This window comes from Thunnus maccoyii, chromosome 18 (genome assembly GCF_910596095.1).
Source record: "Thunnus maccoyii chromosome 18, fThuMac1.1, whole genome shotgun sequence".
Taxonomy (NCBI): Eukaryota; Metazoa; Chordata; class Actinopteri; order Scombriformes; family Scombridae; genus Thunnus; species Thunnus maccoyii.
Window position 1 is genome coordinate 12,330,570 of NC_056550.1, and position 114,950 is coordinate 12,445,519.

At 40.5% G+C, this 114,950-nt stretch overlaps 3 protein-coding genes across 7 annotated transcripts; 2 read left to right on the forward strand and 1 right to left on the reverse strand.

Moving 5' to 3' along the window:
* The first annotated feature begins 2,304 nt into the window (after positions 1-2,304).
* On the forward strand, positions 2,305-17,116 carry LOC121883740 (nucleus accumbens-associated protein 1). 5 transcript variants are annotated; one of them, XM_042392210.1, is made up of 9 exons: positions 2,909-3,403; positions 7,901-8,054; positions 9,445-9,717; positions 10,308-10,938; positions 11,108-11,278; positions 12,158-12,263; positions 12,445-12,542; positions 14,414-14,677; positions 15,052-17,116. In XM_042392210.1, the coding sequence occupies exons 2-9, from the start codon at positions 7,929-7,931 to the stop codon at positions 15,066-15,068; spliced, it is 1,686 nt and encodes a 561-aa protein (XP_042248144.1). In that variant the 5' UTR covers positions 2,909-3,403; positions 7,901-7,928; the 3' UTR covers positions 15,069-17,116. The 5 variants fall into 5 exon arrangements, 4 of the variants coding, with proteins under 4 accessions (XP_042248142.1, XP_042248144.1, XP_042248143.1 ...); XR_006092262.1 differs by having other exon boundaries at positions 2,910-3,403; positions 14,414-15,138; positions 15,301-17,116; XM_042392208.1 differs by lacking the exon at positions 2,909-3,403 and adding an exon at positions 2,305-2,783 and having other exon boundaries at positions 14,414-17,116.
* An 11,066-nt stretch (positions 17,117-28,182) lies between these two features.
* ier2a (immediate early response 2a) lies at positions 28,183-29,335 on the forward strand. The gene has a single exon (XM_042392236.1). The coding sequence runs from the start codon at positions 28,292-28,294 to the stop codon at positions 28,850-28,852; it is 561 nt and encodes a 186-aa protein (XP_042248170.1). The 5' UTR covers positions 28,183-28,291; the 3' UTR covers positions 28,853-29,335.
* A 5,181-nt stretch (positions 29,336-34,516) lies between these two features.
* Positions 34,517-102,320, reverse strand: cacna1aa (calcium channel, voltage-dependent, P/Q type, alpha 1A subunit, a). The gene is made up of 47 exons (XM_042392248.1): positions 98,889-102,320; positions 98,217-98,356; positions 90,272-90,363; positions 88,947-89,099; positions 88,369-88,556; positions 85,643-85,746; positions 85,251-85,366; positions 84,306-84,350; positions 84,094-84,177; positions 83,561-83,767; positions 82,917-83,029; positions 82,315-82,427; positions 82,068-82,199; positions 81,717-81,789; positions 81,300-81,417; positions 80,976-81,043; positions 80,696-80,802; positions 77,633-77,683; positions 76,628-76,763; positions 75,625-76,253; positions 74,979-75,331; positions 74,724-74,859; positions 74,284-74,413; positions 73,727-73,786; positions 73,487-73,593; positions 66,616-66,715; positions 65,848-66,008; positions 65,466-65,606; positions 65,176-65,377; positions 64,888-65,052; positions 64,346-64,456; positions 62,454-62,537; positions 59,018-59,134; positions 58,724-58,789; positions 58,357-58,454; positions 58,031-58,181; positions 57,404-57,531; positions 55,656-55,752; positions 51,094-51,208; positions 50,436-50,543; positions 49,301-49,404; positions 46,902-47,017; positions 46,609-46,741; positions 44,773-44,886; positions 41,043-41,259; positions 40,493-40,776; positions 34,517-38,454 (listed from the first exon to the last, which is right to left on the reverse strand). Exons 1-47 carry the CDS (start codon positions 98,979-98,981, stop codon positions 37,642-37,644), a joined length of 7,173 nt encoding a protein of 2,390 aa, XP_042248182.1. The 5' UTR covers positions 98,982-102,320; the 3' UTR covers positions 34,517-37,641.
* Positions 102,321-114,950: the final 12,630 nt, after the last annotated feature.

Below are 114,950 nucleotides of genomic sequence, written 5' to 3' on the forward strand. Positions count from 1 at the left end.
TTCAGCGAGGATGCCCCCTCCACAGTAGAATGGACAGGCAGATTAAAGGAAGTGTATTGAATGAAAAGAAAAAATACTACAAACTGACACTACGGACAAAAATATTTTTAAAAAACAACTTTTCACCCACTCCTTAGAAATGATTTAGGCCCAAAAGTGAATGTTAAAACTGTTATTATGAATCCATCTACTTTTATTATTTATTCACCATTTATTTGCAAATTGTTATGAGTGATTTAAAAGAAAGAAATAACAAGATGAATTTGGTGTTGTCATAAGAGTTGTATTTTGTATCTTAAAGCTTCACTTGTGCATGCTATCTCACTGTCATGGCTTAATGGGACAATTTAATGTAACAGAACCATCATTAATGATACTGGTAACTATGTTTATTCATACTGTGACAAGTTCTTATCTCTTTATTTCTCTTCTTTATTTCATCATGAGTTCTGTAAATTGTTCAGTAGTTGTTCCATTATTTGCTGATGATATATTTAGTAAACTTATTCAAATGCATGAATTAAATTGAGCTTTACGTAGTTATTCAAACTCACTCATATTTTAGGGTATACTTTAATCAAGAATTTAGTGACCACAGCTGCATCAACAATATTTTCACCCCTTGTGGACATACAGTATAACAGACAAGCCCTCTGCCAATGAAACACATATACTGTACCAAGGACAGAACGAAACAACAGTAAGAAGTCTCTCTAACATGAGCATTGAAAATGACCAGTAATAATAATCATCTTCATCATCTTCATCAACATCATCATCATTTCATTTCATTTATATAGCACTTTTCGAGCATAAGAATTAAGTGCTTTCCAGATTACCCTCCCCCCAATTCATGCATACATAGAAGAAATAGAAAAATTAGGCACATATACCGGATCTAGCAGCACTGAGCCCATACATAAAACAGATGAAAGTGCAAATTAAAAGAAACAATAACCTATGTAAACAAATATAATGCAAATAATTTAATAAATATTTTAATGATTGAAAGTGCACTTGTAATTTATTAGATTTTCACTTTCTTTCTGCTCTCCTGCATGTTCTTTTAATATCTAAATGTCTTTCTTTATCCAGGGGGTTGCTCTTATTTTAACAGGGTTTTGCAAGGTGCAACCTTTTTCAGGGTGGACAGAAACAACTTATGAAAAGCATTTATATCTGAATAATATGTCAGCTTGGCACTATTAAAGAGGGGAATGAATAATACCACTGTGCACTCATTCATAACAAGAAAATGCACAATTTGTCTATACCGCCGGAACCATAGTGTCAGACATGATGCACATGTGTATGACACAAATATACAAACTGTCTTAAAACAAAAATCAGGTGCATATATGAACACTGAAAGAGGTTTTGCTTGCTGTAATCATTCCTCTTGTTCATACTGAGCGATTAAAGACTCCTTTCTAATCCGCTTTCAGTGTAAGTGATGGGGCACAAAAATCCACAATTCTTGTTTTGTGCAAGAATGTATTCCAAAGTTCCTCTGAAGCTAATACAGTATGAGTTTTCAGCAGTCTAGGAAATGCAGTCCAGGGAAACACAAAGAGGAATGGCTCAGATGGCTGGAGTCTCATATTTACACTAGATAAACTTTGGTGTACATTTTTGCACAAAACAAGGACTCTGGATTAATTGTCCACCATCACTCACATTGAAAGCGGATTATGAAGGGATCTTTAAATAGTCAGTATAATCAGGAGGAATGATTACAGCAAGTTAAACCTGTTTCAGTGTTCATTTGGGCACCTCACTGTTTAAGACAGATTTGAAAAACTGAGTGAATCTATCCTTAAATTTTCCCATGACATTGTATAGTATAAATAAGGTTTCTGTTTCACTCTGTTCTGCATAAGTCACAGGTTATTTATACTTTTTTCCATTTTAATATTGCTGCAGGCATGCTATTTTGAAGACATTTATTCATAACTCCATTACTCCAGAGGTGAATTTATTTCTATGTGTAGCCTACTGTCGGCATATATGAAATATGTATGATGGTTGAATATCTGCTTTGCTTCCAGCTTCACATGGGTATGAATAAATGCATACAAGCATAGATGCACAGAAGAATGAATATTAATGCACAGTCACATAAATGGCCTTACAGTTAGGCCTCAGTATACTTTGTAGGGCATTATAGATAATGTAACTCCGTGTTTTATAGCAAACTATCAGCCAGACACAGGTATGTACAGTATGTATATGTATGTAGGTGTATAGCACCCTGCAATTTGCACGGTTTCACTGTTTACAGCCACCAAGGGCGCGGCTTTATCCCTACTTTATATGCGCGCAGCGAGTTCACTCAAGTTAAATAAGTACACATACACACACGCGCGCGCGGCCTACTTTTCCCAAATCTATCGCTCATATGCAGAGAGAGAGAGGGAGAGAGAGGGGGGGAGAGAGCAACTCAAAGAGAGAGAGACGTTTCTCATTGCAGGCTGCTGCTGTTGCTGTGCCAATGCGCAAACAGTCTACGCCGTGGGATAGGTCTCCCCAAATTGAGGCTGCGCTCGAAACGATCATGCGATTGAATGACGAGCGCGTCATGCTTGTCTTCCTCCTCTTCTGTTCTGTGCGATCAGTGGCTCTGTGTTCCGCAATCCCCTGGGATACCGTACCGCCCTCGATGGCTCTGCTATCGGCGTCTCGCTCACACTGAATGGCTGCCTGGAGCAAGGGAAAGCGGGGAGAGAGAGCGCTGCGTCCCCTCCTTTGAACCAACGCTCCGCATCAACTTCCCAGCGAGGGGGGTGAGTGTCTTCTTGTCTGCCGTTGTGCGAGGCGTTCTGCCGGGGTCGTCTCAGGATCCACCGGCGGCGGCAGAGGAGGGGTGGGGGGTTGTATGAAGTGTGGGAGGGGAGAGGAGTCTGTGCCGGTGTCCTTAGTTAGCGCCGTGGGTTTGGGTTGAACGATCCAGTAGATACGGGACAATTAAAGTTTGGGGATAAGTAGGGGGTGATCCTAAACTTTCTTTACCCCAGCCTTTTCAAAAGACTGAAACGTTGCTTGTTATCGGCGTGGAGAGCGGCGTCTGTTGCTAAATCGTTACTTTCATGAAGGTCTTCTCACAAATATGCGAAAACGCGATGGCAGTCGGGTTTTTTGGCACGTCAGCCCTTGCGAGCGCCGGTTGTAAAGAATTGTGCCTTGTTGTGCCCCCCTCCCCTGCCGCCCCGCCCCCCCGCTCCGTGCCGCACTGGTTCCGTCTGGCTCGCCCTCAGCTGCTGCGTGTCCTGGGATGACCTGTTGATGTCGGTAGAATGGAGAATGGCAGGGGGAGCGATTTCCCCCATCACCAAAAAATTTAAATAAGCAACATTTTGGGCTTGACAACCGGCGTCGCCGCACCGCTACCTCGTCCACACAGGCAGTAAGTGTCATTGTTTATCTTTTGAGTGGGGGACTATCGCGGAAATGCTTGACATTGTGCAGCTGGGCTGAGTGTGCATGAGGTGGATGGTGCGCCGGGGCGAACCCAAAATATTTAACAGTGCTGTTAGCTTAGCCATTAGCCACCTCTATAGGCCTGCTGCGGATGGGAGAGGGCATCAAACGTTTCAGCGCTATCAGCCACAGGGGAAAGGAGGACACATAACGACAGCCTAATACGCTGAAACTGTTTTAGATAAATGTATTGGAATGTCATTTCACAGGACGTCAACACTAACACACGGTCGCCCTCGCCGGGGTATCACCGGGGTTTGCTGCCAGCCTGTGTCGCCCCCCTCCCGGCGCCTCCCGGCTCCGCTGCCAGCAGACAGAGGAGAAGTCCCGGCTGCTAGACTGGCACACGGCGCGGTCCTATCTGTTCCCCCTATACCCGCCATCCTTTTAGGTTTAAACATTTCTGCACAGACATTTGAACACAGCTTCAGTAATAATGTATGGAGTTTAAGAAGTTTTGAGACGTTTGATGTCTGTGCTGATTTACCTATCCAGAGTCTTCCCTGTTAAGAATAATCCTGCATGTACTGTCTTGACTTGATAGGAGTAGCCTACCACAGCCATGCAGGCATGGGCACTTGAGAAACCAGGAAATGCCTATAGAGGGAAAGCATTGTGTGCCAGCTGCACCAGTGACTCTACAGTAATCACCCTCATAGCAGTATAAAAGCCCTTGCTGTATTCAAACTGGATAAACTGGAAAGTTGTCAGACAATATAAGTTCCAAAATATGTTGACAGCCCTCCCATCATAACATAACATAAGCCTTTTGAATGCGGGCGAACCATTCTTAAGGCTCAGTATGAAAAGTCTAAGGTCTTAAGTATGTTGCTTGTTTGACCTACATTCCTCTCTAGGCTGGTTGGTATGAGATCTAAGCCACAGGGGTCATTTCGGGTGGATTTCATTCTTTCACACTGGCTGCACTCTATATATTTAATAGAAGAAGAACCTGAGATGATCCCGTTCATCTCTGCAAGCCCCACAGCCCCTCCTTGCTACATAAAGACACACATGCAGACACACATACACACACACACACACGAGCACACACAGTCACATTCTCTCTCACTGTCAGGGCAAACTGTGCAAACACACCCTGCTCTCAGCCCAGTGTTTGTGTGTCTTTATGTGCACGCATGTGTGCTTACTGCGGCTCGCCAAACTGTAAACAAGCAGTATTGTCTAATGCCTGTGTGTGAGTCAGTGTGCCTTTTGTGGGTTTGTTTGAGTTTGTGTGTGCGCATCTGTGTTTTAGTATGAGGGAGAGGGAGCTTGAGTGAGACGGAGACAAAGAGAGCATTTCTCTTTACCCTGGAGCTTGGCTAGGTCCCAAATGAAAGGCTTTGGATATGATGGGGCGGCTCTCTCCAGCCCTCATCAGTCAGTCACACCAAAGTTAGTTGTATGCCTCTCACAGGGTGGGCTTCAATCAGTTTGTTCTCACAGTATCAGAGATTGTCTTTGTTTGGTATTGGTATTTTTCTGTGTGTGTGTTTGCTCAGCGTGCATTCATGCAACACTTTTAAGTGGTAAAGCATCCGTGTGAAAAGTAGCTTTATCTAGGCTATGCATGCACACTTGTGCAGTGCACCACTATATCCTCAGCTGTATGTATGTGAGAAATTTTATGACTGATATACTGCTTTATGTAAATGCTTATCTGTCTGATCTGTTGTATTCTTTGCTGTTATCTTGAGGGTAATATAGTAGATAGATAGACTTTATTGGTCCCCAAAGGGGAAACAACAATAGTCAACACATAAGAGAGAAAAAAAACATATAAAAACAAAGACAATCATGTGGGCTCAGAGGGCATATCATGCTTTTACATGTTAATCCCTGAATTCCTCCTCATGCCACTCTGTAGAATGAAAATTCAGAAACATAAAAGAATATATTTGGTATAATTTCTACATTGTGTCTTCACATATCCTATCACTGAATATGAAGCTACTGTATCTTACAGTATGAAGCAGAGGCCTGCAGACAGTGTTCATATCCACAGCAGAGGGAACATTGGTCCACTTACATTTAATATTGACAAAACATAATATAGGAATCTTTGAGAGGGCGCAGGGCAAGGGGGTATGTTTGCCTTTCACTGTTTAGAAAAGTGAATGGAAACATGCTATGCGTTGTTTGTGTAGGCCACACATTTGCACATAGAATAACAGAACTTGACCCAGTTATCTGAGGACACTGGATTTTATAGCTTGTAGAAGACAGAAAATAAAAAGGCTTTCACTGAGCCTGCTCCTGGCAATAACAACCACTGCACGGCTGAAGTGACGTATAGGATTAATGCAACGTAGATTATCCATGAATCCTTAAACAAAACTTTGTTTCGAATATCAACGTCCTGTGAGCTGGACAGAAACTCTCGATAGGACTGTGTGAAGAAATATTTGCGGCCTATGTCAACTGGATATTCCAAGGGGTGTAATTTTTATTCAGAACTACTTTTCTTCAGAAAAGAGGCATTTCATTATGGATAATTTAGCCTATTAATGATAAAAATAGACTTCCATTGGATTTAATATGTGTTTAGAAAGACTGTCAACCATTTTATAGCGTCCATTAAAGGTAGAGTCAGTCAGTCTGGAGAATTTTTGATTGTTGATATTTGAACTAAACACACAAACAAATACACCCCTCCCTTTGTGCTCCTTCAGAAGCTCCGCCCCCCCAAATTCATGGACGCTCATTGCGAAGGCAATGACAAAAAAAGTAATAGAGCCACTTCTGTTTCTCTCGCACTGTATTTAAATTTACTGAACCAAAATAGTTTGCATGTCGGCTCCACAGGAAGAAATCAACAGTGTTTGTATTTATTGATTCACTGATGATTAATAGGTTCAAAACACATACAGTGGGATATTAGTGTGATTTAAACAGCTGCCTGCTCAGATTACGCTTCACTAAACGCGACCAGAACAGACTCAGAGTGTAAAAAAAGGCGGGGGGGGTCTCCGTGAGACTGTCTCTGATTCAGTGTGCACTGATACATTTAATAAAATGGAAGTTTATCTGTTCAGTAAGAAAACACTTTCAATGTGAATTGGCCACAACCTCTCTCTCTCCAGTTCGCCAGCCCTCCCCCACCATTCAACCAATGCTGGAGACGGGAGACCATCATGTCCTCACACAGACAGCTGCTCTGATGACTTCTCCCTGTCCTGTGTATGAACACCCCCTGTTGCTGATTGGCTGGAATAGTGTTGTGTGGCTCACTCCAAGCCACTGTGTTTACGTGCCCATTTACAGAGCCAGGGCTGCGTATGACCACCAAATTTTTTTTCAGCGCACACACAGAAGGGGCAGATAGCAGACCGCAATGAGATATTTGCTTAATTTGACAAAAAGTGTATTGAATTGGAATCGCTGACTCTACCTTTAATATAAGAGTCTGAGATTCCTCAGCTGTTTTGTTTTAGGTCTCTTCTCCTTGAGTCTTTTGTCATTTAACATTTCCATGTTATATTACACCTCCCCCTCCTCACATTACCTACTGATACCCCCCTCAAACCAAAGAAACAGTCCAGGATCAAACAGTTTTTGCCATTGTTCTGAATAGGCCTGGTCAAGTTATCGCACCAGGGATAAAGTACTGTAACCTGTGTATGAACAGGGTAATGACTGTATAGTTATTTTATGGATAATCTCACAAAATCAGTCCTCATCAAACACATGCTGAGAACTGGTTGGGTACAAATGAGTTCTACCCATTGTTACTTCAACTTTAAGTGACAGCCTTTTGTGTCTTCCCTTTTCTTATCAAGTTTTTAGTTTGAATCTTTCCATGTCTTCTTGAACTCAACAAGATGGGGATCTGGCTGTGCAAGCTATGTTAAATGACTGTATGGTTGACCCAAGTAAACAAATATCTAGCACTACAACTAACAGCAATTTTCATTATCGATTAATCTGTCGATTATTTACTCGATTAAACAATTAGACATTTCAGAAAATGGTGTAAAATGTCAGTCACTGTTGTCTTAGTCCACAGCACAAAGATATCAGTTTACTATCATAGAGGACTAAAGAAACTAGAAAATATTCACATTTGAGCAGCTAGAAGAGAATTTGGGCATTTTTTCTTTAAAATGGACTTGATTTGTCATTTATCAAAATATTTGGCAATTAATTTTCTGCCGATTGACTAATCAATTAATCAACTGATCGTTGCAACTCTACAAATATCCAACATTACAGTCAACCCTGTTGATGGGTGATGTGTATGTCATTAAATTTGCAGACCAAAGTTCTTATAAAAACAGAAAAAGTCTGGTACTTTCAAGTGAAGTTGAACCCATGTTTAATAACCAGTATTATACACAGAGTTTTATGTGTATGGGGAATAACTTTGTCACTTATCTCTTTCTTGCACTCTTGTTTCTGTCTCTGTCTCTTTCCTAACAAGACCCTTTGGTGGTGTGCGTAGGCGCACCATGGCCCAGACCCTGCAGATGGCGATCCCAAACTTTGGCAACAATGTTTTAGAGTGTCTGAATGAGCAGCGGCTGCAGGGCCTCTACTGTGACGTCTCGGTGGTGGTCAAGGGGCATGCCTTCAAGGTACTGATGAGACAGCAAGTTATTATTGTTTTTTTTTTAATGGCAATTACAGTTTAGTATTGAAAATCAAGGTTAACCCTGGAGAAGTTGGTCTTGGGTGTAAACACAGATCTATTAGGAAGAACTGGATACTGGATTCAAAGATTCAAGAGCAGCAATTGAGCAATTTCTTCACAGCGGGAAGCCAGTTTTTTGGCTTCATGTGCCACTGAGCAACTTTCATAGGAATGAACGGGGCACCATCTTTGAGTTTGTTATCCAGTTCTCCTTAATACATCCATGGTGTAAACAGTTAGTCTTGTGGCTCTATGGCAGCCATGTTGCATACAGGATTGCAGGAACATATACTTCAAAAGAAATGCTGTTTGGTCTCAAAGTGGGGGCAGCTCTTGTAACTTTTCCTATTTTGTAACTTCGTAGCAATGGTGGACAATGCATCGTCCAACCTTAAATGTTGATACACTTTGACAATGTGCAGATTTTCATTCTACTATACTACTGTGGTGACTTAAATTAATTTGTCCTCTCCTGGACCCTCTTAATGGCATCTAATTTTATTTTTATTTTTTAGGGTTCCAACTTTAATGCCCTGGGTCAAAATTTTAATAACGCCAATTGTAAGAGAGCTGTCAATGAGTATGGCTTTCTTTCATAGAACATTGAGACAACTCCAAATAAGTATTTTATATTATTTATATGTTATATTGAAGATTTATTAAATTACTACACAAATAAATATATGGCTGGGTATTGAAACTCAATATTCAAATACTGACTAAATTTAATTCACCAACATTTGGCACCAAATTCTTGGTTTAATATCTGTCTTCTTTACTTAATTTAATTTATACTTTTGTCAGTGTTATACTGTTTTTTACATTTGAAAGGTTCTTGTGCAGCTGTTTTACATAAAGACAAAATTAAACACTGATTTATTTGAAAGGCTTGACTTATTGTGTTATGATATATTTTTTGGAATTGTTTTGTAGAGTAAATGCTTGCACTAAGCAAAATAAGGTATCACAAAGAGTCTAGTTTTAGTTTTGGTACCAAAAGTAAATTAGTACATTAGTTTACTGTGATCTTTTTAGACCCTGTCTTCATATCAAGGAACTCTGCATGGGTATCACTCACCACAAATACCTTGGTCGAAGCTCTGACTTAAGGTGTCTCATCGCCTGAACATCTCAGGTTTGATCCCAGCAGCAGCCAATCCCTGTGTTGAAGCATTGAGCGAGACATTGAATTCAGAAATTCTGTTTCAGTTTAAATCATTAAGTGAGAAAGGAGAGAAAATGCCTAAAATCTAAAATCCTACATTTAATCTTCAAAATCAGCTCTACTCTCAAAAGTTCTAATAGGACACCTTCCTTCTCTTCTTTTGTTTTAGGCCCATCGAGCTGTGCTGGCTGCTAGCAGTTCATATTTTCGGGACCTTTTCAGTGGCAGCAGCAATAATGGAGGTGCTAGCAACAATGAGACGAGCCCGACAGTAGTGGAGCTTCCACCAGCTGTGCAGCCCCAGAGCTTCCAGCAGATTCTATCCTTCTGTTACACAGGCCGTCTCAGCATGACAGTGGGGGACCAGTTTCTCCTCATGTATACTGCCGGCTTCCTGCAGATCCAACAGATCATGGAAAAAGGCACCGAATTCTTCCTCAAGGTAAACAGTTTTCGGTAAAAACTTGTCAAAGTAAGTAACAGAGTAGCAGGGATTATCTGAAAAAGAGAAGAGAGGCTTTTGAGTTTTCCACATTTAAATTTCCAGTGGTTTGAGTGCAATAAATGCACAAACCAAATGCCATTTACATCAATTGTTTTAAGGTAGCGGCAAGAGTCTTGGTGAAAAACAGGTCAAGCTAAACCAAAACTCTATTACAAATGTATGGGATTTGTTTCTCAGTATTTGGGTGAATTCACCATTAAAAATCAAGTTCCTATTCCAGTTTGTACAGTTCTGAAATATATATATGGTGTTCAGAGTTTGGCCAGCAGTTTGGCTAAAATGGAAAGGGTTTATTTGTGGGGGAGGATGTACTCATCGAGGAAATTTAATAGCAGTTTGCCAGTTATAACAGTTGTTGACATAACTTGTCACTGGCCAGAGTTATAGCCGGACAGGGTTCCAAAGAGTTGGAAGAACTGACGGACTAACAGAGGGTGGGTAAAATCAAAAGAGCAAACACATATCTGTTGGTGCACCGAAGTGTTCATATATGGTGACACAAAGATGATGTATACATTCATTTCTAGGTCTCCTCCCCCAGCTGCGACTCCCAGGGTCTTCACGCAGAGGAGGCCCCACCTTCTGAGCCCCAAAGCCCCGTAACACAGACCAGTAATAGTGCAGGCCGGCCCGCCTCCTGCTTGACGCCGCTCCCCTTGGTATCACGAGTGAAGACAGAGCAGCCAGCTAGCCAACCGGAAGCAGCCACTCCGTATTCGGTGGTCTGCACTCCTGTAGCCAAGCGGCTGTGGGAGGGTGGCAGCAGCCGAGACGGAGGTGGAGCAGGTTCAGGGGGCGGAGGGGGGGCCAGGAAGGCGGCCCGTTATTCCCAGGAGGCAGTGCGGGGCAGTGCCATCCAGAGCCCTGGAGCCCTCGGACTGGCCATGGGTATGGGGACCACAGCTACCAGCATGGCGGGCATGGTGGTTGGTGGTGGGCTTAGTGGCAGTGTCGGCACCAATGGAAGCTCTGCAGCAGGTCTCGGTGTGTCAGAGGGCGCCAGCCCCGGCACCCTAAGCACCTATGCCAGTGACTCACCTATCAGCTACCATGATGACGAAGAAGAGGAAGAGGGGACAGATGAATGTGCAGAGGAGCAGTACAGGCAAATCTGCAACATGTATACCATGTACAGCATGCTCAACATGGGAGCTGCAGGTAATCGGCATGAGACATAGTAATACATTTATACATATTACTTGCCTTTTTTGTCTTAAATGCTGATATTAAAGCAAATATGTGATGCAGGCATTGTTCTCTACACTCATGGGGACTGTGTGTACAAGTGATGTGGGTTTATTCTAATTTCACAGTATTGTCTCCTCAGCAGCTGGCGAGCGGGTGGAGGCTTTACCAGACCACACAGAGACACGGGGTCGGATGCGAGGCCGAGACCTTACATGTCTCCCTGCAGAACTCATCGCTCAGATAGGCAACCGCTGTCACCCCAAACTGTACGAGGAAGGAGACCCTGCTGAGAAACTAGAGTTAGTCTCAGGTATGTTTGTGTGTGAGAGAGAGCGTTTGTGCTGTCCTTACAAAAGACAAACATCTGTATGAGATTGGATTTTAAAACATACAGAATTGGTTTTTAGTGTTTTTCTAGGCCTGTAGACATTTGGAGGGTACAAGTGTAATGGTACAAAAGTACAGTTGAACAATAAAATAATCCTTCATGCACAATATACCAACATACAGGAGATCTAAACAGGACAAGGCCAACAGCAGTGATATGTATACAGTACACATATTTAGAGGAGGCTGTCCTCAAATGACAGGACTTGGCATTGGCATGCAGATTATGCGGCAACACCGTACATGTGACTCAGAGTGTTTATGTCAAGGACATCCTGTGACAATGTCTGTGTAACCTTACGAGCAGGATTACATACTTTGCAATAAATTGTGTGTTTTTGTGCGGGTGACTAAGAAAGCGAGATAAAGAAAGAAAGAACAGGAGGGAATTAACATAAGCCAGCTGGCAAGTATTTTAGGGTAGTTTGCAAGATGCAAAATGCGAGAAGAGATGTATTGCACACTACATAATAATATGAAAATGAATGAACTTTTCTGTGACACAGATGCAAAAACATGATAGATTAAAAAAAAAAGCAAAGAGCAAAAGCAAAACTTAAAACTATGACACAGTCTCCTCATTTTCCACCCAGAGCTCCAATATTTAATATATAAATACCTCATTCAAGTAAATGAAACTGAAGATCCTGATTTAATACCATATTACCCACAAAACCTGAACTCAAACCAGTCAAAAGTATCATAAAGACAGGCGATAAATGAATCATAAATGATAAGTGTCAGTAATAAATGTGTTCATTTATCTGTGGATTGTTGACATTCTTTGTATTTGTATCACCAGGTACTTCTGTGTATATATCGCGAGCCCAGCTAATGAACTGTCACGTGAGCGCAGGGACCAGACACAAGGTGCTGCTGAGGAGGCTGCTGGCTGCCTTCTTTGACAGGTTTGTTCCTTCTGTCTGCGTGTCTGGGTCTATTTCTGCAAGTGTTTGACTTTCATGTAAAGTGAGTTTTAATATAGAAATTAAAGTATTGTTTTATCTGCTGGCATACTGTAGGAGGGGTAAAAGAGCTATTTTTGTTTTCATCTGTTCTGTGGAACTCATTCTTAATTTGATGTATCAGGAATACTCTGGCCAACAGCTGTGGAACAGGAATCCGCTCGTCCACCAATGACCCGAGCCGCAAGCCCCTGGACAACAGAGTACTGCATGCAGTCAAATGTGAGTATTTGTAAAGCACATTGTGGCTGAATTTAATGATTGGCTGTTAATTGTCTAAGTTCATTTAAGTATGAAACTTAAATACATTTTCAGGCTAGTTTTGGATGAAAGTGCAAATGGAAGATGACCTGCTACCTACTGCATCTTTATAATTAGGATTAGGTAATGACTCACGGTGACCACTAGATAGCAACATTCAACCTGAGACTGAATGAATGACTGAATGTCAACACCAGACAGACTTGGTAGAAAATACTGTATTACACACGTATAAAACAGCTTAGCCAGGTGAATACATGTTCAGATGTTTATGAAAAAAGGAAAGTTTTAAACAGAAATCATATGTAACTCTTACGGCCAAAATATACCGGGCACGGACGCGGTGCGACATGTCTGTTGCAGCATGGCCGCAACAGAGTGTGTCTATTATAATCAGCTGAAGCTGCTACACTGACCATGGAAGCCACATGCACCCGGAAGGGCGTTGCATGGCTCATCTATATTTTTGGGTGGCTGGTCTATTTTTATTCCTCTACGGGTGACTATGTGGCCCTCCAACAGGTAAAACCTACAAAGAACTGTGCAAAAAAATAAGTACAATCTGTTTAAAAATGATTAGAATAAATACCTCATTGTACCAGAGGCAATGCGACGCAGCAGTGCAACCTAGTGCAATCTAGTTTATTAATTCAGTACCAGTTAATATACACTTCTGAACCCTGCATAACCAACTGCATTATCACTTGCCAAGACTCAATATGCATGCAGTGACGGAGACAGGTAGAAAACCCCGCTCCATCCTGCCTATGTGCCACATCCCTGCCTGGTGTATTCCAGCTGTTAGGATTACTCAGTAAATGAACAAATTTCCCTACATCTCATTAGTGAAATGAGTAAGACAGCAGGACATATTTTAAGTCTCTGAGCTGTTCAATTTACAAGTATAATTCAGTGTCCTATATCTCTAAAAATATGTCTTCTTAATTTTATTGTAGGGAGATAGTTATACAGTATATTACAGTATCATCTGAACTGTGTGTAAGAATGAAGGAAATTTTGGGGGAGACAGATGTGAGGAGGAGTTTTTAGGTGGTTGAGATGATTCAGAATTTTACATGCACAGTAAAATCTGAGTAAAATCTGCATGTCCCTAACCTTGTAAACAGGAAGTATTGAAGCCCCAGCAACACATATCAATACTGCAAGTGTTGCAGTGTGACAAGGAGGAGCTTTGATATGCTCTTATCCTTGCAAGTAGATGAAGTTGTGCCAGAACACAGTGGACAGATTGGCATTTAAAAAAAGTATAGAATGAGTCAGCGCCACACCACGAATTACTCATTAAGTAATGTGTATATCACTAAAAGTATAAGATTTCCGTTAAGAAGACTGTCATCAGAAAACAAACTTCAAAACGATCACAGATTTTTTTTAGGGTTAGGAGACATAGGTCGGGGACATGAGACACATTTAATGTAGTAGAATTTCAGTCAGGCTAATATGTATCAAAACCTGAGAGACAAATTTTGATTATTAAGTTGGCTGGTTTTTATAGTAGATAATGACCCAGTTTAACAAGTCATAGAGCAAATGATTTTACTAAAAGTCATTTCCTACATACAGAATATAGATCAGCTTACTGTAAAGCATCTACTACATGGTTGAGGCTGTTTTGGGTTTTGTTTGTGATATATTAAATCTACAGAGTAGTAGGTGGTAAGGAAATGGTTTAGAGCATGTTCAGCTTTTTTGGTTTTCAATCTGGCAGTTCTGTTTTTGTTGTTTAGATGCCCGTCTGCTTTATGGCACCAGTTCTTGTCTTAGTTGTAGGTGCAGTCAGTATAACTTTGTGTTTTCCTTCCTCATATCAGTTTATTGCCAGAACTTTGCCACCAGCTTCAAAGAGAGCGAGATGAACGCCATCGCAGCCGACATGTGCACCAATGCCCGGCGTGTGGTCCGCAAGAGCTGGATCCCCAAGCTGAAGCTACTGATGGCCGACAGCGATGCCTACACCTCTTTCCTTCCCGACGGCGTCAAGGCGGAGGACGACGCACTGGGAGGCGATCCGGCATTCGACCCCGCCACTCTGGAGGCCGCTGGCGGTGCCGGCATGGAGTCAGGTGGCTCTTCAGGTGAATCACTACCAGGTGTGGGCGGGGATGGAGGACCATTATTTTGAACATTGTGTCCGGGGAAGGTTGAAATTTGGTGACACACATACAAGTATTCCCCAGTTCTGCTTGCCTCCTCACTCTTTGGCCCACGCTGATCTCTTACATCTGACTGTCTATACTACACTGCAAGGGTCGACAGCTGTTGACCTGATGTAACCAGGACGTGAAAATTTAAATTTTTGCTTCATGACTGTACAATGGAGTTAGTAGAGAAAAGGGAGAGAGTAAGAGGGTGTTTAGTTTTCTCCTAACTGCCCTCTGCCTCCCCTTGTCTTTTTAAGGTGTGTAAGTGCATCCACTGTTGCATATTAAATACATTCCCTGAAGTGCAGGTGGTGGGGGGAGCTGATAGTGCAGCCTGAGGAGGAAGGGACGGCTGGATGGAGAGGCAGGGAGGAGAGGTGGCGAGTATATTGAATGTAAGTGTCAGTGGCATTTTTCTCTATGCAAGCCTGACAACTTGTGTTCCAGCCTCAGAAAAAAAGGAACTACCAGTAAAATTTAAAACAGATACATTATTAAAATGAATTAACACTACCTGTTCTTCCTCCCCTTGCATATTCCACTCATCGCCCTGCAAGTACTCTTCCATCCCACCTCACCTTTCTTGAGACCAGAGAAAATCTCTCTCCACCTGAGTGTTTCACTCTGCGGTGTCTTATATAAATATATCTCATCTTTCTCTGTTTTCTATATTTTTAGCATGTTTAAACGGAAAAGTGATCCAGAAAGAAGGGGGGAAGCTTTTTACTGAGATGATTGTAAAGAAATTTTAAGGACAACAGGTAATCAAAAGATGGTCATATTTTTAGAAGACAAACTATATTTATACAAGTGCCCACGCCTAGAATGGTGTGAGCAGAGAGAGTGGGAGGGATTGTTTTAAAAATCTTCATGTTTTATTGAAAGAGGTCTTGACAAATAAGGAAAAGTGCTATTTTTGCAGAAAAAAGGAGTATAATAAAGCAGTCTTATCATAGGACCCACAGTCATTTATTTTTATCTTTATTTTACAGTGCAGAGTGATGGAATGAGCAGTTGAACTGCTAAATTTGAAGCATTTCATCTTCTGTTCACTAACTTAGAAGGAATAATAAGACTGATTCAGCTGGCTTGACTGTTGTCTATAATAACCATTTCTTGTAAGGTTGTGAACGTTTGCCTCCTTCGATAAAACATTTGCCCACAATTCTGACAATTACTTGTAGAAATGTAAAGGTTTTATTGGTCTGAACACTCAGCTAGTTTCTTCTTTGTACTGAAATTAATAAAAATGAAAAAAAACCTGCCGGCATTTTGTGCAAGTGCAAAAGCCACAGGAAATATTTATGGAATATTGGAACGTGCCTTTTAATTGAAATTGATAAACTTTAGTCTGGTGGGTACAGTGATGTCAAGGAGGCAATATTGCTTTAAGCAAATAGGTTTCATGGTATTATCCATGTGTGTGTAAAGAAGGAGAGTCTGTATTGCACGGCTGTTTGTTTTGGTATGTGGTTTATTCATGTATCTAATGTATTTCCATGTTGTAGAACCGCCTCTTTAATATGGAAATTCAAAATGCCTGATGACAGTTTTATTTTGGAGTTTATTTTGGAGTTTGCACCTTCCATAAGAGGTAGAGTGGAGGTTTTAGCACCTTAATGAGAAGAACCAGTGGTTCATGCACCTTTTTGAGAAATGTTGTGTAGCAATTGAACCTCTTTAGGTGGAATTTGTCTTTTTTTTTCTCCATGTCTGCCTGTGTTTCTTGTGTAGAAGTGGCACAAACTCCTACTGTAAATAATCAAGAAGACTGTTGAGTTAAAACCCAAGTGTTCTTCCTTTCTGTTGCTGGAGGAGTTCGGTTACGATGAAATGTCAACAACTGACCTTTTTATGTGTAAGTTTGTGTTTGCTAGAAACCCTTTTTGAAAGCATGTTGATCTGCCTGCGGATCAGAGGTCAGCACAGGGGATTCATTATTCCTGTTGCAGGTGGATAAAAGTGAAAATGGTCTGACAGAGGAATGTGTTCTTATACTGTTTGTAGGAAAACCTGAAATGCTTTCACAGGCAACTGACTACTTTCTCTAATTGGAAAAAGCATTCTTAAAAGGCAGTCGAATCAATCTCATAGAAAAAATAGCCAGATCATGATGGATATAGCTCTTCCTATTTTCATCATTGTTTAAAAGTACAAGGATGAGTTTACTTAAAGGACCAATGTTAAGGCTTTAGTGGCATCTAGCAGTGAGGTTGCAGATTGCAACCAACTGAATACCCCTCCCCTCACCCTCCCGTTCCAACTGTGTAGAACCTACAGTGGCTCATGAAAAATGCTAAAGGCCCTCTCTAGAGCCAGTGTTTCGTTTGTCCGTTCTGTACTACTGTAGAAACATGGCGGGCTCCATGGAAGAGGTCCTGCTCCCTATGTAGATATAAAGGGCTCATTCTAAGGTAACGAAAATACAACGATTCTTATTTTCAGGTGATTATGCACCAATGAAAACCTACTTATGAATATTATATTTCATTTCTGTCCTTTCAGCTAGATGCCACTAAATTCTACACACTGCACCTTTAAACGGTTTAACCAGGAGATAAGAAGACAGAACAAAAATGCAGTACCTTGTGTAAAATGACAACAAAACCTCAGTAAGCTTTGTATTTGACTGTAAATGCCACATGAGCACCCTTCCCCCCACTTACCTCTTCAGTATCTTTGAAGACTGTTGTGCTTCCTGTCCTTCATGCAGCTGGTGTCATGTTTCACTTCCACAAGTTTATTCATGCGTTTCAGAGAAAGAGAGAGAGGCAAAGTTGTGGTTTTAGGTTGTGAAATCTGAATTATAACATGTATGTTTAATTTGCTTAGTGGCTTTCAGCTGGTTTTTGTATCAGGGCCCGAACTCACAACTCAAATTACATTTCTCCAACTTTTTTTTTTTTTTTTTTTAATTATGTAGTTAGTCTTTGCCAGGTGTGTTTACCATAATCCATACAGAAAACCTGTCATTTCAAGTTTGAAATAAATCAAACTGAGAATGTTTGTAATTTATTTTTTCATAAATCCAAAAGCTCCAAAACACTTTGCTCAAGGTTTTAAGAATAAATCCATTTTAATACCAGATTCCTGGATAATTGCTTTGTGTGCAATGAAAGGACCAAGAGACTAATCATGAGGACAATTTAACACAATTTAATCAGAGGTCCTTTGGGGGGCATCCAATCAAGCAATTAAATGGAATCAGATGAAATTAGTTCCATTATTACACAACTCCCATATAAATCTTTAAAAAAAATGAATTTTAAAATGAAAGTAACAATCTTTTAAAGCAATTTAGAGCAAGAAATAACAGGGCCTTAAATTTGCTGCTAACAGTAACCATGTTACAGTGACCCACTGAATGACTTGTAATCTACTTTGAGTCATTGACTTGAAGTATCACCAATGAATCAGCATTGGTTTTAGTTTGTTTTCACAACAGAGCAGCCCAACCTAGATACAGTAATGTCTACACTGCAGCATTGACCCAGTCCGAATATCCTGCTGTTGGGCCTCTAGATCATAAGTCGCTACCTTAGAGACACTGTCTTAGGGCCTGTTGTGATCAGTTCAACCAATTTATAATGCATAAATAAGGTGACACTATGGGTCAGGGGTCTTTATCTGTAGTCAGCTTTCAGGGCCAAGTTTTCTTTTTAGGCATTGGTAAACGTTAAATTCTCTCATGTTCAAAAAGTCCCTCACTCACAATGCACTTGCACAGTGCTTCATCAGCAGTAGGTGTGAGTGCGGTTATAGAAAGCTTTCATGATTTTTTTATTTTTTATTTTTTGTTAGTACGTTGTAAGCAAATTTCTGTACCTTTCAGCGTACGTGTTTACACTTCAAAAACACATGTAGACCTACACACTTGAATGGATAAGGTGTGGCATGGCATGGGGAACCTTTTGTCACAAAGCAGTACATATATAAATATATGATTATATACATGTACAGATAAATACTGTATATTATATATAGACACACACATAGAGGTCAGATTGTTTGTTGTGCACTCGCAGCATGAGGTATATATTTACCCAGAAACAGCGCTTCTTCAAGACCCATGCAGTAATTGGTCTGCCCATGTCTTTGCCCCTGCTCCTAGCCCTCTGTAACCCTGTAGCGCCAGTGGACCTCCTGTACTGCTCATCCTATTCTTTGTGTTCCAAGTGCCAATAACTTCGTGAAAGCCCTGTAACTGTGACCCAACATTATCAAAGGTAATTGCACATTAACGACTGTAAAATAAATGAATATAAATCATAGAGAAAATGTCCAAATGGATTAAATAATGAATATCTTAATAAAAGATTTGTAACAATTTCTCTCTGGCTTATTTTTTACTGAAGTGTTATTGTGCTGCTCTTTCTTTGCTTGTTTGGTGTCTGGTCGTTTTTCATAGATACCTCAAAGATTGTGGGGTACTTTACAAAAATTACAGATAAACTGGAATAAAGTAAATTTATTTGATTGTTAAGTAATAGAAAATTGACTTTTATCCAAAAATTAAAAAATCCACTTTCATTTAAACATGATAAGATTAATATATCAGTGTTTAAACATCTCTTTATAGTCTCAATCAGTTTACACCAATATCAAAATTTAGAGGTCAATCTTTCAGTTATATTTCTGTGGAGAAATGCTTTTCACTGTGAAATTGTGACATGCTTCAGTGTGATTAACTATAAGTAAACAATTTTCATAAACCTACAGATAAAACATTTTAACATGCTTGCTTGAATTTTCCCTCTCTGTGTGCACCTGGAGGCTGCCATGTATAACCATTTTTTTCATGCTTTATGATCAAATCATTTCAGTTAGTTCTGCTTTCATTTGCCTATAGTTTTGCTTTCATACTTGATATAAAGTGCTTTACATGCTTGGAAAAAAAGCTGCCTCTTGAGGCCAGAATTCACTGACTTGTGTCGTATTTTACATATGCTTTGATAAGACTACTTTGTATAAAGATGGTGAAATAGGGCTTTATATTTTGAATTGGCTAAAAAACAAACAAACAAACATTAAATTGCTTATTTAAAATGATGATTTTTACCTCTCCTCAAAGTGAAGACCCACTGGTGCCAGAATAGGGGGGACAATCAGACTTTTTGCCCCCCCACTTTCAGGTGTTATGGTAATAAAGTGATAATGTCTAAGCCAGGTATTACGGTAAGCCTAGTCTGACATGTTGGACCTGATGACTTGGACATGAACAAAGTGTTAAATAGCTTTTGCTTTGGGAGTGACAGGCACACTCAATAATTTGGAAAATAAACCTAGGGGACAAAAACCTGCTCTGCCGCGTTGCTGTCTATTTGTACTGTATGTTAGTAGGCATATTGAATGTAAAGCCTCTGAATAGGGCATGATTTTGATTCTCTTTTGAGCCTTATTTAATAAAGAATATACTGACTGGTTGGTCGGCTGATTGGTTAGAGTGTAACAGTTCTAAGAGTGAAAAACATAAGGGTCTGTATCAAAAGGAGCCAAGATGCTCCTTTTGAGTTAAGCCTTTTAGCCCCTTGTTGGCATACTACTGTGCTAAGAAAAAAAAAATGTTACTGTTTTGATCTGGAAGTATCTCATGAGAGGAGGGAATGCATTTCTTACCATATTTTAGTTGTACAAAAACAGTAGGCTAGGCTGAAATTGAAAGGAAGTTGACATGAAAAAAGTTCACGAGCCTTTTACATTATCCAAAGCTGGATGTTCCCCCCCTTTAAAATTGATTCCGGCACCACTGTGAAGACCCATTATAAAATAATAATTTATGCATTGGTAACTTTGGTATCCCTTTCAGAAATGTTAGTCTGCGTAGGATTACAAATAACCTTATTGTTTCTGATGTGCATGAGTAGATCAACAAAAATCATCATCTGTACCCATATAGAATATCAACCTTGTATGAGTTAAACCTCTTCCTTTTTTTCTTTACATGCATGAACGCTTTAAACTTATTCTTGTCTCAAAAGCAGACATCAAACACTGCATGGCCCTGAGCAGAATCAGGTTATCTATTTAATTTTTTGTGTTAGTCCACCACCCAGTGTTACAAGGCTGACAAGGCAGCTGATTGCAGGAAATCAGATGGATGAGACTGCACAAACAACTTCAGATTTTCCAGTACAGCAGTTCAAACTTGAACCTGAAGTGGCAATGTTAAACTGGTAGTGAATGACAAGCACTAAAATTGGACAACAAATGTATTAATTGTGCTCAGCGCAGTGCAGTGCACCTATGAATGTTTTTCACCTGGAGAGAGGGCGGGAGGGACTTGCAACACACCTCACATATACCGCATACAGGGGTACAACTCACTGTTATGTTCGCTGTTTATGCATATAAATGATTCCATCTTGGCAGCTCCATCTACAGTAATGACCTGTGTCAACAAGCATCCCCATGTGTTTTAAATCAGCATTAATCTATATATTAAAAATTCCATACATTTCCATAAATATATATTTGTTTTTATCAATATATTTATATTTGTTTATGTAAACACTGAATCAGTTGAGGTCAGACAGAAATTAGTAACAGGCTGGTGAAGAAAGTCAAATATATACTGAGCTAAAGACCCAAATACTTTTCTCAGAAGTTGGTGGAGACCAAAGCAGAGTTAAGGGGCCATTTGTCAGTGGTCAAAACATAACTCCAGTGAAATACAGTGCTCACATATCTGTCAGTGTATTGTGAGATTTCCTGCCCCCTGGAGGAAAAACAAAACATTGATTACTGCATGTTTAAAGCTTTATGGCTTGGAAGGCAATTCACTACAGTCCAGTTCCAGATGTGAAGCATATCTCATCTCAGCAATTGGTGAAAATTGAATGAATGAAAGATTTTGCATGAGTATTTGAAAATAGGCCATCATTGTTGATAGCATGTGGGGAATTCTGCATTTTTTTTCAAGGATTGAAGTGGAGTCCCTCACTGACAGGAGGACAATGTAGTGCCTGACAAATGTGAAATAGTCTACTACGAGTCTCTAAGTGCAGCTCTACAGACAAGTGTGTGCCTGGTGAGTTCTTTCCTTTTCAAGTGCATATATTGTAGCTTTTTCATGGCCTCCAGTATCTACAATCATGGTTCAATTCCACAACATGAACACAGGAGGGCACTCTTCAATCTATTACAGTTTTTTACTATCGCCAAAACAATTTCTGAAACCAGGGCCTTCTGTTGAAACTCTACACATAAAAACCAAAAACATATACACAATATATCTTACATCTCTTGCAAAATCAAACACTTTAATCAAAACTATATAAACTCTGGTATGGTATAACTATGGTATTTTTGTATCACAAGTTTACACACAAACACCAAGTAAATAGTTCTTTCCACATGCCAACTGCACATTGATGTGCTAAGTATAAAATACTATTATCTAGAGTCTTTGGCATTTTCATTTGTGGCATGCTGTACATATAGACTATGAACACAAATGCAATGGGGTAACAAATTTGTTTATTCTGAATACTCATATACTCATAACAGTATCAGACACAATTACTTTAATTGAAGATGACATGAACATAGTACTGTAAACAAAATACAGTATATTGCAATTACAGTCCATGCCATCACCTCATCAGCATCACAAGCGATGTCCTCTCTGGCCAAACATTGGGGGAAGTACCATCTTAAGTGATGTATCCTGGCCTCGCATGCCTACATGTCAATGTCACCACAGGCCTCTTCCATAGCCTGGAGGAGAGTTGCATGTAGGTAGGGTTGGTTGTCATATATCTTCCAACGCCACGCCGAAAAGAACTCCTCAATAGGGTTCAGGAAAGGAGAGTAAGGTGGAAGGGAGAGAACTTCAAATATCATGGGTGACTGTCGAACCAATTATGGATCACATAAGCCTGAAGGAGAATTATGTTGTCCCATATGACGACAAATGTGAAGTCCCTTGCACATTCCTCTGGTCATTGGGAATGAGTACGTCATGCAGGGCGTCAAGGAATCTAAAATATGAGCTGTGTTATATGGGCCAAGAGTGGCATGGTGGTGAAGGACACCATTTCTGGTCAATTGCAGCATACATTGTGATGTTGCCACCACGCTGCCCAGGAATATATATTTGAAAAAGGTGTTTGACACACTCAATCACAGTGTATTGTTATCAAAATTATCAACTCATAATGTATCAGAAAATGCCATTCAATGGGTGGCATCATATTTGAACAATGGACGACACTGTACAAGAATTAAAGGAAAAACCTCATCACTTTAAGAATGTTCTATCGGTGTACCCCAAGGTCCAATTTAAGGCCCTCTCTTATTTAGTATCTATATTAATGGTCAACCATCCATTTGTCCAGAAGTTAATATTCAAATATATGTGGATGACACGGTCATTTATGTACATGCTAATTCTAAACATCAAACTGCATCTTTACTTATGGGAGCTATGGAGAAAACAGATTGGATGACTTATTCATGCTTTGAATGACATGACATTGAATTTGTCTCTGTTTTTTTCTATTAAAAGAAGCAACTCCCCTCCTCCTGAAATTATTACAAAAAGGACAGAGGGTTCAGGATGTTCAGCTTGTTAAATATTTAGGTGTGATTGTTGATAGCAATCCAACCTTTGAAAAAAAGTTACAAAAATTTCAAAAACAGTAAAGCTTAACCTTGCTCATTTTAGATTTATAAGAACTCAGATGAGTACAGATGCAGCAAAATTGTACATGCACTCAATGATACTGTCACATTTTTCATACTGTACTACAACCTGGTTTCAGACATATAGTACATCAATGCAACCACTTCAGAGTCTGCATAAGCAAGCACTGAAAATCATGGATTGAAAAACTAACTCTCATCATTATTGCAGTAAAGTTAAAAAGTATAAGTTTTTGACATTTGAAATGTTTCTGTGTATGGCAAATGTTGGTTTATTATATAAGATCATTCACAATCTAGCGCCACCTCTTAAACAAACAATATGTACTGCTGGCTCAAGGTTACCAAGAGCATCCACTGGAGGGAACTGTTGTGTTAAATTTCAGTCTACAACATTTGGGCAAAACTGCTTCTCAGTTAAGGCAGGCAGGATGTGGAATTCTTTACCCCTTAGTATCAGAGAGTACACTACCTTTAAACATTTTAAACTCAGTTTGAAAACAGTCATGTACTGAGTGTCTGGCTGGAAATTTCTTGTACTCATAAACTGTCTGTTTTTAATGGTATTTGGACTGCTGATGATGTGCTCCCTGGTGGGAATCTAGTATTGTTTTTCTGTTGCTTGTTTTGGGGAAGATGTTATTTTTTGTTTGGTTCTTAGTTTACATATGGTGGAAGTTCATGATTTATTATAACTGATTACAGTTATAGCTCCATGACACTCTAAAACAGTCAGGTAAAAGCCTATCGTATGACAGAAAGGATACAGACATCAGTCCATATAGTATAGCACAGTAATAGAGTAAACTGGAATACAGTACCAATATTGTAATAGGCTAATATATAAAATCTAACTCACTTGTGCATATTCATAGAGCAGTTGTTTCACTCTTTGAGTTAATTTCAAACAGCACTCTGTGCAGCTGTTTCATCCGAAGTTGATGCTGCTTCAGTAGACGGCCCAGTGTGGATAAACTTACCCTGTTTATGTTGTTGAATGATGTGTCGTTCCTGTTCTTGTGTGAACAAGTGATTTCTTCCTGTCACAGTTTGGCTCCATGTCCCACCCCTCCAGCTGCTTTTGCTTTTCTCCAGACCCTGTCATCTCTGCAATCACCTCAAAATGCTTTTGTGTATGAGAGATTACCTTGTGTAACCATGTACAGTGAGGAATCAGGGAACCGTTTTTACTGTGTTCTCTGGGTTTTTCATTTTCTGTTTGTTGTGTTTTTCCTCCTGTGTTCCTGTACTGCTTTTCCCTTCACACCTGCCGTGCATCAGCCTTGTTAGCCCTGCCCTGCTCCCAGTGTTTCCCCCAGCCAATCAGCTCCTCGCCTGTTCTCTGTCTAGTCACCTGTTCCCCATTCCCTCATTAGTTCAGTTTATATTTAAGTCCTGTTTTCAGTTCAGTTTTTGTTGGATCCATTGTCCTGTTCAGTTGTCTTCTGCGTGGCCTGCACTTATCCAAGTTATACTTTAATATCTGTTGCCTCCTGTGTCCTGCATCGTCCTGGGGGGTTTGCCTTGCAATTCTGCAAAAGCAGAATGCAAATTTTTAGGGTCTAAGATCTCCTTCTTATGAAATATTGTTTAATTATGGGATTTCTTACCTGTTCCTATTTTGAAATGTCTGGGTGACACCTGCTACAGTGTAGCAACTCAAAATAGGCTGGACCCCCTGACCAGCCTCCTGTAGACTCAACCCATGGTTGATTACATGGTCCACCAAAGTGACCCTCTTCCTCTTCCTCTTCCTCTTCCTCTCTCTCCAAAATTGGCCTCTGTTGTTATACACACCAAACAGCAAACCTGAATCCTATTTATAATGTTCGAGCTTTGATTGAAGTGATGTAATTGGTTACAGGTGTTTTCACATGTGCACTCTGGTGCAGGTGATTGATAATTGAGTGTGGTGTTTCGATGGCAGTGTTTAGCAAACAACACACACTGGCTTTTAGTTTTAAATGATGTGTCTAATGTAGATAACAGTGTGTAGTTTTTTAGAATTTTAGAATTGTCTGCTTTAATGTAAAGCAGACAACATGCTTATGGTTTAGCACACGTGGTCAATAGTTTTTGTGTCCTGGCAATTGCAAAAAAAACTGTAATGGACTGTGATTTGGTTTCCCTTCACCTCTATTAATGATTTAAAACTGTGCTGAAATTCCAAACATCTGTCAGTTGTGAAATTTTGGCCTTTAAGGACAATATTCAGAGAGTAAGAGAAAAGCAACCATTGATGCTCAGATCAACTAAGAATAAGCTGTTAATGTGGTTACTTATTACTTCTCATTGTCAGCAGAGGAATTTTATTTAGCTTTCTTTTTCTTCCTTTCATTCTGGCTCATTTGATTTAGTTGATCTGATTCCTACATAAACAAGTAGGTTCTTCTGACAGAAGCTGCACATTTAAAAAGTGCAGTCATCAGCCCATTGTCCTCTGCAACTAATGTTTTGTTAAACTGCAGGCACACCAGAGACAATCAACTGCATACCACAAATTCTTCTGGAAATTTGAAATCTCTCTCTCTTTCTATGTCTCTCTCTCAACCTCAGATCTGCTGGGATAAACTGATGCTAGAAAGTAAAATATATAGATTAATGTTACCATATTTCTCTCATATTTTATGTATCTAGGTTCTCGCAGCCAAGACAGTATAAAAGTACTATGCAGTTTCTGGTAATTACTGGTTGTCACTGGAGGAGTGGATTCCATTGCCCAAATATGGGCTCAGGGAAGTAGCAAGCCCTGATGCAATTCTCACTGCTGTTACTTTAAATGGCTTCATGAAATGAGGGCTCCCACTCACGTCATGGGTTTTCCTCTGCCTGTGCCACAGGAGCAGGATGTGCTTAATATGGGCATCTGTCTCTTAACCTCCACCCCCCTTTTCTTTTTCCTGTGAGAGGAAGCAACACACTGGGGGATGGGTAAGTCTGGAAGAGAGCTCAGAGACTGTTCTCGGCAGGCTTTCTTGGCTGTTTCAGATAACAAGAGTAGTGGAATGGTGTTCATCTCTGGTATGAGACAGACTAAAAATAGGCAGAAATGTCTTTCACAGACCAGACGTTTCCTGCTCCAGGTTTTGTTTATGAACAGGCAGGATTGAGGACACTATTGACCTATTAAAACATGCAAATATGAACACATACCAAAAGTATATTTAAATTAGCGCAAAACTGACAGCACCAAGAACTTTGCAAAACTTGGTACAGGGCATTTCATTAGTCAGTGTTATAGCAATAGCAATGTGTGATCCAATGTGTAATATACATATGAAAAAGATGCATCGTATATGTAATCACAATGTGTCTAAACAGTCCAAATATTGGAACTGTTGCCTGTAGCCTACATGTATTTTGAATGATAAAATTTATCATGAACATATTGTCAAGTGTTCAAAATATATATATTTGTGATATTCTCTGTACATGTAAAAGCACATTGTGGTCATTTTATTCTGTGGATTACTTGAAAGTCAGGTCCTTATCTTGCCTGTTATCTTAAACATTGCCATGTTATATAAACAGAGAGAGCTCAAGACTCTTTCAATGAAATCCACTGTTTGATGATATTCTAACAACACAATTGGCTTCTTTTGCTTTTTGTTAGCAAAATAAATTACTTGAACGTGACCTCCTTTAAAGCAGCACTAAGACTTTGTTTGTAAAAGTGCATGCAGCAGCCTGAATTCCAAATTAATACCACTAATGTGAGCTAGATACACCAACACTTAATGGCAAAATGCAAAACTGCTGTGAATATGGTTGCCCTTATTGGTAGTTTTACCTGCTGCAAATGTTGAACCAAAATATCCAGTCCCATTATTTGTGTCACATGATTTAGGCCTAATGATGTACTTTAATCTTAAAACCAACCAAAAGGTTTCCTCCCAGGGCTGCAAGAGTGCCATTGCAATACCTAATTGAGCTATGACTATTAAACCAACAGCCAACAGCAATTGATCCAGAGTCAGAATCAATTGTATCTGTGTCCAATGCAAAGATATGTATGTGTCTGACTTAGACTTGAAAAACTACTGTAAGGTGGAGGGGACTGCAAGTCTTAAGTTGTCTGCATGTTGCAACCTGTTTGTAAATTGTGTAGAAAATTATCTAAAAACTATAGTTTAAGAGACAGATTGAAGCTATATTTCTTGAAGATATTAGCTCATAAAATAGTACATCAAAATACATAATAGATTAACCATCAATTGCTGCCATGGGTCTTCAGTAAGCTCTAAAAATGTGATACTTCAATACCACTAGTGCGGCATTTTATGTTTCCATTCAAGCAGTCCAGACTTGCAACCACACCATAATAGGTGCTTGTGATGTGCACAGCACCCAGCAGCTGTTATCACAAAATAAGCTTCCAGTATTTATTGCTACATGTGACATATGATGGTGTAAATAAGACATATTTGGAGATGTTAGGTTTGATTCTCAACTGTTTTCTCCAGCTTCCTGTTTTCATGGTAGAATTTGGTGGCAATAAACACACCTATTTCCCAAAATGTCATTGACCCAGAAATTTGGTATTTTGCTAGATGTAGGATAAGTGCCTGTGAGTCATTTCTATCTGTTGTGCTTTCTAAGCACAGTTATAAGCTCTCTTTGTGATTTGAATTTGTATTTATATCTTGATACAGCACGACGACCGATAAAAATAGCCACAGTTGCCTAACCAGTTGTTGCAGGTCTGTTTTTGAAATAGCAGACAGGGTATGAGGCCAGTGGGCGGGGCTCTCCCGTGTGACGTTGGGCGCGTGACGTCAACGAGGTGATAAGTACTTCTCGTACAACCGGTCTGTATTGTGTCTGTGCGTGAAGTCAACGGGAGAGGCCGATTTTACGAACTACAGTCTCAGTTTGTTTTGGCCTAGTTTCAAAAGAAGCTGTGACATGGAGGTCAGCGCTGAGGCCAAGAGGATCATGGTCGTAGCTTTGGGGAAACTGTACAGCTCGCGCACCCAACGAGGGGGTCTCCGTCTCCACCGGAGCCTCCTGCTGACTCTGGTGATGAAATCCGCCCGGGACATCTACCATGCGGCCCAGGCGACGACGGACAGTGTTGCCTCTGAATGTGTGCAGCAACACCCCTCCGTGGAGGTGACTACAACCCCTGCTGGTGCTCATGTGGAGCCCCAGGTTCCCGCTTTGCTCGTCGCCGGACAGCTTCGGACTTCACCCCGAATCCAGGAGGAGGTCGTAGGTTCACCCACGGAGCGGCGTACCAGCGCTGGAGACAAGGAGAATTTGTGCCCTACTGGCCCCTCGAGGAAAAGACGGGGTAAAGCGGCCGCTGAGCCGGACTTTTTACCTTGCAAGAAAGCAAAACTTGAGCAGAACTGCCATCAACAGCTCGCTGTTACCTCCGTTTTGATTGACTATGTGAACTGCGGCAGTGAACTGGGAGCACCCCCAACCCCCGTGCCTCTACACAGAGCCATTGCAGTGTGTTGAAGTCCTGCGCAGCTACAAATGAAACGATTTGAACTTTTCGACACGGCCTGGAAGCCTGAAGGGCGCCTACAGTGGGCCTGTTCCAGGGCCGTCGGATTAACACCCGGGCCAGTGTGTCCCAAAACATGTCCCGAACAGGAACAAGCCGGGGCATGTTACAGGAATCACGGAAGCAGCCCAGTTATTGCGTAGTAGTGACTTTTGGCCTGATTATGGCCTACAGCCTACCAAATAAGGACTGACTTCAGCTGGCCAAAGGCGGAACTAAAGGAATTAGTTCCTGTGGATTTGACTTAAAGCTGCCTTCATGAACTCATAGAGAACAAGTTGTTGCTCTACTCAGAAAATGTAACATTCAGTGAATGTGTTGAGGCCTGATATCAATGCTGTCTGAAGATGTGCACTGTGTTGAATTCAAGTGTAAAACATTCACTGACTACAACTACCTCAGTATTTATTAAACGTTTTCTACATAAAGTGAAACTGGAGTGATGTCATATTTTGCAAGAAGGATTGGTGGAGATTGTTAGTGTGGGATTTATTTTTGGTTTAAGTGTTAACATGGGGTGTTTGAGGGTGACAGGAAACTGTTTTGGGTGTGAAGAAGTTTGCTTCCTCCCCCCACAAATTCACATCCCCCACACTCATTTAAAGAACAAAAGCAGGGGCAACTCAGGAGATTGCAGGCCATAGAATGAGGGGGAAGCTGTAAAGCCATTGACTCGCTGTATATGGAGAACACTTAAGAGTCCCATGGCTCTGTAATAAAGTGTTACTGTGGCCTTAATGCTGTAATGACAACAGTCCAGCCATCAGGGTGCAAAAGGTTAAGTCAAAACTTCAATTACGTGTGGGTGGAGTTGACGTAATTATCAGTTAATCGTTACCACAGTCATTCTGCATCACCAGAAACAGAAGATGCTTTTTAACGAAACTCCATTATTATAATTTTTGGAAATGTGTGTACTTAATCAAATAAAATTGAGCTTTAAAAGTAGGTTGGAAGTTTTGAGCTGTGATGCCCCAACAGACAAATCCGGCAAGACAAGAGAGGTCAAACAAGAAATGAAAATACTCTGTCTGAACATTTGTAACAGTGAATGTAGTTAAAGAAACTGGGAGAAAAAACGTGTGAAATTCAAGGAGAGGTACAGAAATGGGAAAACAATGATACTAATTACAAAACAAGAGTAAATATCGTCAAAACCTTCATCCCATTTAAGCTCCTTTTTCTAGTGAATATTTTTCTTCCACCCAACAAAATAATAATCCAACTAAATAAACAGTGTGTCAGCCTAATCTGGGGAACAACCAGGGAAGTCACCAAAAGAAAATTCATGTGTAAAAGCAAAGAGTATTGTGGTTTGGGTGCTGTAGAGCTCAGTGACAGATTAAAAATTGCTTTTGTAAAAAAAAACAAATCTGCCGCCATCACCAGAAATGCTCTTTGGGTTGGAGATCTTTCAAAGTGGAAAAAAAGAAGAGGCAGGGCGAGACTTGCCCCTTATTATAAATTATTATACAGGGCTTTTATTACACAATACCAACATATACAAATAGACTGGGGTAGTTTGCCCAGCAAAATTATTTAAAATAGAATTAATGATTTTAAAGATGGGGGATTAATTAATTATAAAAATTTAACTTATAATGAAAGCACAGTGATAAAAAAATCTAAAAAATAAGAATCTTTCAGGGGGCATTAGGGATGTTCGGTGGTTGATATCTGTGGGAAGACTTCCCGTTACAGCTGTTGTGTCTTAGAGTTGCTACATCACAACAAAAGAATGTCCAATGATTTACTGCAATGATGAAGAGACACGGCAGCATCTTCTAACAGACTGTTAGGAGGTCTAGGATAAATTGAAAGCTGATGGTATACATTTGATTTATGTTATCATTCTGTCATGAATTGTATTATGGAAGATGAACTGCCATCAAAACATTTACAACTGATACAGATAATGATATGTATTGTATGTTTAAAACTGTGGAAAACAAGATGTGCTATAATACAACAGACTGTAATCAACAGCAGCACCGTAACCAAACAGATACTTGCTGACCTCCGGAGGAGGAGATAAATCTCAGCACCTCCCCTGGAACACGCTGGACTTATGAACTGACAGCAATTTATACAATATCACCAAATTCTCTATGCACTTTATAGATGTTTTGACTTTGGCACTGGTTGCACTTTATGTATTCTATATGTAATTGTTATTTATTCTGAAGTTCAATGAAGATCTTATAAAAAACGCAACAGGGATTCACCGGTGGCTGTGTGTTTGTGTTGGGGGAGGGGGTTAAACCCAGGAAAACAGAGGAATGAATGTTGGGGGAAGTGCCTGTGTGGTGTGAGCCCCATGAGGCCCCAACTGTGCTGCTTATTCTTCCGGCTGAAACCAGAGCACCCTGTCTGTGTACACAGGACTAGGAGGAGTGGCCGGAACTGTCTGGACATGCCTGTGAAAATACACACACACACACACACACACACACACACACACACACACACACACACACACACACTCGCTCACCTTCACGTACAATTAAGTATGTCTGTCTATTCCAATCGCTCAAATACTTTCTTGACTCTTTCTCTCTCCGCCTCTTGCTCTCTTTTGCACAGGCTCATTGTGACTGAACATGCTGACTCATTCATGTCCTCTGCATACCTAAGCATAAAACACATTTTCTAGTATTTTTCAAAGCTGCTAGAATTTCTGCATCATAGCAATAGAGCATATACGAATTGTGATGCATATGAGCTCAATTTTAGTTAACTTAAAGCTGCACTGATCGATATTTTTATATTAACAATTGATCAAATAACTACGTGTAAACCTGTAAGCCTTTGAACATAGAGGTGCATTTAGCAGCTTAAGAGACAAATATTTCCCTAGGAGATGATAGAAGCCAAAGCAGAGCTGAAAGGAGAGTGTATTTGACTTACACACAATTTTATATGGTGATACTATGTCAATGTTGATAACAGCTTGTGCTGCTGCCCAAAAGTAGTCACAAAAAAACAAAAAAAAAACAACTTTTGGTGAATATATGTACAGTGCTCCCTGAAAGTCAAAAGCTTGCTCTGCTCTGAATGCTCCATTTGCAAACTTACATCTACTTCCTCGTGATAGTGGGGCAGCATAGTTCAACACATCATAACAGTTGTTAGTTTTGTGATAAAACCACCAAATTTGGCAGATGTGTTGATAGATATATTGGGAACAAAACTGGATAGTGGGCCATCACAAACTCACACCCTGTTGGCCATGGCAGCCATTTTTCAAATTGGCCACCAGCGGTTGGTCAAACCTTCCTATCCCATTGGACCCACATGCAATAATAGATATAGTCTAGATCGTAGTAACCCTGAGAACCAAATAAATTACTCATTCACAATTGTTTGGACTTTTACAAAGTAATTAGTTGTTTCATTATATGGGTCATTCCACCGAATCAGTGCCAGGACATTACATGCATAAATATACATGAAAAGTATCTGTATAATACATTATATTATCAAGCAAAGTGTCCTGCACTTCGTCCTAATTGCAATTTGAAGATGCGTCATGTAAAACCTTAATAAAAACTACCTAGAGCAATGAAAAAATAAAATTTTAGCCTATCCCCACTCTCTAACTCTATACCTCACCATGACATATAATGATTAGAATCCCTCAGAAATCTTATTATTTTGTATTATTGTGTGGCTCTCTTTCCAATTTAGACATAAAATACATTTTCTCATTGTACATTCATAATATGTTAGTTAAAATACACCTTTTATTCGTTTCCCCAGGTTTTCACTCAGTCCTGTTAACCTGACACATTCCCCCCTCAAAAAATTTAGGAAATTCCACAAGTCACATGACCAACAGGAAGTAGTATCATCTGAGTCTCCTGTAGACCATGGGAATACCAAAAGTAAGCTCTCTCACTCTGTTTTCTGTATTTTTGATCATATTGTAAGCATGAGAATGTCAGTACGTAGAATGTCAAGCTCAACGTTCAGTCCTGTTACCTAAATTATTTCTTAGATATGTTTTTTTTTTTTTTTAAGATAGTTTTGGTAAACCACTTGAAGGTGCTAAGTGTTCTCATGCTATTAGCACTGATGCCATGTGGCTACATTTAATGTATTTGTTAATGCTATGCTAAAAACTTAGTCCTATTACTTTCAGTCCTGTCACTCATATAAAGTATTTTTCATTTAGAAACCTTGTAAAAAATAAATAAAATGGCCTGAGATTGACCTATACACATTTTGAATTGTTAAACATGTTAGTAGATACAGTGCTGACAAGACAAAACTATTCAGTTTCCTGTCCAAGGTCCTCCTTCATGCGTTCTGTGAGGAAGACAAGGAAGTTACATAACATATAACATGTAGAGACAATGTCACCATTTTGTTACATTTTCTTTCATTTATTATTGCCTTACATTGTAATAAAACATGGAAACAGCGGCTTAGGGGTGGCCAAAGTGTTCTGTGCCAGTAACTGCTGGCAGCCATTTTGGAAAATGGCCATCATGGTCATCAGAATGCCAATCTGCTATGGCCCAATATCCAGATTTCTTCTAAATACATTAAGCTATATATGTGCCAAATTTGGCACTTTTATCACAAAATGAACAAGAGGTTAGCTATGCTGCCCCACTATGTTGACGTCAGATTGTTTGCACATACCCACAATGCGTCTGTTGCTTAGCCTTTGTTGCCAAGGTTGTTCCACATGTTGTTTGCGTTGTTCACCCACATATTTTGGATTGGATGTATTTGAGAAGTTTCCATTTCAAGTAAAGAACGAAAAAAAGAGGTGAAATACCACTACTACCGTTTGTTTATGTAGCCTCCAGCTGGCCTCCAACTTGGAGGGGGGCCTTAAAGAGACAGGAGCTAAAACAGCCTGTTTCAGACAGAAGCTGAACTGAGGGGCTGCATAAAGGGCCAGTATAAGATAAGTATTTTACTGAACTGTAAATCATGGAAAGATATTCAGTAGCCCCAGAATATGAATATAGACCTGGAAATGTGCATGATTCATCCCTTTTAAGGCAAGATATGAGCCATACACACCCACAACACATATTCTCACAGTTAAAAAAAACAAAACAAAACAACAATGTGGACAAGAAATGACCTCAAGGAAACAAGGTGTGCATTCTCTCTGGATTTTATTCTTTAGGAAGAGTTCTGTTTGGAATTACAAAATGCACTGGTAGAAATAGCGGTGAGACAGGTTGAGAGTGCGACAGATAAGAGTGTGAGAGAGACAGAGTTAGAGAGAGAGAAAAAAAGAGGGAGTGAGTGAGAGATCAAAGTTTCCACAGCCAGTTTTAATGAGTACATCATCAGATTTGGCTAGCTCCTGCACCCCCTGACCCCCACAGAAAGTAGAAGGGAGAATACACCATCTTCTGAACTGTACTTTCTTTTCTTTGTATACATATTTTTTCTTTAAAAACAGTTCTTTTTTTGTGGTGTCCTGAACATGGTTGTGTTGTGCCTCAACCCCATGTAACAGAAGAAAAAAAACGAGACTCTGATTCTCACCAAAGTCTCTTTTGTGTTTTTACTCTTTAGACATTTTTTTTTTTGTAATTTTTTAATCCTTTTTTGTTCTCAAAAATAGAAGGAAAAAAAGGAAACGTTGCTTTTTAAAAACATCTATCTATTTATATATCTTTTTTTATTCCTCTGAATTCATTTATCTGCTTTTTCTTTTATGTCCTGAAGATGACTGTTAACCCACGGTGTGGCATGCACATAGCACATGCATTTCTGGAACTAGATATTTTTTCCTTTTTTTGATCTTTTGTACTTAAAAAACTTTTTTTTTTCTCTTCTCAGTAGCGGCTTTACATTGCTTTTTGAAGACTTTGTGTGGTTAATCAGCGTGTTAGTGGATTTCACTGCAGCATAGACACAAAGATGGATGGTGAATGCTCAGGGCTTTGCATGTTTCATTCAGGGGGTTACTGACATCACACACACACACACACACACACACACACACACACACACACACACACACACACACGCACATATGCACACACAAACACGCACACACATAGTCCAAGGTTGTTACAATGATTTGACTGAAACATCTTGAAGATCTCAAAAGGATTTCTGGAGACAAAGAATAGAAAGCAAAGCCAGCACAAAACAAAAACACCAAAATTGATCAGAAACACACTCATACACGCAACAACCCACTTACACACACACACACCAGAACCAGGAGCTACATACCTAGTGTGCTTTCTGATTTTAAGTGTAGTGAAAAAATACTTGTCTGTGACATTCCACTGAGGTTGGAAAGACACTAATAGGCAGTTTTTTTTTCTTTTCTATTTTTTCGGTGCATTCTCTGGTCAACATGTGATAGGCCTCCAGGTAAAACGTAGGTTAAATAAATCATTAAATCCATAAATTAAAGAATAATAACAATGGGGCTGACAGTGGTGTGCGTTAGTGAAAAGTGTTAGTTTGAGGCACACAGAGAAACACACAGAAAGAAATTAAAAGATATATAGGAGTGATACACACATAACATTGATGTTTTCCAGGACCATGACGAGGCCCAGACATCTTTTCTCCAACCCATTTGAACTGTTGACTCATGATCCTGTGCAGTTCAGCTGCCTGTGTTCACACTTGGTGAACACAGATAAGGTGGTCTACTAGTGAGAGACTGAGCTAAACTGTACTCTTAGTGCACTGATATAACAACTCTGATTCAGAAGTGAAGTAAAGGGAGAGATACAAAAACCAGAGGGACACTGTAGGTCATTCAGCGCCACCCGAAGGTCACAAGTGGTGGTGGAACTCTGCTTTAGCATCTGCAGGAGAATAAACTCACCCATTGATATGCAGAAACCTGTAGGGCACTGCTGTGTTTGACATGTGATGTATTTTTCTAAAAGGGCTCTAGATAAGATTTTATATATTATGTATATAAATAATATTACACTTTGGGTAATCTGTGATTCACGTTTGCCCTCCTGCAAACACATTCTCCCACAGTGCAACTGTGGATTAGAGCTCCACCCCGAAGGTTGGACAAATGATTAACTGAGCTCAAAATTAAACAAACATACAAATATAAGACCAAATATGGAGATCTGTCTCATTATCACGATCGTTATGATCATCATGAGCTATTGTATTATCTGTTTATCCATTATTATGGTCAATAACAAAGAAAACAAAGATGAGGAGTTTCTCTCGTTTCTCCACCTCTCTGTTGGTCTCTTTCTCTCCGACGTCTCTGTTTTAACCCCAAACCCTGGAAGACTTTGAAGTGTTACTGATTTGTCAAACGTATTCACCAATATGGACGAAAGCAACGTTCGTCACCGTGTCTTTTATCCGCTTACCCTGCTTTCCAGTATATCACTGTAGGATTATCACCTTTGTTACAAAAAGTTACTTTTACAAAAAATAGGTGCATTTCCAGCTGTATCAGTGGCAGGCATTTGGCACAGAACGTACAGACAAGCAAGCAAAAAGTAATCATTTTGTTCCTTATAGATATACATAACTATCAAATCTCCCTATAGCCTTCGATCACTTGATTTTAGTGTAAATGAAGGTACAGAGAGAGGAATGTGATACAGAGGAGAGAGAGAGAGAAACAGAAAGGTACTTTTACTAAAAAGAGAGAAACCCTATAGACCACAACAGAAAAGACCAAGGAAAATTTCCCCCCACATACAGTAGATTCTCATTGTTGCTAGTATTACTATTATTTTTTTGTATCATTCATGCAGGATTCCACAGGGTGTACAACTCCGCAAGTCTAAAAAACGAAGCTGTGTGGGGTGCAACAGAAGATTCAAGCTTCAATGTTTTGAAGAAGTAGAAGAGAAGGAGGAAGAAGAAGAAGCAGCTGCAGGAATAGAAGAAGAAATACTGCAGAAAACAGTTATTGGATTTGTTTGTTTCTGTTTCTGAAACCAATCTCCGCGTTTTTTGTTTTCCTTCTCTCATAGGTTGAAGTTGGTTAAATTGTTTGTTTCTGGGAGGAGGGTGTTTTCCAGGGACATCCCCAATACACCCATCCTGTCCTCTAGGCTTGTCAACCCATGCACAACACTCCCCAACTCTCCCACCCACTAAGCCTTCTCACCTCATACAGGTGGAGGGCTCATTGTCAGTTTTGTTTTTATTTAAAAACACAGATGATAAAACTCATCAATATTCAACTGGTGGCTGGGAGGGTTGGATTTGATTCCTTCTGCAGCTAACATAACTGAAGTTAGCTTTGAGAAGCAAAAAAAGTGGTCGTTCTCTTGTCTCTGACTGTAAAGTGTCTTTTGTCGAGTCGCAACTCTTGACATCTTGTAAGTGGCTGTAGCTCGTTGCCAGAGGCATAATTTAAGACACACAAAGACTAGTGTCCGTCACCATTCCTGCTTGCATCCTTAAAAACTGCAGTTTGAGGTTGGTCTCATTTGGCGTCAAGAGATGAATGCAACAACAATGCAAGCAGAACATGGAGGTGGTTTGTTTGTTACCTCCTCTTACACCATTTGTTTCTCCAGATCCTGCCTCAGCATTTTTGTTCCATCCTTTCATCCTGACACCTATCCCCCTCATCTAGCCCACCATCCCTGGGACATGCCAAGCAGTGGTGAAGAGGAAAAAATCGAACAGACAAGAAAGAAAGAATCATGTTTTCCCTTGGCAGTCAGTGCTCTGGCTCAGAGCTTCCGATCTTCATCTTTCAGTCCATCTATACTGGTTCCTCCTTACACCCCTCCCCCATCCCCAGAGGCTAGCACCAGTCGTCGTCCTCCGTCTCGCTGTAGGGTTCATGCAGGCCCTTGCGGGGACCCCTAGGATGCCCACCTGGAGGGGGGACCTTGTGAGGCCCAGTATGTGGCGGTCCATGGAGATGTGTGGAAGGGGATGAAGAGCGGTAGCCATTGGGTAGGCGGCGCTGGACAGCAGGCTGCACTTGGCCTTGCACTGGCCCAGTCAGGGCGGTGGTAGGAGGGGGCGCATGGCGGGCAGTCCTAGGTGAGGTGCGACTAGGCTGAGGGTGGGGCGGCGGATGAGGGTGGGGGTTGTTTACAGGGTGTGGCTGAGGAGGAGGGTGGGGGTTGTGTGGCTGTGGTTGGGGGGGAGGTGGCAGTGGGTGGTTGGCCAGGGCATGGGGGTGTGGGTTGCCACCTTGCATGGGGCTCTGCTCGTAGGCAGGTGGTTCATGTTGGGGCTCATAGTCCTGGTAGTCCTGGTTGTAAAAACAGCCATCCCCTTCCATGGAGCCACCTCCTCCACCTGTGTCTCCCCAGCGAGGTGGGGGATGATGACCCTGGCGAGGTGCGCCATGGTGGGCCAGTGGTAGGCCAGCAGGGGGAGGGCCCTGGCCTTGGGGAGGCTCAGGAGAAAAGCGGCGGGGGGCTGGGGCTGGGGCTCGGCCCTGTGGCCCTGCAGGTGGTGTGGGCATGGCCTTGCGGACCACAGGGGAGTAGGTAACATGGGGCCGGGGTGTTGCGGGGGTCTGAGGCAACTGTCGTCGGCCTCGGCGCGGTGTACTGGTCCCCGAGGTTGAGGGAACGGGACTTCCGCTGACCGAACTACTGCCCTACACAAAAAGTGAAATAAAGCAAATAAAAAGAACGAACCACAAATTCAACGACAGAACATATAGAATAAAGTAGAGGATGGGAAAGATAGAGTTTGAAAAAAATAGAGAGGGAAAGGAAGAATGCAAGATAGAGAGAGAGTTCAGATAGAAAAGCAAGAAAAGACAAGAACAAGAACCACAGCAACAATAAGAATAAAAGCACCAGTCAAAATGTAAGTGGAGTGGAGGAGAGAAAGGCAGAGATGAAAGGCATTAAAAGTAACAGAGCAGAAGATTATGGATAACAAAGATGGGATTCCAAACAGCACCATACATAGAGAAGCAACATGTCACGCAGAGGAAAGAAAACAAAAGACGACAGGAGAAAAAAAGGGTAAAGGGTTGATTTCTGGAGCAACACATGTGGTACAGGGTAAACATGATAACTAAACATACGTAAAAATGCGTTTGGGTTTTAAATTGTTGTGAGTTGTTGTAAGTAAATTGTTTGATATTTATGCAACATCTCAAGTTCCAAAAAATATTCTTTATAGCACAAAGACAAAAATTCAAATGTGAAAAAACAACAAAAACAATCTTTCATCACATTTTCAAGTCAAAAAATGAAAATTCTAAGGTGGTTCATATTTTCCTTTTATATTTTAATATAAAATGTTGCAGGGGATGTGTTTGGAAACATTGGGTATGTTTACATGCACACTAATATTCCACTATTCCGAATATGACAATAATCTGAATTTGATATGGGTCATGTAAACAGTATATTCCGTTTGGATATTCTGAATTAGACCTTATTCCGAATGTAGTATTTTCCAATTAAGATGTGGGATATACCGGTATGATTCTGGTTTTAGAAGCATTCTTTGGACATTTATACAGCACATTCAGAATATGCATCTCAATGGGGGTTTTTACTGCGGTTTGCGACGCACGGTCCTCTTGCCCGTTTACCCCTGCGCAGGCAAAATGACATATACTGGAGCAGGAAGGCAGACAGAGGAGAGGAATGAGAAGAGAGTAGAGAGCTATTCAGGGTGGGCTGAAAAAGCAGAGTGCGCCTTCTCCTTGACACGGACGGAGGGGATTGGTTATTATCCTTGTCGTCACTGACGGTGATGACTTGGTGTGATGCAACAAAAACACTCAGCAGTGTAGTAAACATCATGGGACAACCTAGGTACTGTATGTGCCTGTAAGTATAAATTCAGTTTTATCAATATCACTTATAAATACCAGACAGCAGCTCACTAATGTTTTTCACCTCGCTGGTTTACTTCACTGCCTGTGGAGATCTTGTGATTCCTGTTCCCACTGGAGCAGAGGGAAACCCTGAAAACCCTCTGCATGTAAACGGGAATATTAGTGGAATATTCATTCAGGAATATATTTTTTGGAATAAGGGCAAAAACCAGGATATTTTGTGCATGTAAACATAGTCAATGTCATAAAAGGAAAGGTAGTGAGGACATGAGAGAACATCAGTAGTCTAAAAACATTTAGGCAGGGGAGATAGGGACAGCAGTCAGGTACACAAATATACATTCTTATGCATATTTGTTGGGTTGTTGGAACAGTGATTTGATAACAGTGACTTCATTTAACAAACATTTACTTGTATTTGCATGTTTGTGTCCATCTACACACACACACACACACACACACACATATATATACATACACACACACATGTACATACTGGATACATACTGTTTGAAAGATTAGTCTTTTTAAAGAGAACACTGTGTTTTGAAGCACAACAACACATCTTGGCCTCTAGTTGACATCAAATAGTGGAGTATTATTCACAAGAAAACCAGATCAGTGATGGCAAACTCAACGCCACAATAAAGTTAGGTGTTTCGTTGCTGCCAGAAAAGAGAGCAAGGGCATTATTAGCAAATTACACCTGTTTACCCCCATCAAACTAAAGGCCCATGGGTTATATTTTTCAACATAACACTGAAAATGTGTTTACATCACTGCCTGTTTTATTAGGAAGAAACACGATTACCAATCTAAGTACCCAGAAGCCCACCTGTCTGTGTGTCATGCAGTCACGACCCTCGCTGGGTGAGCGCGACCAGCGCCGGTCTCTTTCTCTCTCCCTCTCCCGCTCATGCTCTCTTTCGCGGGAGTGCCTGTGTCCATACTCGCCCCCTCGCTCTGCTACATAGCGCTCTTTGTCCACAGAGCCGTGGTGGTGGTGATGATGGTGGTGGTGCTTGCGGTCTTTGGACCGGCCGCGATCTCTGTCACGATCCTTGTCCTTGGACGTCAGGTCGCCCGACTGGGTGGTTGTGCTCAGGTCTGTGCCCAGGCCTGATAGTGGAGTTTAGACTTATTATTGGATCACACTTTTACCACTATTTATCATCAAAATAATGCGTAGACAAAACGAAGTTAGCCTTTACATATTTTTGTTCAATCTTCGTGCTTAATTATCAATTCATTTTTGAGAGTTCAAGAGATCTACAGTAACTTGTAACCCTTTAGGTTACAGGTGAAGCCTTGAATCTATCAACCTCCAAAAGTATCATGTTATTGCTTTCTATAGTATATGGGTGTTGGTCTGTGGCCTTTCCAACCTGTGTCAGCCTCCGTGTAGCGACAGAGGGACCTCTCAGAGGCCCGATGACTCCGATCTTTTCGCCGGTGTCCGTGTCTGGAAGCTCGACCCTCCTCAGGTATTACACGCTCCATGTTGTAATCATCTGGCCCTCCTTTGTCTCTGTGGCCACGCCCAGACCTGCTGTGGCCCAGTGACGAGGCAGAGCGCTTCATGGGACTGCTGTCATTGATGGTCTGAGAGAGAGAGAAAGAGACCACCAGGAAGAAGGGGAGAGAGAGGGAGAGAGAGATGCAGGGAGAGGTGTTTTCTTTGACTGTCGAGTTGGTGTTTTCTGCAGGCTATGAGGTAAGAGACACTGTGTGTTTGTGTATATGTGTGCAGGTGTTTGAATGGGTTATGTTTCTTGAACTCTATGCAAGCCCCCCACCCGCATCCAATCCCTACACATACGCATTAGTAATAATGTTCCAATCATGCTACTTCAAAAATACAGATACTGAGAACAGCTTATTGGGCAGGGGTCGGCAAAAAGCAGACAGTGGGCCAAATTTGTCCCTCCATCACAATTACAAAAAGGTATCTTTTCTGCAGTATTTTTCATAAATCCATTGTAGATACATGGAACAATATAAATTTAAGCCATGTATAAACAGAAGTCAGCATTATCTTAATTTCCCATCCAATATTCAAAATCATCCATGTGGCGTGAGGAAAGCAAACCACTTCTGGGACTCATTCTGCAACAGTTTATAATGTGGACAGCTCCTGGTGCTGAAATCAAATAAACTCACCCAATATATAACAGAACAGTCTAATAAAACCACTACTTAAATGAAACTATCTTACCTCTTTAATTCAAACACGTTTCATTGCACAGTAATAAACCAAAAAAGTCTTTACTGACAGCAGCCATTTTGATGATGACCAGGAATTGGCAAACAAGGGTGAGATCACATCTATCAGAACTTTAAATGCATATATTTCAGTAGCTGTAGGTCTAACCATGAGTGCACTGAAATACCAGCCAAACAGTGTAATAAATCGTCTTTGTATCCAGATAAATTTAAAAGTAGTATTGAATGCACACAGTTAGACATTTGTCTCCACTTCACCTGTAAAACTGTGTTGGTCCCCCAATGAACAGTGTTAAGAAACACCAGCTCATGGCTGAAACTACAGTAATTGCCGACCCCTGATACAGAGGAATCAAAAATAAAAATAAATAAAAGGAGATGATGGCAAATGGCCATGCCTTCCATGCTTCTGTTACTTGCTTTGTAAAAGAAAAAAAGAAGGGATAGAAGGGTCAGTAGGACTTGCAACACTTCTCCACCCTCATCAACCATAAACCCCTGAATGTGGCACATTCCAGGCTGCACAAAACTCCTCTATTCCTGCTCCCCTCAGCGTGCTTTCCTCCAGCCATGCAGGCACATAGGGGTTGTCCTGCGTCCTCTACCCACATGAGAGCTTCCTCGGGACAGCAGGGCAGAGCCTATGGTGCCACAAGTTGCTGACCTGGGCATGTAAACCATATCAGGGTACATCAGTGCTAGATCCTTAGGGCAGGTGAGCTGGCCAGTTTCTCCATTGTTTATTAGATAAATTGATTGACAGTTTCGTATATAAAACACAAGATTATCTGGCCTCATAGGAGTAGCACTGAGAATCCCAATAACGTATCCATTCACACGCACATTTAGCAACAACATTCCTCTTTCTGTCTCTCTTTATTACTCACACACATACTCACATACACACACGCCCACTTAAACACATTTCAACATATTTCTTGCATGCAGGTGGGCAGGTGTGAATGGAGACTTTGACACAGAAGGGGAAACACTGACAACATCGTTATACACAAGCACACAGGCATGGGGACATAGAACAAAAAAGCACTTGCAGCAGCAGCTAAGAGAGAGAGAGAGAGAGAGAGAGAGAGAGAGAAGACACAGAGGCCACGAGACAGTGGCATGACAGTTGATGAGGAGAGGCGACGTGCAAAGTTCAGCGCAATTCCAAACCCAGTATGTTAACTGCATGATAGAGAGATTGAGAGAGTTTGGAAGCTGAGCTGGCATCAGATTAGATCATGCCAAAAAAGGTTAAATTTATAAACTTTAAAGAAACCCCTGCCCTAAAAAAAATGATAAAGGCACATCATGAGGACATGACAAATGAGGGAAAAAAGAAGTTTCAAGAGTGTGTGAGAATGAAAGGGACAGAAAAGAGAGATAGAGAGAGAAAGATGAGACAGGGAAGACAGGGTACATACACTGAGGTTACTGCCACGTTGCTTCCCTTTCCTCCGCTGCTGTATGAGCACAGAGAAGACACACACACACACAGAGCCACAAATACACCAAAGGTGTGGTCACACATGAAACATTCACACAGAACCAGGAAGAGAGGGAGAGGGAGGGGAGAGGGAGAGAAGTAAGGGAAGAAGGGATGGATTGATACACAATGGAAGAGAAAAAGGGTAAAGAGGAATACAAGTAAAAACCAAAGAGTGTTAGTTGGAGGTTGAACCCAAAAAGAGATGGAGTGTCACGATGGAGAGAGGAAAGAGAGAGACAGAAAGAGAAGGAGGGACAGAGAAAGAGAGTCTGATTAGACACCGAAGCAGCAGTGAAGGTGGAAGAGAAACACTTACCACAGACATTGGAGGGTGGGTGGCACCAAAACAGTGTTATATAGACAAGGTCACCGTGAAAATGCTCAATCAACGACACCACGGTCAGCAATGATGACAATCAGCAAAATAACCACACAAATGGATATGCATAATAACACACACACACACACACACACACACACACAATTACAATCAAACGACAGACAACAGTGTGACAGCAGCAGTGTGAGTTTAAAGACACGGAGAACAGTGACAGCACAGAAGAACTGCACACACCCACACACATACACACATCTATAACGCGACATTTCATGCTGGTTCCAGTCCTGGTTGAAAAAAAAAAAAAAGAAACAAGAAACAAGTCCCCAAAAACTCAAAAAGAGTTCAACACAGGCAAAACCTTTGATAGGAAGGAAGAGAAAAAGTTTAGTACATCCACAACAACAAAAAGATAAATAAATCAGGGTCTTGACAAAAGAAAAGGAAATAATGGGGGGCAAAGAAGTGTGTAAAGTGTATGTATATGTGTGTGTGTGCACACATTTGTATTTATAAATGTGTTGTGTGCATATGACAACCAGAGCACTCACCAGGGTATGAAACAATACAAAAATGGATGAGTGTGTCAAATGGAGACAGGACAATCACGGTTAAAAACCTTCATGCAAGTGAAGGGATGAGAGGAAGAGAAGAGGACCACAGGAGAAGAGGAGAAAAGTAACAAAAGGTCTGACTTTGCTTTGCTATGGTCCTTTTGAATTCAAGTTTGGAAGTCAACATTTCAGCAAAACATTTCCATGTTTTAGACAGAAATGTTGTCATGTCTGGTTGATCTTTGGCTAAAAAAATGATCTTATATCTTTGTTTAATACTTTGCCCAGTATCATACCAGAAGCAGTATGCATTTTTTTAATTATGGCCCTAATTTAGAAGAAATCCCTTTAGACCCTGTGCCAAACTTTCTCCACCATGGATTAAAGTACCCACAGCAACGAATCATTAAGCAACGAGTCAGACCTGTGTGATCAATTCCAACGAAAGGAGACGAGGAACAGAGAAAATGGGGGAAATAGAAAGAGAGTGGAAAGGTGAGAATGCTGCTCACTTGGTTGTCGCCTGGGAGGCGGGGCATGGAAGCGGCCCTGCCGTGGCCTTCCATTGGTGGAAAGTGCTCAGTATCCGAGTAACCATCCTGCCCCATCTCTCTCATCTCTACCGTCTGCAAACAGAGCAGGAGAGCAGGAGATGGTGTGACTGGCTGCCATGAAAACGAATAGGGAGTAGGGGTATAGGTAGTAAAGTTTGTTATCCAAAGAAAGCAGAGAACCAAGGGTCTCAGAGAGGAAAAAGTAGTCAGTTGGAGAATTTGGTGAGTGTGTGTATGGTGTCGGACATTGCCTTTTTTGTTTGGTTCTTGTTTTAGTTTAGAATTGTGCGATGAATGGAAAAATAGTAAACTGAGGGTTTGGAACTTAAGTGGATACGTATGCTGTCATACTTTGGCTGGCTAGTTTGCACATACAGCATTTACGAAGATATCAAATCTAAATCCAACATGTTGTTTGGTCATATCTATTTTGTTTGGAGTATACTGTCAGCCTTGGGCAGAGTGAAAAAAATCCCCACCACCTGGGATCGCAAGACTATAGATACAGATAAAAGTACATGAGGAATTTCAATAAATTTTGAATTATGTAATGCTGGAAAAATGCTCACCACTCAAGATTGAGTCAATAAGTAGCATGTGCTTGCTGTTGGGTGTTACATTTTCAATGTAAAGCCATTTGTTGTCTAATATCACTGGTTGTTGTTTTGTGCTTTATGATTTGATTTGCCTCAACTGTGGGTTATCATTCAAACTAGTTTGAATGAAGCCGACAGCCACTCTCTTCTATCCGACTACTGGGTTTAAACTTCTCCAGACCTCTGTTGATTGATATGGAGAAGTGGCTATGTTATAGGGCTGACTGATACAGAGACCTGTCAGGCCCTCCAGGAGGTCAACAAGCAGAGAGGTTTAACATGACGACAGAGACGTGGATCACTCTGAACTGAAGACAGGGGCAAGATAGACTCCGAATGAAATGTGGAAATGTACAGTGAAGGAAAAATTCTGTAAGATATAAAATTGTGTGAAAACACAAGTTTGAGAGATGAAATCAAAGAAAGTTTAATGATGCTGTCGATGCTAACTGAAGAATCGAGGTAAGAAAGATCCCAGGAAATGAAAATGACCTACTGAGTAGAAATTATTAAAGGAACAAGGCAGTAAGGATGGGACAGTATGAGCTCTGAACTTCTCTATTTTGTGCCAAGGTGATAAACATGGAGGACAGAAATCAATTTCACTCACTTGATTTGATTTTCATCTTATTCATATGAAGAAGGGCTGCCCAGTCCATATGTTTTGAGTATGAATAGCTCTTTAACTGCAGAGAAGCTTCAGATTATATAATACATGCCGTATTTAGGAAGAATGCTGTTTATTCATGCATTATGTAAAAACATGAAACAAGAAGCAAGTCAATGCCCTGATCAACAGCAGATTGCTGAAATCCACCTTAATGTCTACTTTAATGTCAGTTAGTGAAGTGTAACACAAACCTGAGGTCTTTATCTATGTGTCTATTCATATAACACACTGGAGTTCTGAATAAGCAGGATAATGGTTTCCATGGAAATGGATTGCCTATATCTGTATCTGCAAAAAGACCATAGTCTCTTATAACATTATTGTCCTCAGTGGTTCTTTGGGAGTTCATTTGGAAGCAATGACATGAAAGTAAAAACAAATGCTGAATGTATCGAGTGTTTGAATACTTAACACAAACTTGTGTATGACATGGATGTGTTTTATCTGTTTTGTGTGTGTGTGTGCTGACAGGTGTGTGTGTGTGTATGTGTGTAATCCTTGCTGTGTGTGTGTATATGAGCTTTCTACCTGAGAGTTGGTCATGCTTCCCAAGCCATCCTCAGCGTGTCCCTCAGGGCTCCAGCTGCCGACCTTCTGGGACATCTCCTGAGCACGAGCTGTCACCCATGATTGGCTCTCCGGGACCCCCCCTTCCACCGGCCTATCACCAACACACATACACAGACAGAGAGACAGACAGACAGACAGACATACACGCGCATGTGCGCACACACACACAGTCACAGACACATCTTAGTTCTCTGGTCTGCTTTCAACAAACCATCTCCTGTAGAGTGAAACATGCTAAGAGTCCAACTCACAGGCTGTTGACAGTCTCAGTTGTCTCAGGTGGAGGTAGGGCGTTGTTAAGTCCCGGACCCCCATCCTGGGTGGGGGAAGGTGGCTCCACGCGCTGAAACAGTAATGGCGTTCGATTCTGTGTGAGATATACAACATGGCCGTCGCCAGCTATCAGGCAGACTGACAGGGAAATGGGGGAAAAGGGGCAGAGCAGGAGCAGAGGGGATGCAGAAAGGGGGCAGTCGGCTGAAGCGAGGCGAGGCAAATGAGGGGAGAAGTAATATAAGAGGAACAGATGGGAGAAGGCACTCTTGAGCAAATGATGCCCAGAGATGGGTGGACTCAAGAGTGCATTCTGGGACCCAGCAACTGTGTTGCCTGTAAGGCGTCCAAGTCCGGGAAAGGGAATGCTTTATACAGTCACACACTGAGTTTGGAGCTCAGGAATGGGTCAAATGAAATGATCAATGATAATTGTAATGTTGATAGGAGATAGAAGCAAACATAACATGGGTCCACAGCAGTGGAAGTAGAATAACAATTGATAAGCAGGGAGCAATACAAGAGGGGCCTCGTTCAAAGGGGGGATGCAGGACATCATGGCAGATAAACACTGCAACAATCCTGTGGAGGGGAACATATAGCAAGTGAATTGCATGATGGGACAAGTTGAATAGGAAATGCTACATTCACAGTCTTTCATTTGTTAGTCATCCACTTCAGAAGTTGCAACAGTACTATTTAATTAACACCATTAAAAAAACTTCAGAGCATGTTATCTCAGCTTTCACATTCAAATCATCCACTTTTTTGAGTTTTGTGATTTTAAAACAATTCTTTCTATTTTCCTTCCTACCTTCATTCAAACCTAAAGTGTGGTAAACCCCCCATCTATGTGTTGAAAACACTGAATACAACTGATCCATGCAGAGCTGTGTGCGACATGTAAAACACACTTATCACTTTCAGACTGTTGTGTGCTGTTACTAATGACATTTTTGGATCAAGAAACCCTGCAGAGGTCTCTCACTGGGTCTATCCATACCATATGGTAGCAAAGTCCTGCTGCCCAAGTAAGACAGGTAGCAACCTACAGTGTGGCAGGTGGAGTGGGGGGGGGAGACTGTGGAGATTATGTATGTAGTGAAGGAGAGAAGGGACGAAGCAAGTGAAAAAAAATGGGTTGAGTGTGGAGCACAGTGTGTGGCCAGAGGATTGGGGAGGAAGGGGAAGGGGAAAAAAAGGGCATGAGAATGCAGAAAGAGGGTGAAGGAGTTTTGCTGTCATTTCAGAGAAATTGTGAAAATCTAACTGCGTGCAATGAAAAATCAGATTGATGTGTGTCCTCAGAAGCATGCAGCTCTCATGCAAATGTTTTTGGTTCAAGCACAGGTTGATGGCTGCATCAACCTGTTTAGGGACATTAAACGTAATTTCTATTAAGATATCATCGTATGATATCCATCACTTCCATCACAAATAAGATGAAATACAGTGATATTAGTGTGACAGGTGACTGACAGGTTTTCTGTCCTTTGATAAGGGACAGTGTGCTAAGTGAAGGGTTGGGTGCAGTGCTATCATAATGTAATGCTAACAGTCCAAGGTTACAAGCATGGGGAGTGAAGAGGTACAGTATCTTTACAAGCAGAGAACGGTCGACTCCCAAGACAGAATCAAGCTCAGCAAAAGAAGCCATTATGAAGGTTCCCATGATGTTAAGGTATGGGTACTTTAGGGATTGTGACAATACTTCAGTCTGCTTAAAACCAAACCCTGCACTCTCCAACAAAAATATTAATCATGTTGGAATCAACCATCTACCTTTAGTACTTTAAATTTAGTGAAAACTAAAATAATTTGCCTCATGAATAATGTTTGCATTTTTTTCTGTATAATGCCATTGCTAAAATTAGAAGCAAGAAGTAGCAAGCATTGCCCAGCAGATGGCAGCACTGTTATTGCTGTTAGTGAGGGAGCATTTCATGAGAGGTGGCCATTAATATACAAAAGTGGTGTATATTGTAGGGAAAATATTAGGTATACCATATAATAAAATGAAATTCAATACAATAAGACTACATTACAAGTCTACAAATGATCACAGACTTGAATGGCTCCTTGAAGTCTCAACAAAAAGAAAATATTACAAGCTTCACAAAGGTAGTGAATGATGCAGGGTTATTGGATTGGATTCCATTTGACTGTTATAACCCCTGTATACCCTTGTAGGTGATTGAATAAGGACTCCTCCATAGGTTATTTGAACCCTTGATCTAGACAGAGGTTGTCACAGCCAAGGCTTGTATGAAACGGGTCCACAGCCCTGCAGCCTCGATTTCAGTTCGTCAGTCTGCCTTTAACTCTACAGGTCAGATGCAGGTAGAGCATCGTCTTGTTCTCCTAGAGACAGCATTACCTGCTCATCCCGGAGAGCCTGCGAGCGTTTGATCTTGCTCTGGCGGTAGTACTCCATGATCATCATGGCAGCGTAGATTTTCCCAACTGTCAGGTCTGTAGCTGCTGAGAGAATGACAAGTTACCCTGCAAGATTAGACCCTTTGGTATGGACCCTGAGCGCGAGGAATGGTAGAAAGGGGTGAGGCATGCACACAAACAGTACTTGAACTCTCAAACACAACTCAAACACTCATGAACATTGAGCAAATAGTCTTTTCACAAACAGATTGATTTTTTTTAACAGTATCTTAATTTTGTTTTACTTTCTATAGCACTGACATTTATCACAGGTAAAATCTTGTAATCAAAGCATTCATTGTGACGAAACAATATGCAGTCCCCCCAGGAATTTGCAATCATGTGATCGCAAGAATTAACCCAATTTTAACTGAACAAGCCATTAAAAAAATAAACCAAAATAAATAAAATACAACTGTGATATCCAGTTGAAACTGACACTGACTTCTTTGGACTTGGTTCCAAATGTGATGCTAAATACATCATCTATTTCTTCGCTCCTGGCTATTTTGATAATAAATCTCATGCATTACACAAACGAAAGCAACCGCTGTTATGCAAGTAGTGCTTTGGCACCTGTGCATATTGTTCTCAGTGTTATTAATACTATGGTGGGAGATATACAATATTTTCTTTCAAGCACAGCCAGCCATCTTGTGTATAGAGCTGACTGCCCCTGGAGTGAAAAGACGTCTATAGAGAGTTGATCTATAGTGAGGCACCCACTGATCTCAGGCACAAACGGGTGGAGAAGTGTTGGAGTCTGGGACTGGTGGTGGTCTATTCTGGTGTGTGTGATTTCTGCATCTGAAATAAGCAATAGGGTATTGTGTGTGCAGCCTGTGTGTGTTTCTTCATGTTCACATAGTTATCTCTTCATGGATGTAGAGTAATGTGGGTGTGGATGTGTAGGGGTGATGTGCCAGCTGTATCAGAGGGTGCAGCAGAGAGAGAGACTGGCTGAAAGAAGCGGTCCTCAGGTGACGTGAAGAGAAACAACGTTGGAGCACTGGGTGGCACAGGGTGGCTGCATCCAAGCCACATTGCTGCGCCTGTACCCACACTCTGCAACTTACACTTGTGCGGCGTAACCAGCAAATCCAGGGTCTTCTGGGAGAGATTGGGCCAGATCGCCATCATCTCTTTCCTCAGCTCTGCGTCCATCTGGTGCTTGTCAATACCACCTAGGCAGATTCAACAAATGCATACATGCGTACATGGACACATATTCATTCATACACATATGGACATGAGCATGCACACACAGAAATTCACAAAAAAAAGTTGACTCATACACAAACACATGCACATTCATACCCATTCATATGATACAAAAAGGTATAAGAGAGGACATACAAACATGAAAACAGACAGAAAAAACATGTTTTAATTAGTTACTAAGGTAATAATATTATAAAGCATTCAGCTCTGAACATTTAAGCAGTTTAAACTGTACACATGCAATCCAGTTTTTTAAGCTGAAGTAACAGAATCTCGATTCCACATCATCTAAAACTTCTGCCTCACACATAAATTAGCAACACGCTACACACAGCATCTACTGGCATAGAAAGTACACTGTACTTAAGCTACAGAAGGAGAAGCATCAGGAAGGACCGAAGGTTTCTGGGTTCACGGGACAGAAATAGCGGATAGCGCTGCACTAAGAGGGAATAAAAGAGCAGAGGAAAGCATGTGAAAATTGGACCAAAGAAGGTAAGAGGGATTCCAAACCTTCCGTACCCTTGGCGATCTTGATATCCAGCGCTGTGCGGATCAAGGCCATGAGAGTGGAGTTGAAGTGGACTGTGTTATCATCAGCCACAGGCAGATCCATACGGAGCAGTCTCTGTGGGAGAGCCAATCAGGGTGAGTAGTGAGAAAATCAGGAAGCAAGCAAGGCTGAAATGTACGTAGAACCTCCAGGTGACAAGGGGGAAGGGCAGGAAAGGGAGGGGGATCAGGGTGAAGGGTGGGGTTGGGGTAAAAGAGCTGTGCATAGCATCTGTAGCAGGCTCTGACTCTCTCTGTCTCCCTGTAACAAATGGCTTGGACTCAGCTTCAGTGTCAAATTGGGCACCCTTGATTTTCAGTGCAGCAGTGACATGTAGGGATTCACAGATTTGAATCTGTCGTGTGGTATGAGAGAACCTGTGAGTGCCAAGGTGATTAATGCTCACACTTTTCCAGATTTGTCCTTCGACTCACATATTCACTTGTTTCATAACTGTTGTGTTAGGGTTTTATGATTTTTGTTATATTTATGTTTTTCGACATCCAAAAGACCTCACAGGTTGGTTAAACTGGCAATCCTGAGCCTCCGATGAAGGAACAGGAGGACAGGCTGAGCAGCAGCTACTACTATCCAGAGCTCCTCTTAGGGGATTGGAGGTTCACAGTAAAAAAAACAACAGAGACCAGATGATAAACCAATAAACCAAAAACTGAGGGACTGCTTCAAGGAAGGGGAACACTTTGGTTTTCATTTATTGGTTTGATCCTTTATAGGTCTTGTTGGTTTAAAATAAAAACACCAACTCACAGATGACAGAGTGACGTTTGTGTGTGTTTGGTGACAGAAGACGACGACAACCCAGACATGCAGCATATCATGCCTCCCCCCACACCCCTTTAATCCATCCATCAAAACTTTTTTTTTTTTGTTAACTTAATTCTGAATTCCCCCAAACCTTTCTTGCACATCCCATCCCCATGCGACATGCGATGCACACGCAATATGCCTCACAGGACAAGCAGCTGCACAGCCGTACACAGAAAGCATCCTCTGTTGACGACATTAAAATGAGTTTGTGAATTGTTGTAACGTGGCTGTTATTGGAGGGAATAAGAAAATTTGTAGACAATAGGGCTAGGCTGAAAAGATAGAGCAAGTAGCTCTATGGCTAAAAATCTGATGTCTAATGTGTGAAAAATGGGCACAGACTTAGAGGGTTAATAGGTGAGAGAGCAGCATTCTGTGGAAAAAGAAAAAAAATAAGAAAACAACAACATGGCCACCATGGATGTGTTTTTTTGGCGCAAAGATGTGTAATGATTGTTCAGGTGAACTTAGTCCAGGTGTATGTAGAAAATATGAAGTGAAAAAAATATTTATTTTGCCAGAAAATAGATATAATAAGAGTTGAAAGGGGGAAGCTTAAGGGAAAGAGATGATAGAGAACGAAAAATTAATAGGTCAGGAGCTGGAGCATGTAAATAGAAAAACTGACCAAAAATAGACAAACAAAAGACAAAACAATGCAAAGAAAAAAAGAAACATCACCGCACTTAGTTGGCTGTGTCTGTGAGAAAGCGGTCCTGCCTGAAGGCTCAACTGTCTCTTGTCAGGACAGAGAAGATCAAAGGTTAAAAGCACTGGAGCTAGATGGGTCATTGTTCTGTGGACTGGTTGGAGAGTCAAAGGTAAGGGTTTGGATTTCTCTCATTGGCAAGGTGCTCAGGGAAACCGGTAGGGGAGGTAAGGAATAAATGTAGAGATGGTGGCTTTCTGGAATATCGTTCCAGTAATCATTTTTAAGGGGTAGATTAAGATGTTATGTAAGCTTTGCCAAAACCATGCATGAAAAGCATGTTAGGTTGTTGAGCAGGGGGATTGAGGGTTTAATTTTTAGTTCAGGGAGGAGGCTTTTAGGAAAAACGTTTGAGGGTAAAACCAAAAAGATGAGGATAGAAATAGAGCATCTAAAGACAGGATGGATAGTGGGGTTATAAAATAGGACATGATTCATTGAGAAATACACAGAGCTGGAGGTGGAAAAACCTGGGTCAAATAGTCAATCTTTGTTTTTTTTACTATCCGAAGCAGGTGGAGATCATGGATGGAGTTTCCCATATAGGACAATAGCCTTACACTGCAAAAGCAAAGTAGCATATGAACTGACAACTTCTTTGACACATTATAAATTGCTCTCTTATGAATTATAGATGTGTTAGCACAGTAAAACATCAGTACTATTTGCCCCAAGTCTTCTGGAGAAGGAGAGGGGAGTTGGATAAAGCAATGGCTAGCGATGGAGTGATCTCCTGTGCCTACAGGCTGTTTGGCCGGCTGCCCCATGAGGCTCACAGTGATCTGTCAATGATGTGCCATGAGACATGTTTATCATAGGAGGTGTTACGGGAACATGTGGTAATATGAAGGCAAATTTGTTGTTATCATTCTGTATATTTCTATTCTGATAACAAAATTGTGTGTCCGTGCTATTTATATGAAAGACAGGAGTGGTGGTGGTGGTGGTGGTTATCGGCCATGCAGAAGGCAGGTGAGGGAGTGTTTATGTGTGGGGAGGGGAGCATTATGCAGAGATGAAGGGGGGGCTGGAAACAGAATAGAACTGCATTGACGACAGAACCAAAGGACAAAGAGAAGATTGGACTTGCAGATAGAAAAGGCTGCTTGGGGGCTTGGAGCTGCTACATGAAGGGTGACAGATAAAGAACTGCTTCTGTATGGCAACCAAAGGCTCTCTGAGGAAAACACATCACTGACACAAGCCCTTCTGCTCTCTCTACCATGAGAAATAACAGAGACTCTCTATGTGTAGGGTGATATGACCTAATTCTTTGTGTGTGTATGTGTGTGTGCATGTGTCTGCCCCATCCACAGGACGGAACGAGTCAGAGGACGTAAGTCTAGCGGACCTTCCAAGCCCTGCTGCAAACGCATGCATCTTTGAGTATGTGTGTTGAGCAGCGTCTACATGTGTGAAATGTTTGTCTAATTAATTGTTTGGGGTTTTTTTGTACTTAGACATTTAAAAAAATGCTTTCATATTTACATGTATTTATTTGCAGAATAATATGACACTATTGATTATAATGTACATGGCTTTGGCATGTTTGTGGAAGTGAGCTTGTGTGTTCATCATACACGGTGCAAACGAGCTGAGAAGGTCCCTCTATTCGTTCCCTCCTGTGGATACACACCCCTGTCTAACCCTTCACCCTAATTGTCTTGCTACCTCCACCCGCAAATCCCACACCACCACACAACGCCACAACACCGACCAGCCCACCCCCACTTTCCACGAAAGGAAACAGAAAAAGAAAACAGAACCAAAGAAACAACAACACTAAAGGTTACACCACGTTGAGCGCTTAAATCCCTGGCCCCTCCCTCCTGGACCGCCCCCCCCCCACACCACCCACCCCCCCGACACCCGTAGGAGACTTGGGTGAAGGTGGGGTCCTTTCTGACCTTGTAGGCCACCCGTGCTGGACACCTCTTCCCGAGGCCTAGTGGAGGACACATGTGCCTCAGCATGTCATACATTTCCCTGCAACTGATCCTGCCACTGCATCATCAGCCAGTGCCACCACCCCGTTAACAAAGCACAAAAAAAGGGAGAGATAGAGATATTGAGAGAGATTTAGAGGGAGTAGGAGGGGTGACGGTTGATTAGAGAATAGAGTTGAAAAGAAAGAAGAGAATCAGTGTCAGAAAGAGAGAAAAGGGGAGAAAGAGAGAAAAAAGACCAAAACAAAGTAAAAGAACAAAACAACAGAAAGACAAGGTTATTGGGCTGACCTGGAGAGAGATTGTGACCGTGTGGCTTCTCTATGAGCTACAGTACTCTCTTACAGTTTGTCATGTCAAAAAAGAGAGGGGGTAAATGACAGAGCTTAGGGAGACAAGAGGAGGAATTTGAGAAGTAAATGATCTCTTTAAGCATCAGAGGACAATTCTGCACAAGCAGGACAAAGTTATATATATATATATATATATATACTGTATGTGTGTGTGTGTGAGTGTGTTTGCACAGAAGAGCAGGGCAGAGCTTGACAGCAGGCACCAAGCTGCTCCTGCTCGGATGGGGAGAGAGGGGAGGAAGAGGAAGGGGTGTCAATGCAGTTTCTGTCTTTCCCCCAACCCCCAAAAACCAAGAACAATGCAACACTACAGTGGGCAACCGTAGCTTGCTACATTATAGCCATGGCTCCACAGCAAGCAAAAGAAAAAAAGAAAAAAAAAAGAAAAAACAATATTCATTAAAAAAAAAATTAATAATGATTTATTTTACAATGTGATAAAATGTCTTAATGTGGATTTTTTTTTTTTTTTCATTTCACTTAGTGCATTTCACATGCTTCTCTGGGTGTCTGCATTGTCCCGCACATTCTCTCAGCATTTCAGAATGCAAGTCGATAATGGTGGAAAAGAAGTTGTAAAAGAAATGAAAAAGAAAAAAAATAATAATAAAGCGGCATTCACTCCATTCCTGGATGCTGTGGCTAGCAAGTGTGGTTGAGAGGTTTTGTTTGAATGGAAGTCAAACCTTGCAGGCCACCCTATGGGGGCATTTCTTGCCTAAGCCGAGAGGCGGGTCGATAACTCGTAATAAACTGTACATGTCCTTATAATGAATGCGCCCGCTGCAAGAAGAATACATGGGGGTTAAGAAACACACTTACACACAGGAAAACACACACACACACACACACACACACATACACACACATCCAGAAAGAGAGAACATTGGGAGGAAGAGCACAAGATTGACAAGTACACAATATCTGAAAATACTTTACAATATGTTTACAGTAAATAACAGACTCTTTAGACACATCTACACCAGAATGCATATATGCAAACTCTACACCCAAACGCGCTCACACACACACACACACACACACACACACACACACACACACAAATAGTAAACACAACACTTTACTGCATGCCACACATTATTAAATGTGGTCCTTAGCACTGCCAATACAGTTTCACTTTTCCAAAGTCTGTCTTATTCTGTTGTTTTTTCTTTCTCTTCCTTCAGTTCAACACTGATGTGTGCACGATGTAATTAAGGAATTGCTAACTGAGTAGAAAAGCATGTGCTTGGTAAACAGCTAACTGCTTAATAGCTGCTTGTGGTGTGCAGATCCCCTCCCTCTTAAATATGTGTTCAATGTCAGCCATGTGTCTGTGTTTCCAGTGCAGTGGTGTCCATCTGACAGTCAGTAAGGTAGTGGTTGAAAAACATGTTAGTTTCAAGCAATTTTCTCTCAATTTACATAATTTTTTTAAAAGAAGAGTTAAAAAAGAGGCTATTTTTGAAAACGTAAATAACATTTTAAACATTTCTAAAATGTATATATAGATTTCTAAGGCATACATACCATAGAATACTAGCAGAGGTTTAGCCTTTGATAATCCGCTATGAACTCTTTCAATTTCCCAATGTCAATTTTGTCCCTCTGTTATCTTTCCTGTAAAACTCATCATTACCCTTCCATTAATTTTGTCATTTCTTCTTCATTTCTCATTCTTTCCCAATTTCCCTGTTTAAAAGGAGTCTATGTGCAGTCTACAGGACAGCATGAGGGCAACAAATGAGCACTGGAATACAGATACCATGAAACTTGGCATGTCTACAGTAGACATTTACACTACAGAGTCAGACACGGGAGGTTTTGTTGAGAGTGTAGACTTTGCCATAATAAGTTTTTGGCGATATGCAGATTCCAGAAGTGGGAGAAGGTTTGGGAAGGGGTAGGAGGATATTTTCGGACACTTTATAGAAAAGGGGAGGAAGAGGACGAGGGAGGGGTTGTGCGGTGTGAGTGAGATAACCAGATGCCTGATGAGGTTATGCTCAGGTCCGTTACAACCCTCTTGCAGCTGTTTTGCTAGAAAATTCTGTTGTAATAACATGTCGACACTCACGTTTTGTTTATTTTCTGTCTTTTCTACGCAATTTAAAATATCTTCTGCTGTTGTTTTACACAAATAAAAAACAAACAGTTGCGGCATTGTTGAGAAGTTACTGCTTTCATTGCTTGGGCCTTGCTCTGTGTGAACAAGCATATTAAAACAAGCACAAGAAACATAAAATAATGCATTTGATGTGTCTGGGTGTGACGTCTAAAGTAGTGTCTGTGATTTTAGTGGACTACTAAAGCAAACACCAAAATATGAGAAGTTTATGGATATGACTAAGTCAAAATTACTTTTGTGTTTCTTTGCGTGTGTGTGTAAGTGTATGTGTGCATGTGTATCTAGTGCACACACATTACCACTCACCAGGCGGCAGGATCATACTCGGCCCATATCCTGACATACTCATCCAAGTGGTGAGGTCCCAGTATAGAAGAATCTCTAGTCAGGTATTCAAAGTTGTCCATGATGACGGCTACAAACAGATTCAGCATCTACACATACATACACATCAACACACACACACACACACACACACACACACACACACACACAATTAGAGTTAAACAGCTACACATGCTACACAACTGACTTTACAAAATCATCAGTTTAATAATTACGTTTTTATGGAACAGCACCAGAAACATGTCAAGTGTCCTGTTCATTGTTAGTTACTGATTTTTATCTCAAGCTGCAACTCAGAGCTGCAGAACAGTGTGAGAGGGGAATATCAGATCAGTTTTTTGTATAGACTAAAGAAAAAAGTGAGAGTGGGACTTTACCATCTGGATTTGGAATCACTTCTTACGCTGCCATGAACATGGCTTTCTTCTTCTCATAAAACACATTAATGTAAGGCAGGATTATACTGTATACCCTTTTTAATCATTCCTGTCTTATGCATGGGCATGTTCCCACATGTATGCAAAATACAATCTATATTTTATGTGTTTTATGCCGTTTAAATGGTATAGGATCAAGAAATGTGCTCACCAAGAATGAACAGAAGAAGATGAAGGAGACAAAGTAGAGGTAGGCAAATTGGCTGCCACACTCAGGCTCTGTATTCCCTGACCGGGGGTCGCAATCCTTACCCCCCAGACACGACAACATGATCTCATGCCATGCCTCTCCTGTTGCACTCCTACAAACACACACAAGGGATTCCATGATGTATAAAGGCTTTGACCAGTATAAAGTCTACCAAAACTATAACAGGTTTGTTTCTGATGGTTACTTGGAAATGGCAGTTGCACAAAAATGAATAAATACTGCATATATACAGATTTATGCACACACACATCTTCACACACAAGCACCTGAAAAGAAGCATGAGAGCTTGTATGAAGGTCCTGAAGTTGTTGTGCTGGTTGATGGCACTCTCTCCGTCTTCTTCGATAGCAATATTCCCAAACAGCTGTGGACACAATCACACTATTAACACTGAAAACCAGACTGTAGTCGCTAAAGCAGAGCTGAAGATTTTGAATAGTAGTATGAAAGCTTTTCCACGCACATACCACAGCCACAACTTTCACAATATTCCCCCCCGCCCCCCACACCATTATCACCATCCTCATTGTCCTTCCCTATCTCGCCCTTCTGCTCATCATCATTATCCTGTAAAATATATTTCATGTATCCCAAAAGCATTGTAGAAATTTTTAGGTTGAGACTCTCACCCACCTGCATCCCAATGATGGCATAGATGAAGAACAGCATGGCAATGAGGAGGCAGACATAAGGCAGTGCCTGAGGAGAGACAAATGAATTGTTTGGTATTAAGTTTGATACATGTGAACACAGCGTGCATATGTGAGATAGCACCTAGGCATTATTTATGTTTATATACAGTACCAGTCAAAAGTTTGGACACAACTTCCCATTCACTTGAATGTGTCTGTAATCTACACATGTGAATGTGCTTAATATCTGTCTGTGTGTGTGTGTATGTGATATGTTGTATAATTGGGTGTAAACCTTGAAGGACTGAACGAAGGTCCAAAGCAAGATGCGGATGGTTTCTCCCTGCCTCAGCAGCTTGATGAGACGAGCTGCCCTGAACAGCCTCAGGAAACTTAGGTTGATGAAATTATTCTATAGTACCGCCACAACATGACCAGAGAGAGAATGAGAGAAGGTAGGAAAGGAAAAGAAACAATGGAGACGGGTGAAAGAGGGAGGATAGAGGGATTTGGGGTTGGAATAAAGGGAGAGTAGTTTTAGGGCAAAGTGTGCAAGCAATTTTCCTGACACAACCAAAACATTAAAAAATGAGAGGAAAAACAGTCAAACCCAAACTGAAGGAGATTCAAACTCAATACAAATGAAATAACCAGGAGCCAAACAAGTCAAAGCAAACCAAACTAAAAACGGCAAGGCTCCAACAAGCTTTTCATAAACCAAACAAAACAACACAGGGGGGGGAAGGAAATCATCCAAATCTAACTAGTTTCATCCAAATTGGGTTACGTAGTAGTAATTGTGGTAGGAGTGGTGAGTAGTTAAGAGTGCAGGGACGTCAGGACGTTTTCTTGGAAAGACAACCAAATGCACTAATTCTCTCAAGGCAAAATATACAATATTTTAAATGAAGCAAGTCCACAGCATGCAGATGTGCACTAATACAAGACAAAGCAGCACAGCTAATGGCAGCTTATGCACAGTCAAATAGGACTGGCTGCCGAAGTCATGTGGCATGCTGTTGTGATGTCACAGGCAAATAAGAACAAGAGAGTGGTTGAAGGACAACTAAGGTCATTATATCTGAAGGGAATTTCTTACGATTCATTTATTTTCAGCCTTAACACTCTGATTACATACAGTATTTCAAAGGGAACATTGTGGGCCAGTTTATATTTGAATGGAGCATATTCATCTTTTATTTACAAAAACAGTATTATTTATACAAAATCTATAATACAAAGTTCTTCAACCATTTACCACAGTAAAGAACACAAGACTGCAGTTTGAGACTTGAAGTGCTCAAAAGGGACTGGCAGCAGGCACATGCAGGTTCCACCTACAATGCAGCATGTATTACACTGATGTGTGTGTGTGTGTGTGTGTGTGTGTGTGTGTGTGTGTGTGTGTGCGTGTGCGTGTGTGTGTGTCTGTGTGTGTGTGTGTGTGTGTGTGTTGTGAAAATAAAGGGTTCCTGCCAAAGACATGCAAGGGGCAGCATGCATCATTTGTTCTCTCTGCCACGGGCAAAGCTTTGGACTCTGTCGTTGTTACTGGAAACACTCTCCCAGTCACTGTCATATGTGTGGATGTGTATGCGAGTATGTCTGTGCATTCAATGAATGCTAATCTCAACGGATAGATGTAGCAATCTATTCCAGTTTATACAGTCAAATCCTTTACAAACTGAACACTAGTTCTTAGTAAAGGATATACAGTATTGGTAGGATTTATGACTGAATAAAATATATAAAATGATACAGTGACTGGTAGAGAGGCTAGTAAACTTGGCAACAAATTAAAATGTTGCAAATTTAGAGCTCACTTAAAGTTGAGGGTTCTGGGTAGTGGGGGTCAAGCAAAACATGCACATTTCACAACATTGGCTGGGATGCAGTTAAAACAGATGCAGTAAAATAAGATCTCCAAAAAATTACAAACCATCTACATGTGGATGTTGCAGATATATGGTTTATAGCAGCAAATTTTTGGATTTTTGGTTGGTTCGAAGAACAACCAGAGAGATTGACCAAGCCAGTTGTCATGGGTGGACACAGAGGATTCATAGTGCATTTTGATTGGACGGAATCACAGGAAGTAGTAGGTGTTGGGGGGGAGAAGGGGGGCGGGGCGAAGTAGATTACAGTAGATCGTCGTTAAGTGTGTGGACGATTTAAAGAAAGCATGTAAAAAGATAAAAACAAGAAAAAAATCAATAGTCATTACAGAAACAAGTTAACACAGCAGCAGGTTTCTGTCTGCAGATTTTGTACATCCATAGAGCAGGAATACCAAGGACCAAGACAGTTGGAAAACTATACAGATTCTAAATGAATAAACATGACTATATCAATATACAGACCAACCAGTCAATGAAAGATTAATAATAATCTGGCTGGTGAACAGCATAAATGTAAATGCCTGAGTCATTGGTATCCTTTGCTTCCTCAGACAGAACTGGTAGGTACAGTGTGTAGGTTACAGTACACTGTGAAAATACTGTATGAATAGCAAATAGCTAAATAACATCAAAGCTATCCAGGAGGTTGATACATGATTAAATGCAGTTTGTATTCCATTCATACCAGGTCTACCTGTAATTCTGTGCACAGCCAGTACATTAAAGAAACTCTTAAGGTGTGTTCAGACAGGAGGTGGTGCAAATCTTCGCCTTGTATTATTCTTGCGGACTATTAGCTTCAAACAACCAATGTCCTGGGAAAATTTGTGTCAAATTGCACCTGCTCACATCTTTCCATTGACTTTGTATGCAATTGTGCATCTAAAAATCGCCTTATGTTCTGTCTGAAAACACCTTGAAAATTAGAATTCGAGTGACATTACCCCCTGATATATGCACTCACACAAATAAACATGATATACGCACACATACATGAACACTAGCCCACAAATTTTTCAGTTTCATGGCCATTTGCCACCTCAGTCTGGCAAATAAATTAACCTTCGTTTTTTTTCATTGGTTCTCAGTTTGTGTTTCAATTTGCCCTTTAGAGTGCTTTCAGGTGATGTAACGCAACCTCATGCAGCAATATTGGAGGCCTAATTTTGGAAAAACAACACCAGAACCAGCTGAGTCAAACCGTAAACTTAAACTTAAAATAAACTAGATCTATAACGGACCAATAATCTTTCAGATATTTCTTTTCTAGTTCAGTTGCTTTTATTGTTTGTTCACTGTCAGATGTCCTATGATCCTTCAAGACAGCACCAGCTGTAGTTACTAACAGATGACTGATGCAAATGCTATTGGCCTCCTGAGCTGCAACCTGATAATTTCATTGGCTATTAGGTTGCTTGGAGAAGCTGGCTCGCTACAGAGCATCAGCATGCTTCCTGCCTTGCTGTCAGTGGCTCAGTGCTAGCTAACAGTCACTGGTCTCTCCTCATCCCACCAACTGGGACAATTATATAAGACTTTCAAGAGATGTTCATGCATGACTGAGCAATGCAAGACTTAACAGTGGCCTCTAACTCATGCTCTCCCCTAACTCCTTGTCTTGTCTACTGTATGTTTTTTAGCTTATGTGACAGATGTGCAAGCCTATGGACACATGCTGAAGCTCACCTAACAAATATGCATAATTGCTCAACAAACATACACTAAACAAACATTGCAAATACAATATCATATATCTGTGGCTACAGTTTCGACTCCTCAGTACAGAGCTCTCAAACATACACGTCCGCACACATATCAGATCCTGCTACTTACCCCAAGCTCGGTGACCAGAATGTCAGTAATGCTGCCCAGAACTGTCACACAGTCGAAAATATTCCAGGCATCTTTGAAATAATTCTGAGAACAGGACAAGAGAGAGACAGAAGAGAAGAAATAGAAGTGAAAGAGGCAAGAGAGGGGTAGAGAAGACACAGGAGTTGGAAAAAGGAAGAGGCGACGTGACAAGAGTGAGACAGTAAAATGTAAAAGAATATGGATGTGGCAGAGAAGCAGACAAAGGAAGTAAGAAATTAATAGAAGAGATAAAAATTTAAAAGGGAAATGGGCAAAGAAATTATATGCAGCAAAGATGGACAACATTGGAATATAAAAGTATGAAAGGAATGAAAGGTAAAGCGTGAGGGAAAAAAACACAGATAGAGAATGACAGTCAGACAAAAAGAGAAAGAGAACAAGAAAGTGAAAAAAAAAAAGATATGTCAGTGTCGGACAGGAACAGGAAAGAAATCAGATGAGACAAATGGACCATCAGGGACGGTACGTTGGATGAATGCCAGCAGACAAGTTGGGGACAAATTGTACCGCATCAGAGGACTACACCAGCCATCAAATGTCACTTACTGTATATCATAAACCAAACCCGCACAAACGCATACTTTTAAAAAAAGTCCTCTTAGTTTTTTTTAATCTTTCTCTTCTTAAAAGAAAAACTATGGGATAGTGAGGATCAAATGCTGATGATGGAGGTCTGCTTCTTTTGCTCTCCCACATATTGCCTGAAGCCAAACTGTGCATTAGACAAGTGGAGGGACATAGAAAGAACAAAGGAGGCAGCTATTAAAATAAACCACCTTGACGAACACAGACGTCACCCACCCAGTCCCTGTTATTTGTGTGTACGATTCTACAAGTAGTGTGTGTTTGAGTGCGCTTTCCCAGTTCAAATCCTATCCCGCTTAATCTCCACCTTCTCCGTAATCTCTGCTTCTCTTTCTACCGCCTAGCTGTCATTCACCCTCATTCCTCTAATTATTACTGTTCCCCCTCTCTCCCAGCATTTATCCCTAAACTATTTCCTCCATCAATTTCCTTCTCCTTGCTCCCTGCCTCCCTCCCATTCCTCTGCAGCTAAGATGACTGCACATTTTACTGCTGACTTCTGGCAGTTTTCTTTTTACCTATAATAGTATCTCTCTAGCTTGCCATCCCCCCACAGTTTCTCCTAAAATATGTGAGCAACAATGCAAGACAGACGATGTGTTCCAATGTAACAAAATAACCAATGAGCTTGGGGTGAACCCTTTGAAGCAGAGTGCTATTTCATCTGCAGAATCCATTGTTTTCCACATCTTAGTCTCTTTTAGTTTCCTATTTGTGGTTATCAGACATGAGTCTTACCATTTTCGCAAAATGGTTTGATCTTGCTTTACTTTTGCTTGCTTTACTGCACTTTTACAGCTTTAAGGACATAATTACCCAAAAACTCAACCTTGAACAGTTTTACAAGGTGAATTTCAGGCAGGATAGCATGGTTCTACATTGAATTTTAGGTGCTGCTGTCGGCCAAGTGGCACTTTTTTATTCTAAATAAAATGCTAAAAATCTTTCTGGAATGTTTTTTCTCGTTAAATTTGTGCGCTGATGAATCTCAGGCTCTGAGGCTCTGCTTTTGTCTGTCAAAGGCCGTATTTATTGTCTCACTGTTGCAAACTGCCTAGTAACCCTTAATAATCTACGTGTGTACAACATTATTGTGTAATGATAATTATAACAATAATGATAATATAATATATAATAATGTAATATAATAATAACTTGAGAGCACTTGAGTGTTGTTTGCAGAAACAACACTCAAACAAAGATACAGTAAAGCACTGGCAGTATATCCCCACCACACACAAACCCACACACACACATACACTCACCAGTGCTCCAAAGGCGATGATCTTGAGTACACACTCCATGGAGAAGAGGGAGGTAAACACTATGTTCAGGTTGGCTAACACACCTTCATAGGTATAAGAAGCTCCGTCGTACTATAAACAAACACACACAGGCAGCGCACACATACACACGTTCATTTACAAAAATGACAGAATGGATCGCCATACACACAAATAATTGTGCATTAATGTAGACACACAAACACAAACACACATCACCGGGGACAGAAAGAAAGGCGAGTATAAAGACATATAAAGAGACGAACAGTCCAGCTCATCCAGTGGAGAGTCAGACATATTAAAATTTGTTCATCACTGGAAATCACAGGAAATAGCAACATCTAAATCCAAATTAATGAGAGTTTATGTTTTGTAACTGAGGGGGAGACAGAAAGAGATAAAAGTACAAAAATAGAGAGATGTCAACTTCTAAAATGTAATAGTCAGTAGTTAATGGTTTTTGATGTGTGTTTATGTTTATATGAGCATTACTGTTTCTATGTTTGTAGCGTGTAGACTTTTACCTTCATCATCAGCACAACCGTGTTGAGCGCGATCATTGCCATGATAGTATACTCAAATGGCGGCGACACCACAAACTCCCACATTCGGTATTGAAAGCTCAGCTTGTTCTGGGGCATGTGGCGTGTCAGAGGCCTGGCGTTGATGGCAAAGTCTATACAGGCTCTCTGCAAAAGAAGACCAAAAAAAAGATGTTTTTGTTCTTATCCTGCCATGATCTTCCCTCTTTCTTCCATCCATCCCTTCTTCTCTAATCTCTAGCCACCTTCGCTCCATTAATACTTCTTCACCTCGTTCTTTTCTAAACTGTAGTCCTCCATCATCTTGTCTCCTTGCTCCTGGAAGGTGATGATGATGAGAGCCACGAAGATGTTGACGAAGAAGAAGGGGAAGACCACGAAGTACACCACGTAAAAGATGGACATTTCCATCCGGTATCCTGGGCTCGGGCCCTGATTCTCATAAGTCGCATCCACTGAATGTTTCAGCACTCTGCAAAAGAAGAGAGGGGGTACAGGTGGTGTTAAATGTCTGAAAGCATGCGCGTTGCATGTGGCTGCTCATGTTCATGTATACTCACTGCGGCCACCCCTCTCCAGTAGACACGGTGAAGAGGGTAAGAAGGGCCCAAGCCACGTTGTCGTAGTGGAAATCGTACTTCTTCCACTCCCGCTTCTGCGCCTTCACTTCGTTATCACGTTCATACACCAGATACTCGCCCCTGAAATACACATAGCACATCCTCAACACATCCATAAGGAGGACACTTTGCTACAATACTGATATAATCATGTGTTTCTTAGTAGATAGTGAAGAGGCAAAGGAAGGGGAGGAGACACCTGAATTGTTTTAAAACCATATGAGACAAGCATTGTGCATGAAGGGGCTCATCTTAATGCTAAGACAGAGGCCAAAACATTTTCACCAATCAGGGTAAGTTATTACAGTTGGTAATTTCTGACCTGCAGTCGCGCTCAAACTCTTTAGATTCATCAGTGCAGTAAAAGAAGCGTCCCTTGAAGAGCTGCACAGCCACCACAGCGAAGATGAACATGAAGAGTAAGTACACAATCAGGATGTTGAGCACATTCTTCAGAGAGTTCACCACACAGTCAAACACAGCCTGAGGATCAAGAAGGGGAGATGGCAGAAGGAGAGATGGTAGTTATTATATGAAAGAAACATGTAAGCTTTAGATTATTTGTGTATTTTGATCTTTAACTGTGACGTCAAATGCTACTGAAGGGCTAAGAGATAAAATACAAAAAATATAGTTCACTGCGGCCCAATTTGTACTACTGTACGGAGGCAGATTTGCATTAAAAACAAAGCAACATGTAAATGTCCAAGATATTTGGGTTATTGATTAGATGGTCAAACATCTTCAACATACACATGAACCTTGAAGAAGAGCGGAAGAATTATGACCAAAAAATGGCATAAAAAATCCAGGTCCAAGCACTCAAGGTAGGTTGAAAAATAGATGGGCTAGAGTCCTTAAAAGACACACTAATGCATGTCCCCTTGCGCCTTCTTCAGGGTGTGGAGACACAAAGAAACAAACACAGTAACTATAGTTGCAGCCACCAAAGGTGTGACACACACCTGCATTTTTTATGCCATTTTTTTGTCATAATTCTTCTGCTCTTCTTCAATATTATTCCCTTCCATGAGCACTGGTGGTTTGAGGGACACCAGCAGCGCCCCTGTTACGTCTCTCATAAACATACCTTGAGTTTGGGGAGACGTTTTATAGTCTTCAGAGGTCGCAACACTCTCAGTACCCTCAGAGACTTGATGGTGCTGATGTCTTTTCCCTTACTGCTCCCCCTGTATGTGCACATACACACATGCACGCACACATACACACACATACACACAGACACACACACACAAATTAAGAGAGTCAGCAACTTCACTGGGATATGACAGGCTTAGTCCTCTCGATTCCAAAATGGCAGTGGGCAGCCATTCCTTGATGGTATTTGTGTCCGAGTTAACTCAAAATGAGTAACTGCGTCGGGGTTAAATACATAGCAACACATGCTGCATTGCTATTATATTACGCTTTAGCCTTATTTCTGAGTGTAGGGTTAGCATTGTAGCTACATGCTAGAGTTAGGTGGTACTTTACAACTACAGTGCATGCTATGGGAACAACTGATATCATTCCTGTCTGAATGCTATCTAGTCGCTACACTTTTACACGTTTAATACGCTGCAATGTATTTCAATGCTTTACAAAGATGACTAAAGCCTCGGCTTGCACATGCCCAGCTAATGGTGAAACGTAATCATGCTGCATTGAAACCTTGCTTTCCATGCTGCAATATTTCGTCTTTTAAGCAGCAGTTTGAGTGACAGAGAACTCAATTCTACACAGAGACATTTGCAGAGAGAGTTTAGTCATGGTCTCAGCGAGACATAAATGACCCCATATTTTCTGTTAGCAGCTGACTAACAGAAGCCTTGTTAGAGTGGTAACAGGTACAATTAAGTGCCTTCCTGTATATAACATACCGTAAATAACATACTGACAGCTTGGAAATGCTCCCCATTATAGATAGTTAAAAAGGAAAAAAAAAAAAAAACTCCTTAAGCTTTAAATATACAGTAGGGTCCAAAGACTCTCCCATGGGAAAGTGGTCCCAGACCTTTCAACTCTACTGTATGTTAAAGGAAGTGTCACTATGTGTCAAAAAGTGGTAAAAACTTGAATAAATAGTCAAACTCTCTCTTTTGATGACTCAATTTCTATAAACTCCAAGCTACCACTAGGATAGGCTGGTTTCACAGCATTGTTCAAACAGCATGGAATCTTGTCTTGTAGGCCCTTCGGCAAAGACAAAGATTTTTTAGCAAGCATCTCTTGATGAAATGCTGAGCCAAACCTCTTTTTTTTTCACTGGCTTTCTTGGTACATGTGTAACAAATGACCCAAACCTTTTGTTTTAGTTGCACTCAACACTCTTCACAAAGCTAAAACATCACAGATTTAAGAACTACAAGTGAGTCAGCCAGTTAACAAACTGACTTAGTGCCAAGCTAAATATATGAGAATCTAAAGAAACAATACAGTACTAAACTGATGCTAAAACTGGCTATTCTGAAAGCAGAAAAATAATGACCTGCTTTTGAAATAACTGGCTAACTTCTCAGCATCTAGAAAAATTTACAATGGTTTTAACTCCTTGGCCTGATTTTTCTAAATTTCTCATATATCCAGTATAAAGATCAGGGTGAACAGATTAAAGCAAAAGGTCATTGATACTGGTCCTTAGGGGAGAAGCAGCTGTATGTACAGCCGCATGTGTCTTACAGCTGTTATGCCAGATGGTAGACTTCTGGTGGTTGTGTGCATGTCGATTTTGTGTGTTTAAGTGTGTACACATGTGTATTGGTGTGTGTCTGTGGTTGAAAAATCAACCTAATTGTTGTTTCCGTATGGGGACTTTCTGATTACACAGCTCTGTTTACATTTACTGTACTCTTGATTATTTTCTGTGATTCACCTGCGATTAATATTGTAATTTCAAATGTTTTTTGTGTGAATCATCAGAAGATTTGACACAACTTGAGGTTTAGTTGTGTTTGAGTCAGAGCTCTTCCATGGTGAACAATGGGAACAGAGAAGGACAGACAAGTACAGAAGTCAGCTGTGATGATGGGTGGATGAACAGGAAACAGATGTGTGACCAGAAGAACAGGTACTGAGAGTGCAGAAGGAAGAAATGAGGACGTTAAAGAAAGAGAACTTTACCCGCCGCCGCTGTTGGTGGTCCAAACGGAGAGATGAGAAAGGGTGAGAGACAGCGAGACAAAGGGAGGAGAAAGAAACAGAATGGGACACAGAGAAAAGAGGGATTTCGGGGGAAAACATCCATATGAGAGACAGAGAGAAAAACACCAGGCCTGCTTTTTGTTAGATCAACCCTCCCACCCATAGACTACTGATACCTAATTAATCATACACATGCAAATAAACACGTGCAGTCACAATTTGGACAAAAGTGTGACTAGAACACAGCACCAAACGACTGCCTTCATCACTGATATTTAATTAGTGATGGGTCTACAGGCCAGACGCTGCTTAAGTGCATTAAATTTTTTACTACATTGTATTCTAATTCCACCAAAATCTTCCAAACCTAGTTTACACTTTCAATTTGGTCTTGAGTTTGTCATGCCCTAACTACATCATGGAATATGTTAAGCCTTTGCCACATTGCAAACTTTTAAAATCTGCAAATTAGCACTCCCTTTCAACAACATAGATAAACGGTTAGCTGAAATCTAATGAGTCATATGTCAGTGCTTAAATTACGATTGATGAGGACTGCTAAAAATGCCTTTTGTCAGTTTTAACTGAAAGACCAGAGTGCCCACACATAAATTTAAAACAAACAATGTCTGCTGGAACAAACATTATAATATCTCAAAATGTCAAATGTCAGTGTCAAACTCTGTCATATATCACGCAAGCGTCTCTGCTTTGGAAGCCTGTCTGGACATTAAACTCAGTGCGGCTGCAGAAATGTGCAGGACAGCAACACAAGCGGTCCAAGACACTAGCAGCCCTCAGACCAGACTAATTGGTTTAAAGGAGCGATAAACATCTCCAATGAGACTGCTGAGCCTATCTGGAGTGCTGTTTGATTTCCACCAATTGAATGAAGGCACTATCTTGATGTGTATGAGTCTGTTCTGACTGGCTTGAATCTCCCCATCGGCCATTAGTGTTGTTAACCCCTATTGTAGTTAAATCAGACTTTATTGGTTGAACTGGCTAAATTGATTGTTTTGTGAGTTTGTCTTATATGTGCAAAAGCAGCATGGAGCAGACTTTTCTGTATAATTAAAAATAGCTCAAGTTCACGCTTACAATATTAAATTTATTTTTAATATTAATGTAAAAAGCGTATAAAATTTGTTATGTGCTGTGCAGTTGTATGCTCTTCAACTATTTGAAATTTTTCTGTAATTACTTAGATTACATGATTGTCTATTTTTTCAGTCCATTATCTTTACCTTCACTTTAAACATTGTGTCACCACATATATCTTTTTTTAGCCCGTACTTAACATTTCCTTCAAACGTACAGACACAGAGAGACACAGAGAGAAAAAACACAGACACATATAAAGTTGACCCACATATAAATATGTAACACAACGAGGTAAGAGGAGACAGAGTTAAGGACAGAAGCACACAGATATATACACACGGAACGGAAACACAGATAGTTTTATGTGTACCACATATACAACTAGATTCAACTGAAATTAGGGGGAAGAGTGTTAGTGAAAAAAACATACAAATAGAAATGATTCAGAGAGGAAGACCAGGGCAAAAGCCGATCTTGTAGGTGAGGCACCACCACTAGAACCCTGGAGCACCTGCCGCATGTTTGTTTTCTTTATGGGAGAAGCAATTCATCAACTTCATGGAATCAGTAACAATGTACATAAGTACGAAGGAGTAGTGGGTGTTCAAATAATTGAAATCTCTTGTGTCGTCTTTTAGGCTTAAGCTCACATTCATATGTCTCGGGTTTGTTTGATTGTTTGTTATTCTACAAAACTTATATAATGTAAAATCATGTTGTTTAAAATATCTGAAGCAAACATTCAGTTTTTCTTTCAGTCCTTCAAAATAACAGAGTTTTTCGTTGATTTTACAGAATCATTAAAGGAGAACTTCTTTAGAGAAGTGGCAGAGACACCAATTCATCTGTTGACAGTAGTTTTAACGTACAGTACCATCATGCAATAAAGCCATCGGACATGAAATTAATAAAATTAATACAAATAGAGGGTGTGGCTCCAACCACAAAACAGTATATTAGAAGGAAGCTGTCCATTAGTATTCAAGTATCCATTATCTTTCTTCAAGGTAATGATACTGCTGGCCACAAACTACAGCGTAGAAAGTAACCATTGTTTTATTCTCTCCAAATATAAGAAGATGTAACAGTAAATTTGAATAATGCATAGTAACTCTGTAATGGGCATGGTTTGAATGGTTAAAGGATGGATTTTCCCAATTTCATAAGCTTGTGGGGTCCTTTCTTTCTCATATTCACAGCTGACCTGAAAGAACTCAATTGTGTGGACATGTTTGAGGTCAGAAGGAGGAGGAGGAAGAAGTAAGAGAGATGTTGGGTGTTGCTATGGATAGTGAAATAGGTGAAGGGTTGGAGGAAGGGGTGAGATAATTAAAGCAGGGACAGCCCAGTATTTTGCTTTAATGAACAACTTTAGGTTTACTGTAGTTCAACTTCCTCAGATTTAAGGTAGTCTGAAAGCTGAGTGATCGAGACCAAACTCAGAATCCAATGAGAAAACAGTTTGAAGGAACATTGAAGGGACAATGTTAGAAGATACCATGCTGGGGAAATGCAAGGTGGAGAGGTTTTCTTTTTTTTTTTTTTTACACTAGGCAAAGTTCCCATCAGCTTATGACTCAAAGTCATCAAGCTGTACCAACTAAAAACAAATAGTTTATCAAATGCTTTATGCACAATGCATTATGTCACTTAGCCATTTCCATTTTAATATGCATGGATATGGAGACCTTATGTGTGAATGAATGCAAACCATCCACATCAACTGAACCTCTGAACGTTACTCTCAGTTTCATTTCAATGAAATTCCACCAAAATTTAAAAATATATTTGGCTTCATGGAAATGGTCATGTGGACTCTTTACAATCCCAATCTTTGTGATAATCATTTGTGGTAATCTGTCATCCCAGTGACTAAATATCTGTTCAAGTCCAATCTATTAGTCAAGGCAACAATGCTATTTCTTCAGTCGTGCAGTACTGTACACTGGCCTGGATACAATCCAGTACAACAGCCCAACAATAGACTAACTTTGTAAAGCTTATAATGTTTAATTCTGCTATAATGTTTAATATATCGAAAGGTTGTCTTAATGGACAATATTAAATACAGGGCTATTATACTGAAAGGCATATGACTGCACATGTGCAAAGCCTAAAGAGGTAACTGTAAGTATTTCTGTTTTATGGTTGTTGATAGACAAACACCCCACCCTAGCCCACTAACCTCAGTTAACCAACACAAGAAATGGCTAAGTGACATATGATATGAATGGAGGAGGAGAAAGCACACAGGTCTAATTTTCTTAGACAGACTGGGCTTACAACCATGATAAATCACTGAAGCTAGTTAACTTACTGTTACTGTTTTCAGTCCTGCATTACCTGCATTACCTAACTGTCACAAAGCAACATGAACAACAACAAAAATATATGTCATATGGCAAACATATTGCTTACGTGGTTATTAGGCTAGCGTGTGAGATTTTTATTCAGACTTAATGCCAATTAATGTTGACATTTACAGCAAGCTAATGTGCTCATACCATGGCAGATTAGCTTTGAGGGAAATTATAAATGGTCACTTACTTGCACGGTGAAAATTTTGTAGGATCAACATAGCTAGCTGAATCGTTTTCTCGATTTTCTGAAACAATAATATGCAATGGCCAGAGTATCTTGCTCTCCTTGTAAGGACGTTTCTTGTGTCTGCCAGATATACTGTCATTATCCCCGACCTTTCCACCCTCAGGTGTAACCCACACATGAATCCACAAAAACTAAACATTTGTGGAGGAAACATTTGCACAGACGTTCCTGAAATTACAGACTGTTTTTTAAGGCATGAAATAGTATCAAGCACAGCCTTATACTTCTGACGATGACCTGTGTGAGAGTTTGTGTAGGAGGTTACAGCATTACCATTGTAAACATATAGTACTGTGTGTCCTCGAACTACACCAATATCACATTACATTTAAGGATGATTGCAGTCCTGCAGATATTTTTCACTTTATATTCTCCCCAACCATGCAAAAGCATGACAATAAATCCCAAAACTCAAGATTCATGCTTTGTACCCAGCATAGTACTCATAACCTAAGCCCCAACTTAACCCAGTTATGCAAATAAACTGTATTTCATCCTCACAGTCATGCAGATTAAGGAGGGTTTAAAGTACCTGCTTTGCCGTGGAGAAGGGTGTGGAGATTTTTGAGAGCGAGTACAGCATGACCTGGCCTGGCTTTGCATGGGGCCTTTTACTCTAGAACGCCCTAGGCACTAAAGGGTTACAGGTGCAAAGGGTGGTCCTCACCTCTCACAGGGGAAAGAAGAGGTGGATAGGAAGGGGAAGCCAGGAAACTATTTTATAACATGTAGGGGCGAAGGGGTCAGTGGAGGGGCTTAGAAATGGCAGGATTGTGGGGGCAAAGTTGAATGAGAGAGAAAAAGCAGAGGAACTGGACAACTGTAGAGAATTGGCCATTTTTAAGCACAGGTAGAAAAAGGTTTGATGAAGGAGAGGAGAGGAGACAAGAGAATGATGAAAGAGTGAAAGGGAATGTGTGTGAGAGAATGAAAGAACAAGTCAGAAAGAAAGGAAAGGCAGAGAGAACCCAAAAATGAGCCATGGATGAACAGAGAAGAACAGGGAAGCTGTACTCCAAGGTGCCAGTGAGGCAGTAGACAGGCAAAAGTGAAGGTGGAGCGAGGAGGGAAGAGAGGAGAGGACAGGGGGAGGCAGGAGGGAGACTTACGTGAAGGCGAAGGCCACCAGAGCACCACTAACCACTATAAAGTCAAGGATGTTCCACAAGTCCCGGAAGTAAGAGCCCTGGTGCAAGACCAACCCCAGATCCACCATCTACAAGAGAAAGAGAGAAGGTGATTATAAGGAAGTGAGCCTCTTGGCATGGATGCGTACAATGTCAATTGTTACAATGTTTCATTTAGCAGACTCTTGGCAGAATCAATTATGAATGTTTTGTGTTTCTTACCTTTATCAGCATCTCAAATGTGAACACTCCTGTGAAAACATAGTCGAAATAGCGTAGAACCTATACAAAGAGAAAGAGGGAATGATTTGTTGCTGCACAGTGGAAAAGAGTGATTGCATAGACATGTATATAATGATTTTCAAATGCAGATGCCAATATTTGAAAGAATGAAAGTTAGTGTTTTGGTTAACTTTAGATTTGACCCAGTTGACTTTAGTCAAGGGCAAGATATTTCACCAATCAGCCAGTTTGCTATGAAATTTGTATAGTTCATTGTCCAGAAATCCTTATTCAAGCATCCCAAAAGAAGAGCCTTTTTGAATTTGGTGATTGCATGACCTGCTCCGTAGTGTTATAATATAATACTAGTTACAGTACTGATCCTCTTTATATTTCAAATAGAGTTACACTACAAAATGAAAAGGCAACCATCACAAATTAAATAATAACAAAAACAATAGGCATTGTGGTAACATGTATACTACTTTTCATACAAGAAAGGCAATGGTAGACAAAATTAATCAAATTAGCGTCAGAGTGTGTGTTGACTTCCTTACATTGTTGCGAGGGGATTCAGGCCAGACGGGGTCTTCAGCAGCCAGGGCAATACTGCTCATGGCAATGACCAGCAGGATACACATCTCAAAATAACGCAGGGTGCAGATGTAGTGACACGCCCGCCGAAACCTAGGATCAGACAAAGATGTTTTTTCTCTAGCAGGAGTGCTATAAATATCATTAGATCTGCTTTGTAAATATAATGTATTTGTTTGTTTACTGTAAGTGTACATCTGTGTGCATGTGTTAGTATGTGTGCACATGCAAGTGCTGTAATAGTAGATCAATTCTCCGGTCAGGATTCAGCTCTAAATCCAAAGATCAACAAACAACAAATGTTGGTGAATGCCTATAAGAAAGCATTCCTGTGTGTCAGCCCACATGGACTCGTTTAGTATAGGTCAGAGCGTGTGCACGTATTTGTAATCATCCTACTTACGGGTTGGTGGTGGACAGGATGAACATGGAGCTGTATGGAGGCATGGGCCTGGGTCCTCCATCACCTCCTTTTTCATCATCATCATCATCTTTGTCCTCTTTCGCTGGTAAAGGCTCCGTGTTGGCATTCTTATTGACTGCGTTAAAGAGAGAGAGAGAAAAGGGGGAGGAAGGGTTGAATATGAAAGTTTGCTATTTAAGGAAATAGTTAAAAATGAGAAGAGATAGTTGAAGAAAACATTCATTCTGCTCTTACCCTGCAGTATGGCATTGGTGGATGGAAAAATTGGCATGTCTACAGCTGTGTAGTCAGGGTGAGGCAGCCTGATGATGCTGTTGGCACGGTGATGTCCGATGTTCCCATAGCTATCTAATGTGACCAAACTCCCACGAGTCCCACTGTTAGCAAGATGGAGGGCAGAACCAAAGCCAGGGGCCACGGTGTGATTGGCAACTGGATTCACTGGGTGACCCTCGCTAGGTGGGGTAGAGCCAGAGACTAGTTTGGTATTCATGAGGTTGTCCATATCCTCACTGTACTGGCTATCCTGTCTGGACAGGCTCTTTTGGATGGGTCGTGTGGTAGACAGGTTAGGGACACTGCAATCCCTGGAAAGAGGGAGTAAGAGGAAAAAATATGGCAACAGAAAAAGGAAGTTAAGATGGAGAGAGGAAAGCAGAGAAAGGAGGGGGTGATATCCAAAGAAAGGTCATGAGAGATGGAGTGGTGTGAGAGGAGCACAGACAAAAATATGAGTACAGAGAAGAGATAATGAGGATAAACCTTTTTGGACCAGAGGACATCACAAGACAAATTATTGAAATCAATATCCAAATATGCCTTTAGTCATTGTTGCAACTAAAAATTGCATCATATCAATAACCAGGTGCAATGGACATACTTCCTTCGGTGCTGGCACATCCTCTTCCCCTCGCCATCCGTCTGGTTGCCATGACGATTTCTTCTTGGTCTCCTCTCACTGCCATCACCAGCTCCCTCCTGCTCTCCTCCTTCCCCACCTCCGTCCACCCCTTTGCTCTTGTGCCTCCCTGTTTTTCCAGCTCCTCCTCCACCATCCTCGTCTTCTGCATGCTTACGATGTGACCTGGGTTTCCTGTGTTCTGACTGCCCTCCCCCTCGACTGCCACTCCGGGTGTGGTGATGGCGCCTGGACGGCCTCTCCTCCGAGCCTGGCCCGGGAATCACTGTCGCATCCAATCGGACATGAGAGCTGTGGTGGTGGTGCTCAGCTTTCCGGCTCCGCCTGCTCTCTGTGGACTCTCCCCGCTCCAATGGAGCCCTGACTGGACCTGAGCCTCCTCCACCACCTCCTCCTACTTGGCCACCATGTTCGTGGAGGCGTGTTTGCCTGTGGAGCTCATCGGCAGGATGGTGCTGGCTGACGCAGAGGTCTGAATTGTTTGCAGTGGTCTTGTTGGTGTTGTTGTTGCGGTTCTCATGGGGGTCAACCACCAAGGGTCGATCCAAGTGGGTCTTCATGTCTGGACGGATTTGCCGTGAGAAGTTAACCTACACGGTGAAGAAAGGATAAAGAGGCAGCATAGAAGTAGAGATTGAAGGTATAGGAGAAAAAAGAGGATAAGTTACAGCATGAGGTTATGATTTATACTTCTCCCTAGGTTTGGCACAAATTCTTATTGCAACTGTAGATTATGGTCAGATTTGGTATTTTCCAGCCAATGTATAGATTACAGATGGCAAATATACCATATACAAATAATAAACTATATATAATTACACACCAGGTAAGCAACATGTATGTAAAATATAAAATAAGTCATCATCATCATCGCCATTACTTGTGTACACTGATAGCACAAGTCTAGAGGCCTTCGTTTTGCCTTGTCCTTTACATTGTTGTGCTCCTCCCTCCCTGTCCTTGCCTTCCAGCGGTCGTCAGGGTCCATCTCGTTATAGAGGGCCTCACGGCTGGATGCCAGAGTCTGCTTCCTCAGCTCCTTGGTGCGCTGTTCCCACACAGACTTACTGATCCCCTTGTGGTTCTTCTGCTGCTCCTTACTGCAAAATGAAGCATGGTGGGGAGGGAGGAGGAGACAAACGGCAGTGAAGACCTGTTTAAAAACACGTATTGCTGCGCATAGATACACACAAACACATGAGAATGATGTGAAAACCAACACCAAAAATATAAGTACATAAAATAGCCAGGACAGAAAGACACACTCGGGGCCACAGACATTTAAAGGGTCATTTGGCTGGACCTATAGAACAAGGCAGCTCATCAGAACAAGGTTCTGGGTGTCTACACAGCTTGCCAAAGTACAGGGTAGGACAGCCCTACTTTGGTAAACCATGTGGGGACACAAAATGGAGGATAACACTGAGGCAAGGTTAGAATTTATTATATTAATCAATAATTTACCCACTCAAACTAAAGTATACACAATTTAACGAACAGCTGTTATGCAGGACAATAAGCTGGAATGGCACCCCGAAATCCCTACTGAGCTTAATTGAATAGTTGACAAAAGTCACAATGATCACAGGATTCTGTTACTGGTTACAGTAACTGATTTCCTACTTGAAGAATCACTGACAAAAACTGTCAGTGACCACCTCCTTTCTTAGCCTCCGAAACTTCTACCAGTAATCAATTTAAAGTCCCTTTTCTCGCAGGGCCAACAGTCAACCACAGTAAAGCGACAGCCATACTGCGAGGTGCAGGCAACAGAAAATGTACTCTCAAAAATAAGCCAACACAAATAACAGCTAAAAAAAAAGCCAGGTATGTAATTCATAAAGAGTTGAGAACAAAGGGACAAGGAAAGGAGGGTGTTCGAAAACAGGAAAAGAAAGCGAGGAATTGAGGAATGGTAAAGTCAATAAACAGAAGGGATTCAGAAATGAATAAACAAATAAATAAATACCAGTCCAGAAAGGGGTCGGTAGCGTTGTGACACTCACTGTGTACTTTGTTGCTGAGGAGGGAAACAGCTGGTGAGTGAGATGGCACGAAAGAACAGAAGGAGGATTTCATTCCAAAATGGGCTATCCATTCACCATTTAAAAAAACAGTCAAATAAAATCTGCTGTAATAACTGAATTACTTAAAGAAGTAAAATATATTCCTGAAATGCAAAAACTGAACAGATCTAGAGCTACTGTAACATTTTTGCCATAAAGATTCAGCATTTTGGAATGCAACCCTTCGCACACATACATACAAAAAACATGCGCCCAAACAGACAGTCACACACAGTCACCTCTGTAGTTTGTTCCATCTCTGAATCTAAGACAATCCTATTTATTTTTCACCGTGCTCCTTTTTGCAATCTCACAAATTTCATCTTTCTTGCATCACTTACTCACCCTGCGTGCCTATTGCTGTTCCATCCTGATCGTCATTCTTTGCATCTTTTTCAATGTCTCAATTCCAAGCTGTTTCTCTGATGTTCTTATTTGTCTGTATCTTTAATTTAAAATTTAAATTCAAACATATCCCACTATCTTTCTTCCAGTTAATGCCACTTTTGTTCTCCAAATACCTGTTTCTTTTCGTCATAGTTTTTTAAGAGCCCATTTGCCTTTTTCTTGTTTCACTATCTATCTATTATGGTTTTTTTTTAAATAGCTTTTGAAAATGATGGTCCCATAAGTTTACCATACATGAGAGCATGCATGTGTCACTGTGATTTGTGTGCACATTGATAAAATAATACACTTAAAAATATATTGTACTCATAACTGCTACTACTAAACTTTTAAAAAATGAATGTGAATATGTTGTGCTTTGGTATAGAGCAAACAATTTAACTTAACACACAGCAAAGCTAAAATGAAACTAAAAGCTGATTTAGCATAATTTCAAAACTATTATCACAAACTGTTGTACATTAACAACTGAAAAACACAGCGGTAAACCTGCTTCCAGCCTTCTAGAGTAGCAGCAGTTATCATTGTGAGAGTACCAGTTAGTGTATGTAGCCTTACTACTGTTTTCCAAGGTTTCTATGTAGCTTCCATGGCGGCCTCCTTCCTGAATCTACCATAGAATATCTTCTTAAGAGATTCTTCATGCACCACTGATGTCCCAAAGTTTAAAATCCCTGCTTGGAAAACAAAGACTATCTCCATAGGAATTTCAATGTCTTTTCTTTTTTATACGACAGAAATAAGGTATTAAGATTTACACTGATAAAGTGGGATGTAACGCACACTGCAGCCCTATATTCCTAGCATTACTCAAGAGTAAATTCAAATCTAATTCTCTAGTAGACTCTACTGTCTACTCTACTTTAGCTTCTTCTTCTAGGATTAGGCAACATGTAGAGACACCTGTCATATTTTCAATATGCAGTATGTCCTGGTGGCCAGTTTTCTGGGAAATTATTTGGGCAAACAACCTTAGCAGTATAACACTGTTTCATTATGCAATGTAGCTTTTCTAGCTCAACACACTCTCTCTCTCACACACACACAGATACATATGTATTGTCTTGAAAAACAAATATTCAACCTTAATAGGACTCCCAGGTAAAATAAAGGTTACTGATACACAGACACAAATGTTCACAGCACGGTGAAGTGCGCACGGCACATACAGTCAGAAGAAGCACTGTGACACGAAATGATGAACATGTACTGTATGAGCGAGTGTATGTTTCTGTGTGTATAATTTCAATTCATAACATCTGTGTGTGATAATGTGTGTGCATCTGTGATATAAAGAGGACATAGGCTGATGTATCAAAGCAGTAAAGGTCAGAACTGTGTGCGTGTTGCGTGTGTGATATTTCTAAGCAGACTTGGGCTCCCCTGTTGTGCTTTTTTTAGGGACAGACCATAGTGTGTTGTGAGTCTCTGTGTGCATGCTTGTGTGAGTGAGAGTGTGTGAACTTTACCAGGAGTGAAAGAAAAGACCCCTGTGTATACAGAGAAAAGAGATCAAAGACTCTGACTCTCCTGACCGGAGGAGGGATGGCCCAGATCAATCAAATGCTGGCTTGTGTGTGTGTGTGTGTGTGTGTGTGTGTGTGTGTGTGTGTGTGTGTGTGTGTGTGTGTGATTGTGTCTTTTAGCATGCACAAAAGTATGACAAAGAGAAATAAAAAGAAGAAGAGAAAGGGAACAGGATAAGCTGACAGAGAAGGAGAGAAAGGCAAGTATGTGCATGTATCAGTTTATCACTAAATGTACTGTTGTCAGATAAAAACATATCTTTAATGGTGATTTGTGATTTTAGGACCTACCTATGGATGTAAAAAAGACAGGATGACCCTTTATTCCAAGTAAGGTGATATTTGAAAGAAATGTAATTGATATTGTATTGATGAAGCAAACAGTGCTGAATGTACACATGGAAGTAAAAGCTATTTTGTTGTTTTGTGTGATGTGAAAAGGTGGTGCAAATACAGAAAAACTGTGCAAGTATTTATGTATACAAACTTCCCACCCCTGGTTTGTTGTGAATTTGTTATATTCTAAAATGAAACTGCGACAAGATTGTCCTTCTTTAAACAGAAATGACATCAGAGGTGATTTATGCAGTGTTTTCAAATGTCAGTGTGGTTCAAAACCTAAGTGACATCAGGCAGTGTGTTTGAGATGGGTATTTCAATGTAATTCATTTTTTTTAATTTAATTTTTATCCACATCTGCTCCACTGCCGGCCATTAGACTATCAACTGTGATGTATAAAACTATTTGCAATAACATCACCGTTTTCCATACTGATACCTAATTAAGTGAGTCCAAACTTAGGAGATGACAGAGTGTAAATATCCTCATTCTAGAAAGTGTATTTGATTAAGTGTAGTACACGGTGCTCTCTCCAAGGTGCTGCATCTTGCATTAGTGTTTGAATCCTAGTTGGTGAATGAGATTTCTTTAAAGCGTATGTGTATATATGTCCTGATATTAGTGCCTGGTGTGAAAATGTTGGAAGTGGAAACAAAAAATAGAGCGTAACAGTAATAGAGACAGAAACTCACGCTGCAATGGAAAGGTTGGCAGCAGACAGTGGGCTGACTTCAGCCACCTCCTTGGCTTTCTGCAGGGCGATCTTCTGACTGGCAGCCTCCTCTTCCTCCTGCTCATCCTGCAGAGAGAGATTAGGAAGGAAATCGAAATAAAGAGACAGAGGAGAACAGGGATGTCAGCAGATGAAGTGGAAATAAAGCAAATAAGTAAAAAAGCGTAACTCTTACGTTTTTTTGAATGTTCAGGAAAAAAAAACGGTAATGAGTTAAGTAACACTGGACTGTAGTGTACCTTGGTCAGTTCCTGTGCGTTGGCCAAATTGTCTACAGCGATGGCCAAGAACACATTCAGCAGAGTATCTGAACACGGAGTTAAAAGGAAATCAAGTATGTGGGAGTTTGCTTGTATGCCTTTATACAGCATGCACATAAAGTCATTGACACGACCTCTGTGTGTGTATGCATCTGCATTTACATGGCTGTATATTCAGTCTAAAGTCAGTAACTAGAACTATAATTTACAATAATATAATTTCCAGTATATGTGTGTGTGGATTTTCCAAATGTTTTTTTTATGAATGTGTGCTTCATTGCATTTTCGCTGCCCAAGGGATACAGTTGCCAAAAAGTGTGAGTACGATGAAGAAGACAGAGAAGGCCATGCCCTTGTTGACTCCGCCCTGAGACTTGATGCCATCGTACATCACCATGTTCCAGTCCTCGCCCGTCAGGATCTGACCACACAAACACACGCACACGCACAAAGTCAGACGAGGCCATACCCGCTCATAGTGCATTTAGTGATTTGATGATTTATTGATGCTTTGATATAAACCTATAGACTTAAACATGTACACACGCTTCACCATAATTATACTTTTGACTAATGACATTTAAGAATCTAAAAGTAGCATTCTACATTTTATATCACTTCCTCGTGTGCAAATCCTCTTTAGTACTAATCCAGCCCTCTTCTTCTCCCACCATTTTGCTCCCCTCCCTCCCTCCCCTTCACATCGTCCCCTCTGCTCACCTGGAACACTGTCATTATTGCTGCGGGGAAGGTATCGAAGTTGGTCGGAGGAGTGCCATTTTCAAAATTAAACCTACCAGGGGGAAAAAAAAACAAATGAGAGAGAGAGATGGAAGAGAAAAGTGTGCGGGCAAACACAAAGAGGGAGTGAAACAAAGAGCGTGAAGGTAAAAATCAGAACAAGAAGCATCTTACAGGCACAACACTTTTTTTTTCTACATTTCTAAAAGACTACTTGAAAAATGACTTAGCCAACCTGGCATTTAACAGCAGAAAATTGGACTGTTGAAAGGGAAGGAGAGGAGAGAGAAACAAGAGAGAGACGGCAAGTTTAAGGGAGATATCACTGACTGTCCTCCGAAGAGCTGCATGCCCAGCAGGGCGAAGACAACTATGAAGAGGAAGAGCAGGAAGAGCAAGCTGATGATGGACTTCATGGAGTTGAGCAAAGAGACAACAAGGTTACGTAAAGATGCCCAGTACCTGACAAACAGAGACAGAAAGTCAAAAAGTGTTTAATTGGGGTTTATATGACTGTAATACTATGTTGTTTATATAAATATAAGAAATAATAAACACTATAATCCAAAAGACTCACTTGGTGACTTTGAAGATCCTCAATAACCTGAGAGCTCGTAGCACACTGATGCCAAATGATGTGCCCGGCTGGACGATGGACCACAGCACTTCAAATATACTACCACATATCACCTAAAACAAATTAAACATCAAACAATGAGAATAGAAATCTCAGAACCACATCTGTTTCTAGCAGGACACACTGCTGCCACTTTGGTGATATTATGATATGACCAGATACTATATGACTATCAACATGTGATACAGTAGAGTTAAAGGGAAAATAGAGTCAGAATGATGCAATCATATATTGCCATTGTACTAATTAATTGTAAAAAAAAAAAAAAAAAAAATCCACATTATCTGCCTGCGGCTGGAAATGTGTGGTGCTGTGAGTGTATTTATTAATTACCATACACTCAGATCTATATTCTATCTTACCCAGCCCATTTACACTTTGAGCTGCTGAACAAAAGGAACTAAAATAGCACTTGTAGATGCACACGCACTCCATGTCACGTGTGAAGGGAGTGCTGGCGTCTGCTTATGGGTTTGTGCTTGTATGTCTTTATTTTTTTTGTGTGTGTGTGAGGGTGTGTCCCCAAGTGAAGTGGGACTCACAATGCAGTCGAAGCAGTTGAAGGAGGAGTTGAGGTATGCCTGCTTGCCCAGGCCATACATCTTTATAAACATCTCCGACAGGAATATTCCCAGGAAGATTAATTCAGCAAAATCTACGCGGAGAGAAGAAGACAAAAATAACTGAGAGGATGTCATCCATCTGTGTATCCTTATACCTGTACCTGGAAATTATTCACCATCACACCCATCCATCAGTCAATCCATCCATCCATTTAAGTATATAAGTAAGTATCTGACATATAAAATGGTATTTAGTAATTTGTGTTTTAGTCCTAGTCCTAGCATTCTTCACTAATTTCCATCACCAATTGGTTTACCCTGGAATACAATCATCTGGTTTCAAAATGTAGTTGTTTATTGTGTGTCTGTATGTGCATTTGTATATGTGTGTATATGTACAAAAAAAGAGAGAGAAACAGCGAGAATCTGTGTGAGAGGAAGGTATTGTGTGTTTGGATGTGCTTATGTTAACTGGTTGGGTCAGCTCTTTCATGGATTTAGTCATAAGAATTTGCTCACCCACTCCTTTCCAGTAATCTGTGATGAGAGTATTTGTGCATCTGTGGAGATTATCTGCGCATGCTTGCATTATGTATGCCTGTATCCCCCTCCCTCCTACTCACATAGAAAATCTGAAAGTGGCTCTGGCTGGTCATAGTGCACTACAGCCACACACAGCGTGTTGAGGCCCACCAAACACAGTACGGTCCAGTAGAAAGCCTGGGACTTAACGACGTGTCTGATAAGGAAGCGTAGACGTCGTTCCCGCCGCTTGAAAGTTGATCCTTCGAGCTTAGAGCTCTTCAAGCTGGCACGGGCAAACGGTGACCCTGAAAGGTTAAGCAAGGCACATGGTATAGTGTTAGCTTTAGAGTCCTAATTACATGTGTTCCCCAGTTACAAAATATAATATATAACAATATAACTACATAAAATATCAAGAAAACCTTTTGGTCTTAAAAGAAAACAGGCAGAACAACTGCTTTGAATGAGAGGGGAGAACAGCTAAGCACAGGAGAGGGAAGGAGAGGGAAGGAGAGGAGAGTCAGGTAATGCTGATATGCAAGATAAGATAGAATCTGTATGTACTGTACCTGTGGTTTGTCTTTGAGAGAAAGAGAGTGTGTGTGTGTGTGAGAGAGAGAGTGTATCTTACCTACTGCCAGATCTCCCTCCCCTTCCTCTGGGTTTAGAAGTTCAGCTTTGCTCTTATGGTTCTTTGTAGCTCTCCTACGGGAGCCTGTAATTGAATGAACAGTGCTGATGTTGACTCATCTATGTTGGATGTGTTAAGTTCATTAGTAATATTTTAGAAAATCACAATCTTGCGTGCACAAACACGGTACAAAGAAATCAGCAAATTTATACCATCATAATCATTTTCATTTTCATCATCCGCCAAGATAACCTCTTCTGCAAAACACAAAGGAAGAGAAAGGTTAATACAGTATATAGCCACATTAAATTTATGTTTACAACTTCCCAAATTCATGAGCTAATGCCTACAGTCTAATATCTATGAATCATTTTTTGATCATCAATTTTCATTTCTAATTTTAATTAAAACTGGAAATAAAGTCTTTGGGCTGCACCTGTGCTTTTCACTCATCTCTCCCTCCCCTGTTTTTTTAGTTTCCTTGTTTTTATGTAGATTGTCTTTTCAAGAAGATCAAAGCTCTGTCCTTTATCTGCCCCTTTATCTCCTCCTTCCAATATCCACCATCCGACCCTCCATCCCTCTTATCCTCTCTGCATCTTTTCTGCCCTCACCAGATGGGCAACAAGACAAGAAAAAGAAAGAGAACTACAAGTAAACGGTGGATCTTCTCTAAGTGTCATTAATCCTTACCATAGAAATGTACATCTAAATAAAGGATGTTCATATATATTTCTAAAGTTCAATGGCTTTAAGCACATTAAACCTCCCCAGTAGGTTCCAGTAGACATGCGTCACTGAGATATTGAATATGTATAATGTGACAGCCAGGACATGACAGGACATTCAACATAGATTGTTTATGTTACCTGACTGAAAAACAAGTAGTCCAAATGTTACCTTAGAACAACTTCTAACTTCAGCTAATATATAACTGTTCAAGCTAATCTTCCCACTTCCTTCAGCTGCTTCACAGTACATCCATTTAGTTTTGTTTTGGCTGCATAATAACATTTATATTTAATGTATTGGTATTATTAAGACAACCAAGATACAGCTCAACAGTTATTTTCTTGCAGTACATTTTTATGGTTGTACTGTATGCATCTTCGTATGTGAACATCTACAAATAAACCACACATATATACTGTGCGTACCAGCTTTGCAGATCCACTCCAGGTAACCATTGAGTTCCCTTTCAATCTGCTGCTGTCTTCTGAGCTTCAGGAACTCACTTCTGTTCTCCACACGCTCTCTCTCTTTGGCAAACTCCCTGAAGTGAAAAACAAAACACACAAAACACACAAATTTAGTGAATACTTTTAATGTAGATGCCTTCCTCCACCTTACATTTTAGTTTAACATACTGTACATACAACAAACTACAAATCATTTTAAAATCCCTGTAAAAACTATTAAATAATAATAATCATGTATACTGTATGTGATGACAAATTCTGGATAAACAACTTGTACGATCTCTCAATCATGCTCTCTTTCACAAACAGACAGACAAACACACACACAGCAACACAAATTAAGACCTTACCCTGACAACACACCCAGCACCAGGTTGAGCATGAAGAAAGAGCCGATGATGATGAGGGGGATGAAGTACATCCAGTTCCATGCACTCCCTGAGGCATCGTTGCTCTGGAAACAAACACACACAGACATCAGACAGAGTAATCAATGCTTTGCTTGTCGCCTCTGAACTTCATATAATAGCATCTAAGCTAACAGAAACATTGCTTTGTTTATTAAAGTGAGCACACAACTCAAAATGACCAAAGATTTGCTCGGTTGAGACATGGGACATTTTTGAATGTGTTTCCGTCAAAAGAAGAATATATAATATGCATGACCGCTTTAACAGTAGGCTCTGGGCAGCAATGGCATATGTTTTGGTCAGTCTGCTGAAAGTTAAGGGTATCTTAAACTCTGTCTCTGTACTTCTGTACTGGGCCAGTAATGAACATGCCTGTGCCATTTATTAGGGTTGCTGTCCAGATGAAGGTGCATTCATTTGCATCCATGTACTGCATACATATCTTAAAACTATGCCAAAAGATGGTCATACAAGTTACAAGTACAAAATAAAAAGATCTGGAATAAACATAATGTGAGAACATTTTCCTTCCAAGGCTTATCATTACCATTAAATGTCTGGACAATGTGGCCATTAAAATGATGGAGGTCAGTTCACTCAAAAGTGCTATCCACTGCCACTGGAAATATAAACAACAGCAGGGCTGACATGGTTTTGCTTTAAGTCATCTCAATAAGTAAATGCATATCTGCCACTCTATTTAGCTGAGCAGAGTAAATAATGTATATCAAATGCTTTGCGCTCTCCCTCTCTGTCTCTAACATCCTCTTTTACCCTTTCCCACCTCCAGACCACCTCTTCTCTTTACCAATTTGTGCTCTCTTTTCTCACAGCCTCCCTGTCTTTCCTCCCGGTCTCCTCCTTCCTTCATTTTTCCTTCTTCCTGCATGTAAGCTGGTATTGCCGCTGTGCACCCGATGTACCGCAGACCCTTTTTTCTACCATTAAACTTTTATCACTCCCCTCCCCAGCAGCTGCAAGAATAACTTCGGCTGAACAGGCCCTTTTAAATATAGAGCAGCACCGGGAAGGAGGGACACAGGGAGAGAGACACAGAGTGAGAGGGACAGAGAAGAAGAGGGGAAAGAATGAAGGAGAGGGAAGAGAGAAAGATAAAAAAGAAAAAAAAGAAGAAGAAAGGAAAAGAGCAATGGAAAGAATAAGATGGATGGAGAGAGAGAGAGAGAGAGAGAGAGAGAGAGAGAGGAGATGAGAAAAGAGATGACTACAGTAACACTCAAAGACCCTCGTCTAGTCTCCATAGCAACCGTTGCCACTGACAGCAGGGAACTATTCAGTCTTGGGCATGAGTGATGACACTGTTAGAGACCTAGTACCCATTTTATGGACAGACACACATCGTGCACAGGTAAAAATGACCGATGTTTCACCACATGAATTTTTGTATTTTATAAGAGAAAACTCTTGGGTGGTTTGGTCATGAAGCCTATTTGAAGAATTTGGATTGAAAATATTATTGCAACTATTGACAGAAATTTTGGACAAACATAAGACCTAAGTTCAGCTAGATTTCAATAGATGTTTAATTATAGCTTTTTTTTTCTCCAGATATTGTGCGGCAGTTTTATCCACACAAAATGGCCAACAAACATGACAATAATGGAAAAACTAATGCCAAACAAAGACATTATCCCTAAAACAGGGTCCATGTGGCAAATAAACTGATATTGTTAAATTTGAATCTACTTAATTGGCTGTGGTGCTTGTCTGTCCTTCCATGACAAGTAGGGCCATCATGGTAAATAACGGGTGGATAAACCATACCTTACCTCAGCAAAATCAAACATAATTAATATGCCAATTTTTGGCCCAGAGTAATGTTTGGAATAGTATTTTTGAATAATTAATTAATTTGATTAAACATCTCTGCGTATTCATATACATAAGTCAGCAGTTTGACTTACACACAAAAAATCTGTATGTGGAAACATCAATTTGCCACCATTTGAAAAAACCTTACATTGAATGAAGCATTAACTTGCATTGTGTTAATTACAGCAGTTGATACCACCATATAATGTCGTGGGAATACAGGTCATGAGTTATAAGCTAATTTAAACTATCAACAAGCAACCAGCAACAAACTGATACGTTGGATGGTTAAAATAAAGGTTTATAACTAGCTTCATATTTGGTGATATTCTATATGACAGACTATTTGATGCAGCATGTTTCAGATGTCATATCCACTCTCTGAACTCTGATTCATTCCTTGGCTCCATGAAAGCAGCTCCAGCCAATGTTTCTCTCTGCTAGCTTCATCGCAGAGGGTGTGTTTGTTTTTACTCCAGCAGGAGTGGGTGGTAAGTTGATGGTCGCTACGTGTTAACAGAATGCAGTGGTGCTGCCATGAGGATGCAATGTTTCATCATAAAACAAAATAAGCAATCTTTGCCCAGTTCAAGTGCACTAACAGGTGCGCCAACATGATTAAGAGGTAAGTAAACAGCATTTTACAAAGGTACAAAGACCTGCAACTTACTGGTTGACTGGTTACCCAGTAGCCCATTTCTAATTTCACTTCAACAGTAGCCTTCAATTTATTTAATCCCTGCTTTACTGCATGTTTCCTGGACAGGCTGAGGCGGCTAATAAGCTGGTCACTGATTGTGTGAATGTGTTCCAAACTTTTTAGCGGTACATACATAGTAGAGCAGGTCAGTCCAGCCCTCCATGGTGATACACTGGAAGACGGTGAGAATAGCAAACAGGATGTTGTCAAACTGGGTGATGCCATAGTTTGGTCCCAGCCAGTATGGTCTGCACATGGTGCCCTCAGGACACAGCCGCGACGGAAGCTCTGTCCCACATGGAAACTCCTCTCGGATCTCACCTGGATAAAGGTGGAATTGGGGAAGTGTTTCAAAACAAAAGGTAGGCAAATGCAAATATGTAGTTTGTTTTTTATGAATAATGAGCTCTATTGACTCAGAATACGACTTTGGCCTTCACTTACTACTGCTTCCTGAGGAAAATTAACAAACTGTAAAGGACTTAACTGGCTACATAAATTAGCCAACAAACAACAAGTTTTCAAATTCTTTGTACAAAAGTTGGCAAAATGATAGAGATATTGGCAAAGAATGTACAAAAATAGATATAATATATACAGTCTATAGTCTGTGGAAGCTACCAAACACCAAAGATGTTATTTTGTTCAACTAAACTGCATTTCTAATTTTAGCGCTGTGACTATCAAACACACACACACACACTCCCTTACCTGTGTGATTGTCAAAGCAGGTTGTGTGGAATTTGCCCATGTAGAACTCGAGGCCGATGATGGCGAACATGAGGATGGCAAAGAAAAGCAGGAGGCCAATTTGTAGCAGAGGAATCATGGCCTTCATGATGGATTTGAGCACCACCTGCAAGCCTGGAGGACACAATGTGTACAGTATTAGAGTTTTTAGAAGTATTATTGTCTATTATCAATTTTTACAGTTTTTAACATTTAGAATGAGGAAAAAGGGATTTAAAAGACAAACAGCTACAACACCTCCTTTCTCTAATTCATTAGCAGTTAAACTTTATAAAGAGAAATCACATCATGGTCTCCACTACCAGCTATTCCCTTTTTGTCACTGGTTGATGTAAGTGTTGCCATAATGATAATAATGGTTTGAAACTGAAAAACTAAATAAACCTTGTGTGTTTCTTAATTCAGGCATTACCACTTTAAATAAAGTTAAATTTTATAATAATAATTACAATTTCCTAAGATGAAAGTTATGATAAATAGAAATTAGACATGAGAGATGCAATAAGACCATCAGTTAATGGTAATTTGCTTTCACATCCTCTTAAAAAAAAAAGACTGTCACACACTTATACCAGAATACACTATTAACCATTTTGCTGCACCCAGTGGAGGAGGGAGCCTAGTGCACACTGCAGTGTGTGATGGAGGGATTCAACACACAATATAGTCAGTAAAATGCCTCACATTTAGTTGAGGTAAAATAAATCATACCTGAGGTTTCTTTTTTTCCCCAAATATGTTTTCTAAGAAACAAAAGGTCTCAAAGGCTACATTGAGTAGTGAGCTTTAATTCCATGCCAAATGTTATTTTGTGGAAACTGGTCACACTTTTCAAATGTATATCACATATGAGAATTGAACTCCACATTGATTGGGTTTCCAAACAAAGCTTAGTGACTTTTATGATGAGTAAGCCTCGTTTGTCTGTTCAGCCCTGTAGTGGAGACCAATCTATTAATAACACTGCAGTTCTGCTGGAGCGTTACTGCCACTATAACATTTTTAAAAAGGAGGAGAGAGTGCATAGAAGAACCACTTTTGTTGGAATACTTTGGGTGCATTATGCAGAACAACACAGAAGCTGCATAAAACCTTGACACAAAATGCTTCTCTGTGCTATTTTGATCCTCCAATGAAACCTAAAGCTGTTCTGCACTCATCGTTTTTTCAACTGTTATGGAATAACAAAGACGACGTTTGGGATAATGGGTGGAGGCCACAAAATTTAAAAATAAAGCTTTATTTTGCAGAGTCATAGTTCATTCAAATGAAGAGTTTTGACTTACTGGGAATACCGGACACCAGTTTGAGGGGCCTCAATACTCGTACAGCCCTAAGGGTCCGCAAGTCGAAATCCGAACCAACAGTGGACAGGATCCTAAAAGGAATGAGACAAATGCACAGAAGTGTGCACAGGGAATCAATATTTAAGCTAGTCCAGCTTGTCGCTGTCAGTCAACCTTTCTCTGTCTCTTGCTCTTTCTCTTTCTCTTTCTCACACACATTCACAAACTCATGCCAGATCATTACAAGCAACTGGGTGAGCACTGTATGTAAATCCTGTAAGAGCTGAGCTGATCAATAGAGCTGACAAGTGAAGTCGGACAGTGAAGTGTATCAGGGCGAGGGAATTATGAGCTGAAGGGAGAGTGTTTTATATCGGTATGACGGAGGAACTACAAATTGAAAAAGGAGGAAGATGGAGTGATGGGGAAGATGGAAAGAGAAAGAGTGCAGGGGAGAGAGAGATAGAGAAACAGAGTGAGAGAGAAAAAAAAGGCACAGAGAAAGAGGGAGCATTTGCAGATGGTGTGAATCAGAGATGCTGACTTGCTTATTTCTGCCTATTTTCATTCTTAGTACATTTAAAATGTTTCTCTTTAAGCCAGACTGCAGAGTAAATGTGTTGTGGTGTGTGTTACAGCACCTGCATAGCCACTCATCATCTGAATAAAGAGTTGTAAACAGTATGCGTGTGTATGTGTGTACTTGAGAGGGTTAAGATGTTCCCTTGCGCCGCCAGACTTCCAGTCAGTCCCTTCGTCTGACGCACATTGTGAATCATCATCCTTCCCACTTCTCTCTCTCTCTCCCTCTTCTCTCTCTCTCTCACTTTCGTTCAGTCTCTCTGACACATTTCCACTTTCCTCTGTTTCACTAAGAGGCCCAGTGACACAGCAGAGCCTTAATCACAGGTTTGAAGTCAGCCTGCTTTGCTTAGAAACCTCCAAAATTGGCAAGCAGGGAAAAGTAACACTGACCTAGGATCCATGGGTGACGATATACTCAACCGTATACTTTGAATGCAGTATTGCATTACCTGAAAGCCCTGCAGTGGTACTGTAGGTGCTCCATCACTAGTGTAGGCTAGGGTCCTTGTAATGACATTGTGTGATATCAAATGCCTCATAAGAGGCTGACTTGTAACAGAGAGGTTCCCGGTTTGGTCACGAGGCAACACTGTACTTTCAGCTGTGTGTGTTGCTTAAACATTAAGAGGTATTACTGAGTGATACTTAAATTATAGCTACACCTATAAATTACACCAGATTTATCTGCAGACGTTAGCTTATCACCAATATATCGCTATCAGTGTATGCAGTGGCCAATAATTAAGTCTTAAATTGTGTGTTTGTCTACCAGACACTAATAAGTTTATTTTTCAACTTATTAGTGTCTGGTAGATTCAGAAATGTCTGGTATGTGCTGTGTGTGAATGAACATATACTGTTATCAAACATCAACATCAGTATTGGCCTCAGTCTGGTTCTAATACAGCCTGCTTGTCTGTTAGTTGGCAGGATGTCTAAAAATGTGATAGATTTGGGTGGAACTTGGTGGAAAATGGAGCTGTGACCCATGGAATAAAAAGGTTGAGAATTTTTTTTAAGATTTCGTAACATCTAAGAGAGGACATTGTTGGTATTTTCTCATGAAATATGGCAGTGACTTCAGTAACAACATCTGGCACCCATTACTATCAATCTATTACAAATGTACAATTTTACACAGAATCCAACTATCCCTTGATAACTATTAAATTTCCATGCTTTGTCTGTGTAGTGCTATTTAGAGGGTTTTAGGGTTAGTAGCTTTGTGTTATTGATGCTGGAACGTAAATAATATTAATGTACTTTGACAGAGTGTTGTATGCTAGCTACCCTTAATAAGAATTATATTATTGTGAAGTCAGCTTCCCAGGGAGGTCAAAGTGCAGGCTCAGCTACACAACAGTCCCCGTGGAGCAGGGATTCAGGGCCATATTTTCTAAGGCTTTTGGAAATGTGGGGGCATATAATATTAAAGCATAATATTTACGCTATAGATGGAAGTGTGTGGGTGCGAATGCATGTGTGGAGGAACAGTAAAATGCTGCTGACAGTCGGATTTTTCTAAAGGTAATAACCTGCTTATATACCTAGAAATACAGAGTAAGTATATCACTTTCTGCATGAATAAACACACACACACACACACACACGCGTGCGCACGTTTTCATATACATGTGTACATGACAAATGACGATTATGATGATGATAACAAGGGAGGATGATGATGGCAAAAGTGATAAAGAATTCAATTTCTAAACAGCATCCACCGTCACAAACAGTGTCAGGCCGATGAGGCAGTTCCTCATTCACACCGTCTCCACGGTTACTGGGCCCTTTCTCATTCATAAGTGTTTCCATGGCAACAGGGACCTTGGCTCATTGATAGAATCTCTGTATCACCTTGGTAACAGGGCCAAGGGAGGAGACTGATTGATTGTTTTTTTCTTCTTCTCTCCTCTCTTTAATGTAAATGGTATCACAACTCATAGACAAACACATGTATGCATATAAAAATACACATAAGATGGACAAAAACGCATCTGCACAGCAAATGGGCACTGCTGGTTGAAGATCAAACATATAGAGAAAGAATAATGTTATTCACATATGCACACTGGAAAGTAGGTCATTTGGTGTAACCAATGGAAAACAATGTCTTTTTTATCAGGGACAGATGCTGTCTACATTACCACTTAAAATACACACAGACACATACAACCTGCACTTTATGCGGAGGAACAGATGATTAAGGAATCACATTAAGCAATATTACTATTACACAATCTCCCCACTGACTCCTTCTCGTGGGAATCCAACCATTATACAAACACAATCTTTTTTGCCTGCTCTCACCGTCTGCTTTCCTGCTGACTTCAGCTAAATGTGGCTAATTAGCTCAGTCCACTGACCAAATCACTGACCAAATCACTTCATCTCTTCTCCAAACTCTCAACTTATCTTTCCTTATCTACTTGCTTTCCCTTGTTACTATGACTAAACTATTTCATATATTATGTATCTGCATTATCAAAAATGCTCACTTATATTAATATTTCCTACATTTGTATAAGCAAAGGTGTTAAGATTGCAGATAGCCCGTTATTCATTTTAATGACATGCCATTTAACGTTATGTAACATCAAAACTGATTAAGAAAATGCAGCTGCATGTTAGACATTTTCCATAGAGTGCAAATCTAGACAATGACACAACTGAAGGTAGTACCTGTTGTAATCATTTTCCTGATTTCACAATCCTACTAAAATGACAAAGGAGGGCATAGGAGACCATTTTGTTTTTTAAAAGGTAAAGATCATTATTCTTTTAGTCAATATTTCACTGTAAACAGATTTTGCAAGTTTCAGTTTCAATTTCAACTGACTATGGGGTCACTTAAATGACCTTCCTTTCTTCCTACACTTCTCTACACCAGTTTCTCAAAAGAACCTCAATGAGGGTCCAAGAAGGGAGGATCCAAGGCAAGAATGGCTGTAAACTAAGCATAATTGGACTAATAATCAATGGCAGGCATAAAAAAAACAACTAGCTTAGGGCCAAATCACTCAGGCAATTTACTACAACATAGGTCAACACATACACACACACACACACACCCACTTAGACACAGAAACACGGTGGCACACAAATCAAGTAACATCCAACAAGGTTGTAGAGTGAATAACTAATCTATTCAGACATGTTAAGTGTCATTTGTGTGTTTGTCTGTGTATGTGTTTAAAGAGAGCGCCTGCAAGTGTACTAGGAGTGAGGAGGAAATGGAAAGGAATGTTTGAAGTGGAAATGTGTGTGTATATGGGGGAAGTGTGTGTGCGCACACACACTGGTCAGTGTGTTATCAAAGGTTTCGGCCAGAGGTGCGTAGAAAGGCCAAGTAGCCTTTCATCTTCAAAGAGCTGCACTGTGGAAAAAAAAAACACCGCCGCCATTCACAGAGAGCACAACAAAGAATGTGTGTGTCTGTGTTAAGGATGGGTGATATGGCCCTAAAATAATATCACAATATTTCAGGGTATTTCTGCAATAATGATATTCTTGACGATAGGACAAAATGCTCCTAGCGGGATTTTTGGCTCTCCTCGTACACAACTGGATGCTCCTGCTTGACGTGGTGAAATAGGTTTGTTTTATTGCCCCCTTTTGCTGTTACAGTCTTCTGTTCTTCTTACATATTACTGTGGTTTATTCTACATCTTTTGTAACCAAACCACTTTCACACTACTGAAGCTGCTCCGCTCTTTGGAACTAACTCCTCCAGTAGCAATGTTACTTTCAGCCACGCTTGTTGTTGCTGTGCGTGACGGTATGATGTCATTACACCAACAAGTCGGAATATTGCCGTTATATCGATATTAATTTTTTTCATCATATTAAAAATTATACCAATATTATTGTGAATGATATGATATGGCACACACCTAGTGTTTGTGTGTGTGTAAAATATATTGTGTGAATGGGAATTTACAGTATGTATATTGTCAGTGACGCAACATATTCTCTGTTGCTACGCTGCGATGCAACACCCACTTTTGCTCCAAAATGGTAACAAAAAACAGCTGGATGAAGAGACATGAAGACTACTGGGTGTTTTTTGTGACTGTTCTTTACATTGCAAAACAAATATTTCCATTACTTGAAAAAATCTTTGCATTAGTGCTTCACATTTGCTCTATGATAGTGTTAATTTCATAAAAGTTGCACAAAAATTTCTAAATTCTTCTTCTGTACCTTACGTAGTATGCCTTCTACCTCCATCCTGCCAATTTGTCTTTATTTTTAGTAACTTTTATATTTTTCCTTCACATTCCTTACTCTACTTGAAAAATAGTGTCTCATGATATGTTTTCATCACTTTTGACATAGAGTGTCATCGCCTTGTCCGAACCAGGACTCTTTGGAAATATAGAAAAATGCAGTAGTAGTTTACAAAAAAATAAAACATAAGAGATGGGTTGTCAGTAGAGACATAGGCTTTAATAACATCTGGACATAAACTATGCACCAGCACTAGCAATGCCTGTGTCTTAGGGAGAAACTGACAACTTAACAGCTGTGTCATGCTTGCTTATGGGGGTTTCACTATGAAAACATTCAGATTTCCTACTATAAAACACAGGGGGATTATGTGAGACCAGGCATTTACTGGAAGGTTTAAGGACTGCCTCGCTTCCTTCTGCTTTACCTCACTTCCCTCCTCTCTGCATCTCACTACACCCTGCTGTCTCACTGACACTTGTCTTCTCACTCCTCTTCTCTCTTACAGTCACTCTGTTGTGCCATGCTGAGATGAGCTTGGCTTCATGATTGCTCTTATTAAAGCATAAGGACGTACTGCTAGACTGAGTATGTCTATGTGTATGTGTGTGTGAGAAAGAGAGAGAGTTGAGCAGAGGGGAGGGGGGGAGGGGGGGGGGCAAATCTAGTTTCACTGGTGCTTTGTCAGCAAAGATGAGAAAGGTTTATGTAACCCACGAAGCTCTCCAAATCACCATATGCACACACACAAACACACGGTGACCTCAACATATTAAACTGTGCCAGCACTCCCACACATTATTTCACTGGATACAGTAGCCTAAAGTAACCCAATTTTACTATGAGACTTGCTAACAGAGGAAATGTCACAAGACACAGTTGTTAAAATGCATTAATTTACTGTAAGTCTCTCTGTTTTAGTAGACAATATAGTGTAATGTGAAATTTGCTAGGTTGGTGACAAAAAAAATTACATAACTATGTGTGTTACTGGAATTTGAAAGAGGCAACAAAAACTAGTTCTCAAGCTTTATAACAATCTTACAGTCCAACTGAAATTATATTTAGTCATCCCTGTAGTAAGTTTTTGTATTAATAAAAGTAAGAAAAAAGGGTCTTAAGGGAATATCAGAAATACTCCTTTTCTGTCTCAGCAGCTGGAGGGGCGTGTCAATGTCTGTGTTTGATTGACAGCAGCTGATAGGCTGAATAAGTAAACAAACGTGCACTGTGGCTTACGTGTGTAGATAGCAGTGGTACTGAAGAGTAAGGATCACCGCACCAGCATCTAACAGGTACGGAGTGACACTTGCAGCTACCTTTACATACTCTTTAATTAGCTGCAGTTGGGCACGTAGCTCCAGTCAGCTAGCCTGCGATGACGTTAGCAGTGCACTTTTCTGCAGTGAATGTTTGTTTTATTGCTCACTCGTGATTTGATTGGTTGTATGGAAAGAAGTTCGTCTACATTAACAGAGAACTAGCTGTATTGCCGCAAATTAATGCAAAAATAAGGAGCCATTATGAAACAGAAAAATATCAAATATAAATTTCTCCCTTTTGGTTTCTGATTTTTCCTGATTTACAGAGTAAATATGTGTGCTGTAGCAGAAAATAAACTAACATGCGATTTAATTTCAGCTGGACTATAACATGTTGTGGGGCAATAGCAAGCTTCAGACAACATCAGCTTTGTGCTTAGCTCAACTGAGGGGATTCTGACATCAGCATCATTAATTTGTAGGCATTTAATACATATTGTGCTCTTATCACTAATCCATCACTCATGTAATCACATTCATCTTTAAACACAAACTGTGCCCGTACACCAGCATGTGACACAAGATATCACCACACAGCCTGCAGCACTTACATAAGAAAGAAAGCTTACTGAGTCTCCAAAGAAAGACGTGTGATGGAAGGACTGACATTTGACAGTCATAAGGATGGATGGATGGATGAAAAGATGGGCACACATGTTGGAAAAACAGAATCATCTGACTTTGACAAACAAGTGCAATTTTTCTATACAACTAAATTATAAAATGTAAACACATTTTTTTAAATTTCTGTCCCACCAACGTATCACATATTAAAGGACCAGTGTGTAGGATTTAGTGGCATCTAGCGGTGAGGTTGCAGATTGCAACCAACTGAATACTCCTCCCCCCTCTCTCCCCTTCCAAGCATGTAGGAGAAACTACGGTGGCTGCGAGACTCGCAAAAAACGCAAAAGGCCCTCTCTAGAACCAGTGTTTGGTTTGTCCGTTCTGGGCCACTGGTGCAACATGGCAGTGCAACATGGCGTCTAAGGCAACAAAAACACAATGATTCTTATTTTTTTTCTGGGATAATACTAGTGAAAATATACTTAGGAATATTTTATTCAATTTCTGCCAATAGATCCCCCTAAATCTTACACACTGGTCCTTTAACTCTGGTCTTTTTCTATGATCTCCTACATTTTTTTTAATTTCTTACACTAATCCAATCGGTCATAGTAACTCTATCATGCTAATCCAACCTTCCCTTCTAATTCCAAATGAGAGATTTTTTTTAGCATCGTACTCAGCGTTTAGAGCTACCCACATCTTCATTGTCTGTCTTACATGATCACTGTTCTGCTGTCAAAGGTGTACGAATCATGATTAGAGCGTTTTCCTCTATTTCCTGCACATTGCCTCCTTCCTTTCTTTCCCATTGCCTACCACCTCTTCTTTGTCAGTATCTGTGATTTTTTCTAACATTCTCTCCTTCTCTCCAGTCTCTGTTCTCTCTGTGCCCCCCCCCCCCCCCCCCCCGCCCCCCATCCCCTCCGTGTTGTGGTGACATTTGTTAACTACCCAGGATACTGGCTGCCTGCAGTTCTGCTCTGTGATCTGACTGCTGCCTTCCCCAAGATGGGGCTATTCATTAGGGCAAAGGAGCGAGGGGAAGGACACTCTCAATAACACACATGCTCAAACACACACTAAAACACATGACAAACCACTTCATTTTGTTTAGCTGTAGTCGAATGAAACAGAGGGAAAACTACATCTGATTCTGAGCTCGTGTTTTCATAACTGTGTGTGTCGGTGTTTGTAATAGTTATCTATCGACTCCTGTCTATTTGTTCACCACTTACCCTGTGAGCACCACCACAAAGTCCATGACATTCCATCCATTTCTCAGGTAGGAGTTCTTGTGGAAGGCGAAACCAAGTGCCAGGATCTTTATTCCAGACTCAAAACAGAAGATCCCTATGAAGTACGGCTCTGTGTCATCCTGAGGAGAGAGAGAGCAAGCAAGGAAGCAAGGCAGGAGAAGACGGAGAGAGACGAAAGAAGGTTAAGAGGGATGGAGAAAGACCGAGATAAAGAGTGAGACAGCTATCAGTCGAAACATCAGTTTGTGTTGAAGGGGTTTTCATAAATGTGTGTTAACTTTTTTCAGTGTGTAGAGATTAGAGAGAGATTTGAATGTATTCACTTTGTCTTTTGTAACTTCATAACTGCATATGCAGCTTTATTATCATATTAAAAAAATGGATGTGTGTCTTGTATATTATGTGTGTACAGTATAATCCTATGTTATCTGTGAGAATGTGTATGTTTCTCATGTGTGGGATGTGTTGTAGTGCCCAGAACATTTGGATTATTGTTGTTTTTTTTTCAAGATCAAAAAAATCTGCCTCTTCTAGTCGGGAAGCTGCATGCATCTCCACTGAAGTAAAATCAATAAGGTGTCAGATCCCTCGCCTGATTTAATTATGTTTACATATGGCTCTCACATACTGTATCATGTCTGTGTAACTTACCAGGCGTTCAGACAGCGGTGTCTTGTCCCCATCAGGCAAATGTTGTTCCAGGGCCAGGACGATGCAGTTGGCAATGATGGTGGCTAGAATCATCCACTCAAATGGAGTGAGGAAGGTCAGTCAAGGAAAACACACCTCTCAAGACATAAATCTAAACAGTTTAACAGATTAAATACACAACATTTAAATAATACTTTATAACATTCCAACAAGACTTACAGTAATCACAGTATATTAGCCATGTTGTGCTTGGGCCATTGATTAAGCTAAATAACACATCAATTAAAAAAATACTTCTAGGTCAGTGTACCTGTCAAACATTTGTTTGCTATGTTTGGCATGCATATCAGTGTTATGTTAATTGCTAATTGATGATTCTTAAATTAGGTCAGTGCTTTTGTGGGGATGGAAATCATGTGATGGACCAGATGGCCCAAACTTAAAGGTACACAGCCAAAAAGTCGATGTGACATTCTTTACTCTTGTCTTGCACTGTAAAAAATAAAAATACTTTGGCTGCTTTGAAGAGCTGTTTTGTCAACTTTACAAGGACATTCAGTAGTTCAAGAAATTAAAATGACCTCATTAATATTCAAACCTATGCAGCAAGGTACCACAAAAATGTAATCAGAACATTTACTCCATAGAATGTCTATCATCTATTACTTATTTACTGCATTTACAAGACTGTAAAACAGGTAGACGTGATCACGGATCTCTGGCCTCTCACTGCCAGTGCCGCCTGTTAACACACACACATACACACACACACACACACCCACAAACCATCATCATGAGTCAGTTAAATGTGTTCCGCTAAGTGTATGTTCTGGTAACACACCACCCACACGGGCAAACAAAACAAACAAACACACACACACTCAAACAGACACGGGCTATATTAAAGTGTTAGTGTATGATAGCGTGCCAGGACACTGAGTGAGATTTATTGTGACATCACCGTTTGGCTCCATGTACATTGCGTCTTACGGCCAGTTCAGCGAGCGAGCGAGAGAGAGGGAGAGAGAGAGAGAGAGAGACAGAGAAATGAAAAAGAAGGACGGAGTATCTCATTGGACATCTAATTGTGTTTGTCACAATCTCTCTCTCTCTCTCTAACGCACACACACACTGGTGGTGTCTTCTTAAATCAATCCCCCTGTCTCGTTAAGGTCACAAGATAAATAGTTAGATTTAAAAGAGGAGAGAAAGCGAGTGGAGAGAGTGACTGAGAGAAAGAGTGCGAGTGCAAATCTGTGAAGGAGATGAATGAGGAATCAGCGACGCGACAGAAGGAAGGAAAAAAGGAAAGGAGAACAAGATGAGAATGAAGGAATAAGAGAGAAATAAATACCTGGGGGTGAAAGAAGGGGAACAGAATAAACCTTTGACTTTCATTTTTAAGATTATTATTATGATGTATAAATATAAAGTATTTACATCTATAGCATATAAAGCAGTCAGTTTTGTTTTTAGGGTTTCGCCATTTGTAATTTCCCAGCTGGACGATATGACTCTTTTCACTCTTCTATTCTATTCTCCTCCTCTTCACCTTTTTCCTACTTGCTTGCCTCCTTTGGGAGCAGCCATTCCCATGGTAGGAGGAGGAGGGGAAAAATTGAATGGTGAAGAGACAGAAAGAAGGAGGAAGCTATTTATGGAAACATACATCATATGTGTGCATGTGTGAAACACGTACGTGTGCGTGTGTATAGACCTCGGTGTGCGTGTGTGTTTGTTTTGAAAGGCTGCTTTCGCTGTTAGTCGCCTGCAAGCCCATGATGTGTGTGAGTGTGTGTGTGTGTGTTTGTGATCACGCGCATGTGTTTGACCGCTCTTCACAGGCACGCATTACTAGAACACCCAGGGCACCACTCAATTAGCCTTCCTGCCCCCCCAGCGATATGTGTGTGTGTGTATAAATGCGAGCCTGTGTTCATGCACGTATGTATATGCATGTGTGTATCTGCGATGGGCTGTGGGAGGGCAGGGTGTAGTTGACTGAAAAAGGGAGAGAGAAAGATAGAGAGGAACAAGGGGGGAGAGAGAGAGAGAGAGAGAGAGAGAGAGAGAGAGAGAGAGAGAGAGAGAGAGAGCGATATGGAAGGACACAGGGACAAAGGGACAAATGCGTGTGTATCATGATGAACGACTGTGTTTATGAGAATTATTTGGCACATTTTGTCTCTGCATTATGTTTTGGGGTACAAACACTGGTTTTGTGTGTGTGTGTGTGTGTGTGTGGTGGTGATAGGGGTGTTAGGGGTGGCTCAAGTATCCTTAAACATGCCTCCCCTGCGCGTGCACACACACACACACACATATAAAAATCCAGCATATGAATAAATGACTCACACTTTGCCATAAACCTTCAATAATGAATTGCTTCTTCCTCTTTCCTCAATGGCTATATATAGCAACATGGCAGAGTTAAAAGCAAGGGAAGAATTGAGAGTGAGGAAAGGGGAGAGAGAGAGAGAGAGAGAGAGAGAGATGAGGATATGTTGCTCTCTCACCATTCTCCCGCCCTTCATCTTTCTAATGTTTTCTTTGTCCTCGGTCTCCCTCTTCTGCTTCCCCTGTGTTTCTCTCTCTACCCGCGGTTCTGCATATGCTTGCTTTTTATTATCTGTCTAGGTGTGAGTGCGTGTATGTGTGTGTGTGTGTATATATACAGTGTAATGGGGACAGTGGTAGGTCGTAGACAGAGATGTCTGGCCAAGAAGAGAGGGAAGTGAGGCCCTCAAAGTACACCACTGGAGCCAAATGACGCACGCACACACGCACATAAAAAAAAAAATCTTCTACTGGACTTTTCTTAACCTTGTCCATCACTGCTCCATACGGTCTTCGAGTTCTCTCCCTCTCCTACCTTCTCTCGTCCTCAGTAAAGCCCCTGTCTGTTTCTCACTGATATATTTTTCCTCTCGCCACCTGCGCTGTTAAGCCTCCTCTCTCTCTCTCTCTTTCTCCCATACCTCTTTGCTTCTATATCCCCATCCCCTTTTATATTCTTCTATCTCTGTCTCTCCATCTTTCTCCCGCTTGCCTCATCTCCCACCCTCTATGCTCTTTTCCCACTTGTTTCTCTCTGTCTCTTCCCGCTTGCTGGCATCTCTCCTTCCCATCTCTCCTCAGTCCACCTTTCTCTCACTGAGCCGGCCCATCAATCATCCCTATCTCTGTCATGCCATCTCCATTCAATATCGAATGAGAGAGGGAGAAGGAAAGAGATGCCGCGTCAGCTAATGCACGAGGACAGCGAGAGACAAGAGTATGAGAGGGGATTAAGGAAAAGAAAATGTTGGATAGGAGAGAAATATACGGAGGGCTGAAATGAAAGAGAGAGATGAAAGTAGGAAAGAGAAAAAAGAGAGAAAGACAGAAAGTGTCCTGTGGGCACAGACATGATAGAAAAGAGTGAGTGGCGAATAAAAGAGAGAGAAAGGGGTGGGGGTGGGGGGTGGGGGAGGGACGTAGCGGAGGGAGGGAAACAACAGTGAGGAAGAGAGAAGGGAAGAGAGAAGGGCAGAGACGAAGAGCGCAGGAGTGCTGAATGAGGGATAAAGCGAGAGAATGACAGAGGGGTGTGAGAGTATTGCGGTATTTTCTTCTCCTGAGCAGTGTGTATGCTCCGTCGAAAGTAGGTTAGTGGCAGAACATACACACACACACACACACACATACTGTACAAAGGAAGGGGGATTAAAAGGAAGAGAGTGGGAGGGAGACCATACATCATGCTGTCACATACAGTATGTATGTGTGTATGCATGTGTGCCACTGTCCCACTGTGCTGTATAAAATCACCGCATTCCTCACATGCTTCCATACATTGACACATTTCCGCACCACCACATGAGCATATGTGCAAATATTTTTAAATACTGCACATGGCTCACAATTGGAAGTCCTTAATCCTGATACAGGAAGCCAGCACTGTAGCAGGTGCACACTCACTAACACACACACACACAAATATTTTTACTATACACAGCTACTGAATAACCTACCTATCTACCAACCACACCAGAACTGTTTCCAAAATATCAACCCCTCCGGCCCGTCTCTTTACCACGCTCATGCATCTTGCCATTCAAGCAAACAACATATTCATACATGTACTTTACACACATACACCAACACTAGATTCCACTTCACTACACCACACTTATCTGCCAGTGGAGTCCAGACCAGCTGCTACCCTTTGGGAAGGTGCCAGCCTCCCTATTAATAAAACCAAGCATGATCGCTCTCATACTCACTATCTGCTCAGTTTTATTTCTCAGATTTGTTTACTACATTCACTTGCAATGTTTCTTAAAGAAAAAAAAAAAGGGATTTGGCTCCATAATATTGCAAATTTATCATTAATTATGCAATTATGAAAATAACAGAGCCACAAGATCAAGGATAAAATAATCATCTTGCCTACTTGTGTTTTCTTTATCTGTCTCTATCTGTGTGTGTGTGTGTGTGTGGTGTGAAGTAGGTAAAGTGTTTTATACGTCAACAATTTGTTATATCAGTCTTGTCCACAAACATTAAATATAATTTACGAATGTACCTTGCTTGTGCTGAACACACCCATTCAGTATGTTACAAAAGAATTAGCGAAATGTTTTGTGTTGCTACTTTTAGAAAGAAAAAAGGAAATAGAAGGAAGTCAGACTCATTACTTAGCAGCCTCCCTTTTTTCTCTGTCAGTTTCTTGATATCCCTCACTCCTTCCCCCTCCCTCCCTCCCTCTCTTTCTCTGCCCTGTTACATTATGCAGCAGAGCAGTGGCAGAACAGCTCAAATGATTACTTCATTTTCTTGTCACTTTTCCCTCAGAAGCACTGATTTGATAAAATGAATGGGATTAAGCACTGTAGTTGAAACCTATCTAATTATTTTGATAATCAGTAGCCATAAAAGATAGGAGACATGGTTGAAGCGCTTCATTTTAATCCTACATTATACATTTTGAATAGAATTTTACCATTCGCAGTTTAGTTTCTTATCATATTGCAAATGCAGCCTTCCGTTTTCCCATTTAGCAACATTTTCATTTGTCAATGTGACAATGTATAATATGAATGGAAACAAGTTATTATTATATAATTTTAGGGCTATATCTAATGGTTATTATCAGTGTCAGAAAATGGTGAAAAATGGTGTTTTCCAAAGCCAAGGTTGATGTCCTCAAGTGCCTTCTTTTGTCCCGACCAACAGTTCACAACCCAAAGATATTTAGTTTACTATCACAGAAGACTAAAGAAACCAGAAAATATCCACATTTGAGAAGTTTTTAAGAAAATTCTTTCATAAAAAAATGACTCAAAATGACAAATCAAGTATCAGAATGACGATGAATTTTCGACTAATCATTGCAGCCCTAATAATTTTGTTTTTCCAGGATTTAGCCAGACATCTTAAAATCTAACAGCTTTACACCGCAAAGTGATTTTATTTCCAAGGTAAGGTATTTTCAAGATAGGTGAGAAAAGTCCACAATACACAAGAGGCAGTGTACTTTAAGTAGCAATTACTATATAATTTCACGTATATAATTACTGAAAGATGATAATAATTAATTTTGCTTGTACACTTATGTGCACTAATTTAGCAGTAGAGGCCCTCTGCAGCAAGAAAATGGCCTTCAGTGAGGAGAAGCACTGCCCCCCCCCCCCCCCCAACACACACACACACACACACACACACACACACACACACAAAAGCAAGAAAAAGCAGATTCATTCTGCTGATGCATTCGACAATTTGACCAAAAGCAAGACAACTGGGCCCAAAACACACTCTGACATGAAACCCAAACCAAAATCATGTCCATGCCTCAGTGCTACAAAAAAAATGTAATGATTCAACATTTATCCCACTTTGGCACCATGTTTGACTGCATTGCCAAACAAATGAGAGTGCCCCAAGGCCAGTTTAGCCCTGCTTGGCCTCTCGCAGTCTGATTTAGCATCAATCAGTGCGTATAGTCCTTACAGGCACCTACATCTCGTCCCTCTTTATTCCATACTGCATAAGTTGTTTCTCTGTCTCACCCCTGCCACTGCCTCTCCCCCATCACCCACATACAGCCGAGTTGTCACTTTTCACAAGATGCTGACGCTGGTATGTGTGTGTGTGTGCTGTTGGCTGTGTGTAGCGTATCAGTGTAGCATGTTTTTTACATTAGCTCTATGTTCAGACAGAGCTGGTGTGTTAGTATGAACGTGTTTGTATACCTGACAGTACTTGCCGATTTAACCGTGTGTGCTTGCCTGCTTTTTCACTGCCAATGTGTATGTGTACGTGTGTGCGCGTGTGTGTGCCAGCACGCCCTGCAGGTAAAGTGCAGGCTTCCAGCAGGGTTTGTCTAGTAACAGCCGCAGCACGTGACTAAAGAACACGGGCATGAGAAAATCAATCCATCACAGACTCTCCCCCTCTCTCTGTATTTCTTCTCTCTCCACGTATCCAAATTCCAAAAATAGCGCTGCCCCACGTCACTGCCCCCCTCCACACACACACACACACACACAGACACACACAAACACACCTTCACACAAACACACACGTCTGAACTCGCCTGCAACTGAAACTAAATTATTTAGCAGAGTCAGAATGCACAGCAAAGAGAAAAGGGGAATAAGAAAAATGCAAAGGGAAAGGAGAGTGAGGCACAAAGAAAAAAAGAGAGAAAAAAAAGATCCTCTATTTAATGTGAATACATGTGGATAAAGTAAACATGGATAAACAGACACACACTAGACCTGTGGCAAACAGGTTACGAGGTAAACCCACCAACAGTTACGATAAGGATGTTTATCTACATGTTATCAGAGGTTTTAGGCAATGCAATGTGACATGGCAATAGTAGAAGACTGCAATGTCCTTGATAAGAAGGGCTCATAATACAAAATGTTAAAACAGAATGATCCCCAAGATGTTAAAGAGTGACTCTACACTAAATCTTTACACTGATCTCTGAGGGATGTCTGTTTTATTTTCTGACTGTGTCCAGTTTATGTGATGTCAAAGCAGATGCAAAAGTAGGTAACAGACAAAATTATGTAATAAGGACACACACACACACACACACACACACACACACACTCACAGATATGCAAGCTTATCTTAACTTAACCTAGAGTACATTACATCAATGAGAGCCAGCGATTTGATAGATGATATGACTGTTTTGAAAAGAACATGATATGTCTCTAACACGACGTAACATTTTCTAACCACAGAGGCTTACTTTAAGTTCAAGCCGTACTCCATATTCTCTAAATGCAGTGTATGTTGTTCCAGAAACATCTGCACACACAAGGTTTGACTCAAGCCACGGAGTCGGCAAATTTTGCCAGCAGCTGTTGATACCAATATTTCTATCATGATTTATGTCCTAGTTGCCACACAGCAGCATGTTCCCATATTGATTTTGCTTCCATTGCTCAATTGCCATATATGTTACAAGGGCACCCATCTGCAGTATATCAAAAAACAGCTAACACAACGCATTTATCAGATTTTAGAGGATCAATTTACAATCTGAGAACAGTGCAGCTTGTCATTTTCATTTGCTCTTGGTGAACTGTTCCTGCCCAGCACTTAACTACACTCTAGACTTTCAGTTGCAATACAAAAGGAGTGTTACATTTACTGTCTGAATGCTGATTGTACATTTGGCTGCACTTAGACAAGCCACTCTGAAAAACAAGGTCAAATAAATTCATAAAATGTAAAACTGTGAACCGAGTTACAAGTCATTAAAACGTAATCCTGACTTTTTGTTTTACACTGTATCTGATATGGTTAGCTAAACCTACATAGCTACTTTGCAGCACACAAGTCAGCTGACACATCCAAAAAAAAAAAAAAAGTCAATTTTTGGAGCATAATAACACCAAATCATTCATCTCTTCTTGAGTTTTACTCACAATTAACATGTGATTTGATTACATGAGGTCTCTGATATTCACTCTTACTAAACTATGATGTAAAGAGGGGAACAAAAAACTTTCTTAAGAGGACTCAAGAGGGATGTTGCTTTTTCTCTGCTTGATATGTACTGGATGTAGGCAACAGCTTGCTTACAGACACTTTACAACATTTTGACACCAGAAGAACTTGATAAACCATTGTATTATAAATCTCTGTGGCAGTAGATTGTATCAACGTATTAAATCCAAATACATGAAAAACATCTACATTTTTAGAAAATGAAATAATACACCACTTGTCTTGAAAGTAAGTATGCTTTGTCTTCAAAAGGTTCCTCAGTTTTTATTTTAAAATAGTAACACTTCACTGTTTTGATGTTAGACAACAAATTCATTTAAACGCTGTGTGCAGTGATTGTTATATTTCATTTAAAATTCTGTACCAAAACGATTAAGAGTTGCAAAGTAAATGGCCTGATGCTCCTAAACAGATGCTCCTATAGCGTTCACCTGAAGCTCCTCACATTGTGTAATACAATACAATTAGTATGACCTTCTTTACAAGTAGGAAAAAATGTAAATAAAATATCAATTCAACTTAGATTTGTGAACTGCATTGTCAACAGGAAGGAGGAGACAGACAAACAGCGACAGAGAACCAGAGAGTGAGAGAGAGAGAGAGAGAGGAAAATGTAGATTCCTTTCTACCTCGAATGACCTCGGTGTTCTCCACCTCTATGTACTGTAAGAACACTGTGGGAGGACAGACAGATATATTTCAGTAAAAGACAAACACGCACGAGCACACAAACACACACACACACACACAGGTGCACACAAAAATGCTCTCAATGTCACAAAGTCAGGATATAGCAAATATGATGCTGTTTAAATGGAAAGTGCCTATTATAAAATGTCATTCTTTTAAATGACCAGATTCTCTATTCTAAAATTATTGATTGCTTAATTAAATCATTTTGTCTGAAATTTAACACTATATATAAAAAATACATACAGAACATAATAAGACAAATAACATCTATATTGTCCAGGTGTGAAAAAAATTAAGAAAAACAATCAAAATAGATTACACTTATAAACTCAATTTTGCTCCGTGCGTACTTGCGCGTGTGCGTGCTCATGCAAACCCCAGTGCAGAGCCTGTAGGGACTCAGGATACGGATCAATTCACACATTTATTACCAGACAGTCAAAAGGTATGAGGTAGGCAGATTGAGCCCAGAGGGCGCGCGCGCGTGCACACACACACACACACACACACACACACACACACAAACCCAGAAAGGAATCATAACCCATACGCAGAAATACACACATACACATGCACTTCTCATTGCCAACAATCATGAGCAAACTAAACAAGACAGCTGTCAGGATGTTCTGAAAAATATCCCTAAAACTTCTAACAAATGCTTAAAATTAGCATCACAAAAGGCGGAAGCGGGCAATTAGAGGAAGGACAAGATGTAGTGGAGGAGAGCGAGTGGAACAGCGGTGACAGGAAAGAGAGAGACAGAAAAGAATGATGGATTGGATTTGAGCGAAAGAGAAAAAGTACAGGTAGTGAAACGTGAGAGGAGACGACAAAACTTCAGTTCCTATCAGTCAGAGAGGGAGGGAGGGAGGGAGGGAGGGAGAGAGAGAGAGAGAGAGATGGGGGGGTGAGAAGGGGGAAGAGAGAAAAAAGGAGAAAAAAGTGTGTTTGTGTGTAGCTGTATTACTCACATCATGGAGACGAAAATATGTTTAATCAATCATGTTATGGGAACTTATCTCCCATTTGGGGACCAAAAAGAAAAAAACAGTCCCTACAAGCTAAACCATTAAATTCTATGACTAAGACTTGGTTTTTGGTTAAGGTTAGGGCTGCTGGGGTTAGACATGTAGCTGTTATGGTCGGATAAGCCTCCGAGGAATGAATGCAAGTCAATGCAATGTCTTATAAGTGACAAAAACAAGTTTGTGTGTGTGTGTTCTGGCTGCAGTGAAGCTGGCCAAGCCTGAGTGTTTGTCTCTCCACCACTTTGTGTTAAATGATTTATATGCAGACAGGCAGTTTGACTCTCTGTCTCTCTCTCTCTCTCTCCATTGTTTCTCATTAGTCTATCCCTCTCTATAATGTCTCTGTCTTACTGACTTCCCCCTCCTTTCTGTTTCTCCCTACCATAGTCCATCTCTCTTTTCTTTCTAGTCCAGCTGTATATTAGAAGCAGAACAGAAACAGCCATTTACCTCATTTCTCTCTCTCTCTATCTCTCTCTCACTCTCTTGCTCATTTTATCCCACATAAACACACATACCGGTAACTACATGTCACTTTCTGCAGTTAACCCCTTACCTTAACTCTTACCAAAGTATTTGGAAGACAAATAGAAATTAAGGTACCGAGACACCATGCATGAGCGCGCACACGATGACGATGCTGTAAACTACGCGGTCTCTATGTCAACTGGAAAACACAAGAGGAAAGGGGGTTGAAGGAGAAGGGGGGGGGGGGGTCGCTAGTGAAAAGTGCTTTTTCCAGGCAGACCCTGATATTTTTAGGCTGCCTGGATGTGAAGGATAAAGATTCAATGGACGTGACCAGATTGAGAAGAGCGAGACCGACCCCACATGAGCAGAGTGTGTACTGTAAGAGTGCGTGTGTGTGTGTGTGTGTGTGTGTATGTGTGTTTTCTAAATGAAGGGGGTGAGAGAAAAAAAAATAGACTGAATCACAGACCGTGATTGACTTGTGAACAAATGAATAAGCACATATGCCTTCAAACACACAAAACATGTACATATACACACACACACACACACACACACACACACACAAACTAAGCTGATGTTAAGCCTGTGTAGTTACCAGCTGACAGTTGCAAGCTGGAGAAAGGCCAATAAATAATTTAGATTCTGCAGTGAACGTAGATCACTGACTCTCCACATCCACCCAAAAACACCCAGGTCCCTCTCTCTCTCTCTCTCTCTCTGTTCCTGGGTGTGTCTCTTTTTTTCACTTGAACTCTTATCTGTTCCTCTTAATCACTTTCTCTATTTAATCTTCTGTTCTTTCTTTGATTACCCTAGCTATGTCTGTCTCTGGACCGGACTCACATGGCAGCCTGGTCAGGTACATTAAAGGTGAAAATAAATCTGAGTCAGTACTCGGACACACGCGCAGACCTGAGGAGTTTTTCTCCACTTGGCAATTTATTGACATTCCAATTTTCTACAGTTACAAAAAAGCATAGCAACTGTAGGAAAGGTCAGTCAACCATAATGCACCTGTACAGTCCTTTAGTAGTCTTGAATGGTCATTTGATCTTTCATTGATTCTGTGTAGGACCAAATATGGAACTAGGCGATTAAGGCACTACTAGCCTGTAAAACATAAGTTCCCTGCTGCCTTTAAGATGTGAGTTAACTAAACTTCAGTTGAATAATTGGTTCAAAGTTGGCTCATGACTTGCGGAAATGAAAAAAAAAGCTGAGTTAAGTTAACTCAACTACAAACAACAAGTTTAATATACTTAAGTTGAATCAACAACAGTCACACTGACAAATGTCACAGTCAGATTTGCTTTCTATTTGCATTTTCTCAGTTTGTAAATTCGGTTCTTTATTTGTCACAAAGAATTTATAACTGTGGCTGCTCCTGTTGGAGCCACTTAATTCAAAAGTCAGTTTTAAGACAACATGCAAGGCTGCTCTCAATTACCTACTGGGGTAGGGACTGAATTCACTACTAACCACTATTGTGGTTTGTATTGTTTTCATTATTATAAAAAAAAAAAACAACAACGATGACTTATCTTAACATTTATTAAAAATACACAGCAAGTTTCATGTACTGTGTGTTTTCTTCAAGCTACATAAAAGATGGGTCTCTGGAGAATTTTAACTCATAAACAATGCATGCTGGGAAGTCTGCTAATATGCTGATCATGTTTCTTTAGAAACTTAATTTAACAAGTTGAGTGACCTCTCAGCAGTATATTCATTCAACTCATCATTTCAAGCCAGAAGAACTCATGTTTGTAAGTTCTGAAGTGGTCTGAAAATGAAAAGTAGAAATTTTAAGTTGAATTAACTGTGAAATTTCAAGTCAAGTTAGTTGATTCCACTAAATTCCCGAATGGTGTTTTACAGTATCATATACAGTCGCATCGACACAAATCATACACTATGCACAAGCTAAATATGACATACTCATGGACTTTTGCTAATGAACACCCTTTATATTAAGTTTGCATTAACAAAATATCATTTTCTTGAGAGCTGTGTTTCCCTATTCTTATACTCTAAGGCATTAAATAGTATAATCTAATCATTTAATTTATTCAATCTGTATTTCATGAAACGTTGTACTTTGCTTTGTTTATATTGTCCACAGAATATGCTAAACAACTTACTAACTTCATATCTTCTGCAGCCATGATTATGAGATTATGGTTAATTTATAAAACACATTACTTGTATTATATTTCATATTGAGCTCATTGGTACTATAGATAGCTAGAACATGTATTGACTTCCTCTCCATTTACAACAGCAGGGGAAAAAACACTTAAATGTACACTGATGACGCATGCAACACCATATGGTCAGTGTGTAGTATATGTGTGGGGGGTGCATATGTGTGTGTGCTTATCCGTGTTTGTGTGTTTATGTACCTGTACACACATGCTAATATTACTGTACTGCAGAGGTGGGTATTGTGGACTTAGCTGACACCTAATATTTACAGTTACACATAAACAACTGAGTACATGAAAATATAAAGAAAACATACAAATACCATTAAACATGCACAACCACACAAGGTTTACAGTAACTCCAAGGTATGACACCAGATATGGATTCGGCAACGTCAAAGTGTCATTAAGGGTCAAATGTCAGTAGGACAGCAGATGGAGGAAGGATTTAATTTCTAAGGTCCTATAGGATGACCCATTTAGTTTCAACTTTCGACCAACATGTGACATGATATGTTATTTATGAGCACATTATAAGGACGATAACAGCACAATCATTATGATCACAAATTCATGTTATATAGCCTATTATAAAACATGCCCTGAGCAAATGTTCTGGGGCCATATATATATATATATATAATAAAAAGACATAATACCGCAGAGCGTATATCTCTCCGCAGACAATTTGTTACTACAGTATCTAGACACTGGATATGGTCAATAATCTGATACAAATAAATTTGTAACAATACAAGACACTGCAAAAAGCCAGTTCACAATGATAAAATGCGGCTGGGATTTAATTTTGAATCAGCTCAGATGTAACAGGCTTGGATAATTTACTTGGTCATGAATTTAGTATTAGTTTTGACTGGTAGTAACTAACGTTAACCACATTTAAAAGAGCCAATGAGCCACAGTGTTTATGTCAAAATTAATCAAAATGAGGTAAACTCCCACACCAACTAGCTTGAATTTTTCACTGAAATGCTGCTCACTGGGTGTTGTTTACGGTTAGCTCACTTCCAGCGTCAGTGGCATTTTTAACAGTGGCATACAGGCATACCGTATGTCCTTGTAAATCAAACCTCAGGGCTCCAGCTACTGCATCTGACCTGGACAAGTTGTGCTTCATTGTACTTTGGTAGTAGCCTGATGCTAGCGTTAGCATTACTCACTTCTAACTATTTGACTGCTCCTGCCGATAACTTAACCGTCAGCGTTCACGTCGTCTTGTTAAATTAGCGACCTTTGCGGTGCCGTCGGTATATTTTATGATACAGGTGCACTTTATCCTAAGCATTTAGGCAGCGTTGGACACAGTAGAGACCGACAAAAGCATAGCGTTTTTTCGGAAAGTGGATGAGTCGAAGCCGGTACCTGATGGAGAACCTCGTTACCGGTCACGCGCGCGCGCACTCAAACACACCTGAACAGGAAATGATCAAATTATTGTATGTATGTGTTGTGGAATTACTGTGATTGTAAATGTTATTAAATTGTGTTGGAGGTACCCGTAGAGTAATGCATGCACAAAAAATAAATTCTGATAGGACTGTCTCTGAATAGCCCTCTATATGCTCTGTGTGCCTGAAGTTCAATACTGTATGTTTATCAGTAGCCTTAAAGATAGCTAAATGCTGGTATTAATAAGGCACCATAGTCCTGTCTGCCACATTTAGGGGCTTCCACAAAAGGAAATGGCACAGTAACAGGCCTGAACTCTGTAATGCTAATTATAATTAAACAACCAAATATCTGTCTACTGTATCTAAATATGGATGTGAGAGAATAGTTATTTATATGGTAGGCTACTCCCATGGGTCCAGAGTCAGTTCACAACTAAATAAAGCCGCAGGTCATACTTCTGCTGAACAGTGAGTCCACTGAGACTCGTACATCTGGTGAATTAAAATGTTTTTTTCAATCTCCATTCAGTAAACTTTAAACTGTTGACTCATGAATCCACCAAAACAACATCTGGCTACTGGCAGCAGGTTTAATGAACCCACCACAATTCCACCATGTTATAATGAACTAGGCTATACACATTACTATTTCTAAGCCCCTTTCTTCATTGTGTTTTGCAATTAGATTTACTTTTATGTTGGCCATTAAACTGTCAGTGAAGTACATATGGCATATATTATAACTGAAAAGAAAACCTCTTTAAATTAGAGATGTTTCAAGTAATTTCCTTTTGCCCCTAATCTTGTTTTGGGTAATTTGATATGGAGTGTTTTCCAGTATGAGCCTGCTATTCATACTTTTCAACATGATACAGTTGTAAAGTACACACTTACACATCTTTCCTTTATCTTAATATATGTGGAGAGGGAAGTTTCAGTCTGGACCTTTTGTGGTAGTCGTGGACAGAAGGCTTCTCTTTGACCGAAGCATGACAAAAGTTCGAAGTTCAAATGCAGTTTTCACAAGTCCAACACATTTACAAAATATTATAAAACAGAATCAAAATGACTCAGATTGCTGTAGTCTCCACTGACGTTCTTGTTAGTGAGAATATCCTGATAGAAGCTGCTAGATGCTGATTTTGTCACTTGGGGTTTATTCTCTGCAATGTTGTATATTAGGTTAGGAATGGGTTTTAACACAGTGCAAGTGGACAGTTATACTATAAGCTACATGACACATGTTATATCAGGAGCACAATGTGTTAAAATAGACAAAGAGTTAGATTTTGATTGGGATTTTTATAGATCAAAATTGAAATCTGCCTTCATTGGCTCCAATATCCAATAAGTTTCTATCAAGTATTTGCATGTGAAAGTTCTAGAAATACAACAAATAACCATGTTACTATGACACAGTTAAATTTTGTTCATTTTTCTTGCTTTGGTTCGAACCAGTTGCATGAAAGCCCATCAGATGATGAGACACTGGACACCTTGACACAGTCCACAGTGGTGCAGTGGGGTCTGGAGTTACCTGAGATGACCTTATGATTGATATGGGCATCACCACTACACCACCTCCTGCACAAAACTTCCTCAACTGACTCAAGCTTTAGCATGTTAGGTGATTTAGTAGGGCCTAATCCATTCCGAGGACAATTAAACATGCATCAGGCAGATATGACTAAATCATTAACAATAAATGGGTGATTTAATACGTGATTATGAGATCTTTACTAGAAATTTCGAGAGATCCAGGGACCTTTTCTTTGAAATATCGATTGAAGGAGGTTATGGAAATCTCAAAATAGCATTTTATTATGAAACCCATTTTGTGCCTTCTTCTAACCCCATCACGGTTAGTTTTACCACATTAATCCATGCAATATATCTAATGGATCTCAAATGTACTAAAGGCTGCCCACAATAGTCCACGTAATACAATGGATGGGCAGTATAACATGAATGTGTTCCCTGGGGAGGGGGGAACTCTGTACTCTCTATTATACCCATACGCCTCACAATTTATTACAATCCAATAAACAACAACAGCACAAAGCGCAGCTTCAAAAAATACCACTAAATTGAATCAACACTCTGACACAGTCTCAGCAAATATTGAACATTATAAGCTTCAAAAAGGTAGTACAGTATTTACTGCAGAGCTATTGTGTTGGATTGCATAAGACCATACTACTGTTCATGTTATTGTATCAAACACACCTACGT

What these genes read in the sequence shown, in the direction of transcription:
- LOC121883740 (XM_042392208.1), top strand. Translation starts at nt 7,929, where the DNA reads ATGGCCCAGACCCTGCAGATGGCGATCCCAAACTTTGGCAACAATGTT. An exon ending in TCAAGGGGCATGCCTTCAAG is followed by an intron (nt 8,055 to 9,444) that starts GTACTGATGAGA and finishes CTTTTGTTTTAG; the next exon opens with GCCCATCGAGCTGTGCTGGC. An exon ending in AGTACTGCATGCAGTCAAAT is followed by an intron (nt 12,543 to 14,413) that starts GTGAGTATTTGT and finishes TCCTCATATCAG; the next exon opens with TTTATTGCCAGAACTTTGCC.
- ier2a (XM_042392236.1), top strand. Translation starts at nt 28,292, where the DNA reads ATGGAGGTCAGCGCTGAGGCCAAGAGGATCATGGTCGTAGCTTTGGGG.
- cacna1aa (XM_042392248.1), bottom strand. Translation starts at nt 98,981, where the DNA reads ATGATTCTAGCCACCATCATTGCCAACTGCATCGTCCTGGCCCTGGAA. An exon ending in TCAACTGCTTCGACTGCATT is followed by an intron (nt 82,428 to 82,916) that starts GTGAGTCCCACT and finishes AATTTGTTTTAG; the next exon opens with GTGATATGTGGTAGTATATT. An exon ending in GCCAACCTTTCCATTGCAGC is followed by an intron (nt 77,684 to 80,695) that starts GTGAGTTTCTGT and finishes TTCCCTCCTCAG; the next exon opens with CAACAAAGTACACAGTGAGT.